Source organism: Oncorhynchus masou, chromosome 17, assembly GCF_036934945.1.
Source record: "Oncorhynchus masou masou isolate Uvic2021 chromosome 17, UVic_Omas_1.1, whole genome shotgun sequence".
In the NCBI taxonomy this organism is placed as follows: Eukaryota; Metazoa; Chordata; class Actinopteri; order Salmoniformes; family Salmonidae; genus Oncorhynchus; species Oncorhynchus masou.
The window spans coordinates 7,139,263-7,283,441 of NC_088228.1; the positions used below are offsets into that span (position 1 = coordinate 7,139,263).

The 144,179-nt window shown below is 42.0% G+C and overlaps 3 protein-coding genes and 1 non-coding gene across 4 annotated transcripts; 2 read left to right on the top strand and 2 right to left on the bottom strand.

Annotated features, from left to right (window-relative positions):
• The first annotated feature begins 8,858 nt into the window (after positions 1–8,858).
• LOC135558357 (E3 ubiquitin-protein ligase rnf213-alpha-like) lies at positions 8,859–72,558 on the top strand. The gene is made up of 67 exons (XM_064992106.1): positions 8,859–8,955; positions 9,401–9,509; positions 16,248–16,393; positions 16,858–17,904; positions 17,996–18,186; positions 18,450–18,614; positions 18,841–19,058; positions 20,520–20,803; positions 21,644–21,906; positions 21,999–22,199; positions 22,371–22,563; positions 22,780–22,835; positions 23,004–23,157; positions 23,745–23,879; positions 24,028–24,126; positions 24,574–24,696; positions 24,848–25,031; positions 25,201–25,374; positions 25,510–25,662; positions 27,987–28,609; positions 28,917–29,076; positions 29,183–29,400; positions 29,769–29,906; positions 30,190–30,351; positions 30,530–31,820; positions 32,089–32,273; positions 32,358–32,513; positions 33,305–36,904; positions 36,999–37,126; positions 37,402–37,497; positions 37,617–37,738; positions 38,124–38,246; positions 38,466–38,515; positions 38,635–38,779; positions 42,628–42,763; positions 42,892–43,077; positions 43,234–43,364; positions 43,552–43,697; positions 43,974–44,183; positions 46,842–47,029; positions 48,765–48,885; positions 49,285–49,385; positions 49,516–49,695; positions 49,809–49,975; positions 50,156–50,258; positions 51,673–51,787; positions 51,933–52,140; positions 52,328–52,527; positions 52,733–52,855; positions 53,044–53,154; positions 59,558–59,800; positions 59,897–59,990; positions 60,246–60,280; positions 60,375–60,478; positions 60,874–61,030; positions 64,241–64,415; positions 64,741–64,835; positions 64,951–65,199; positions 65,403–65,532; positions 65,609–65,689; positions 65,839–66,019; positions 66,547–66,748; positions 66,897–66,974; positions 67,086–67,283; positions 67,665–67,757; positions 67,968–68,146; positions 71,993–72,558. Exons 2-67 carry the CDS (start codon positions 9,416–9,418, stop codon positions 72,141–72,143), a joined length of 15,948 nt encoding a protein of 5,315 aa, XP_064848178.1. The 5' UTR covers positions 8,859–8,955; positions 9,401–9,415; the 3' UTR covers positions 72,144–72,558.
• On the top strand, positions 42,131–42,183 carry LOC135559110 (U7 small nuclear RNA). The gene has a single exon (XR_010458452.1). It is a non-coding gene; the product is annotated as a U7 small nuclear RNA (small nuclear RNA).
• A 5,126-nt stretch (positions 72,559–77,684) lies between the features above and the next one.
• On the bottom strand, positions 77,685–98,076 carry afg3l2 (AFG3-like AAA ATPase 2). Its single transcript, XM_064992107.1, has 17 exons — positions 97,821–98,076; positions 94,347–94,446; positions 94,105–94,185; positions 92,244–92,371; positions 91,282–91,434; positions 91,018–91,092; positions 90,773–90,897; positions 89,658–89,934; positions 89,221–89,358; positions 88,189–88,342; positions 86,909–87,016; positions 86,434–86,559; positions 83,879–83,989; positions 82,658–82,773; positions 80,044–80,244; positions 78,541–78,735; positions 77,685–78,418 (listed from the first exon to the last, which is right to left on the bottom strand). The coding sequence occupies exons 1-17, from the start codon at positions 97,920–97,922 to the stop codon at positions 78,182–78,184; spliced, it is 2,427 nt and encodes an 808-aa protein (XP_064848179.1). The 5' UTR covers positions 97,923–98,076; the 3' UTR covers positions 77,685–78,181.
• A 44,106-nt stretch (positions 98,077–142,182) lies between these two features.
• Positions 142,183–144,059, bottom strand: LOC135558360 (putative nuclease HARBI1). The gene is made up of 3 exons (XM_064992108.1): positions 143,416–144,059; positions 143,023–143,134; positions 142,183–142,928 (listed from the first exon to the last, which is right to left on the bottom strand). The coding sequence occupies exons 1-3, from the start codon at positions 143,482–143,484 to the stop codon at positions 142,558–142,560; spliced, it is 552 nt and encodes a 183-aa protein (XP_064848180.1). The 5' UTR covers positions 143,485–144,059; the 3' UTR covers positions 142,183–142,557.
• Positions 144,060–144,179: the final 120 nt, after the last annotated feature.

Here is a 144,179-nt window from a genome sequence, read left to right on the forward strand (position 1 = left end):
CGCAGTACACGCACACACCCGCAGTACACGCACACACCCGCAGTACACGCACACACCCGCAGTACACGCACACACACCCGCAGTACACACACACACACACACACACCCGCAGTACACACACACACCCGCATTACACACACACCCGCATTACACTCACACACCCGCAGTACACTCACACACCCGCAGTACACTCTCACACCCGCAGTACACACACACACCCGCAGTACACACACACACACACCCGCAGTACACACACACACCCGCAGTACACACACACACCCGCAGTACACACACACACCCGCAGTACACACACACACACCCGCAGTACACACACACACCCTCATTACACTCACACACCCTCAGTACACTCACACACCCGCAGTACACACACACACCCGCAGTACACACACACACCCGCAGTACACACACACACACCCGCAGTACACACACACACACACCCGCAGTACACTCACACACCCGCAGTACACTCACACACCCGCAGTACACACACACACCCGCAGTACACACACACACCCGCAGTACACACACACACCCGCAGTACACACACACACCCGCAGTACACACACACACACCCGCAGTACACACACACACACCCGCAGTACACACACACACACCCGCAGTACACACACACACCCGCAGTACACACACACACACCCGCAGTACACACACACATCCACTCTGAGGTATCTTATAAAAGCATAGTTTGCGTATATTTTTCCTCTCCCTGAATGTTGACACGCAACTTTATTCAGTTTAAAATATATATATATATATATATATATATATATATAAAAAATTTGAAGTGTGTGCGTGCGTGTGTGACTGCTGGGATTTCAGTTCTGTCTGCACAGGCAAGCTCCTACCTCTAGGGGGCACTTCAGCCCTTGCCAATCTCTGGAGTGTTGCTAGCTCTGGGCCTGTGCAAGGGTTAGAACCAATCTAGGGGAGTGTTGTTGTTCGGCAGTGTAAGGTAAACTGATCTTCAGGGCTGGGATCAATTCGAATTGTAAACGGGTCAATTCAGAAAGTAAAGTTGAATAATAATTTTAAATAATTTTAAATTACTTTTCAATAAACTGAGGAGTAGAAGCTATTTATTTCTAGTGTTTAAAAAAATAATTTATTTCCTGAATTGACTGCCTTCAATTAAAATTGACCACAGCCCTGTTGGAGGTTAGATCTGCACCGAGGCAGTGTTGGAAGGTAAGCTGATCTCAGATCTGCCCTACGTCTCCCATGTTACTCTTAGGACGTGACCAGGCAGTTGACGAATCACAATGAGACTGCAACAGAATAAGCTGACAGTGTGCTGTTGGTGGACAATCCGTTTGCTGGGACAGATATGAGAACGGGTTAATTGCAACCACGTTTATTCAGGGTGACTTGTGGTTGACCAGTTAAATGGACACTTGCTGATTCCCCTGATAGTACTTCAACTTTTCTTGTCTTTGTTATATTGGAATATATATATAATAATATATCACAGTTGACAAATCAGAGTCATTGAGTCATACTTTAAACAGTTTCAGTCACTATCTTGTGAGTCCAAAAGTATTTCAAGATTATATTTATGCCCTTAAAAATCACAAGACATTGATTTAACCAAGCCAAAATTTGACCCCGATTTTGGTACATCTGGATTTTCTCATCTTGGGTCTGTGAAACGTCATCAAGCCAATGAAGTTGAAGGATAAAAGTGACGCTTGCAGTCCTTGGTGCAATAATTTTTCTTTGGCTAGGTTGCAATTCTCTAGCCTCGTATTACCAAACTGATTACTGCTGCGGAATCCGTGAAGCGAAACAGAATGTAAGCTTGCGAGACTTCCGGATGGTTGTACGAGGTTACCGATTCTCTACCCTACTGTTGTACAACCTTCTGGTGTTCGAGGTTAACGTTTTCCAGAATTTTGCACTCGTTCATCCCGCCTCATACAATTTAAAAGTATTGGATTGGTGCAATACAGCTGGAGGGTGTTTTCACCGTATTTCTGACACCAGTCCATCCTTTTAAATAAGGGGGGGTTGCACACTTTGGAAGAAGGTTAAAGAAAAATAATGTTGCTCTTGACTAAGGAATGCTTTTTAAGGGGCAAGTTTCGTTTCTTTGTTACATTTAACTCACTTCCTCTACTTTGAATTTACGTGCCCGTGTTACGAGGTGTCAGGGCAGATTTCAAGTTGTACTATGCCTTGGACTGAACTGACAGATTTTTTTTTGCTATCAAAGGTGTTTTTAAATAGAGTAGTCGTGTGTCTCTTCAAATATGTATGAACCGAACTCGGATGTAGAACTTGTATAGAGGCATGTTTTGAGGTTGTTTTAGTTCAATTGTGAAGTAAGTGATCTTCGGGAGGTGTGGTCGGTGTGACGTCAGTTGTCATGAGCTGACATTTGTTATACATATGTCAGGGGTGTTCGACACATGTTTAACTCTTAAACACGCTTAGAACATTCCACTTTTGAATATATATATTTTTTTATTGTTGTTGTTGCATTTATTACCTAGAATAAACAAAAAAATGTTTTCTTTTTTAGATGCCCTGTAGTACACCTTAATTATGGCAAAGGCTGGGCTCGTTCTGTTAGGCTGTATAGGTGTACTGTTTAGTGTGGTCTCTTTCACAATGAAACTGCCTAGTGCATACAATATAATTTGCACTAAGTGATCGCTATAGAATCTCCATAACATTTGTTAGCACTTTGTGTATTTTAAAAGCCAATTATTTTTGGTGAAAAGTGAAAATCTGGCACATTAACTTTGTAATACTGAACAAAAATATAAACTGGTCCATTTCTACGATTTTACTGATTTACAGTTCAAATAACTAAATCAGTCAATTGTAATAAATTTCACATGACTGGGCAGGGGTGTAGCCATGGGTGGGCCTGGGAGGGCATAGACTCACCCACTTGGGAGCCAGGCCCAGCCAATCAGAAATTATTTTTTTCTCCATAAAAGGGATTTATTATAGACAGAAATAGCCCTCAATTTCATCAACTGTCCGGGTGGCTGGTCTCAGACAATCCCGCTGGTGAAGAAGCCGGATGTGGAGGTCCTGGGCTGGCGTGGTTACACGAGGTCTGCGGTAGTGAATCCGGATGTGGAGGTCCTGGGCTGGCGTGGTTACACGAGGTCTGCGGTAGTGAATCCGGATGTGGAGGTCCTGGGCTGGCATGGTTACACGAGGTCTGCGGTAGTGAATCCGGATGTGGAGGTCCTGGGCTGGCATGGTTACACGAGGTCTGCGGTAGTGAATCCAGATCTTGAGGTCCTGGGCTGGCGTGGTTACACGAGGTCTTCGGTAGTGAATCCGGATGTGGAGGTCCTGGGCTGGCGTGGTTACACGAGGTCTTCGGTAGTGAATCCGGATGTGGAGGTCCTGGGCTGGCGTGGTTACACGAGGTCTTCTGTAGTGAATCCGGATGTGGAGGTCCTGGGCTGGCGTGGGTACACGAGGTCTTCGGTAGTGAATCCGGATGTGGAGGTCCTGGGCTGGCGTGGTTACACGAGGTCTGCGGTAGTGAATCCGGATGTGGAGGTCCTGGGCTGGCGTGGTTACACGAGGTCTTCAGTAGTGAATCCGGATGTGGAGGTCCTGGGCTGGCGTGGTTACACGAGGTCTGCGGTAGTGAATCCGGATGTGGAGGTCCTGGGCTGGCATGGTTACACGAGGTCTTCGGTAGTGAATCCGGATGTGGAGGTCCTGGGCTGGCGTGGTTACACGAGGTCTTCGGTAGTGAATCCGGATGTGGAGGTCCTGGGCTGGCGTGGGTACACGAGGTCTGCGGTAGTGAATCCGGATGTGGAGGTCCTGGGCTGGCGTGGTTACACGAGGTCTGCGGTAGTGAATCCGGATGTGGAGGTCCTGGGCTGGCGTGGTTACACGAGGTCTGCGGTAGTGAATCCGGATGTGGAGGTCCTGGGCTGGCGTGGTTACACGAGGTCTGCGTTTGGCAGGCCAGTTAGATGTACTGCCAAATTGTCTTATGGTAGGGAAATGTACATAACATTTTCTGTCAACAGCTCTGGTGGACATTACTGCAGTCAGCATGCCAATTGCACGCTCCCTCAACTTGAGACATCTGTGGCATTGTGTTGTTTGACTAAACTGCACATCTTAGAGTGGCATTTTGTTGTCCCCAGCACAAGTTGCACCTGTGTAATGATTATGCTGTTTAATCAGCTTCTTGATATGTCAGGTGGATGGAATATCTTAGCAAAGGAGAAATGCTCACTAACAGGGATGTAATCACATTTGTGCACACAATTTGAGAGAAATAAGCTTTTTGTGTGTATGGAAAATGTCTGGGATCTTTTATTTCAGCTCATGAAACATGGGACCAACACTTTACATGTTGTTTATATTTCCGTTCAGTATAATTAAAGTTGGATCACACCTTAAATTAATTGCACGTCAAAAAGCCTGCCAGATCATTTGATAAAGCCTTCACAAACATGGCACACATACATCAGGTTTATAAATTATTTACGAACTTGTCTAAAACGTGTGTGTAACTGAAACACTTCACAATGGTGTAATGCCACCTAATAGTAGTTTATGAATGATTCATAAAGCCTTCATGTCTTCTGACCAAAACGGTGTGACTGCAGACTTTTGGGTGATCCAAACTTGTAACATTCAGGTTTAAGCTTATTTTTTTTTAAGCAAACATTTCTGGGTGGTTGATACCGACAACAATAAATCCTTGATTTTTTTTTTGTTTGTTAATATTGACAAAATAAGGTTGTTTTCTAAAAAAAAAATAAAAAAAAATGTGTAAATACTTTCTTAATTATGTGAAATAGATATTTATGTGATTAGTTAAAGTAATTTATTATTTAGCCTACCCTTGTTAAAGAGGAGTTGTATTATCTTATCCTTGTTCACCAGCCAGTCTAGAGGACTGGTAAGCATGCCTTTTTAAAACGTCATAGGTAAATGTTCATGTACACGTCTAAGTACTACTCCTGTTCCTACTTATTCTTGTACATTACTTGGATTTTTTCCCCATAGATGTCACCAGATTGAGGAAACCGTTTTAATCGGTGACGTCACTTGCTCTGAGACCTTGAAGTCGTGGTTCCCCTTGCTCTGCAAGAGCCGCGGCTATTGTGGAGCGACGCTCTTGTATGCAGAAGGTTCCTGGTTCGCGCCCGAGTATGGGCGAGGGGACGGTTTAAAATTATACTGTTACAAATGCACCAATACTCAATTAGAGTGGGCTGACATGAACCAACAGAACAATGTTGATACATTGTAAAATACTCAACATACTACAACTATTGTTATTATGTCCACCAATAGTTAGATTCTGTATGGTACATTTAACCTTTTGACCTTATATTACACTTAAATCATGCACATTTCTAGCCTACCTATTAAACCCTGACTGACCACTGCTCTTACGTGCAAGGACAGATAATATTGTGGATTTTTCTGTTCCAGTTCATGGAACAAACCTTCTCAATGGTGTATGCTCCTCCCCTTTCTACTTTAACTAGAAAGATGGTTCGACCCACAATGTCTTCGGGATCATCATCTTCTATTAAAACTTAAGTAGTGTGATGTACTTGATGTGTGTGTGTGTAATTTGGTCCCATATTTTGTTGCTTCTTGAGTTCGAACCCGAACTCTTGACAAGCCTGCATGCAGTGACAGTGGTTAAGTAGAGCATGAACTAAACCATTTTGATGACAGCTCAATTAGTTTGGAAACCTTCCCTGTTTGTTGAAGTAAAAGATGTTGCTTGAAAGATTTGTGGGTTTTTTTCTTGCTCATGTCCATTATTATTTTTTTAAACGAACTATATCTTGAATTTTCTGTTGACCATTTATGCTAATTAGAATTTATATGGACACTTATACAATTTTAAAAGTTTGCATGGTACCTGAGCAGCTAGCTAGCTAAAGTTAAATTTGAATTAGCTTTATATCGCCAATATAGTAGCCTTTATAGGTATTTTTAAGAACCACCAGATTCTCTGCGATAACAAGCACGATCAACGATGCTGCTTCAACTGAATCTGGCCCGCCACTTACTAGAAATTAGCCCGGCTCTACCTCAGCTGTCAACACTGCAAGCTAGTTTACATGCTACTGCTAGCACTACCAGCTAGCTGTACGTTTGGACCCGGCGCATCAACCAACCAACACTCAACACGGTACCGGAGGATCTTGGCTGTGATAAACCCAATCGGATGATACTGGACTAATACCCATGTCGCCTTTACAATGGGGGAGAAAAAAAACGACTTGTTTTCTTAGTAGTGATGTTCGAATACTCAAAGGCTGATGTGGCTTTTTGTTTCCCCTAGTAGGACGTTTCCTTCGCCATCTGCCACTGTTCACTCATTTTATGATGAAGCAGTATTACAATTGGAAACATGCCATTGAGTGAAACAAGGGCTTAATTTAAAAGTCTAATGCAGCTGTTTTTGTGTCAATATCAACTCATTTATGCTTAACAATTTAGTGGTCAAAGAAAAAATGGCTTCGTAGCAAAGAGGAATTTCTCAAGCAAGAATTTTGCTATTACTGTCTGGGACTGAATGAATGAATAACATTTAATTTTCGTGTCGTCAGTTGGCAACCCATCCCTTACAGGAGTAATTTACACATTATACTGTGATAATTCAGTAATAGTTCTTCCTGTGTTCTGAGCAGTGCGCACCGAGTAAAACATAAATCAATTAATGTTATCCAAGCAATAATTATAACAGAGTCATAAAAATAATAAATACAGAAAATGAAAGGAAATGCGTTTGAACCCAGTCTTGCACAAAGAGAAGGGGTTTAAGTGGGGAGGGAAACATTGAAAACTAGCTGTTATTGGCAGAGAGGTTTAGAACCATTTCTTATTGATCCATTACCTAATTTAACGTCGAACCAATGATAGTGGCCAAAAGGTCGTATTTGCATGGGCGGCGCCATTGAGGGCTTCCACCATTTTAATGTAGTCAACTGGGTGGTACTTCCAACTTCATTGGCTAGCATGTTCTCGCCTGCCTTCAGCCCGTGTGGACATGTATGTCACGTGTGCCAATATTTCTTTTTGAGTCCTTTGCCCGCAAGTGTTTTATTTTGAATTGGTTTACTTACTTAGAAGTGCTTTAATATCTATTTATTCTTCTGCTGTGTTTTAGTTGACATCTTATTTCTTATTTAAGTGACTTCCTTGTGTGAATGAGGGAATGAGTGTGTTCATTAGGGACCTGAGCCACTACCCCCACACCTGAAGCGTTTTTGGAGATAATGACCTGCCCCTGCACCAAGGCAGCTCTCAGACATGTTCAGCAGATTCAAGCAACGGGAGAGGCCAGGTGCCGTAGGCTATGCTCGGCCACACCACTACCGCTGTGTCTGGGGAGAGGAGACCGGATGAGTGTGATGAGCTGACCGGAAACAACCCTATTTGGGATGAAGAGCCGAACAAAGTTTTAGTGTGTACCGACGGTTTCCAATATGATGACCTTACTGATGATGCTTTCTCCAGATGTGGTCTGCGACGACGAGACTGCAGAGGCCTTGTCAACAGCATCGGAACCCCGTGATGCCGGCAACGAATGTTTCATGCCCAACAACTATGGCCTCTCGCGTGTATGTGGTGTGGGACAGTCCTTGTCCTGTTGCTTTTCTCCTGTAACACCCCTTTTTAATACATATTAAATAACCTTAAACACTCTCTGTGGTATTGGGATTGAAAGAACTTTGTTTTTTTGACATGTATTTCCCATTGTTAGAGCTGTCAGTTGACTATACTGTCAACATAATACATCTTAATACATCATTTGAACACTAATTGGGCATTCACGTGCTAGTCAGAAGTGGAATAACTTCCCCCTAAATCCAACATTATTGTGTTAAAGTGCTTTAGAAGTCTGAGCAGTACTTCAACCAGTACTACTTGAGGTGGTTAACAGGTTAGCTTGCTTAACATTGACAATATGGTGAAACTAGCTACATTATCCACAATAAGTTTGTAATTGTAAAAAAAAAACAGACCTTATGGTTCAAAGGTTGGAGGTTCATTAAAGTGAAATTTCCCGGTCGGTCACTCCAAACTGCCATTAATGTAAATGCATCTGAGAAGTTGAATATAATTTTGGTAATCTTGAACTGAAGGTTTGTAGACAATGACTCCAATATATACCATATTGAAACTAAATATAACATTTGAATATTCAAATTAATATTGAACTCAATGAAATAGTCAATTTGTGCATGACAAATTCAAGGTTATGGAATTCAAATTCTATTTCTGTTGGCACTGAAATCACTCCTATGCAACCGCCTGCCACACCCATGCATCAACTGATGGCTGTCAGTAAATCTGTCAAATAAAATTGGATGGTGCCTTAAAGTAGGCAGAGTCAGTGGTTCCCAACCTGTTCCATTCCTGGCACCACCAAATCACTGACAAAAACCTCTTGACAGCTATTCGCGGAGTCGCGGAATGTTTTTAGCAGGAAAACTTGGCGATCAAATTTGGGTCAATTTTAGCAGTGAATGTAAGACATTAAAGGCGTATTATAATTAATCATTTGTACTATAAATATTATATATATATATACATATATAATTATACTGTAAAATGTATTTAATACCATTAATTAAAATCCCCAACTGTTATTAATTTTGGAAGAAAAAAAAGCGGACGGTCCACAGGTTGAAAACCACTAATTAGGCAAACGTGAAAAGTTAAATGACAAAATATGTTTATAAGTAGGCCTACCAGCCTATAATTCCACTTTGTCACAAAACATAATGCACCGTGTGGATAATCTATATTTATACAAGGGAAGGAAAGTTTCCACCCTTTCTCAGGAAAACGAAAGTTATCAGAATGTACAGTACAACATGTTCGTATCTTCGATAGACTTTCAGTATTGACACAGACAGAGATTTGACAGCGTGAAGAGGAGTCGACAAAACGGTAAGACGATGCTTATTGGGTGACAATCGAACAAATTAACATGTAAAAGGTGAATGTATCTTTCTGTATGTTTCAATATTATTGGGCAAAATATTTAAATTGTTTTGTGTTTTGTCGAAATTACGATAAAACTGATGATCAAAAACAAATCCTTGTTCACAAGTAGTATAGTTTGGTCAAATCCTCGTCATCTCGATAGAAAAGGGAGAAACTGTTTTATACAGTCTTGCAGGTCATAGAAATGAATTCCAAATCACAGTTACCTCAATATTCATTGTAAGTAGTTTTTCATAGGCTATCTAGAGCGGTAGCCTACTTTGGAAAGCCATGAGCCCAACCATATCTTTCGATGAGGCGTTGGCTAATTGAAAGTGAAAGCATCCTGATCAGGCTGCTGAATCATATGAATGGTTTGTAATGATGGCGTGTTTTTGATTGCAAACAGATCGGCTACTTCAAGATGAAGTGTCCTGGCTGTGGTTACCAAGTGGAAAGATCGTCAAAATTTTGCAGTGAATGCGGATTGAGGTTAGCTGCTCAAATTTGCACCACAGGTAATATATATATATTAATTATTTATTACTATTTTCAAGTATGTAATATATGAATGGCGGGGAATAAAGCTATCATATTTGGATGCTTACACTTAGCCCAAGATGTCTGTTGCTCGTTAAGATCCAAGGACTATATGTTATTTTCAGGGGTAGACTGGCTCTGCCAGCCAAATAGAGCACCACAGTATGAGTCATAATACCCAGAAAACCTAGCGGTCAAACAGGGAAATGGCTCCAATCATTTTCCACCATTAATTTTTCCCAAGAGGGATTTTAGAAACACCAAACATAAGGGCTGTTTTTCATGAAGGCATACCCTGGTGTGACTATTTGATAACTGTGTAACTCTCTCACGGACAAGATGACTTTTATCAATATATTTGCCTGTATTTAGCCCCAACAAATGAAATGCTAATTAGCTGCTAATGTGGCTATCATAAAGAACAACAAATGCCATGATGATCTGGAGTTAATGCAGACATTCTTACCTATCTAATGTTTGCTAAATGTAATAATGAAGAAATTGGCTACATTTCTTTACATTTACAATTCTGTGAACTGTCTTGGGATATATTGATAAACGTCACCGTTTCCAAAAGAGATTTACATGTTTAACAAAACGGCATGCCAATGTTAGCCTACATGAAACAGAGCCCTTTTAAGTGTTATCAAAATCCAACATGGGAAAAGTGAACGGTGTAAAAATGATTGGAACCATTTCGCTGTTTATATGCTCACTGTTTGCGTCTGCATTTTTTTCTTATGACAACTGAGAAACTCGGGGCAGGATCAACTAGGGAATCACGTTAGCACCCACGTGCTGGGGTTGAGGATGGATGGAATGAAAGACTTGGGACAAGTAAATCGGGAAATGTAAACATGTCCAAGTTGTTAAGAATTTAGAAGTTGTGTAGTGTATGCCCAGCATTAGACTATGCAGTATAACAGGCTAGATTAACTAGATGTTATGCAACCACACCATTTTAGTAGGCTCAACCTGGACCCAGGGGTAGATGTAACATAGTAAACGTAAAATGGAATGAAATGAAATGATACGTTATGTTTCATATGGTATGTATTAATTTACGGCTGTCCATCATCCATTTCATATGATATGTTACAAATTACAATTCTTGCAATACCTTATGAATTTGCTAAACGTATGATATGTTATGAATTCCCAATTTGTTGTACCTAACATTAGCTTGGTGGCTAATGCAAAAATTAGCTAAGTGGCTAACATTAGGTAGGTGGCTAACATTAGCAAATCAAGGGGTTCATGTTAGGGGTTCAGGTTATGTTTAGGGGAAGAGTTACCAAACATGCTAAATAGTTGCAAAGTAGTTAAAAAAGTAGTTCCTAAGTTACTTATTAGCTAAAATGCTAAAGTTGTCCATGATGAGATTCAAACGTGCAACCTTTGGTTTGCTAGACCCTACTAGATTTTGCCTTAAGTAAACCTCTGTCTTATGTAACCATAGCAAACGTAACATACCATACCAATTTGAGTACTCAGATTTACATTTACTATATTACGTCTAGTCTATGAGACCAGGCTGGTAGGCTAGGTTAATTATTGTTGTTTTATTATACTGAACAAAAATATAAACGCAACATGCAACAATTTCAATGATTTTACTGAGTTACAGTTCATATAAGTCAATTTGAAATAAATTCATTAGGCCCTAATCCATGGATTTCACATAATTGGGAATACAGATATGTATCTGTTGGTCACATACTTTTTTTTTAAAGGTATGGGCGTGGATCAGAAAACCAGTCAGTATCTGGTGTGACCACCATTTTCCTAATGCAGTTCAACATATCTCCTTCGCATAGAGTTGATCAGGCTGTTGCTTGTGGCCTGTGGAATATTGTCCCACTCGGCTTCAATGGCTATGTGAAGTTGCTGGATTTTGGCGGGGAACTGGAACTGTGGTACACGTCGATCCAGAGCATTCCAAACATGCTCAATGTGTGACATGTCTGGTGAGTTTGAATGCCGTGGAAAAACTGGGACATTTTTAGCTTCCAGGAATTGTGTACAGATTCTTGCGACATGGGGCCGTGCCCTACCATGCTGAAACATGAGGCGGTGGATGAATGGCACGACAATGGGCCTCAGGATCTCATCACGGTATCTCTGCATTCAAATTGCCATCAATAAAATGCAATTGTGTTCGTTGTCCATAGATTATGCCTGCCTATACCATAAACCCCACTGCCACCATGGGGCACTGTGTTCGCAACGTTAACATCAGCAAACCGCTCGCCCACCCAATACGTGGTCTGCAGTTTTGAGGCCGGTTGGACGAATTCCTTTAGTAAGCATGTGGCATTGTGACGTGTGAGAGAACTGCACATTTTAGATTGGCCTTTTATTGTCCCCAGCACAAGGTGCACATGTGTATTGATCATGCTGTTTAATCAGCTTCTTGATATGCCACACCTGTCAGGTCGGATTATCTTGGTAAGGGAGAAATGTTCACTAACAGATGTACACAAATTTGTGCACAACATTTGAGAGAGAGACATTTTTTTGCGCGTATGAAACATTTCTGGGATCTTTTATTTCAGCTCATGAAACATGGGTCCAACACTTTACGTGTTGCGATTTATATTTTGTAGAATGTTATTCTATTTAAAATGCTGAATTTAAAACCGCATACTCCGTACAGAAAGGGTTCTCAAAGTGTGGTCCGTACTTCAAGGAATCCAAGGCCAGATTAATAATATATATACAAAATAATTGACAAAATATTTTTTATATTTTAATTTCAGAAGTAAATATTACTAACAACAAATGATTAAACACATTTTGGCCAAGGTATTCGTGGAATAAATATAGAGGGTGTAATAAAATACAATGTAATATTATTTGTCTACAATGTATGTTCTTAACCCTGGGCAACATGGACCTGGGAGGCTCACAGGGATAATGCTATCCACAGTACTCAGTTCATAACCCTGGGCAAAACATGGGCCTGGGAGGCTCACAGGCACAACCCAAAGGCACAACGTTGCAAGACTTCCGGGGAAGCTTGTGAAACAGACCAAGCAGACCAGGGGACGCTTGTGAAACAGACCAAGCAGACCAGGGGACGCTTGTGAAACAGACCAGGCCTTGATTTGGGGTTGGAGAAGTAAATGAGAGATGAGAAACATTATTCCTTAGTTGTACATTTTCTCAATCTTAAGGTCTTAAGTAGTCGAACATGTTATTACTCCAACCTCATGAAAGTGACAAACTGACACGTTTTCATTTTAGTCAAAAAGTAATTTATATCGAGTGCCTTTGATTTGACGGCATGTACAATTTCTCTGCCAAATGACAAAACCTAAAGAATTGCAGGAAATTAGCTTGAAAACGACCTAATTTTCTCTCCAATGCCAAGAGGCGTGGCTTTAAAACATTCTTTCCCAAATCCTTGAGACATGGTTCATCTGGCTAAGCACTGCAGAAGTCATAGTAAAACTCCTTGTTGGCAATATTTATCTCACTTGAGTTTTGTTCCTATTATGAGAGGGGGTTAATTTCCTATCACAAAAAAAGGGTCCCGGCCCCACAAGTTTGAGCAGGTCCTGCGCCAGAGCAAATCAGTTGGTCAGGCATTTAAACTCCATGGTCGGGCCCCAGCCTCCTTTTAAGGAGATGTAAAAATACAATTCATACAAATGGGTGGGGTTGAAATTCAAATTTCAATTGTTATAGAGCATTTAAAACATGTAATAACATAATACATAACCAGGACCATGTTTCACGTGTTGACGTGGCCTGTTGACGATCACTAGGCTTCCTCATTAACCCTACATTGATCTCTTAACTCCAGCGCCGTGATATTTGTATCATGCATGGCCTACTGCATGAAATAGCGAAATACAGTAAAGATTTCAATGATATTCAAATGCTTTTACTAACAACACCACTCTAAGCTGTTCATATTGATATCTCTTTATAATAGGCTAATGCACATCTTTGTTCGCATTTGCAGACCAAGGCTAGAGGAATTCAGACAGTAATTAAATAGATTGGGAAGCATCCAATATAGAATTGCCTCTATACATCTTCCTACTTCACAAAATGTAAAAAAAAAAAAAAAAAAAAACAGGCCCGTTTTTACCACATTCTTGCTGACTATCGAGTCCACTTCCTCTCCCCCTCTGGCGCTCGTTATCACCAGTTTACTTATTATTACACCCATTATTAGTTCAGTTTGTGTTTCATGTTTATACGCTACTCATGTTTGTTATATTGTTCGATGTTCCGTTTATTATTGAACTCAACACCTGCACTTGCTTTCCAACTCCCAGTGTATACATTACAGAATACTGCCTCAACAAATGGAAGCAACAGGGATTTATTTTTTTCTTTCTGGTGACGTCGGGTCCATTGGCCACTATCGCAGCACCGGGGATGCCTCAGCTGGCTCGTCAGACTTCCATTGTCAAAGCTACCGGGAATGCCTCAGCCATCTCGTCAGTTTCTCATGCCTCGGTTGGCTCGTCAGTTTCTCATGCCTCGGTTGGCTCGTCAGTTTCTCATGCCTCGGTTGGCTCGTCAGTTTCTCATGCCTCGGTTGGCTCGACAGGCTCCCGCGTCTCTGCCTGCTCGACAGGCTCCCGCGTCTCTGCCTGCTCGAAAGGCTCCCGCGTCTCTGCCTGCACGACAGGCTCCCCCGGCTCGACAGGCTCCCGCGCCTCTGCCGGCTCGAGGCGACCTGCCTGGTCCTCGGGACTGTTCCTCTGGTCGGCGCCCTGCGTCAGAGAGCGGGTACTGTCACATCTACTCCCGCTCCCCCTCTCCGCCGATCGACGTCACCAGCTTAATCATTATTACGCAGACCTGCCACCATTGTTACGCGCACCTGCGCCACATGAGACTCACCTGGACTCCATCACTTCTTTGATTACCTCTCCTATATCTGTCACTCCCTTTGGTTCTTTCCCCAGGCAGTATTAGTTCAGTTTCATGTTTATACTCTACTCGTGTTTTGTTATATTGTTCGATGTTCCCTTTATTAAACTCACCACCTGCACTCGCTTTCCGACTCCCAGCGTATACGTTACACCGACATGAGCCTTTTATACCTCCCATGTGCATGCCGGCACCACCTTTGACGAGTGTGCGATGTGGATGGGAGTCTATTTTAATAAATCCATATATATATATATATCACAAATAAACCCATTCTTTAGTTTAGGCAGGTCCTAAGAAACATAAGACTTAATATAAAATAAAAATTGGGAATATTTTGAGTTCAACTATGTTGCTTGTCTGTGCAGCCTAGGCTGCGCCATGCAAATGAAATCAAAAGTTCTTATTTTGTTCATTTAAACTGACTATACACACTTACATTCCCCTGCGCTGATCACAGTCAACACACCCATATAGTTATAGTAATATTTAATATAATGTAATTCAATCGTATAGCGGAATAACAACAGAATAACATCGAAATAACTTGTGTCACCGAATGTGTGGAACCGCTGTCAAAAAAAGTGGTATTTATCATACCGTGCGCTTACCAGTTATTTTAATAAATCCATTGAATATACGCAATCACACAAAAAAATCCCTTATTAATTTGTCCTAAAACATTATGGTACTAATAAAATGAACTCTGAGGGCTAGCCGCATTGCCATGATCGCCAGCAACCAAGCAGTGGTTTTGACGAGTGGAGTTTCAGCGCCCCTCGTTGCAAAAGATGATGCATTCTTTTTAAACCAATGTCTAGTATCCATTTTGAAGGTCGCCAAGGTTACTGATCACCGAGGCACACTGTTGTGTTTAACTAACGCTCCACCCGCTGCTAATTTGAACTGGCGGTAAAAAGAGACGTGACTTCATGATGGATATCATCGATCTCAAACCCTGTCAGTCATAATTACCTAAGCCATATTTAATTTAACAATACAGTTATTTCTTTGAGGTAATTTAAACATTAAATGTCCTATACCAGACATAAATCAGTGTTATGGTTAAACATATATCTCATTATTATTATACATTTTTTTGGGATGGGCCAGGAGGTAGATAGGCCAGGCCAGGCCCCCTAAGGCCCACCCATAATGCCGGCCATGAGTTTGAGAACCACTGCTGCCAGGAGTATGCATCCGGTATTACATTTACATTTAAGTCATTTAGCAGACGCTCTTATCCAGAGCGACTTACAAATTGGTGAATTCACCTTCTGACATCCAGTGGAACAGCCACTTTACAATAGTGAATCCTTGGGATGTCCCTACCCTAAACCCTAACCTTAACCTTACCCTAAACTTGTTTTTAAATTACTCACAATTGCTTCCATTAAGTCAGAATATCACCTTAACCTTTTTGCATTTCAACTTTTAATGGGGTGATGTCCTAATTGGAAGCCCCCAAGGATCCCGCTTCAGCATGCACACCCATGCAGGAGCTGCTTCTGATCACGTGACCTTACCCAGAAAGGCCCTATGTATACAGCATTGTCCTATGTATACAGCATTGTCCTATGTATACAGCATTGTCCTATGTATACAGCATTGTCCTATGTATACAGCATTGTCCTATGTATACAGCATTGTCCTATGTATACAGCATTGTCCTATGTATACAGCATTGTCCTATGTATACAGCATTGTCCAGGACAAGGAAGCAAATCAGTAAAACATTTTTTTTTTTTTAAGGTCAGAATGGTTTGCATGTCTCTATCACACGTAGTTAATGTGGATCTAAATGACTTTACCCTCCATGTCAGGTGGGACCACTTCAGAGCATCAAACATCTGTGGTCCGTGAAGCAGAGCCCCAGAAGGAGGCTGCGCCACTGACGTGGTCAGAGAACAAGACCGACGCGCCTACGAAACACTCCAGTGAAGAACCAGGGGGCAATGTCAAGAAAAAGGTCCCAAATCTCCACTAGAATATAGAGCATATGCAGAGTCAGGATTGTTTTACATACCGGTAGTTCAAAATTCGGTAACACTTTACTTAAAGCAGACGGGTGTGTTGTTTCATTTCCTGTTATGAGCATTCATACGCCTTCTATGTCATCTTATTAAACAGGCTTCTAAATATTTTGTTTTTTGTAACCTCTTTTTAAATGACTCAACATCTGTCGTTAAGTCAGAGTATCGTTATTATGAGGCGATAAGAGATGTACAATTCTATATTAGTTTTAACAGAACCAGTCACACTTTCAATTTGTGCCGTTAGGATGTGAGTTTTGCGTGGGTTTTGCATCAAGGGAACCCAGTGAAATTAGCATGGAATGGGAACGCTTTAATGGGCAGGGCTTATGAATCAGAAATGCTGATCCTTAATGATTTATGTATTAAAAGGCCTCATTTTTGTATACATTGTTCATAGAGTGCAGGCTCTTCCAGCGCTGTTGAGCTGAGCACTGACACACGTCAAGAGAAAGATGAGTTGTCTGGCAGTGAGAGCTCTACTTCAGCGGTGGATGGCCCTCCTGTCAACACCGCCACACCTACTGGCCCTCCTCCTGTCAACACCGCCACACCTACTGGCCCTCCTCCTGTCAACACCGCCACACCTGCTGGCCCTCCTCCTGTCAACACCGCCACACCTGCTGGCCCTCCTCCTGTCAACACCGCCACACCTGCTGGCCCTCCTCCTGTCAACACCGCCACACCTGCTGGCCCTCCTCCTGTCAACACTGCCACACCTGCTGGCCCTCCAACCATGCCTATAGCCTCTCGAAACCCATCCCCACACCAAACACTGCCAGAAGACCAGGCCAAGGGTCCATCGAAGGCAAACGTAGACGCAACAGTGAATGAGCCAAACCAACCTAGTCCTACATCAGTCACACAGGCCTCATCCACACCCGAGACAGCTGATCAGAACACAGGAGGACCTGCCTCAGACCCAACTCAACCAGACAGTAAACTCTTGGATGAGGAAGACCTGAAGGGGACGTCACACGGGTCAACGGAGCCATCAAAAAGCCTTGATGGTGAAGATAACACAGAGGTTAGAGGTCTGAATGAACTGAAGACCTCTAGTAACCAGACCGACGAGAATATAACAAATGAAGCAAACTCAAAGAAGTGTGTTGACCAAACCCAAGTATCCCTTGGTGATCAGAGGGGTTCTGACCCAACAGATGAGCCAAACACTAGTCAAACACAATCTGCTAGTCCAGCACCCTCAGTAACACAGGAGGTGCCTGAGAAGACATCTAAGAGAAAAGATCAGAACAGAACAGAACCTGCCTCAGGTCCAAGTCAATCAGTAGGGCAGTTGTCATATAAAGACGTTCTGGTAGGGACCTCTCAGGAGACGGGAGATCTGTCCAGGAGGCAAGGGGTTGGCGACAGTAACTACAGAGACCAGAGCAGGAAAAATGAAGCAAACTCGCAGAACTTTGTTTCTGGATCCCACAAGGCAGAGGTAATGCATATATTTCTATTCTGTTATTATTCAGAATGTGGAATAAACTGTGTTTTTGTTGTACTGTAACATTCTTGAACTTAATAATTAGACTGGTGACAAGCCTCAAGAATCAAGGCAAGAGACTTCCAAGCCAAACAAGGAACCAGAGAAGCTGAGTAATACGGGTGGTGGTGATGCATCCAAGTCATCGACTATTGACGCCCCGCCTGTAGAGAAAAATCTGCCTCTGAACCAACGCAATGAAGACAGCTTCCAGCATCAGCCACTGCCTCCTCAGTTGTAAGTTCAGTATAGTGAATCAGTTCCGTCTTATGTTTCAATGTATGTTTCCTGTCAAGGGAGGGACTAGTGTAACTTTTCTGGACACAGTATTGGAACAACAAGCCGTGTAACTATCCTGGACCAGTATTTTTTTTGGGTGCAAGAATATTATAACATTTAACAGGAGAAAAAGTAGATCATGTAAATTTAAACAATTTTGAGTCAGTTATATATTGGAAATAAAATGAAACATTTTCTCTTGTTACTTTTCTTCCAAAAAGGCCACCAAGAACACAACAGGTCCCTAAGAGTGATGACCTCACCATCTATTTCCATGCTGTCATTTCCAAAGACTTCAAACTGAACCCAACTGACCGGATATTCTTAAGATCTGGAAGTCTTTTTGGATCTTGGGACAGAAATGTTGTGGAAATGTTTATCATCTGGTAAGGTCTTTAATGAAAATAATTGACTTGTGGACTTTAATCAAGTGTGTGAACAATTATATAATCAAGGATGTACTCAATGTATTACTGAAATATATTCAACTGATTATTGCATTTACAAAATCAACATGGGTGTTTTAGACTAGTTGTCCATTGTTTTTATTCAACTGACTTCAACATGAGGTTTATTCACCACTCATGAACATGTTTTATTTTGTTTACACAGTGCTTTGGGGAAAGATGGATTCCTTGTTGAAGGACAGGTGGTGATTCCCAACTGGAATAAGATTGATATTTGTTCCATACCCTATAAATATTTTGTTTATAGTAAGTGGAATGGGAAGCACTATGATCACGGTACATATGAGCACATCTACCAGACAAACTCAACGCTATTTGTCAACAGGTGTCTGTCCATCAGTCAAAAGCTTTTGACACTTGAAGGTACAGTTTAATGTTGTATAATCTCTATACTGCATTTGCAATTGCAACCGATTTTGTTGAGATGAGGTTAGACAATGTGTATTAACAGAGCCTCTTTTGTCAACACTTGTTGCAAAGCCCATATTGCTCAATTCTAAAATGTATATACAGTATTCCATTAAACTATAAAGCCAGTCTGATAAGATGCATAGAATTGTTTGGTTACAATTATAGTTGAAGTCTGAAGTTTACATACACCTTAGCCAAATACATTTAAACTCAGTTTTTCACAATTCCTGACATTTAATCCTCGTGGCTGGTAGGAACGTCAGGAGCCGTTCCTAGGGGGGGGATTCTGTCAGGATTTGGCCAGGGTTGTTCCGGGTTTTGGTCACTAGATGCCCCCATTGTGCTTTTTGACCTTATGTTTTTTCCCTTGTTCCCCATTATTATTTGCACCTGTGCCTCGTTTCCCCTGATTGTATTTAAACCCTTAGTTTCCCTCAGTTCTGTGCTCTGTGTTTGTATGTTAGCACCCAGCCCTAGTGTTCTGTGTGCTCTTGTCGATTCCGGTGGACGCTCTTGTGGAATTCTGTTTTTTGTTTTTGAGTATCTTTTGAGGCTTTTTTGTGCTATACCTACCACCTTGTGGATTTGCCTTTTTGTATTGAAGGACTTCTCTTTTTTACTTTATTAAATACACCGTCTTAAGTACTGCTGTGTCTGCCTCATCTTCTGGGTTCTGCTGACTATTCGTGGCTCAGTTGGTTAAGTGACTGTTTCTCACTCCGGAGACCCAGGTTCGTAACCGGGTCCTGACATACACCTTAGCCAAATACATTTAAACTCAGTTTTTCACAATTCCTGACATTTAATCCTCGTAAAAATTCCCTGTCTTACGTCAGTGAGGATCACCACTTTATTTTAAGAATGTGAAATGTCAGAATAATTTTAGAGATAATGATTTATTTCAGCTTTTATTTCTTTCATCACATTCCCAGTGGGTCAGAAGTTTACATACACTCAATTCGTACTTGGTAGCATTGCCTTTAAATTGTTTAGCTTGGGTCAAACATTTCGGGAAGCCTTCCACAAGCTTCCCACAATAAGTTGGTTGAATTTTGGCCCATTCCTCCTGACAGAGCTGGTGTAACGGAGTCAGGTTTGTAGGCCTCCTTGCTGGCACACACTTGTTCAGTTCTGCACACAAATTGTCTCTAGAATTGAGGTCAGGGCTTTCTGACGGCCACTCCAATACCTTGACTTTGTTGTCCTTAAGTCATTTTGCCACAACTTTTCAAGTATGCTTGGGGTCATTGTCTATTTGGAAGACCCATTTGCGACTGAGATTAAATGTATTTGGCTAAGGTGTTTGGAAACTTCTGACTTCAACTGTATATAGTAATATAACAATATTTGTTTATGATTTGTTTTCTCTGCAACGATGCATTCTAACCAAACCTCAACATTATTTATCTTAAGGTGAATGGCACCAGTATGACGATGTTGTATATCCACAACCAAAACAAGACTTTATGTCACCTCTTACAAGCTGGTGGAATAACATGAAGAGTACCTTAGTAAAGGGAAGACAGCTGGCTGGAAAGGTGATGTTGGAAGGCATCTTTGATCTTCTGAGAACCTGGACTGAAGTGAATGTGAGGAGTTTCTTTTCCCAGCTCCAGCAATTCTTCACCACATACAGCTATCCCTGTGTCTATGACGTTAGAAAGACACCATGGGATTTATTGTTTGGAGAAGAAGAGGTACGTTTAAACTTGACATCTATAGAATGCTGCATTTCATGTAGACATGTACTCTGAGCAGAAATATAAACACAACATGCAACAATTTCAATGATTTTACTGAGTTACAGTTCATATAAGGAAATCAGTCAATTGAAATAAATAAATAAATTCCTAACCTATGAATTTCACGACTGGGTATGGTCACAGCCATGGATGGGCCTGGGAGGACATAGGCCCACCCACTGGGGAGCCAAGCCCAGCCAATCAGAATGAGTTTTGTCCCACAAAAGGCCATTATTACAGACAGAAATACTCCTCAGTTTCATCAGCTGTCCGGGTGGCTCGTCTCAGACGATGAAAGAATAAACCGGATGTGGTTCTTTTATTGTCCTCAGCACAAGGTGCACCTGTGTAATGATCATGCTGTTTAATCAGCTTCTTGATATGCCACACCTGTCCGGTGGATGGATTGTCTTGGCAAAGGAGAAATGCTCACCAACAGGGATGTAAACAAATTAGTGTACAATATTTTTTGCTAAATAAGCTTTTTTGTGCATATGGAACATTTTCTGGGATCTTTTATTTCAGCTCATGAAACATGGAACCAACACTTTACATGTTGCGTTTATATTTTTGTTCAGTATAATTGAATTAACGAAGCCGCCCAGGACTTCAAATCCATAGTTGCCATATTCTTGTGTAGAGCCAACAAAATGATGCACGCACAAACTCACACAAAATAGTTACCCCATTGCAAAAGTTCAATCTGTTTTTTTTATGCTTAAAATGTTTAAAGTGCAAAGTGATATTAATAACATGTTGAGTGATATTTATCATTATTTATACGTATTCCCACAGGTGAGAAGCCTCATGAAAAACTTCATGGAGAAAAACCTAGATCCTCAGTCCCAAAAGGGCAGAGAAAAGCATGAGGTTTTCCTCTCAGACCCACTGAAAGCAGGAATTATTATCCTGATTGTGTACAACAAGTACAGATTAAAAGAGGACAACGGAAGTCAACTCTCTCATCTTTGTCAGTTGCTCTGCCTGCCAAAAAAGCCAAGAGATGATTTCCTTGCTTACTGGACAGACTTCACCCAAGGCCTACCCGAGCATATTAGGTATATGTTCATTGTCTTTTAGTCAGTTAACCTTGAAATCCGGAGGTTATTATGAATGTCAAGCTAATATGTGGTTATTTGTATACATCTAGTGTTGCAGAGGAAGTTAAGTCGCTATGCAACGTTGCAAGAGAGGGGCGTGTTGTGAGCTGGATCTTGGTCATCCCTCTCCTGCATCTGCTTAGAGGGGACAGCAAGCCCTTTGAGTCCATTCCACCCACCATGGATCCACCGTTTACCACCTGGGCAGGGCTTAAAGGGATCCGAACACAAGACTCCTACAGAGACACAAGGTATGAATCTGTGAAATGTCGACTGAGATTGGTTCCAAAGCTGGAGTTTAAATGGAACTTAAAACTAAAGCTGCATTTCAAACTTGTATCAGAAAACCATTTCCTTCTCACTGTAGAATATTTTATTGGTCATGTTTAATATCTTAATGAGACTCTTGACTGTGAATCCAGGAGCCTGATGAAGGTCATGACAGAACACAAACACCTGGTGGAGGTGGATCATCTACTTGTGCGCTCCTGGATGTGTCTGCTACAGTTGGAAAACTTGATGAGCTTTATATCAGCCATCCATGTGGGTGTCTTGGACACTCTTCAGCAACTCCAGTTCAGTCTCAAGTCTGTAACATCTTACTACACCTATGGGGTATGTGTCCTTGGTTGAAAAGTTATTTCTTGCAACAGTGAGGCAAAAATTATGATGTTATGGACTGAGATTGAATTCTGGATGCAGTCCATAACTTTGTGAGTTCATAGTCTGCTTTGATTGAGAATTGTAGCATTTTGTCATATCAAGGTATGTACAATGTCCAGGATTTAGTGGTGATATACTGTACTAAACAACGATATGTAATTTATCTAGCAACCAGTGAAAGAGATTTTGTCAAATCTTATTGAAATTACTGGACAACACTTCAGGTAAAGAAATTATATTTTTACTATGTTATATCTAGAGAAAATATCCAACAATTAAAAGTGACATGCCTTTAAAATATTGTATTATAAATAATTTGAGCTTCATGCAGTTACAGAACATCCTGTTGTGTTCCTTGACCCTCACAAGTTATTTGTTGTTGTTGTCATCAGTGATGACAGATATGGAGAATGTTGCTTGAAAACAGCTGTGAGTGTTCTGGGGACAATCTGTAAGGACACTGATTCAGACCGCTGTGATCTTCCACTGGACTGCCTGCATCTGGTCAGTCTGATTGCAGAAACTTCCGGAAGCTCCCATCCACAGGTACACCCTATGTGAATGGAAAACATTTTGCTTTCTGAATATCAAATCAAACTTTATTGGTCACATACACGTGTTTAGCAGATGTGTAGCGAAATACTTGTGCTTATAGCTCCCGAAGGTGCAGTAATATCTAACAGTTTCACAACGTATACCCGAAAATACACGTAAATCTAAGTAAGGAATGGATTAAGAATATATATACATATATCAGAGCAGCATTGGACTAAGATACAGTGACATAGTATAGAATACAGTATATACATATGAGATGGGTGATGCAATATTTACAAATGGCGGTTGTGAATGTCTTTTGCTGTTCAATTCCATACAACGTAATAGTTCTGACAGACTAAGTCAAATGCCATAATGGGAGGTATTTCAGTACTTCTCAACATGTTCATTTTCTAATATTTTTGTATTGCTTTATTTGAGCACAATTCTTGGTAAAAGTGATTTGAATGCAAACGCATTTTAAGTGAGGAATCAGATACAAATATATGTGTTATTCTTCATGATTATAATATGATCATTATAGTATAATATTATTAATAATAATATCTCAATGTGATCAATGTCTTGGTTCCCAGTCCGTGAAAAGTAAGGAAAACGAAGTTCTGGAGGAGACACTTCGAACAATGAGGGACTGGCGGCGAAAATCATTCCCAAGCAAATTGGTTAACCATGGGTCCTATTTTACCTCAAAGGTTGAGCCTGAAATGAAGGTAGGAATGTTAGACTTGAAGTCAAAGCAATGGTAACTGTGCAGTTTTAAATCCTTATCAGAAGAATCAGTCAAAATAATTGTACATTAGCATAGCATTTTGATGTGTACAGTGATTCTTTCACATTCAGAGTGATTATTTTCTCTAGGTCTGGAAAAGGTTGATCTCAGTCACTTTTGGGAATGAAGAATTCACTGAACTATGGAGAAGTACTTTCTTGAATGATTTTGAAGGAAAACTAAAAAAGGTATTTATTATAATCAATTGTAAAATATATTTAAATTCACTGTAAAACATATAATACATTTAACGGGGCAATCTGGAATTGGTACATATATATTTTTTTTTTTACTTTTAAAAGAATCAATGTCTAATCATATGCTTAGTTGAACTGACATTCCCCATCAAACAAAAAGCTTGTTTGTAAACAAGGTAATTGTAAATAATTGTATAGATTCACAACATAGTTAAAACTATCATTTGGATCTCATTGATGGTCCTTGCATTCATAGCTCTGTCTATGAAATTTAAAGTGGTTACATTTCTCTAGCCCCATATCCTCAGCTGTTTATCAAAAACACGTGGCGGGGAGACCGCTTTGCAGTTTTTGATTTCCGGATTGCCCATCTAACAAAAAAAATAGCCATTTGTACTACTGTGAAAGTAAAAACTGTTGATCTTGTGTGTCCTTCAGGAGAAGCCCATGCATCAGATTCAAATCTACTGTGACAAGATCGAGGAAGTGGGCAAGACAAGTCCCTATTTGTGTAACTCTCTGGAGAAATGTGCCTTGGAGGCAGTCACCGCCATTTGCCAGGCAAGATTTTTTTTAAATGATGATACTGTATGTAGCTTGAATGATAAAATGTATTTGAAGTGCGTATGTATGACAGTAAATGCTTCATCCTATTTTAAAAAGTTGGAACGGTTTCGATGTTGGATTGTGTCTTACCACTTTTCATTATCAGGACAAATCTAATCTTCGTGAGCTGTTGACGAAACATGACTTCAGCAAGTTTGAGAAGCTGATGTCTGTGATAGTCCTGAAGTCCTGGCCCAAAAATGGCGATGGACAGTACGTCGAGGGCGAGGAGTTGGTGATGAAGCACCTTCTCAGCTGGCCTATGGCCATAAGCATCTACCAAGTACAAGGTGCATATAGTATACATGCATTGCATTGTAACACATACAAAAAAGAAAACAACACATACCTGCCTTTATTGCATCCTGAGCCTTTGCATTCAGAGCCTTGTGTTTGAGTAAGATCATATTTCCCCCTCATTTCTTTTTACCCACAATTGACACGTTTGTCTACTTTCAGGTGCAAATGGAGCATTGATTAACCGGTTGACAGATGAAGCTAAAGAGCGGATGGGAGTGGCAAGCTCTGAGTTCTGTTCCGTCGCAAAGAAATTCATCAACGGGAAAATACAGATCCAGACTCTCAATCAAATCCTTGAAAGAAAAACAGAATTCACTCAGTTGCTGAAGATAGGTGATTGTTCTGGGAAATAGTCAACAATTAAAAAATATATATATATATATTAGTTAATATTGTTTCACTCCAGATGGAAAAAGAACATCTCAAACTGTAGGATGTGGGTTGACGTCAGTATTTTTCCAAAAACAGATGACCTGTGTGATGACAGTCGTTGTCAGGATAGGGACGCCATGAAACGATTACTGAGATGGAGAGAGGAGGAAGTGGAGGCTATCATCAATGACAAGAAGATGGTTGAAGGCCTTCTCATATTTTGCCACAAACTCCAGGAACATCTCAAAAGTGAGTTCAATGTTTTCAACTCTATATATTTCTTAAGAGCTTATGATATTTGTTTAAGTATTTGCAACATTTTCCTCACGCAAAACAACAGTGGCATAACGCAAGGTTTGAACACGCAACGTGTAAAGTATTGGTCCCATGTGTCATGAGCTGAAATAAAAGTTCCCCAAAATTTTCCATAAGCACAAAAGGCTTATTTCTCTCAAATGTTGTGCACAAAATTGTTTACACCCCTATCAGTGAACGAGAAATGTTTTGCCAGTTCCACCTGACAGGTGTGGCATATCAAGAAGCTGATTAAACTTCATGATCATTACACAGGTGCACCTTGTGCTGGGGACAATAAAAGTCCATTCTAAAATGTGCAGTTTTGTCACACAACACAATGCCACAGATGTCTCAAGTTTTGAGGGAGCTAGCAACTGGCATGCTGACTGCAGGAATGTCCACCAGAGATTTTTGCCATGAGGCTGAGTGACAATGTTGCTGTTATAGAGTTCAGGGATTCTTGAAAAACTTTCTTTCCACAAATATTTGTCTTAATTAATATGAACAACATTTGAAATATATATCTGATAGGCCAAAGTATCAACTAATACACCATGTAAAGGAACAACCTATTTATATACTGTATATTTATTTCATAAAATGCAGCTAAACTGGATTTATGTCAACTATTGTCAGGCATTACATTTTTACAATTATTGTCCAGCAAGAGTTTAAAGGCCTTGATTGTTTAATTCTAACATTAGATGTAAAAACAAAAATCAATTAAAATCTCCAAACTTATTTTTGTTTTGTTTTATAGCACGATATAATGCTCCAGGGCTCATTTTGTTAGCATTTTGTCATGTTTTTAAAAATTTAGAACATAAAGCAAACATTTCCCCTTACGTCTAGCACAGCAAATACTTCAATTGTTTCCGCATATGTTGCAGAACAGTGATTACAATGGTTTATTTTATTTTTTGGTTTATTATGACAAAGAAATCTATCTTTAGGGGAGTTGACAACAGATGCTCTAAACCGACATATTCTTGCCTCTAAAAATAAAAGTTCAATACAAATATATCTAAAATATGGAAAATCCCCAATGAAAACATAATCATTCTATCAGATCTTTCAGCACAGATTTGAAGTTAGATAAAAATCTGACTGAATTAATTTTTCATGGAGTTGAGAAATATAAAATTTTGTCTTTTTCATTCACAGTAAAAAATAAAAAGCTTCCGGAGGCTCGCAGAGGCCAAATTGCATCGCCGTGCGCCTCTAAAATGTTGTAACAATACGGAGGGATTCCTTCACAACCGCTCTGCGCTGCTCAGCAGAGCGCAAGTATGAATGCCCTGACTTTATACAGAGGACATAACCGTAAATGCTGCACGGTCAACACAGATGTCAGATTGACCATGCAGCAACTTTTAAGAAGCGGCAGATCTGTTCTATGTACGCTATTTCTATGCTTCCCGTTCTTAACTTTAGTTTTTGCATCTTTTACTTTCTGGTTTTGTACACCAGCTTCAAACAGATGAAAATATAATATTTTTGGTTATGGAGAAGATATCTCAAAGCTGTTTAGATGGTATAATTATTCTCTACACCAGGGGTTCCCAAACTGTTTCACTCTGGGCCCCCCTGCAGCTGTTTTTATTTTATTTCAAACACTGTTTTTAGAGAGTTTGAAATTGGTATCCTTTGCTTCGGATCAGGGCATTTCCAGGCATAGAGCTGACATGGAAATTTAATAAATAATATTGAAAGTATTTTGAAAATTCCCCCAAATAAACATTTTCCCTTTATATAATTTCCCCAAGATGTAAAGCTCAAATAATGCAACAAAGTATTTTTTTTTCAACAATAAAAATAAGGATCGACCCTACTTTCAAGAATCCCTGAGCTAACTTCCTGCCAATCTACACATTTTGCCATGAGGCTGAGAAAATTATGCAATTTTAAAAGCTTATTTCTTGTAATATATATATTTTTTAATGTCATGACTTATGACATGTTCATATGCTAACTGGGGGACCTCCGGGGCCCCCCAAAGCTAGTGGCCACCCCTGCCTTGTGGGGGCTGTGGGGCTGTGTGCTACGCCAGTGACTGATATGTGCAAATTATTTCCCTGAGAAGGAGACGATATATTTAACCTCAGTTTAAGAAAACTGTGTGATTCAGTTATAGAATGCACAACTCACCATGAATTTTGGATTGTTATAGTCATTTTGTTCATTGCGTGCATTTCTTTGCTTGAGGAAATTGTAGCCTTATGACTTGACATAACACTCATGGTTAAGGTTCTCATAAATGCCGTATTAATCCACAGTCGATGTGAGAGAGCTGCAGCGCAAAAACCAAGAGAACATAGATCAGATGACGCTGGATAATTTCATGGAAGTTCACAGACTTGACCATGACTCCTCTAATGTAACTGGGGTGGTCACATACTTCAACCTGTGTGATGACACCAGGCAGATGGCATCTAGCCTACATGCTATCAGGGACAGCTACATTTTCACTATGTGTTGGGAGAACCAAGCCAAAGCGCTTTCACAAAACCAACTTGACACAGATGAGACAGAACCAAAGCCTGAGAGGGAGACAGAAGTGTACACTCTCGATCTGATCCACAGCGAAATATTCCAGAGTTGCAATGATAATTACAGGAGCATCTATGAGAGATTGAGATCTGGTACGATATCATTGGAGGAGGTGGATAGTATCTTTGAAGCCTACAAAGACAAGTACAAAGACATGGAAAAAGATCTGAAGATAATGTGCAGGATCAACTCAGCTGATGATGGAAGATGGATCAAGAGCAGGGTCCAGCAAATCCAACAATACCATGACCTTCATCTAGCATTGGAATCGGCCAAGATCATTATGGATGTCAGAGAGACTATCTGTCCCCAAGGGGACTTCAAAGTACTACAGACACTGCTAGATATGGTGAGTTGGAAAAATTATCACTTCACAAAAGTGATCTTGGTTCAATATATTAAGCATTTCTACACTCTTAGAAAAAACAAGGTGCTATCTAGAACCTTAAAGGCATATTCGGCTTTTCCCATATGATAACCCTTTACAGAACCCTTTTGGGTTTCATGTAGAACCCTTTCCACAGAGGGTTCTACCTGGAACCCAAAAATGGTTCTCCTATGGGGACAGCGAAGAACCATTTTGGAAGCCTGTTTTCTAAGAGTGTAGCATTGCTATAGTATCATAGAAATCATATAAATTATTATGATGTTTCCAGAACACTGAGGACTTTAAGGAAGAGAGTCTGAATCGCATTGATGACAATTTGCTGGAGATCAAGAAGGATCTTGAGGACATCACAGAACCTCGCAGACGGTGTCTTCGAGAGCTCGGACTGAGGATAAACTTTGTCAAATGGGTCAAAGAAGCTCTTGAAGGTGAGGTCATACCAGAAGGCAAGGCAGAAAAAGAGCATCACCAGTAGTAGCCAACTAGTTAGTGTTTCCCATAACGAACTTAAACAGTTTTTCTTTGCTGTTGCAGATATCAACGAGCTGAAAGTGTTTGTTGACCTGGCCTCCATCTCTGCCGGAGAGAACGACTTGGATGTGGACCGTGTAGCCTGTTTCCACGATGCTGTTCTTGGTTACTCCTCCATGCTCTATGGCCTTCCACCAGATGCCGACTTTCATGCCTTCAAGGAGGCTTTGACAAAACTGTGGAAGGCACTTGGAAATGACAGCAACATACCAAATAAGCTGGTTAGATGTTATGATAATTATGACTTATTTAACATTCTGGGGAAAAGCTTGTCAAACCTGAAGGACTGAGGCCTGTATTTCAACATTGTAAATAATGGCTCTTCAGCACTACACTTTCAGAATTGTGTTTTTTTTTTGCAGAGCATCATTTACTGGACATGATATAATATGTAATGTCATATATTTAGCAGATAGCTTTTATCCAAAGCGACTCAGTCGTGCGTCCATTCATTTTTTTTTTAACTTACAGGTGGACCACGGGAATCGAACCCACAAATCCCGTTATTGCAAGCGCCATGCTCTACAGACTGAGCTACAGAAATAATGCTTGAAAACTATATTCACAGTTGTTTCCTCCCTGATTGCAGCGGGACACTGCACGTCATTTAGAGTGGCTGAAAATGGCGAAGGACAGCCACGGTTCTGTGGAACTCTCTTCTCTCTCATTGGCCACATCCATCAACACACGAGGCATCTACATTATCAGTGCACAAAACCAGAAGAAGGTATGTTCAATAAAATTAGGAAGGTTACTGTTGAAGGATTTGTTTATATTAGTTTGTTGGAAGATGTATCTTCGTTATTAAGGAGTTACTGTCTAGTAGTGTTGAGCGATTACCGACCTCAGAAGGCACTAATCGCTCAGCACTGCTGTCTATGTTTGTACTCGTACAAGGTTTTCAATTTCTTTCTGCTATTGTTTAACAAGTATCTGTAAGCTCTTTCCTGAATACCCGCAGATTGATGCTTCTTATATTGGATCTTGCCCATGGTTGTTTTCTTCAATAGCTGTGTTTAGACACTGCTCTGAAGCTGCAGATCCCAGAGCACCAGGAGGAAGATCAGATGCGCAACTACTCCTTAGAAGACCTGAGAGATCTGCAGAACAAGCTCATGCTGATGTCTGGAAAGGGGGAACCAAGCCAGATTGAGGTGGATCACTTTACTGAGGTAATGTGATTGGGGACCTTGAGGATCATCACACACCTGAAATAATAGTGACTGAAAATATCATGCTATCACAGGATCTTTAAATGAACTTACCTGAGATTATATATTTTATTTGTAATATATGATTTTATGTACAGAAACTGAAGTTTTAAACAATAACTTGGCTTTATCTTCTCAGGTTTTTGACAGTGTCCAGAGGCTAGCTGTAGCCTTTGTAGCTCTTTATGCTGCTGGGAACCCACTTTTTAGGTGTTGGGAGGCCAAGATTCACTGTAATACTCAAAGTGATACTGGTATCGTAATGGAATTCAACCTTGGCAACATTCTACAAAACATAATGGTCCAAGGCAATGCAATGGACCATCTTACAGACCTGTGCAGGAAGATAGAGGTGTGTTTGGATGACTGGAACAGATTCATGGACAAACAGCGATCTCAGCACTATTACCTCAACTATTACACCGCGGAGCAGATAGTCTACCTTTGTAATGTTTTGACAGAGAAGAATTTGAACACTAAGTTGGATGAAAAGGTGTTGATGATGCTCTCTTTCATCAAACCTGACTGCTCCGTGTCAGACGTGTGGGAGACATGGTTGACTTTTCAGAACAGCGGGACAGACCCCGAGCAAGATGAAGACCCCCGATTTCAGACATTCATTGACCTTCATAATGACTTGGGAGACTTTGATTCTTCTTTTGTTGATGAGGAAAAATGTGCCATTGATGTTCTGCAGAGCCTTCTGGATCAGGCTGTTGGTTTACGAAAACTGGATCTGGTCTGGGATGCTTACATGAAAGATATGAGGAGCATTCTCCAGGACTCCTTAGACACCAGAAGCTTTGGTAGATTGCTAGAGATGTTGGCCAACAAAGAGAACCAGGAAGAAGATGATGAAGAACCCATGTTTTTAGAACCAAGTGAGAATACAGTCCGGAGAAAGCTCCCAAAAGGCCTCTTCAATTGTCAACCTAATCTCATAATCTGCCCACAAGATGAAATCTTGACTTCAAGCATCTGCTTGTATATGACCAGTGACTATGAGCAGCTGCCTACCTATGATGAAGTCCTCCTGTGTACCCCTGCCACGTCCTATGAGCAGGTGGAGCTTTTCTTCCGGCGATGTCTCACACCAGGCTACATGGGTGAGAAGATCTATACCCTGCTCTTCGCAGACCAGCTGAGCTATGAGGTGAGCTACGCAGTGGAGAAGTTATTTCAGAAACTGAGTTCATTTTCCAGGAGCAACTACAGGCTGGTGATCATCTGCAGCGCAGAAGGAGAGCACACCTACATCCCCACTGCCTTCAATCAGTGCAAACGGAACATGGTGCCACAGGAGTCTCTTGAGAGGATTCAGAGATACCTGTCCAGGCATTACACTGTCCCCTCACACCAGACCAGTGCGGCATCTGTGTTCAAAGGTCGACACTTTGTTGGGCTTGTGTCTTCCCAGAGGGCTGGAGTTGGTAAGTCACACCATACGGAATGTGTTTCACTTCGTATAGTCCCACAGTGCCAAACATGGGTTTTCAAATGTAACCCTGGTATATTTAATATTATGAATGTTTTTTTTTAAATGTGCGTTTTTAATTTCAGTTGCAAGTCTTGAGAGTATAAACTATTAGTATTTCTGAAACTCAACACATATGAGTTATTTAAGTAGAAATTATTCAATGCCCATAAATTTGACCTAGGACTTTGTAGAGCTGAATCAAATGTGTTATTTATTTGTAGGAAAATCTCTGTACATACAGAGGTTGTATGAAAAACTGGAGGGGACTGTGACAATGGGAACCACATTCCGTAAATGCATTCGCTTAATTGAGCCCAAGGTCGATGAGCATATCATTCTTCAGTCCTTGTTTGAAACGCCAGAAAGCAAGGAACACAAAGTCTTTCATTTTGATGTCACATCCTCGGTAAATATTCCTAGTATTAATAAGATATTGAAAATAGTTGGATGTTTTTCTGTGACAGGATATTTACATGCGTGCTTTCTCCAGGTACAGAAAGGATTGCATGAATTTCTATTCAAACTGTTCTTCCTGCGTTACCTGACGGATTCCGACGGACTGATGTGGAAATGCAGCAACAAGCACTTGTATGTGATTGAGACACTACAATCCACCAATGAACCGCTCAGACATGCTTCAAGATCTGTAAGTGTCAATCTTTTTTTTTTTTTTTTTGGTCATGTCACGTGAAACGGTTTGAAGTATACCGTTAAATAGCCCTACCAAACGCAGACCAGTGGCTAGCTGCTAGCGTGTTCAATTTACTTTTTTTTGTGGTCATAAAAAGATGGCGGAAGATCAGTGTTTTCCGATGTCATTATCTGAAAACACTGATGAAATCATCTCGTGTGCATCATGTAATTTTAACCAACTATGGTCTGGGATGCTTAGCAGGAAAAGGTTTCTTTACTACATTTTAGTAAAGTAAATATATATATATTATTTATTTATGTATTTATTTTTTATGTATTTATTTATTTTTTATGTATTTATTTATTTTTTATGTATTATATATTATATATTTTTTATGTATTATATATTTATTATTTATATTATTATTATTATTATTAAAGGGGATAGACCTTTTCACATGAAAAAACATGACCTTTTCTTTACCTTGAAAGTAGTCCGTGGGGTGGAGTCAGCAACCCAAGATTTGACTTAGTTTACTAGGCTACAGTGATTTACGGTTAGCATTGCGTTTAGCTTCATATGATGCAATTTTCATCATCACACTTTTTGCTTTGTCCAGAAAATGCTTTTATCTTGTTGACATGCACACTTTTTTGGGATCATATCAACAGTGGACTAATGAACAAAATACAACAATATTTAATAAATATATCTTTAAATACTTTATCTGTTCGACAACCCATTTTAGTCATGGAGGTAGTGTTTGTCAAAATACTTAATATGGCATGTATTTGTTTGTTTAGGATCCAAAGGGACACTTTCCTCTCTTTGAGGTCTTTCCTAAGGTCTTCTGCCGTCCACCAAAAGAGGTTATGGGGTTGGAAGCGAGAAATGGAGACGATCCAGTACTGGACACTGAGGACCCACTCATGGATGACCAGTGTTTCAGGAGTGAGACCTTTCAAAGACCATACCAGTATCTAACACGGTTCCATAGGGGTGAGAATCTCGACAGCTTCAACTACCAAAGAGTTGAAGGAACTCATGCAGAGTGTCTTCAAATGCTCTTCATCTACTGTGGTATAATTGATCCATCCTGGGCAGAGTTGAAGAACTTTGCTGGATTTCTCAATCTTCAGTTGCTCGACTGTGAGACATCGGATTTCTGCAACTTTGAGTTTGTTGGAGACACTCTTAGGGGATTCAGAAACTTTGTGGTTGACTTCATGATCTTGATGGCCAAGGACTTTGCCACTCCGTCTCTCTGCATCGCTGACCAGAGCCATGGGAGGCAGCCGATGGACACTGGACTCGACGAAAGAGATCTAGCCCCGTTCCTCATCAGGAAGAGATGGGAAACAGAACCGCATCCATACATCTTCTTCAATGATGACCATGTGTCCATGACCTTCATTGGATTTCACCTACGGCTGAACGAGCAAAATGGGGTTGACGCCATCAATCCATCAACAAATGCGGTAATCAAGAGAAACATTATGACTAAAAACCTGTACAATGGCCTCAGACTTCAAAGAGTTCCCTTTAACATCGACTTTGACCAACTTTCTCGAGCAGAAAAGATTGAGCGTCTATGTAGTGTGCTGGGGACCAAGTGGCCAACAGACCCTGATGAAACGTATGAGCTCACCACCGACAACATACTTAAGATGATGGCCATTCACATGAGGTTCAGGTGTGGCATTCCAGTCATCATAATGGGGGAGACTGGCTGTGGGAAGACACGGCTCATCAAGTTCCTGTGCGAGTTGAGAAGGAGTGGGGCGCCCACGGAGAACATGAAACTCGTCAAAGTTCACGGTGGAACTACATCTGACATGATCTACAACAAGGTGCGGGAGGCAGAGAAGATTGCGGTTGCCAATAAAGAGAAACACGATTTTGATTCTGTTCTTTTCTTCGATGAAGCTAATACCACTGAAGCAATAAGCAGCATTAAGGAGATCCTATGTGACAACACTGTGCAAGGACAACAACTCAGCTCCCAAACTGGCCTCCAAATCATTGCTGCGTGCAATCCTTACAGGAAACACACAGATAACATGATCAAGAGGCTGGAGGCAGCTGGTTTAGGGTACAGGGTCAGAGCTGAAGAGACTGAAGAAAGACTTGGATCAATCCCTCTTCGTCAGCTGGTGTATAGGGTCCAAGTGTTGCCCCCGAGCATGATCCCTCTGGTGTGGGACTTTGGGCAACTCTGTGATCACACAGAGAAAATGTACATCCAGCAGATTGTACAGAGAGTTGTGGAAACAAATTCAATCAACAGAGAATCCATCAGGATGATCACTGATGTGCTGTCATCATCGCAGGGATTTATGAGAGAGAGGAAAGACGAATGCAGCTTTGTCAGTCTCAGGGATGTGGAGCGCTGCATGCAAGTGTTTGTGTGGTTCTACAACAACCACTCACTATTTCAGAATGAGTTAAAAGCATTCCTCCAGAAACAACCCCAGGAGGAAAGGAGCAGGAGTGACCAACTACACTCACTTGCCAGTGATCCAGTTGTTTGGTCACTGTTGATGGCTGTTGGTGTATGTTATCAAGCCTGTCTAGAAAGAAAAGGTGAATACCAGACCGCAATCTGCAAATTCCTTCCCCAAGTCACCCCAAAGCAGATGAAGCAGGAAATCTCAGTCATGCAGGACCTTCTGCTAAGCGGTGTCCCAATGGGAGAGACAATAGCAAGGAACAAGGCTTTGAAAGAGAATGTCTTCATGATGGTGATCTGCATCGAGTTACGAATCCCCCTGTTTTTGGTTGGCAAGCCTGGGAGCTCCAAATCTCTGTCTAAAACTCTGGTTGCAGATGCCATGCAGGGCCAAGCTGCACATTCTGAACTGTACAAAAGGCTGAAACAGGTTCACCTGGTGTCCTTCCAGTGCAGCCCTCATTCCACGCCAGAGGGAATCATCAACACATTCAGACAATGTGCCCGCTTCCAAGAGAGCAAGAATTTGGAGGAGTACATCTCTGTTGTTGTTCTAGATGAGATTGGATTGGCAGAGGACTCCCCAAAAATGCCTCTGAAAACATTACACCCTTTACTGGAGGAAGGCTGCATTGATGATGAGCCACTGCCTCATAAGAGAGTTGGATTCATTGGCATCTCCAATTGGGCCTTGGACCCTGCCAAGATGAACAGAGGCCTTTTTGTGTCCCGTGGTGATCCAGACCAAAATGAGCTACTTGAAAGTGCGAAAGGCATATGCTCATCTGACAAGATGATTCTGGAGAAAGTTAAGCACCTCTTCACACCTTTCTCCCAAGCATATATGACAACTTGCAAGAAAGGCAAAGGGTTTTTCGGTCTACGAGATTACTATAGTCTGGTGAAGATGATGTTCGCCATCACCAAGGCCTCTAAGCAGAGCCCCAGTACAGGTAAAATCATTGAAGCAGTCCTAAGGAACTTCAGTGGAAGGGATGATGTGGACGCAGTGCGTATATTCACCAAAGAGCTGCCCGGCCAATTAATTCAACCTGATTTGGATGGCATCAGCACTATTGATCTGGTGAAACAAAACATTGTTTCCATTTACCAAGATGAGGAGTGCCGATATCTCCTTGTCCTCACCAAAAACTATGCAGCCCTCCAGATTCTCCAGCAGACATTCTTCTCAGACCACAACCATCCAGAGATCATCTTTGGTTCCAGCTTCCCAAAGGATCAAGAGTACACTCAGATCTGCAGAAATATCAACCGAGTGAAGATCTGCATGGAAACTGGCCAGACTGTTGTGCTTCTGAACCTTCAGAATCTGTACGAAAGTCTCTACGACGCTCTCAACCAGTACTATGTTTCACTTGGGGGTCAGAAGTATGTCGATCTTGGATTGGGAACCCATCGTGTGAAGTGCAGAGTTCACAAAGACTTCCGGCTAATTGTCATTGAAGAGAAAGAGGTGGTCTATAAGCAGTTCCCAATTCCCCTGATAAACCGTCTGGAAAAGCACTACCTGGACATCAACACTGTTCTCAAGAAGGACCAGACGGAGATTGTCGAACAACTAAAGGAATGGGTCAAACACTTTGTCTCCTTGAAAAGTCAGCAGTCCAAGACAGACCGCTACAAGCCACATGATGTCTTCATTGGCTATCACTCAGACACATGCTCTTCTGTGGTCCTGCAAGTGACTGAGAAGATGAAAACTGAGTCTGATGAATCTGACACTCAGAGGACAGTCCTGGATGAAGCCAAGCTTATCATGCTGAACTGTGCAACTCCAGATTCTGTCATTCGACTTGACGGGACTAAATTATCTGCTGATGAGACCGAGTCCCTGACACAAATCTATTTTGAGGAGCAGAATCATCATTCCCTGGCAGACTTCATTGCCTCTCACACACAAGAGGAGGAATGGTTGCATTACCACTTTACAGAGGTAATTCACTTGAATCTTATTTTTTTAAAGAATATACCTTTTGAATAGAATGCATCTTATATTGCTCATAAATCGTTTTTTGCTCGTTTTGAAGGTCACAACATTTTCCCGGCTATTGACAGCAGCAGATATCCATCAGCTGCAGAACACAGAGCTTTGCAACGTCAAGCTTCTCTCGCTGCAACAGTTTGACACAGAGCATTCCTTCCTCAAAGAAATCAGGTCTGCTTAAAAGTTTGAAGAGAAGTATATAGGGTTGCACAATTCCAATTACTTTCCCAAAATGTTTTCCAGAATTCCTGGTTGGAAGATTCCTGGATTTCCTGCTTATTCCGTTCTGATTCCAGGCGTTTTCCAATCAGGATTTCTGGAAAACCTGGGAATTCTGGGAAAGTTACCAGAATTTTGCAACCCTAATTGTATCACTTGTGTGTGTAACCTTGTAGATCATTCATAAGAATGGTACAGGATTAGGAACATAACTGTGTTCTCTCTAGGCAATTTCTTGACTCCACATCTGCCGACAAAGTCCTCATCATCCAAACAGACTATGATGAGGACTCCCAGAGCATGAACATTCTGGCATCTGCCAAGTGAGTGATTCTCATTTAGATTTGTCGTCACAACTATTGGAGAGAACAAAACTAAAGTATTAGGTTACACTTGTTGTATTTTTTTTCCATTTAAATGTTTGATCTTTGAATCTCCTCAGATATTCATCCATAAATGAAATAAACAAATCAAAGGAAGGTGACAATGGAAGGGTGTTTGTTTACTTTGTTACCAAACTGCCCCGAATTAAAGGTGGAACTTCCTATGTTGGATTTCATGGAGGTGAGTTCGTGTTAAAAGCTATACAACAGGCTGATTTAATAGTATGATCTAGCATCCCAGAAATAAATTATCTGTTCTGAAATGCTTTCAATATTTATGGGAATTCAAAATACAAAAAAAGGCACTTGCACATGTGAGCGATCTTTCTTTTTTTGTAGGTGCATGGTAACAATTGAATAACGTGAAAGAAAAGAGAGAGCTGCATACAGCTCTTGCTAGCGTCACTGTTCTTTATCAAGCTTTACGTATCGTCAGAGCTTTGACAAAGGCCTTGAGGCCGATGCGTAAAGTTTAATAAAGAACAGCAATACTAGCAAGAGCAGTATGCCGGTTTCTCTTTAATATTTACCGGTATGCAATTTCCATCCTCTTTTTCTTCGCAAAGGACCCTGGAAATCAGTTCACATTGACGACCTTAGAAAATCCAGAGAGTTTGTATCAGACGTCCAGTCCTTGAGAAAGCTACCCATCAGCCAACTTTTTGAGAAAGTTGAAGAGCCGTCCGAGGGTACATTTTACTTGAATTATAAATGATAAATATCCCAAATTACTTGAATACAATATTTTATGGGCAGCCCCAGTGGGAAGAGAACCCATGACCCTTTCATTGCAAGTGCCATGCTTTACCAAATGTTATTATGCACAGTAGCACAAATGCCATAGTTGGGAATTGACTGTATATAATCCTAGATAATTCGTTTTTTCATAGTTTTCTTTCTTGTTCCAGCAATGCAAACAGATGACACATACATCGAGGCACATGGGGTAGAGCACTCTGTAAGTATTGTATACAAGTTTGTATTGCAGTTCTTAATTATAATATGCATGTGCTTCTGGTTTCTGTAAACCTAACAAGGTCAGGGTGTGTTATTCATGTGAGCATGTTGTTGTTTTAGGCTGAGTTTGATGCCACAGATCTGATGCGAAGCTGTGTGCAGAGTGCAGTGAGCATGCTCAGAGATCAGGAGGACCGTGGAGCTCTCAGCACCAGGAGGGTCGAGATCCTGCTGACACTTCTGGACGATAGCGAGGACCTGAAAGGTTACTGACCCACAATATTTCCAGTGTTTTACTGTAATTTCAGTGATAACGAGGACATGAAAGGTTACTGACCCACAATATTTCCAGTGTGTTACTGTAGTTTCAGTGATAACGAGGACATGAAAGGTTACTGACCCACAATATTTCCAGTGTGTTACTGTAGTTTCAGTGATAACGAGGACATGAAAGGTTACTGACCCACAATATTTCCAGTGTGTTACTGTAATTTCAGTGATAACGAGGACCTGAAAGGTTACTGACCCACAATATTTCCAGTGTGTTACTGTAGTTTCAGTGATAACGAGGACATGAAAGGTTACGGAACCACAGTATTTCCAGTGTGTTACTGTAGTTTCAGTGATAACGAGGACCTGAAAGGTTACTGACCCACAATATTTCCAGTGTTTTACTGTAATTTCAGTGATAACGAGGACATGAAAGGTTACTGACCCACAATATTTCCAGTGTTTTACTGTAATTTCAGTGATAACGAGGACCTGAAAGGTTACTGACCCACAATATTTCCAGTGTTTTACCGTAATTTCAGCGATAACGAGGACCTGAAAGGTTACTGACCCACAATATTTCCAGTGTGCTACTGTAGTTTCAGTGATAACGAGGACATGAAAGGTTACTGACCCACAATATTTCCAGTGTTTTACCGTAATTTCAGTGATAACGAGGACATGAAAGGTTACGGAACCACAGTATTTCCAGTGTGTTACTGTAGTTGCAGTGGTTAAAGACAAGACCTAGAACCTTCTCACTTGAAAAAAGAATACTACAGTTCACTATAAAATATTACAGTACTTGCTATAGAATTCTGTAATAAACTAGAACAGTACACTACACACTGTAGTATCACTCGATCGTGTAGTGCTTACTATATAATGTTGTATTATGTGTAAGGGATAAACGCCAACGTTCTGTACATTACCTTGGAAATAATGGACGAGGCAGCGGCACAAGGCAGAGCCGAGTCCTCTTGCGGAGTTCGTTTTTCCAATGTAATGCACAGAAGGGAAGCGTTTATCCCGCTAATACCCCAGTTGCCAAAAAAAAAGAATATTAAAGCACACATTTAACGGTAGAACAAAAAAAAGTTGATATTTAAATGTTTCTAAAAACAGATTCATACTTTCTCATCTTTTGGTTGCTTAGCGACGCGACCCAGTCGTTTGTTCGATTAGTTTGATATTGATGGTTCTATGTGTGATTCTTCTATATTTTCACTGGCAACGTTCTAATCCTTTTTTTGCTAACTAGCCAAATAGCTAGGGCTAACACAGTTACGAACTCTGCAGCCAGAATAACAGCGAAGTAGCTGCATTTGCGTTTGTTTAAGCTGTTTTCTGTTGACGTTCATTTGGATACATCCATAACGATCTGATGATGCCTGATTTTGCCTGGAATGTTTGCCTTCTTGTCTGGACACTTGACACTGTTCTTTACAAGGAGATTGCATTACATATCAAACACTAGGCTAGAACCTAGCTAAATCATTTGTTGAACCTGTAAATAAAAAAAGTATAAATAGCTGGTCAAACTAGAGGATTTGACAGCATAGCACCACTAAACTAGAAGCATGGGAGGATTTGACAGCATAGCACCACTAAACTAGAAACATGGGAGGATTTGACAGCATAGCACCACTAAACTAGAAACATGGGAGGATTTGACAGCATAGCACCACTAAACTAGAAACATGAGAGGATTTGACAGCATAGCACCACTAAACTAGAAACATGGGAGGATTTGACAGCATAGCACCACTAAACTAGAAGCATGGGAGGATTTGACAGCATAGCACCACTAAACTAGAAACATGGGAGGATTTGACAGCATAGCACCACTAAACTAAACTAGAAACATGTGGGAGGATTTGACAGCATAGCACCACTATACTAGAAACATATGGGAGGTTTTGACAGCATAGCACCACTAAACTAAACTAGAGACATGTGGGAGGATTTGACAGCATAGCACCACTAAACTAGAAACATGAGAGGATTTGACCGCATATTACCACTAAACTAAACTAGAAACATGAGAGGATTTGACAGCATAGCACCACTAAACTAAACTAGAAACATGAGAGGATTAGACAGCATAGCACCACTAAACTAGAAACATGGAAGGATTTGACAGCATAGCACCACAACTAGAAACGTGGGAGGATTCGACAGCATAGCGCCACTACACTAGAAACATATGGGAGGATTTGACAGCATAGTGCCACTTGCGTCATGACTGCAACAGTAGGGACGAGATAAATAAATGTTCATCACTCATCATGTTTGGTCATCAGATGCTCCAAAAAAAGTAGCTAACTAGCTGAGTTTTTCCTTGTTGGACCTGTGTTTACAATGTATCCTATTTTGATTTGTGTGGTGGTTAGTTCAGCTTTCTGTAACTTTGTAGCAAGTACGGTCTGCATGTGTAGGTGTCCGGATGTATATTTTACAACTGTCCGTTATCTGGTTTTAATGCCCATTCTAGAACGCCCTTCTAGCCAATCAGAAACGAGTATTCAACAAGGCTGTAGTATAATGTAGAATAACTGTCAGGACCCGGTTACGAACCTGGGTCTCCAGAGTGAGAAACAGTCACTTAACCAACTGAGCCACGAATAGTCAGCAGAACCCAGAAGATGAGGCAGACACAGCAGTACTTAAGACGGTGTATTTAATAAAGTAAAAAAGGAGAAGTCCTTAAATACAAAAATGGCAAATCCAAAAGGTGGTAGGAATAGCACAAAAAAGCCTCAAGAGATACTCAAAAACAAAACAGAATTCCACAAGAGCATCCACCGGAATCGACAAGAATACACAGAACACTAGGGCTGGGTGCTAACATACAATCAGGGGAAACGAGGCACAGGTGCAAATAATAATGGGGAACAAGGGAAAAAACATAAGGTCAAAAAGCACAATGGGGGCATCTAGTGACCAAAACCCGGAACAACCCTGGCCAAATCCTGACAATAACTGTACTGCACACTGTAGTATCCCTCGATCATGTGTAGTACTAACTATCAAACGTTGTAGTATACTGTAGAAAACTATAGTAAATACTACAGTATTTTCCACACAAACACTGTAGTAAATAAATTGTACAGTAATGTCTGCAAAAACACAACACTTTTTAAAAATCTATAGTAAATACTACTGTATTTCATTTGCATATACCCTGCCCATTCCCCTCCCAATATCCCGATTTGTGCCGCCCACAAGTTGGAAACCTGCATGCCAAGTATAGACCATATTTTGTGTTCCTTACAGGTTATACAAAAGAGCAGAAACTCTGAACTATCCGTTCAGACCCCAGTCCTACTTACCTACAAATTATGGAAAATGTCATCTTTTAGTATTTCTCCAGTAGGTTTCCTCAAGGAGAAAGCCTGCACCTCTATGTCAAAGATAGTAAAACAAAAACACTATTGTAAATACTACCGTAATATTTGCAAAAAATACTACAGAATATTATTCTGCAAAAGCACTACAGCAAATACTACAGTATACTACAATCCACAAAAATGCTACATTCATTACTATAGTATTTACTACAGTTTTTATTTTACTACAGTAATTTATACTATAGTTAGCTGTAAATACTACGGTATACTACAGTCAAATCTGCAAAAACACTACAGTGAATACTATAGTATTTATACCATAATCTACTATAGTACTTTTCATTATAAATGGGCCCAAAATCCAAATATAGAACGTCTGAGAGGAACAATTATCTCAGGTCGTAACAGCAAACAAATACTGTAACTAACTAAAGGTAACTGGCTTTTACATGAATGTATATGCTTGATCTCTGTATTGTATTGTGCCCTAAAGCTACGTTCCTGACAACCCTGAGAAACCGCCTTCACTCTCTACTGGAGAACCGTGAGCGAAATATCCCTTCCCCCAAGTTCTGGGTGTTAACGGAGGCATCCAACATCGATGCTCTTCAGGAGGGGGGAACCTTCACGTATGTTAATCAATGATACGGCACTACTCTGCATATGTAAAATCTATAATTTCATTCATTTTCAAATGGTTATTTTGTCTTGTCATTGTTCAGATGTATAGTCAGTTCATACTGTATTTGTTCCACAGACAAACTCTATGGAAGAGAATCCAAGCAGTGGTCACACCCCTCTTGGCCCAGTTGGTCTCAGTCATCGACAGGGACCGTAATCTTGACCTCCTGCTGGACAGCAACAGTGGGGAGGAAGTCCGAAATCTGTGGCTGAAGATATTCGGCAGTAACGAGATGCTTGATATTCCTAACGTTGATCTCAAGTGAGTGATTTATGTGTGATGATACACAGACCGGATTAAGAAACCGACTGGACTGCCTGGAGTCCTTGTATGACAGTGTAAGGTTTTATGTAGCCTGTGTTGTGTCTCAGTGGAACAGGTAGATGTCACTGCTCACAAACTCCCCATTTCCCACAGTTCTGAGTCTAAGACCATCCTGGTGCAGAGCCATGTGACAGCTGAGAGGACCATGTGCTGCACAATGCCCTTTAGCTGGAGGATCCGAGATATCCTGGACGAACTATTGATTCAAACTCAGCAGACCAGAGGTAAATAATTGAATGCCTTAATTCAGACTTTAAAAAAAAATTGAACGATACATTTAGATAACAATTGTATATTTTATGCAAATGTAATACATTATTCTTAAAGGTGTATTTCTTATCTCTCATGTGCACTACTTACAGTATTTGGTTGTATAAACTCAATCTTTTACAAATGTTTTTTTCTTTGGAGGACGTGTCAAGGTGTTCTTTGAGAAAATCCCCCTTGGTCAGTATCTGGCTACATTGGGTGAGAAACTGCAGAGGGAATTTTTCCAAAGGTACCTGCAGGACTTCATTGCCATGACGATGAAAGTGGCTTCGGAGGCGGAGTTAAAGGTATGCCTTTGCAACATCATGTTTTCAATACATACAAATAGTAAAACAATAGGTTCCATTTATAGAAAGGTCCTTTCTATTTATTGTCAAATATGATAATAATATAGCTACCCATCAATTAGATTACATTTACATTTAACATTTAAGTCATTTAGCAGACGCTCTTATCCAGAGCGACTTACAAATTGGTGAATTCACCTTCTGACATCCAGTGGAACAGCCACTTTACAATAGTGCAACTAATGATGATCCTAATGAATATCTGTATTTTCCCAGCATCTGTGTGAAGCCCTGAGCTGCTGTGTGAATGAGCTCCAGAGGCGACGAAAAGCTCCAAGTGAAGAGATTCCCTCCCTGCCCCTGATCCACACTGCCTACAACATGTACCGTACCCGCCTGCACAACCTCACCAGGATGATGTCTTTGCAACCACAGGTGGTTCCTCACCTGCAGAGAATCACACTAATGAAGAACAGCCCAGAGATGGTAAGAATCACACTAGTGAAGGACAGCCCAGAGATGGTAAGAATCACACTAGTGAAGGACAGCCCAGAGATGGTAAGAATCACACTAGTAAAGGACAGCCCAGAGATGGTAAGAATCACACTAGTGAAGGACAGCCCAGAGATGGTAAGAATCACACTAGTGAAGGACAGCCCAGAGATGGTAAGAATCACACTAGTGAAGGACAGCCCAGAGATGGTAAGAATCACACTAGTGAAGGACAGCCCAGAGATGGTCAGAATCACACTAGTGAAGGACAGCCCAGAGATGGTCAGAATCACACTAGTGAAGGACAGCCCAGAGATGGTCAGAATCACACTAGTGAAGGACAGCCCAGAGATGGTAAGAATCACACTAGTGAAGGACAGCCCAGAGATGGTCAGAATCACACTAGTGAAGGACAGCCCAGAGATGGTCAGAATCACACTAGTGAAGGACATCCCAGAGATGGTCAGAATCACACTAGTGAAGCACAGCCCAGAGATGGTAAGAACCACACTAGTGAAGGACAGCTCAGAGATGGTAAGAATCCCACTAATGAAGGACAGCCCAGAGATGGTAAGAATCACACTAGTGAAGGACAGCCCAGAGATGGTAAGAATCAAACTAGTGAAGGACAGCCCAGAGATGGTAAGAATCACACTAGTGAAGGACAGCCCAGAGTAAGAATCACGCTAGGTGAAGGACAGCCCAGAGATGGTCAGAATCACGCTAGTGAAGGACAGCCCAGAGATGGTAAGAATCACACTAGTGAAGGACAGCCCAGAGATGGTAAGAATCAAACTAGTGAAGGACAGCCCAGAGATGGTAAGAATCACACTAGTGAAGGACAGCCCAGAGTAAGAATCACGCTAGGTGAAGGACAGCCCAGAGATGGTCAGAATCACGCTAGTGAAGGACAGCCCAGAGATGGTAAGAATCACACTAGTGAAGGACAGCCCAGAGATGGTAAGAATCAAACTAGTGAAGGACAGCCCAGAGATGGTAAGAATCACACTAGTGAAGGACAGCCCAGAGTAAGAATCACGCTAGGTGAAGGACAGCCCAGAGATGGTCAGAATCACGCTAGTGAAGGACAGCCCAGAGATGGTAAGAACCACACTAGTGAAGGACAGCCCAGAGATGGTAAGAACCACACTAGTGAAGGACAGCACAGAGATGGTAAGAACCACACTAGTGAAGGACAGCCCAGAGATGGTAAGAACCACACTAGTAAAGGACATCCCAGAGTAAGAATCATGCTAGTGAAGGACAGCCCAGAGATGGTAAGAACCACACTAGTGAAGGACAGCCCAGAGTAAGAATCACGCTAGTGAAGGACAGCCCAGAGATGGTAAGAACCACACTAGTGAAGGACAGCCCAGAGATGGTAAGAATCACGCTAGTGAAGAACAGCCCAGAGATGGTAAGAACCACGCTAGTGAAGGACAGCCCAGAGATGGCAAGCACCACGCTAGTGAAGGACAGCCCAGAGATGGTAAGAAACACACTAGTGAAGGACAGCCCAGAGATGGTAAGAACCACACTAGTGAAGGACAGCCCAGAGATGGTAAGAACCACGCTAGTGAAGGACAGCCCAGAGATGGTAAGAACCACACTAGTGAAGGACAGCCCAGAGATGGTAAGAACCACGCTAGTGAAGCACAGCGCAGAGATGGTAAGAACCACGCTAGTGAAGGACAGCCCAGAGATGGTAAGAACCACACTAGTGAAGGACAGCCCAGAGATGGTAAGAACCACACTAGTGAAGGACAGCCCAGAGATGGTAAGAACCACACTAGTGAAGGACAGCCCAGAGATGGTAAGAACCACACTAGTGAAGGACAGCCCTTAGATGGTAAGAATCACGCTAGGTGAAGGACAGCCCAGAGATGGTAAGAATCACACTAGTGAAGGACAGCCCAGAGATGGTAAGAACCACACTAGTGAAGGACAGCCCAGAGATGCTAAGTGCATATATTTTCCACACACTGCCACATTTAGTTTTGTGAAATGAGGTTTTTTATGTGCCAAATGTTTGTATAGAGTATATATGAATGTATGATAGTAGTTGAACACACAGTATATATGAATGTATGATAATAGTAGGTTATCGACAATAGTTACTGTCAAAAAAAGGGAGTACTCCCTGACGGAGGCCTTGCAGCCGAAACGCGTCAGATTTTTAAAACCTTGTTTCTATTGAACATGCCATACAAATAAAGCCATTTTAATTAATTATATGAGAAGCACCTTGGTCCTCCTCTCTTTTTGATGCCCAATTCACCCCTTTTACCAAAGAGCACATTCTGTCTACCAAAATGTACTATTGTGTACCTTAGTAGCGCTTCCCTTCTTCCTCTTTCTACTAGTACAGTATATACTGTACTGCCAACATGCTGATAGAAATGTCATAGTAAACATGTCAGTAACTATACCATGTTTCTTTCTCACTCCTCTGCCAGGTTTTGGATTTTTTGAAATATTTGTTGTACCTTTATTTAACTAGGCAAGTCAGTTAAGAACAAATTCTTATTTTCAATGACGGCCTAGGAACAGTGGGTTAACTGCCTGTTCAGGGGCAGAACGACCCTTGTCAGCTTGGGGATTTGAACTTGCTTCAGCCACCACTCTAACCACTAGGCTACCCTGCCCCCACAGGTTCTGGATGTCTATGCAGCAGTTGCCTGTGTTGAGCTCCTGGAACCTCCTGCATTGGACTCTGATGCCCAGTGCCAGGACTGGCTGAAGCAGGTGAAAAGACTGAAGGGGTCTATGGAGCTGGTCTGCTCCCAGAGAAGCCTGAAGCAGTATGGAGAGAGGAGCCGTGAACTGTTCGACTACATCTGGTGAGGGAAATGTCTCTTTGAAAGACTACAGAGGGCCATTTGAATTTCTTTATTCCATTTTTTTTTAAAGAAGGTCAATATGCATTGCGAAAGAGGTGAAGACCTTCACTGTATAAAGTTCTGAATTCAAGGTGCTAGTCCGCCCACACATGTTGGAATGAAGTAGTAAAGCAAGCATATCCATGATACTCAAAAAGCAATAACAAAAAATATACAGTATCAGTCAAAAAAGTTGGACACCTACTCATTGAAGGTTTTTTTATTTATTTTTCCTATTTTCTACATTGTAGTATTAAAAACTATGAAATAACACATATGGAATCATGTAGTAACCAAATGAGTGTTAAACAAATCAAAATATATTTTAGATTCTTTGCCTTGATGACAGCTTTGCACACTCTTGGCATTCCCTCAACCAGCTTCACCTGGAATGCTTTTCCAACAATCTTGAAGGAGTTCCCATATATATGCTGAGCACTTGTTGGCTGCTTTTCCTTCACTCTGCGGTCCAACTCATCTCAAACCATTTCAATTGGGTTGAGGTTGGGTGATTGTGGAGGCCAGGTCATCTGATGCAGCACTCCATCAATCTCCTTCTTGGTCAAATAACCCTTACACAGCCTGGAGGTGTGTTGGTTCATTGTCATGTTGAAAAACAGATGATAGTCCCACTAAGCACAAACCAGATGGGGAGGCATATTGCTGCAGAATGCTGTGGTAGCCCTGTTGGTTAAGTGTGCCTTGAATTCTAAATAAATCACTGACAGTGTTACCAGCAATGCACCTTCACACCTCCTCCATGCTTCACAGTGGGAACCATACACCCGGAGATCATCTGTTCACCTACTCTGCGTCAAACAAAGACAAGGACAGATTTCTATCTGTCTAATGAACATTGCTCATGTTTGTTGGTCCAAGCAAGTCTCTTCATCTTGTTGGTGTCTTCCCGTAGTGGTTTCTTTGCAGAAATTCAACCATAAAGGCCTGATTCACGCTGTATCCTCTGAACAGTTGATGTTGAGATGTGTCTCTTGAACTCTGTGAAGCATTTATTTTGGCTGCAATCTGAAGTGCGGTTAACTATAATGAACGTGTCCTCTGTAACGAGGTAACTCTGGGTCTTCCTTTCCTGTGGCGGTCCTCATGAGAGCCAGTTTCATCATAGTGCTTGATGGTTTTTGCGACTGCACTTGAAGAAACCTTAATGTCTTAAAGTAATGCTGGACTCTCGCTTCTCTTTACTTTTTTGAGCTGTTCTTGCCATAATATGGACTTGGTCTTTTACCAAATAGGGCTAACTTCTGTATGCCACCCCTACCTTGTCACAACACAACTGGTTGGCTCAAACACATTAAGAAAGAAAGAAATTACACAAATGAACTTTTAACAAGGCACACATGTTAAATGAAATGCATTCCAGGTGACTACCTCATGAAGCTGGTTGAAAGAATGCCAAGTGTGTGCAAAGCTTTCATCAAGGCAAAGGGTACTCTCAAATATAAAATATATTTTGAATTTTCACTTTTTTTGGTTACTACATGATTCCATATGTGTTTCATAGTTTTGATGTTTGTGTTTTGATACATATATTTGTTTGACTATTTTCTATATTGTATGTGTGTGTGTGTGTGTGTGTGTGTGTAAGTAATTGTTTGTCTGAATTAACTTTCTCCCAGATATGGCTAATTCTTCCAGAATAAGTAAAGATTTGTCCTGGTTTGTTTTGTGTCTTTAGTAATCATTGGAACCGTATCTGCATCGTCTCTCTGTTTGTGGAACACATGCTGCTAGGCTTTGAGTCTGAGGAGAGGGCGCTCAAGTCTCTGGTCCTTGATCACACTCATACCTTAGGCAAAGTGAGTTCACATAATATGTTTCTGTTATTTAAGTCAACATGCCACCGATTTACATTTTGTGCTTTGTTTATACTTATATATTTATTTCCATATTTCAGGTTTTGCACCCATCACTTAAACTATGTATATGTGAACTCGAACTATGTTAACGTATTGCAATTTTCTCATTACATTGAACTTTGTGCTTAAAGGATAAATTCAGTATTTTACAAGTGAATGTTTAAACTGTTCCTAACTCTGTAACTTCAGCTAACTTTTGACACCACTAGCTAAAAACCGATGGGAGTAATGGGCGACAACTGTGTAATTAAAAAAATAATAATAATTCAACTGAAGTCAACTCAATTGGTTGGATGTCATTTTAACTAATATGTGACTGCTAATTATCTCGTGTGGCAGATTCTGACAAAAAACTCAGACGTAAAATCGGAGGAACCATTTGCGGCCATCATTACAGTACTGAAGACTTGCAAGCAAAAAGCAAGTGATCTGATTTGCAAGTAAGTCTATTTGATATAATTTATTTAGTGTAAAAAGCTATTCATATTATATGTCTACATTATTCGCTGTGGCTGATAAGCTGCATACAGAATTTGATGTTTAATGACGCCAGCTATTTTTTTGCGTTAGGTTTGGTTTCCAGTGCCGTGTGTGCATGGGGGAACCACAAGACCCGGTGGATCTGCCCTGTCACCACATCTTCTGTCTGACCTGTGTCAGAGGATGTCTCAACACAGGCCAAATGTACTGCCCCATGTGCAAACACGAACTCCCAGATGACTTCCAGGTCAAAGTGTCTGAGGACATAAGGTGGGTGTGTTTTACCCTTTAAAAAAAAATAAAACTGGATAGCCAATGATAAAGGACATGTCTTTCCCTGTAACCGTCTTATCTGTCTAAATCTGTCTGTTATGGTTTTGCAGAGCTTGCATCACCCTAAACGCCCAGTTCAGGCAGAGTTGCAATGCGTTTTTCATAGACCTGGTCACTACTGTGTGCTTCAAGGACAACATCCCCCCATCAAAAGGTGTTATCCTGCACCTGTTGTCCTTCCTCATGGTCGAGACAGAACCCATCCCACTCATCAGAGGTACCCTCAACACACACATGCAATAACACACAAACACACTAGTCAAAAATATAGAGTTTAGATTCTGTTTGTTCCTGTATTCTTTTTGACATTTTAAGCATTTAAACAGACCGGAGGAAAGATTGTGGCTCAGTAAAATGTTTTTAATCTTTGTTCTGATTTGTATTATATTTGTTCCAGCACAAAGTCAGATACACACCAAAGATTTCTCACCATTTGATGAGTCTATGGACAAGAATCCTGTGGTGCGATCAGTGATACTCAAGCTTCTGCTCAAGTACACGTGAGTGAACCAGAAAAGAAAGTGTTGTTTTAACACACATACATATATACATACACACACACACACACACACACACACACACACACACACAAAAGTATGTGGACATCCCTTCAAATGAGTGGATTCGGCTATTTCAGCCACACCCGTTGCTGATAGGTGTATAAAATCGAGCACACAGCCATGCAATCTCCATAGACAAACATTGGCAGTAGAATGGCCTTACTGAAGAGCTCAGTGACTTCAACGTGGCACCGTAATAGGATGCCACCTTTCCAACAAGTGAGTTCGTAAAATGTCTGCCTTGCTGGAGCTGCCCCGGTCAACTAAGTGCTATCATTGTGTAGTGGAAACGTCTAGGAGCAACAATGGCTCAGCTGCGAAGTGGTAGGCCACAAAAGCTCACAGAACGGGTCCGTTGAGTGCTGAAACGCGTACCATGTAAAAATCGTCTGTCCTTGTTTGCAACACTCCACTACCGTGTTTCAAACTGCCTCTGGAAGCAACGTCAGCACAAGGACTGTTTGTCGGGAGCTTCATGAAATGGGTTTCCATGGCCGAGCATTCCGCACACAAGCCTAAGATCACCATGCGCAATGCCAAGCGTCGGCTGGAGTGGTGTAAAGCTTGGACTCTGGAGCAGTGGAAAGGTGTTCTCTGGAGTGATGAATCATGCTTCATCATCTGGCAGTCTGACCGACGAATCTGGGTTTGGCGGATGCCAAGAGAATGCTACCTGCCCCAATGTTTAGTGCCAACTGTAAAGTTTGGTGGAAGCGGAATAATGGTCTGGGGCTGTTTTTCATGGTTCAGGCTTGGCTCCTTAGTTCCAGTGAAGGGAAATCGTAACGCTACAGCATACAATGACATTATAGACGATTCTGTGCTTCCAACTTTGTAGCAACAGTTTGGGGAAGGCCCTTTCCTGTTTCAGCATGACAATGCCCCTGTGCACAAAACGATGTCCATACAGAAATTAGTTGTCTATCGGTGTGGAAGAACTTGACTGGCCTGCACAGAGCCCTGACCTCAACCCCATCGAACACCTTTGGGATGAATTTGAATGCCGACTGCGAGCCAAACCTAATTGCCCAACATCAGTCTCACTGATCATCAATCTCACTGATGCTCTTGTGGCTGAATGGAAGCAAGTCCCCGCAGCAATGTTCCAACATTTTGTGGAAATCCTTCCCAGAAGAGTGAAGGCTTTTATAGCAGCAAAGGGGGGACCAACTCCATATTAAAGCCCATAATTTTGGAATGAGATGTTTGACGAGCAGGTGTCCACATACTTTTCATCATGTAGTGTATCACTGCAATGCTGCTGTAACCAGCAACGCAATTCAGTTTGTTTCAGATGTTATCAAACATTTGACTGAAAATGAACTTTTTTTTGTTTGTTGTTGTGTGTTTTTAGCTTTGATGAAGTCAAAGAATATCTGCAGCAGTATTTGACATTGATAGAAGAGAGCAACATTCTAGAGGCTGAGGATAAAAATGAACTTTATGCGCTCTACATCAACTGCCTTGAGGTAGGATCTGACAGGATTTCACCCTAAATCAATGGAGTGCTATCACTATTCTATTTGTAAAAGAGGTCTTCTAACCTCAACGGAACTTTCTGGATAAATAAAGGTTAAATAAATAGAATAGATGTTTAAAACGGTTTTTCTGCAGGACTCCATGTTCGACAGAAATCCACATGAATGCCAGAAGCCTGCAGACCAGCAGGCCTACCTGCAGAAAGAGGCTGAGTTCTTGAGTCACTTCCTGGACTCTGTCACTGCGTCGGCTGAGACTGTCACAATAGAGTACCTGCAACAGATCGCGAGGGTCCGTCTATGCCTGGACACGGCTGCACACTTGCTCCATAGCACACAGTCTGGTAAAAACACTCAGTCAATATGGCGTCACGATTTCTGATCCGTGTTGCTTTACAAATTGTGCTTGTTGGTGTGAATTAATTATAGTTTTTTAAAATGTTTTATACGGAATGTTTTATAAGGAATACTTGCAAATCACTTTGACTGACTGATCCAAGATCTGTCCTCGGTTCCTCACATTGTGTGCAGGGGAATGTGAAAATCGTCAGGATGCTGTTGAGGAGTTCCTGTGTGCTGTTAGGAGCCTGTGTAAGGAGAGTAAGAACGACTGGTACAGGGTTTACCTGATCCGCAACATCAGCAGCCAGCAGGGTGTAGAGTATGTCCAGAGAATGCTGAGGGATACAGAGACGTACAGGTGGCTTTTTCCTGAAGAGGTGCAACAACAGGTACATCACAGGGTTTCATACAACCCCATTTTTTTTTTAAACTGTTAAATCCCCCATTGATCCTGTTTTCTGTCCTCTAGTGTTTACAAACATGTTTCTAAAGTGGGACCTGAGTGGCTTAGATACAACGATGTGTATTTCCTAGCTAGTACTGTGAAGGACGATGTTATAGATATCAGGGTCTCTTCCATTGTCTTGCATGCAGAATGAAGATGTTGGCCAGATGGACCAGTATCTCGTCTATGGAGACGACTACCAGGTTATCCGCGAGGCTGTTGCCAAAGCAGTACTAGAGGACAGTGTGCAGGAGATTGAGGATACCTGTCAGGTATTAGTTTAACTCCACTAAACTTAATACCACTGTATGTAATGTGTGTGTATTAGTTTTATTACAATGTGTAATTTGTGTGTGTGTGTGTGTGTGTGTGTGTTAGTTTTATTAAAACTATTTCTAACCTAAGATTTTATGGATGTTTGGTGAATTTGCCCTCAGCTTTGTGTGTTGTTTTGTTGTAGAGATGTACTGCACCTGCAAGGAGGCGGACCTTGTATATCCTGCTGGCTCTTTTCAGAGAAGTCACCAGTCTGTACCGTGCAGCCAACACAGGCCTCCACCCCACCCCTAAGGTAGGAACACAGGCCTCCACCCCACCCCTAAGGTGGGAACACAGGCCTCCACCCCGCCCCTAAGGTGGGAACACAGGCCTCCACCCCGCCCCTAAGGTGGGAACACAGGCCTCCACCCCACCCCTAAGGTAGGAACACAGGCCTCCACCCCGCCCCTAAGGTAGGAACACAGGCCTTGTTGTGGAAAATCGGATCAAATACAACGCTTTTTAAAAAAAAAATATTATTTCACCTTTATTTAACCAGGTAGGCTAGTTGAGATCAAGTTCTCATTTGCAACTGCGACCTGGCCAAGATAAAGCATAGCAGTGTGAACAGACAACACAGAGTTATACATGGAGTAAACAATTAACAAGTCAATAACACAGTAGAAAAAAAAGGGGAGTCTATATACAATGTGTGCAAAAGGCATGAGGAGGTAAGCGAATAATTACAATATTGCAGATTAACACTGGAGTGATAAATGATCAGATGATCATGTACAGGTAGAGATATTGGTGTGCAAAAGAGCAGAAAAGTAAATAAATAAAAACTGTGGGGATGAGGTAGGTGAAAATGCGTGGGCTATTTACCAATAGATTATGTACAGCTGCAGCGATCGGTTAGCTGCTCAGATAGCTGATGTTTGAAGTTGGTGAGGGAGATAAAAGTCTCCAACTTCAGCGATTTTTGCAATTCGTTCCAGTCACAGGCAGCAGAGTACTGGAATGAAAGGCGGCCGAATGAGGTGTTGGCTTTAGGGATGATCAGTGAGATACACCTGCTGGAGCGTGTGCTACGGATGGATGTTGCCATCGTGACCAGTGAACTGAGATAAGGCGGAGCTTTACCTAGCATGGCCTTGTAGATGACCTGGAGCCAGTGGGTCTGGCGACGAATATGTAGCGAGGGCCAGCCGACTAGAGCATACAAGTCGCAGTGGTGGGTAGTATAAGGTGCTTTAGTGACAAAACGGATGGCACTGTGATAAACTGCATCCAGTTTGCTGAGTAGAGTGTTGGAAGCAATTTTGTAGATGACATCGCCGAAGTCGAGGATCGGTAGGATAGTCAGTTTTACTAGGGTAAGCTTGGCAGCGTGAGTGAAGGAGGCTTTGTTGCGGAATAGAAAGCCGACTCTTGATTTGATTTTCGATTGGAGATGTTTGATATGGGTCTGGAAGGAGAGTTTACAGTCTAGCCAGACACCTAGGTACTTATAGGTGTCCACATATTCAAGGTCGGAACCATCCAGTGTGGTGATGCTAGTCGGGCATGCGGGTGCAGGCAGCGATCGGTTGAAAAGCATGCATTTGGTTTTACTAGCGTTTAAGAGCAGTTGGAGGCCACGGAAGGAGTGTTGTATGGCATTGAAGCTCGTTTGGAGGTTAGATAGCACAGTGTCCAATGACGGGCCGAAAGTAAATAGAATGGTGTCGTCTGCGTAGAGGTGGATCAGGGAATCGCCCGCAGCAAGGGCAACATCATTGATATATACAGAGAAAAGAGTCGGCCCGAGAATTGAACCCTGTGGCACCCCCATAGAGACTGCCAGAGGACCGGACAGCATGCCCTCCGATTTGACACACTGAACTCTGTCTGCAAAGTAATTGGTGAACCAGGCAAGGCAATCATCCGAAAAACCGAGGCTACTGAGTCTGCCGATAAGAATATGGTGATTGACAGAGTCGAAAGCCTTGGCAAGGTCGATGAAGACGGCTGCACAGTACTGTCTTTTATCGATGGCGGTTATGATGTCGTTTAGTACCTTGAGTGTGGCTGAGGTGCACCCGTGACCGGCTCGGAAACCAGATTGCATAGCGGAGAAGGTACGGTGGGATTCGAGATGGTCAGTGACCTGTTTGTTGACTTGGCTTTCGAAGACCTTAGATAGGCAGGGCAGAATGGATATAGGTCTGTAACAGTTTGGGTCCAGGGTGTCTTCCCCTTTGAAGAGGGGGATGACTGCGGCAGCTTTCCAATCCTTGGGGATCTCAGACGATATGAAAGAGAGGTTGAACAGGCTGGTAATAGGGGTTGCGACAATGGCGGCGGATAGTTTCAGAAATAGAGGGTCCAGATTGTCAAGCCCAGCTGATTTGTACGGGTCCAGGTTTTGCAGCTCTTTCAGAACATCTGCTATCTGGATTTGGGTAAAGGAGAACCTGGAGAGGCTTGGGCGAGGAGCTGCGGGGGGGGGTGGAGCTGTTGGCCGAGGTTGGAGTAGCTAGGCGGAAGGCATGGCCAGCCGCTGAGAAATGCTTGTTGAAGTTTTCGATAATCATGGATTTGTCGGTGGTGACCGTGTTCCCTAGCCTCAGTGCAGTGGGCAGCTGGGAGGAGGTGCTCTTGTTCTCCATGGACTTCACAGTGTCCCAGAACTTTTTGGAGTTGGAGCAACAGGATGCAAACTTCTGCCTGAAGAAGCTGGCCTTAGCTTTCCTGACTGACTGCGTGTATTGGTTCCTGACTTCCCTGAACAGTTGCATATCGCGGGGACTGTTCGATGCTATTGCAGTCCGCAACAGGATGTTTTTGTGCTGGTCGAGGGCAGTCAGGTCTGGAGTGAACCAAGGGCTGTATCTGTTCTTAGTTCTGCATTTTTTGAACGGAGCATGCTTATCTAAAATGGTGAGGAAGTTACTCTTAAAGAATGACCAGGCATCCTCAACTGACGGGATGAGGTCAATGTCCTTCCAGGATACCCGGGCCAGGTCGATTAGAAAGGCCTGCTCACAGAAGTGTTTTAGGGAGCGTTTGACAGTGATGAGGGGTGGTCGTTTGACTGCGGCACCGTAGCGGATACAGGCAATGAGGCAGTGGTCGCTGAGATCCTGGTTGAAGACAGTGGAGGTGTATTTGGAGGGCCAGTGGGTCAGGATGACGTCTGAGGGTGCCCTTGCTTACAGAGTTAGGGTTGTACCTGGTGGGTTCCTTGATGATTTGTGTGAGATTGAGGGCATCTAGCTTAGATTGTAGGACTGCCGGGGTGTTAAGCATATCCCAGTTTAGGTAACCTAACAGAACAAACTCTGAAGCTAGATGGGGGGCAATCAATTCACAAATGGTGTCCAGGGCACAGCTGGGAGCTGAGGGGGGTCGGTAGCAGGCGGCAACAGTGTGAGACTTATTTCTGGAGAGAGTAATTTTCAGAATTAGTAGTTCGTACTGTTTGGGTATGGACCTGGAAATGATGACATTACTTTGCAGGCTATCTCTGCAGTAGACTGCAACTCCTCCCCCTTTGGCAGTTCTATCTTGACGGAAGATGTTATAGTTGGGTATGGAAATCTCTGAATTTTTGGTGGCCTTCCTGAGCCAGGATTCAGACACGGCAAGGACATCAGGGTTAGCAGAGTGTGCTAAAGCAGTGAGTAAAACAAACTTAGGGAGGAGGCTTCTGATGTTGACATGCATGAAACCAAGGCTTTTTCGATCACAGAAGTCAACAAATGAGGGTGCCTGGGGACATGCAGGGCCTGGGTTTACCTCCACATCACCCGCAGAACAGAGAAGGAGTAGTATGAGGGTGCGGCTAAAGGCTATCAAAACTGGTCGCCTCGAGCGTTGGGGACAGAGAACAAGAGGAGCAGGTTTCTGGGCATGGTAGAATATATTCAGGGCATAATGCGCAGACAGGGGTATGGTGGGGTGCGGGTACGGCGGAGGTAAGCCCAGACACTGGGTGATGATAAAATCTCTCTCATCTCTGGACATGCTGGTTGTAATGGGTGAGGTCACCGCATATGTGGGAGGTGGGACAAAGGAGGTATCAGGGGTATGAGGAGTCAGACTAGGGGCTCCATTGTGAACTAAAACAATGATAACTAACCTGAGCAACAGTATACAAGGCATATTGACATTTGAGAGAGACATACAGCGAGGTATACAGTAATCACAGGTGTTGAATTTGGAAAGCTAGCTAAAACAGTGGGTGAGACAACAGCTGATCAACTAGCACAACAACAGCAGGTAAAATGGCATTGACTAGGCAACGGGGCCGACAGATAAAACAAACAAGCAGAATGGAGTACCGTGATTAATGGACAGTCCAGCGTGCATCAGCTATGTAGCCAAGTGATCAGAGTCCAGGGGGCAGCGGTGGATGGGGCAGGGTGGCTGGACTGGCGAGTGTTATCCAGGTTAAAAAACAAACAATGACTAAATAGCTTGTAGCTAGTTAGCTGGTTAGCTTCTGGAGGTTCTTGAGTGTGTTCTAAAAATTAAAGATAATAGCGATTCCGTATCACATTGGGTGAGGCAGGTTTCCGGAAGGTATAAACAATTTTTATTTATTTTTTTAAATCGGGAAGAAATAGAAAGTACATATGGGCCACTGCGTGTTTGGGACGCGCGATGCAGACGGTTAGCAGGCCTGTGCTAACAAGCTAACAGATTAGCAGGCCGGGTAAACCAGGTAGTAGTTAGCGGACCTGGGCTAAACAAGCTAGCAGTTAGCATGCCGAATTAGCAAGCAAGGAGATAGCGAGGGCTAGAGAGTTAGCCTTTGGGGGACGTCGCGATGGGGTGAGTCTGTTTATTCCTCTTCATGCGGTGACATCGATAGACCGGTCGTGGGTCCGGGTATTGTAGCCCAGGAGTATACTACGGTGGCAGCACAGGAGCTCTGGCCGGGCTAGCTTCAAGCTACGTGGGTGGAAACGCTAGCCAGGAGTAATCAACCAGGGTTGCGGTTTAGCTCGATAGCTAGTTGTGAAGATCCAGCTGAAAAATGTTCCATTTGCGGTGGGAATCCGGGGATAAAAAATAAATAGGTCCGTTATGCTCTGGTTAGCGTCGCGTTGTTCGACCTGGCGAGAGCTTTCCGAGCTAAAGGTTCGCTGATGACCGGTTAGCTGAAGACCGCTAGCATAGCTGGTGGTTAGCTGGCTAGCTTCAGTTGAGGGGTTCCGGTTCCGAAGTAAATATAAATACTTTAGGAAAAGTAGCTACATTGGGTGAGGCGGGTTGCAGGAGAGTATTTGGAAGCTTCGGTTTAGCAAAATGTTTTTAATAAAGATATGCGAAGAAAAATATCTAAAACGAAAAAGAGACGATATATACAGAGAGACAATACGACAGGACGACTTACTGCTATGCCATCTTGGACATTCCAGAACCTGTGAAATCAATTCGACTTTTAATACAAGAGCATAGCAAGCCGGGATGCTCCGCGGAACACACTCCACTTTCCAGAGCCCCGGCTCCAGTATTTATCCACCTATCTCATATTGGTATACATATTTCCCCGATTCTTTGTTTATCATTATCTTTTTAGTTCAGGCTTCCTACTTGCTTCCGCCCACTAACACCCACATCTGCTTTCCGTTAGATTAGAATGATGTCAAGACCCTTGCTTTGACCTAAAACTAATATACATCCCTCTAACCTATGACCTTATGCTTTGACCCTGTAATTAGCTCCATGTGTTCTTTTGTATGTGTGTCTTTATCTCGGATCAGCAGACTGTGTGTTTCCTCTAGTTTTTGGTGTGTCCAGCTGCCTTGGCGCCTACATGTCTCCTTCTCTTAATGTGATCTGTTTTTAGTGTTCCGCTATCCTATACGTCTTATGTCGCCTTCTCTTCATGTGGTTGTCTAGAATCTGTAGACTATGTGTCTCCATCTTTAGTGTATCCAGCTGTCCTATACATCTATGGCCTCCTCTGGTCTCCTCTCCTATACAATAGACAATGTATTTTACCAGAATTGCAAATGCCCTCTATAAGTGTATATCTTATAGAGAACGCAGGCCTCCGCCCCTAAGGTAGGAACGCAGGCCTCCGCCCCTAAGGTAGGAACGCAGGCCTCCGCCCCTAAGGTAGGAACGCAGGCCTCCGCCCCTAAGGTAGGAACGCAGGCCTCCGCCCCTAAGGTAGGAACGCAGGCCTCCGCCCCTAAGGTAGGAACGCAGGCCTCCGCCCCTAAGGTAGGAACGCAGGCCTCCGCCCCTAAGGTAGGAACGCAGGCCTCCGCCCCTAAGGTAGGAACGCAGGCCTCCGCCCCTAAGGTAGGAACGCAGGCCTCCGCCCCTAAGGTAGGAACGCAGGCCTCCGCCCCTAAGGTAGGAACGCAGGCCTCCGCCCCTAAGGTAGGAACGCAGGCCTCCGCCCCTAAGGTAGGAACGCAGGCCTCCGCCCCTAAGGTAGGAACGCAGGCCTCCGCCCCTAAGGTAGGAACGCAGGCCTCCGCCCCTAAGGTAGGAACGCAGGCCTCCACCCCGCCCTTAAGCTATACATATTGGACCACCTCTTTCAACTCAACATCAGAGGGAAAACTGTTAGCCCACAACTAACGAAAGAGTTGGCAAACTATTCCGATTTTGAAGTTACAATAGTTATACTTTTAATTATATTTATATTTGTAGACTTCAGAAAATCCCAATTACACTTATCCAAAATGTCTGACTTTGTTTTACTCCTCCAGCAATGCAAAGCACTTGAGGACTTCATCGAGGGATCAAGGTACCTACATCGCAAGAAAGTGAGGGACTTTGCCAAAGAATTGGTTCACAACAGGATGGGAGGACTGAGTGTCCTGGCAGACCGGTCCAGTGTGGAGCACACCCTTATAGAGCTGGCTGTCCACATGTCTGCTGTGCTGCTCACTGGGACAGAAGGGCTGCTCACACCTCTACAGCAGCTTGGCCTGTCTCCTAACAATATGCTGGTATGATTCTCATCAGCACCTGTCAATATCTTACATTGACTTTCTCCTTGTTGACTGTGGGAGTTGTCTTTTATCTGCTTATGTCTACCCCAACAGAGTGCCTTTCTACCCACAATGCCCGAGGACATGCTAGCTGTCGCTCAAAGGCTTATAACACAGAATGCAGTGGATTATGGACTCTCCTGGTACTGTAAGTACAGACATTTTGAATCCTAACCTGATAAACGCTTGTACTGTAACTTGAACTTTGAGTTAATCATCGGAGGTACACCTCTGTGAAATTTTATTTGTTAACATCGTGCTACTGGAAGCGTATAGACAGTAACTGTGTTGTGGATATCTACCGTTGGAAATTGATTGTTATTTTCAGATTCAGCTAATATAATTGTGGGTCAAAAACAATGACATTTCTGTATAAGCTCAGTTTTGACTCAAATCTCAACAGCTTGTCCGAATGGTCACCCCTGTGTTGTGGATAAGGTAAGCAAAGTTCTTCATGTAAAATTGCGTTAGTTTAATATTTTATGTTCATTAGCTAAGCAAACAGCCAACTGATTTACCCACTCTATTGCAGTGTGGTCAACCCACCCATAAGGCAAAATGTCTAGAGTGTGAGGCGGAGATTGGAGGGGAGAACCATGTTCCCTTGACTGGTTTCCAGAAGATGGAGCTACATCAGTAAGTCAGCTCTCTAAGGGCCCAACATTGATATTACTGCCAAAGCATCAGAGTAGGAGTGCTGATCTAAGATCAGTTTGGCCTTTAAAATTATACTCAACAAAATACAGGAGGGACCTGATCCTAGATCAGCACTCCCACACTCTTAGAAAAATGGTTCTTCATCTATCCCAATAGGATAACTCTTCGAATAACCCTTTTTGGTTCCAGGTAGAACCCTTTTGGTTCCATGTACAACTCTTTCCACCCCAAAGGGTCCAACCTGGAACCAAAAAGGGTTCCTATGAAGATAAGAACCTCTTTGGAACCCTTTGTTTCTTAGAGTGTTTTCTGATACGTTTGATACATGGCTCCAGATCTCATGTCACGACCAAAAACTGAACGTGTCCTCTTAGGGGAGATCTCACAAGGACTGGCCACATCCTGGGAGACCCTCAGAGGAGGGACAACCCAGACACCCTGGACACCAAAAACATGTCCCTCACCCCCTTCATCCTGGTCAGACTGCTCACCCACCTGGCCATGCTGAGAGGGGCCTCAGAGCAGCCACAGGTAGGCCATCTTGTCTGCCAAAAGCTGCCAACTCTTTCTAGCTTTATGGGTCCAGTGTGTGAAAGAACAGTACCTTAATTAAGTAGGGAGTCCACCCACACTGCCAAGAGTGATTGCTTTGGTGATGAAATTCCACTTCCTTGTAATATAAAATACATTTTACCAATAGAAATATGATAATTCATGTTATTAATTGTTCAGTGGGTTCTTTCTTGAACATATCAACATTAAAGTCGGATTTCATAACATTATACATCTAATTTATAAGCATCGAGCTCTATTGACATAGCGGTGCAGGTTTCTAGTAACAACTTTTGAGGATTTTTAGCCTTCAAAGTTGTTTCTGCGGTTTGCTAAAAGCAAAATGTGCATGAAGAGCTGAATTAAATGTAAAAGGCTTGGTATACGCTCAGTGCTCAGTTGAAATTTCAGAGATATGCTAGTTTTTGTGAGAAATATTTGAAAAAGAACATGAAATAATTTGTCTCAAAATCGATATCTATCTTACCTCTCAATTTTTTTTAATGTCCTGTGGGTTCGAGAAGAAAGAGTTCAACAGGAAAGTTTGCCTGTCAGGTAGCCTTAATTCTTGCGCAGAATTTATTTAACTAGGCAAGTCAGTTAAGAACAAATTCTTATTTTCAATGACAGCCTAGGAACAGTGGGTTAACTGCCTGTTCAGGGGCAGAACGACAGATTTGTACCTTGTCAGCTCGGGGATTTGAACTTGCAACCTTTCCAACTCTCTAACCATTAGGCTACCCTGCCGCCCCACCATGTTCAATTAATTTCTGACCACTTCTTTTCTCTCTGGACCCATTTGATTTAGTCCCCACTAATTCCATCCAACGAGGGTAAAAACTCTGTTAACTTCTTAACAGATTGTGATCGAGACATGAGGCTTGGACCACTGGCTTTCTTAGAGGATTATCTATACCAGAGCATGAAAGGGAGGACCATCTTCAGTGAATTCCATAAAAAATAGTGAAACAGTAAAAAAGTTATCCTTTAGATAAAACCATACTAAACATTTTTACATCTCCAAATCATTTATTAAAACACACTGTTTTGCAATGAAGGTCTACAGTAGCCTCAACAGCACTCTGTAGGGTAGCACCACGGTGCAGCCGGAGGACAGGTACGGTTCTCACCCCCTTCCATAGATTTAGACGGTAATTATGGCAACTTCCTGAGGACATCCTCCAACCTATCAGAGCTCTTGCAGCATGAACTGTCCACCCAATCAAAGGATCAGAAAATTAATCGAGTACTGAAAGCATAAGCTACAGCTAGCTAGCACTGCAGTGCATGAAATATGGTGAGTAGTTGACTCAAAGAGCGATAACGACAATAGTTGAACAGTTTTGAACAAATTAATTTCTTAAAAAATGAAGGAGAGTGTTCGTTTTTTAAATTGATTTTTTTATTACTTAGCTAGCTAGTTTAGCCTACTCAAACACACGGCTCAAACCTTTCCAAGTCAAGGTAAGCTTTTGGTTTTATATATGTATTGCCACCAGGGCCCGCCGGTGTAACTGCTAAACTGCTTGCTGACTGTACACTGTACAGCAAGATTGTAGCGGGTTTACTAACGCTTTAGTTCTAGTAGCTATGTTCTAGTAGCTATGACGTTAGCTAATATGGTGACAACGATGTAGGCTGTGTTTAGCAGTTGGATTGTAAAGGTCCCAGACAGCTGATGAGTTGTGCACTGAAGTCCACAAGCGAAGGGAAAAGGTGAGGGGAGGAGAGTGCGTCGATGCGAGAAGGAATTATGCTGTTTGTATGTGGCTGCTATGAAAGTGAACTGTGTTTGCGTGTGATCAGGGGTGTATTCATTCAACCGATTCTGTTGATAAACATTTCTTAAACGGAAGCATAAGGAACGAAATGGGGATAAACATACCTAAATTTGTTGGACTAATGATTACTCAAGATTAGCTAGATAAAGGCAAGAGTGCAAGGTGGTATTGAATGTGTCACTGACTGTCACCTTCATTACTCAAATTGTTTCTCTCGACCTGTGCACCTACGTTGTAAAATTTCATTCATAGGCTAGGTTGTAGCAACCTCATGATGGGTATAGGGAAAATCGAGTGTCATGTAGTAACCTAAACCTACCGATGTAACATTGAGCTGGGTGAATGGAATATGAATGACAGTCATCCAATATGCTGTAATAGAAATAAGGCCATGCTCATTAAAAAAAATGATCGTCCTCATCTTGAACAGCACCGATCCACACAATTAACATATTATTTTACCCATTGGTCAAAATATGCGTTTTTGATTGGACAACCTACCTTAAGTAAATTGAAATTGTGTACCATTGTTTACTCAATTATATAGCTCACAATAAGACCTGTATAGATGTAGCATCAGTCAGCTTGTTAGTTTATTTTTTTACTCATTTCAAATGTTCTATTGCAAATGAAATCCAAAGAAGTTTATAAAAGGCAGTATTTCACAATAATATTCTCCGATAGTCAGTATGAAGGTTTGCGCTCAGGCTAGATTGAAAGGTGTCTGGTGCATAGGAGAAAACATATCTATAGAGGCCAAAAGGTCGTCACACTTTAAAACCATAAAGGAATAACCCAACGAGGTTGAGATGCAAGATAATATATTTAATTAGTAGTAAAGGACATTTATGCCACGTTTAAACCTCATTCCTTATCTCCAGCACCTAACCAACGTTTTACAATATGTGAAAATAGCACAATTTCTATGATCTGCGGGTTCAAAAGATAAGGAGGTTCTAGAAGAATTACTTCTCTGTGACATCACAGGGTAGAATTAGAAGAGTAGAATTAAAAGTTTAAAAAGAAAAAAAATAAGTGATTTTCAAAATCTGCAACAAGTGTCTATCCAGAGGCAGGGTGTTCTTCTTGCTCCCCACGTCACCGCAAATCTCATAGTGTTTGGAGAAGAAAAAAAAACATTTTCATAAACAGTGATTTAACTTTTGATGATGTCGTCGGGTAGAACTTTTTAACTAAAGGCTGAAACGTATGCTCCTTATTTTGTTTTTAAGGAAATTTAAAAGAATGTTAAAATTGTACATACAGCGTCAAGTTCAACGGCCTTATCTTTTAAAACATTTTGTATCAAGAGACACTGAAACAGGAGCCCTATCCTTCTCTATACCTTGCACTTTCACCATCTTGTATTCTTTCCTGCAATTAATCTCCCCGTTTCTTTTCTTTCTAGTCCATCCAGCAGATCATCCAGCCTCCAGTCCAGGACGCCTGCCAATTTCTGATTTGTCACCTGCTGAAAGATATGGATCAGCTGACCAAAGCCCTGGGGAAGGGAAATGATGACACGGTCACCACCGTCCACCTGATAGTCAGATCCATTCTGGAACCACCACCGACCAATCAATGTAAGGACGTTCACTTCAAAGGGAATTGTTTGAGTTTGGCAGGTACTCACACTCAAGCTATAAAAAAGAGGAAAAAACCAAGAAGGCAGAGATGTAAAAATATACATTATTTTATTCCACGCTGGAAAGAATACAAAGTGCCATTGTAAAGTAAAACAAAAAACAAAAAACTTTATTTTTAAATTTTAGTATACATTTTGTTCCTTTTTATGGCTTAAGTGCAAGTACCTGCTGAACTCTGCTGTTTACAATTATGAAAGCTAAAAATGCTTGGAGACTGTATAGCGCACCATCATTGACTAGTCAGTCGTGTCTTTGTTTCTAGTGCCGGCTGGCAATGATCCCCAACTCTCAACTAAAGAGGCCAGAAATACCTGGGAGACAACTGTTGCTACTGACATCATCACTCCTCAGTTGAAGGTGAATCCTTTTTGGATAATATTTTCAGTTGGCTAGTACTGTACAGCGTGATTGAAAGATATTCTATTCTAGCTTTGACAAGAACAATGACAACCGTTTGTGTGTGTCATCACAGAACCTTGACCAGCAGCTGAGGGAGGTGAACGCCACCATCAGAGACGACTCCCGTGTCTCCTCTAACTTCGTCATGAGGGTGACATTTGGGGACGAGTGTCCGTTGTCCTCCCTGTCTCAGGGCTCCCAGGTCCACTGTTCAGGGGTTTGGAGCTGCAGAGAGAGGGTGTCCCTACTCAGTCTCACCCACATCGTAGAACAGAATGACGGAAAGGACAAGCTGCCATTACTCTGGAGGTTCCTACAGAAGGTAAACCGTCATGAAGTGTCTTTTGGGGTTTTTCGTAACCGCTCTGTAAGTATGTATACTGTAACTATGTATTATTATTAAATATGTGCTCTTTCTTGCTATATTGTATGTGGTAAAATGTCAACAGCATATTTTAATGGTTTCTTTGTGATTCTGGGACATTTTTTTAATCACACGATCGACTGCGTTATTCATTTGGACAGGAGGCGGAGTTCCGGCTGGTCAAGTTCCTTCCAGATATCCTGGCCCTACAGAAGAGTCTGGTGAAAAAGTTCCAGAACTCATCAGACCTGATGGATGTCTCCATCAGAGAGTTCATCCAACGACAGCCAGGTAACAATCCATCTTTGGTACTATGCAACATAGTTGTTCTCATTTTTGTTCTCAATAAATGTTTATCTTCTAACAGGACCAATGAGAGTGTGGTATGAGAAGCAAGTCCAGATATTTCTGAACACGTGGAACCTGCTCAGAGTATCTGTAGCCACCAGTGAGTTACCCTGTCCTCTATAAAACATGGCAGGTTGCCCTTACGACCAGAATGAATAGTCAAAAACAATAATCTATTGTTTAGTGTGTGTTTTTGACAGCCCCTGTCTGTGAATCATGAACATTTTCATTGTGTGTGTGTGTGTGTAGATGAGATAAAGATCCCAGAGGACTTCTGGAAGGATGATTTGGACCTGGACAGTGACCTCCATTACCTCCTGCCGCGGCGTCAGGGTCCAGGCTTGTGTTCCACGGCTCTGCTAAGCTACCTGGTGGCCCTTCACAATGAGCTGCTGCACTCTGTGGACCGCCACACTGGGGAAGACACCAGGTACACTAACGACGAATGAGAGAGAGTTCCACCGAAAGCTTACTTAAAGAGACATTTTTAAATGGCCACCCGCTGTTATAATCTCCACCGGCCACAGCCAGAAGAGGACTGGCCACCCCTCAGAGCCTGGTTCCTCTCTAGGTTTCTTCCTAGGTTCTGGCCTTTCTCAGGAGTTTTTCCCTAGCCACCGTGCTGCTACATCTGCATTGCTTGATGTTTAGAGTTTTAGGCTGCGTTTCTGTATAAGCACTACATCTGCTGATGTAAAAAAGGCTTTATAAATACATTTGATTTCAACTAGATTGTTTACTCAAAACGAAATGTTAGGATTTTGTTAATTTGTTGAAATGACCACTTGCATCATCACCACAGTTCTTTGCTCTACTGAAAAGTGCTCAATATTGAAGAATTGGGGATTGTGGACAATTGATCAAAACATGGGAAGCAATGAATAACGCAATGCACAGTATAAAATAAATAGGTTAAAGGCCGTTGACTGAATAGGTGGTGACTTTCTGCATCAACAGCTACAAGGTGAGCCTGTCAGAGCTGACAGAGCTGCATGTGATCCGCTATGAACTGGAGAAGGACCTGCTGCCCCTGGTGCTGTCTAACTGCCAGTACAGCTTGGAGCGTGGCAAGGAGACCCTGTCTGAGTACGACCTGCCCAAGATCCAGCAGCAGGTTCTTACCCGTTTCCTGCAGGGCAAGCCTCTCATCACACTGACTGTAAGAGTTCAGGGCCTGCTTTCATTTCAGTCCCTGGTCACGTTCCATAGTTCCTACCTCTTTAGTGTTCACAGATCTGAGTGGAATATTGAACTATAGTTGAAGGTAATATGGCACTCACTGACTTAACCAATGGGTTGACTTTCAGGGAATCCCCACTCTGGTCACCAGACACGAGCGAGATTATGACATCATTTTCAAAATGGTGAAAGGAAACGTGTCTCAGGCAAGTCGTTCTTCATCATCAAACTTGTTTTTGTTTATACTCTTAATATGGCATGTGATTATTCACTTCACTTTACAAAAAAAAATATTGGAATGTTGTTGTTTCTTTTAGGAGCATCTGCCGTCCCTGACCCTCACAGCCCTGTCCAGGGATCTGCAGGCGTACAGTGAGGTGTGTGAAGCCCTGAAGGCTGTGGAGCTGGCTCTGGGCTTCCTGTCCATGACTGGGGGAGTTTCCCAGATGCCCCTGGACTGCTACCTGGAGGACATGCTGAAGATGGGCGAGCAGATGGACCCTCGCATCTTAAAGGTGACACAGCCACACCATTTATAATATTACATGAAACACATGACTTGGTTGGTCAATATCAACTTAAAAACTAGGCAACAGGATGTTGTCACAAACAGCACTGCAGACATTAAGATGAACGTGATGCAATACTTCTCTCTCTCACACAGTCACACAGAGTATCTGTGCATGTGCACGGCTGTGCGATTCACTCTGCTACAACGTGAACCAAAGCAGCAGAGAGGTTTAGCCTCGCACTTCAACGCTCTTAGTTGTTTAGAAATCAACCAGATATTGCTGGGTTTTCTTACATTTTGTGCATCGCTAATTCTACCTTAAATGCAAGTGGTGAATTGTTTTCAATGTTCATAACATGTGTTCTACGCGGTGCCGTTTCTGTAGGCTCTGGGCAGGTGTAGTCTGAAGCACTGTGTGGCTCTGTGGCAGCTCCTGTCTTCCCTCAAATCAGAGAACATGCTGAAGAGTCTGAAGAGGGTAAGACACGTTCAGACCAACCAACGAGATACAGAACATGACACAATCATCCACAAAACATGACACAATCATCCCTAAAACAACGTGACTGTGTCAATTATGTGAGCTCCTCTGAGAGAGGGTTCAATGTTTTAAACCCAAACGTATTACATTGTAAAATTAAGTATTTGCACAGCTGAGAGAGTTTCCCCCCCCCCTCTCCTCTTCAAGGACCCTTTCTCTGGGGTGTCTACAGAGTACCAGCAGCCCCTGGAGGAGGAACAGAAGAGGCTGCTCCAGGGGTTCATCTCCAAGGGTCACGTTGACACCTGGCTGCTGGAGATGCACGAGTTCCTCCTGCTGAATCTGGGGAAACCGCATGTCTCAGACACCTACAAACCAGACTGGAGGTGAGGTCAAATGGCAACCATGAAGGAACTCTGGGGCAAATCATAGGTTCCAAACCATGCAACGATATTCACTCTAACTTTTTAAAGGGATAGTTCACTTTTCTAGTTTGGCTTGTTTTGCGGCTAACATTTTTTTTGTTGGAGTATGTAGCAATCATAGAAATAAGAATGAACAGAACAGGCTTGGAAGCTTTAAACCTGGCAATGGATTGGTAAACTCATGGGTACACTTGCAATGGCTGCCTGGTATTGTGATGCAATTTTGTTATTTTGGAATGTTCTAATGGATGTGGCTCATGCAATGGAATGTATTTTTTGTAATTTAAGCAATAAGGAACAAGTGGCAGTGCTGTATCATGAATACAGTCACGGGTAAATGGCGGCGTTTGACCCGGCGCGTGATAAATCAAATAAAGCCCTTCTTACATCAGCTGATATATCAAAGTGCTGCACAGAAACCCAGCCTAAAACCCCAAGCACGGTGGCTAGGAAAAACTCCCTAGAAAGGCCAAAACCTAGGGAGGAACCAGGCTCTGAGGGGTGGCCAGTCCTCTTTTGGCTGTGCCGGGTGGAGATTATAACAGAACATGGCCAAGATGTTCAAATAGATGACCAGCTGGGTCAAATAATAATCACAGTGGTTGTCGAGGGTGCAACAGGTCAGCACCTCATGTCAGTTGGCTTTTCATAGCCGATCATTCAGAGTATCTCTACCGCTCCTGCTGTCTCTAGAGAGTTGAAATATCACAGGTAGCACGTCTGGTGAACATAGCCGCAGGCAGAACAGTTGAAACTGGAGCAGCAGCACGGCCAGGTGGACAGCAAGGAGTCATCAGGCCAGGTCCTAGGGCTCAGGTCCAGAGAGAGAGAGAGAGAGAATAACATAACATACTGACCCTCGCCCCCCGACGCATAAATACTGAAGGCTGAGACTGGAGGGGTCAGGAGACACTGTTGCCCCATCCAACGATACCCCCTGGACAGGGCCAAACAGGCAGGATATAACCCCACCCACTTTGCCAAAGCACAGCCCCCACACCACTAGAGGGATATCTTCAACCACCAACTTACCATCCTGAAACAAGACCGAGTATAGCCCACAAAGATCTCAGCCACGGCACGATAGCTCTTATAGATCTGTGACCATCATATTCAAATAACAATGAATTACATATTTTCATACATTTTATTTGGATAAGTCAAGTCATACAATTTCATTCCTTCACCAGAAGATAAAGTCTGGACAAAAATCTGGTTGTTAGTTATTTTAACCATGTTGCTACAGACACGACCCAGTCGTTAATTATTTTTGCGTAGTTGCTATACAAAAGGACCGGTCGTCCGTTCTAAACAAAATGGATACTATGCAGTCTGGACAACGTTCTTGTCACCTGCTTGCTAACTATGTATGGTACTACAGAGATCGAAAATCAAATGTGAAACATTGTTTCTGAGGTTGGACAGGCAGACAGCGAGGCTTATATTAATCCTTAAGGGAGTCTATTGACGCACTGGTGCATCAATCTAAGTAAGATAATTTTTAAAAAAAAAGTTTAAGCTTGTATCTTTAGTGGAAGGTGGCTGAGATTCAGCTGTGTTTGTCAGACCATGAGACATCCCGTAAATTGGTTTTCTCACAAAAACGCCTGTACGCTCTGAATGGTTATGACCACTCATTGAAAAGGGGAGATTCTCATGAACACGATGTTGTTTTCCATTTAGCTCTACGACCCCCATAAGTGTCACAGGACCCGTCTCAAGGTAACCCATACAAACAAATGGAAGTAGTTTTGTGCCGACAAAAATAAGGAGTTAAATATGTGTCCTAAAATGTTTTTTGAATTCTGAGCTTTCTTATATATCCTAGATATAGGACAGACAGTCCAGAAAGGAATAAGGTTTTGAAGTGTCTTTTTTTACATTTATGAATGTGTTATTCAATGCATTTCTATGGACCATAGTAGTAAAGGCAAAATTCTATATTTGATTTAAAAAAAAAAATATTTAGATATTTTGTTATACCTAAATGGGTCCTAAAACTCCAAATCAAACCGCTAAATGATCCATGGTATGACTGCTTAGACTTCTAGAGGTTAACTCCCATTGTACCAAACTAAATGCTAGACAGGAAGTTGATAAATACAGGACATGATTGGGACAGCAACATGAACAAGATATTTGTATGGAGGCGTAGTGATCATTTTCAGATGGAACTGTTAGCAGGCATAGGTGTGTCTGTGACGGCCAATACAACACGGCTTGAAGCTGCTCGTCCAATCAGCATCCAGGATCCAAACGACCAGTTATTGTCAGTTGAGTTGACTCGATAAATCACAGAACAGATTGAAGGGTACACTTACTGCTTTTACTTCCTGGCATGGGTACACTCAAAATGGCTGCCAGTCCACCCATTATGGCATCATTGACTTAAAAGGAGACGCCATTTCTGTTCATTCTTATTTCACATTTCTATGGTAGCAGAAACAGCTTGCATCTGTTAGCACAAAGACACCAGCTAAATTTATTTTATTTTGAAGGAAGCTACAGCACCCTGGGAAAGTTGAAAATAAGTTAAAACTTCCAAAAATGAACTTTCACTCATTTTCTAAAAAAGGGGAAATGTACCATTATTTTGTGCATGTATGCATTAGTTATAAAAAGCCCTAAACAATATAGTGCTTTTCAGCCATTCTCTGCCCGCACCTGCCCGCCCGACGAGCATCACTACTCTGGACAGTTCTGACCTAGAATAATGTGGACAACTACAAATATCTAGGTGTCTGGCTCGACTGGAAACTCTCCTTCCAGACTCATATCAAACATCTCCAATCCAAAATCAAATCTAGAAGAATCGGCTTTCTATTTCGCAACAAAGCCTCCTTCACTCACGCCGCCAAACTTACCCTAGTAAAACTGACTATCCTACCGATCCTCGACTTCGGCGATGTCATCTAAAAAATAGCTTCCAATCAATCAAATCAAAGTTTATTTGTCACATGCGCCGAATACAACAGGTTCCAGTGAAATGGAACCTTACAGTGAAATTCTTACTTACAGGCTCTAACCAATAGTGCGGAGAAAAAAAGGGGTGTGTGTGTAGGTAAGTAAAGAAATAAAACAACAGTAAAAAGACATTTGAGAAATAAGAATAGCAAGGCCATATACTGACACCTGTTAGTCAGGCTTATTGAGGTAGTATGTACATGTGGGAATGGTTAAAGTGACTGTGCATATATGATGAACAGAGTGTATCAGAAGCGTAAAAAGAGGGGTTGGCGAATTGCAAAAATCACTGAAGCTGGAGACTTATATTTCTCTCACTAACTTTAAACATCAGCTATCTGAGCAGCTAACCGATCGCTGCAGCTGTACATAGTCCATCTGTAAATAGCCCACCCAATCTACCTACCTCATCCCCAAATTGTTCTATTTTACTTTGCTGCTCTTTTGCATACCAGTATCCCTACTTACACACATTAATCTGCTCATCATCATCTGCTCATCTATCACCCCAGTGTTAATCTGCTAAATTGTAATTACTGTGTTACTATGACCTATTTATTGCCATACCACCTCACGCCATTTGCACACACTCTATATAGATATTCTTTTTTTTCTGTTGTGTTATTGACTGTATGTTTGTTTATTCCATGTGTAACTCTGTTGTTTCTGTCGCACTGCTTTGCTTTATCTTGGCCAGGTCGCAGTTGTAAATGAGAACTTGTTCTCAACTAGCTTACCTGGTTAAATAAAGGTGAAATATATATATATTTATATATATTTTAAATAGTCTGAGGTCTGAAATCACAAGACTTTTCCTCTCTCTCTCTCATTCTACCTTGTTAGTGTCAAAGAGACGTTGGCTGGATACATCGACCGCAAAGGAGTAGAAGTCCTGCCTGACGTGGAGGCCTCCTTCCCAGACGAGATACTCCTTTCACAGATTGTAGAGACCTGGAAATTCACTGTGACTTACCAACAGGAATGGATGACGTAATTGATCAACTGTCCATTTGAATGTAAATGGCTACTATAAACAATCAGGGAAATGTTAGAAAAGATAACAGGAGTAGCCTGTCATAAACACGATTTGTTATTAGCCTTTAAGTGATAGCACAGTACAGTATGTGCACCACTGACACTCCAGATGCATATTTAAATGGTAAATATGAAGAATCATGCCTTCCTCCATGCAAAAAAAACTGCTTTGAATGTGATTTTCCTTGACTGTTTAAAAGTAATAGTTTTTAGTGAATCTTTTTTTAATGTTAATTTTTTGGGGGAAATATAGTTGACTTTGAGATTATATTCAAACTTTTTTATTTTATGCAGTGTAAAATGGTTTATATTTTTTATGTTATGTTCTTTTTTTTTTACCTCGTTTATAAAAAAAAAATGGTTTGCAATCTTCAGACTGTTGTTATTTGGCGTTTCTTCCAAGATAATATATCCTGACACCATTGACTTTAGATCAGTGGGCGCTATGGGTCCATTTTGTCTCATTTGCAGCCTTGTTAGTGAAATGCATGACATTAGAATTGTATCTGGTTGAACATCTTGGCCATGTTCTGTTATAATCTCTACCCGGCACAGCCAGAAGAGGACTGGCCACCCCACATAGCCTGGTTCCTCTCTAGGTTTCTTCCTAGGTTTTGGCTTTTCTAGGGAGTTTTTCCTAGCCACCGTGCTTCTACACCTGCATTGCTTGCTGTTTGGGGTTTTAGGCTGGGTTTCTGTACAGCACTTTGAGATATCAGCTGATGTACGAAGGGCTATATAAATAAATTTGATTTGATTTGATTTGATTTGAGAATTCAGTATAGCCCTCATCTCCCAAAAAATATAACTTTTTATTTTTTTGTTCTGATTGAATAGGAGTAGATTATTTGCTTTGTCTTAAATCATTTGTCCAATCATGACATCCTGAAATAAAGGGGGTGGAGCCATCATCTCACTTTGAGACGCAATTATATCATGGCTGTCCTTCACTGTTTTCCACCACAGAGAGAAAGCTATTCCAAAAACTTGATTTTACATTTTAACCAAGTTAAATTAAATAAATCATTTGCACTCATTTTTATAGGGTTTTCACTTTGTTTTTAAAAGGGTTAATTTCTTAAAATGTATGTTCGGGTCAAAATTAAGTTCATCTTAAATTAATGAACATTTACCCTTTTAATTTGGTCAGTCCATTTTAGATCATAAAAGCATATCATGGATACAATCATCCAAAACACAATCAAGATTGCTTTCACTTTAGGGCTTAATGAATTTATTTCAATTAACTGATTTCCTTATATGAACTGTAACTTTGTAAACTTTGAAATTGTTGCGTTTTTAAATATACTGAAAGCAATCTTGATTGTGTTTTGGATGAAGTTGTGTACATGATGTGCTTTTATGATCTAAACCGGACACGTTAAGGGTAATTGTTCAATTGTATATCCATTTTTATATGATCATAATCATTTGCACAGGGTTTCCATTTAATTTGAACTTGATAAAATGGCTCTTCCATGGCCTGCACACTCAGACATATCACCCATTGAGCATGTTCGGGATGCTCTGGATTGACGTGTACGACAGCGTGTTCCAGTCAATATCCAGCAACTGCGGACAGCAATTGAAGACGAGTGGGACAACATTCCACAGGCCACGATCAACTCTATGCGAAGGAGATGTGTTGACCTGCATGAGGCAAATAGTGGTCACACAATATACTGACTGGTTTTCTGATCCTCGCCCCTATCTTTTTTTAATGGTATCTGTGACCAATAGCTGCATATCTGTATTCCCAGTCATGTGAAATCCATAGATTAGGCACTAATGAATGTATTTAAATTGATTTCCTTATACGAACTGTAACTCTGTAAAATCTTTGAAATTGTTGCATGTTGTGATTAAATATACTGAACAAAAATATAATCTATGGATTTCACATGACTGGGAATACAGATACCTTTAAAAGAAGTAGGGGCGTGGATCAGAAAACCAGTCAGTATCAGATGTGACCACCATTTGCCTCATGCAGCACGACACAACCCCCTGAAGTCGGTTACAACATCAAACTGCAGTCAGGTCAAAACAACCCTGGTGAAGACGTGCACGCTGATGAGCGTCCCTCAGACAGTTTGTGTAGAAATTCTAAGGTTGTTCAAACCCACAGTTTCATCAGCTGTCTGGGTGGCTGGTCTCAGACGATCTCGCAGGTGAAGAAGCCGGATGTGGAGGTCCTGGGCTGGCGGGGTTACACGTGGTCTGCGGTTGTGCAGCCGATTAGACATACTGCCAAATTCTCTAAAACAATGGTGGTGGCATATGGAAGAGAAATTAATAAAAATAAAAATGATCGTGCAACAGCTCTGGTTGACATTCCTGCAGTCAACATGCGCACTCCCTCAAAACTTGAGTCATCTGTGGCATTGTGTTGTGTAACAAAACTGCACATTTTAGAGTGGCCTTTTGTCTCCAAAACAAGGTTGCACCTCTAATGATCATGCTATTTAATCAGCTTCTTGATATGCTACACCTGTCAGGTGGATGGATTATCTTGACAAAAGGATAAATGCTCACAAACAGGGACGTAAACAAATGTGCTCAAAATTAGAGAGAAATAAGATGTGCTTATAGAACTTTTCTGGGATCTTTTATTTCAGCTCATGAATCATGGGACCAACACTTTACATGTTGCATTTATATTTTTGATCAGTATATAAATTGTCATGTTCACACTGCATCAAACTTATTTAACAATAGAGCAAAATACAAAATGTACACATTAGATAGCCCTACAGTGAGAGTTTGAGCGACAATAACAAGGCTGTCTTGGCTGATCATTGACAATATTCAGTATGTCCAACGGCACACACCCACAACAAAAACAGAACAATGTTAGACACGACTATGTAGCCTTGCACTGTGGTGGCATAAATATGGATAGCTTTTGGCGTTCATGAACATTGCTGGAGAAGTGTTCACCAATATTTGTATTACTTTTAAAGCTCTAAATATTATATATATATTTTTGCATTTGATGATTACAAGCAGCACTGAGGTACGTATGATGTGATGCAGACCTGTCAACCTTCATTTGTAGGAGTACCACTCCAGCGCAGCGGTAGCACCCCGGCGGCCACATGCGACACCCCCGTGATTGTTTTGCAGAAGACTGCCTCAGTAGGAATGGTATGCTCCAGACTTTTTTTTTTTGAGTACATGGTAATTGGCTGCTCTTCAGTAGCTAACTAGAAATATGTTTCAAAATGTACAATCATGCTCTCCCTAGGATTTTCTGACAATGTGGTGCTGCTGTAGGCCTAAGGTTGGGTGGAGAGGGGGTCCGGGAGGGGGAGGGCAATCAACTTCCCCTCAAGAAGTTGACTACTAATGGCCACTTCCTGAAACTTAAAGAGTCTTAAATTATATCAAAACAATGTACCCAACACCGTTTGATCCTAAATGAAATGGAGGTGATCTCAACGACGATGTAATCACTGCCAAAGGGGATTTTAACATGTATTGACTCAGGGGTGTGAATGTAAAGTGGCTGTTCCACTGGATGTCAGAAGGTGAATTCACCAATTTGTAAGTCGCTCTGGATAAGAGCGTCTGCTAAATGACTTAAATGTAAATGTAATTAGATATTTCTGTATTACGTTAGCTTACATAAAAAAATATATATATCAACTTTGGCATGATGTCTATGAAACTTAATGCATCGTGTTCGTAACAGATTCTAGTTTTTGGGAATATAATTTTTTTTTAGATCAGATGTTTCATCGATGAGAGAATTTGCCGAATGTCGGTCCAGATTGACCTAGTTCCTTCTTCTCCTACTAATGCAATTGGACTTTGTCTGGGTATCCCCTTTTGTCTGTGCTATGACTACGAGGGGGGGGGGCCAACCAACTAGAAGCATATGTTTTGCATATGTTAGGGTTATTTTTCAAACCAGCGTACCTCTACCTCAGATTGCGTGCATGGTACACAAAATGCGTGCAGGTTGGCAGGTCTTAGTGATGCATAACTTTGTTTGTTTCCCCCAGTGTGTACAGTGTGTACAGTATGCCGTGTGTGTATGTGGTATCTTTCTGCAGTGGCGTCTTTATTCAGTGCGTTTACTTTTTCATTTTCCTGTTCTAACCTTGGTTTCAGTTGCATGTTTTTAAAAATCACTCACCATCGCCCTGGTCAGTTTTTTTCGGTAAGAATACGAATTGGATAGTCCTGAATAGACATGTGATCATCACATATTTCAATCAGTTTGAGTTTGACTCCACTTCACAGAAGTAAAGATTAATTGGGGGGGGGTTTGCAAAGCATCATTTCTTTATTTCCTGAACCTAATTTGTTCTTCTACATTTCAGTCTGGAGTATTTCAGTCATTTTGTCATCTACTCAAAATCTATACAGCAACCTTTTCTTTGACAACTCATGTACAATCCTCTTTTCCAAACCAGGAAACAACCCCAAGCTACACTTCTGTGAACGTTCTTTACAAAGCCAGACGGATTCTACATTTCTTTTCTTTTTTCGGTCATTGAAGTAATCCATAGTTAAACACTGGCTGGGTTGTGAAGTATACAAAAACTTAAGTCTCCCCCTCCCACTCATCATGCCTTATACTCAAGGGGGCCTTAAGATCAAGGGCAGTGCTCCCATCCAATCCCTGGAAAAGAGCACTGTAGTCAGTCTCTCTGGGGCGTGTTCAGGCTGGGTGGGGGTACAGAACATCTAGACAGAAATGTACTTTGTAAAACAGAGGATGTGAGCAGAGTGGAGGAAGGAGGAGAACGTGCGTAATTTGGCTGGAGCGAGCAGCGGATCAAAAATGTTTTGTTTTTTTTATATATTTTTTTAAATGGTCGGGGCCTTCTCTCTATCTCTCTCCAATTTTGTTCCGGTACTGCTCAGCCACGAGCAGCATTAAAAAAAATGTCCTTCACCACTGTTATTTTAAATTAGGCCTATTCTTGTGTTTTTATTTAGCCTCCCTCCACTACTAATCCTCGGAGATGGTGATATGAGTCGACTAAGAAATAGTTCACAGCCTGTGTAATTGATGGCACGACAATGAATGAGCTCACGTAGCAGCAACAGAGATGTTTAGATTCCATTTAAGTGTTAAAAGTTGTCCATCAACTGTAAAATGTGAGCACTACAGAGCCACAGTTACAACTGAAGTAGCCTACCTGACCATCAAGAGATGAGAGAAACACTTTTTTTTTAACACAGTGGTCGCATATCATCAGGTCGGTTCTTATTCAGTAGCCTTTGACATGTTGTTGAAATTTTGAAACTTCTTGAAGCCTACTTCAAAACAAAAATGGTACATAGTCACAAAAGTAGATGGGGTATAACTTAAAATATTGTTTTAAACTAAACAAATGCAGCAAATTTGGAGCGGCAATTTGCTTTTGGGTGGAGCGGGAGAAAGTATAATGATCGCCAGAGTGGTGACCCCGCTCTGTGAGCGATGAGTGGGATTTCCAACTGCTCAAATATTCTGGTGGTGAACAGATATGCTTATTCCTCCATGTTGAATAGGGAATACATAGCTTTATTAATGACAGGTTAAATCACACACACAAGATTTGGCGGCAAAACTTTTTGGCTCAGATTTATTTTTATTATGACCGATTTGTTTGTCAAAATCAATTTTGAGGGCCAGAAACAGGTAAGTTATATAAAATAAAATGGTCTATTATATTTTCTACATAGTTTTTAGTTTTAGATGTGTGGCCTAGTGTCTTCTTTATCCAAAATAATAACCCCCCCCTCAACAAAATTTGATATATTTTGTTTACTCTAACCATGACAGAACTTTTAACTCCTGTATGACATTTTTATCTGCAACATTCAGAATGTTTCATTTCGCTGAATACACCCCCAGACCATTGCAATGGATGCAACTGACCAATCAGAGGGATCCTGGGCATGGTTCAGTCAGGTAACGTTTAGGTGGGGTTTTACTGACATCCTTCTCAGTACAGCCTCGTACTAAAAACGACCATCGGTGAGGCTCAGCAGTCCCCGTTAGAAGGGCATCCCTCCGGAGATCTGTCGGGCCACCTGTTCCTCTGTGCTTTCCTCCTTGTCTCGCTCCTTGTTCCAGTCCTTGAGGCCCTCAGGCAGGGATGTGTCCTCATCCATGCCCCCCGTGCCCTCCACAAACTCCTCGTAGGTGGACTTCTCAGCGAACGGCCGCAGCCCCAGGAGCTCCACCATGTCCTTCTTGTCCAGCACCTCCTTCTCCAGCAGACGCTGCGCCACCTGACCAGGCAACCATTGAAGGTAAATGTATTATTACATTTGGCTTAAGTTTTACTTGTGTGCCTGTGTGAGACAGTGTAAGCCTACGAGTAAGTGTTTTTATGTCCTACCAACACACGTACCTTCTCCACATCGCCTTTCTTCTCAGCCAGTAGGGTGTGGGTACGCTCGTACGCCTCTCGGATGAGATTGCGTACCTCCGTGTCGATGAGGCGTGCCGTGGCCTCGCTGTAGGGCTTCTCAAGGGTCATCTCGCCCTGCCGGGGCAAGTCGAAGGACACCTGTCCCACCTTGTCATTCATGCCAAACTGCACAATCTGTAAAAAATAATGGTGTAGAAACAGAGTAACACTTTATTGGAACGTCCTAATACAACAGACAGATTTTCAGTATATTTATTTATTTAATTATATATATATATAAATATATATATATATAAAATATGTGTGCAGGCACCATGGTCTGGGTTCATGTTCACAGCCTAAAAGACCAGGGTTGGTGGACCATTCTTGACACACACAAGGAAACTGTTGAGTGTGAAAAACCCAGTAATGTTGCAGTTCTCCACACTCTCAAACCGATGCGCCTGGCATCTACTACCATACCCTGTTCAAAGGCACTTAAATATATTGTCTTGCCCATTCACCCTCTTGAATGGCACACATACACATATAATCCTTCTTTAACCTGTCTCCTCCTCTTCATCTACACTGATTGAAGTGGATTTAACAAGTGACGTCAATAAGAGATCCCAGCTTTTCACCTGGTCAGTCTATATCATGGAAAGACCAGGTGTTCCTAATATTTTGTACACTCAGTGTATGCTTCTCCCCACCGGAAACTTGAGGTCCATCCTCATGCCCTCCCCTCTCACAGACTCTTCCACTTGAATGTATCTCTCTCATTACTGTCTCAATAAAATGCAAAATGTCATATGATAATCCACTCTACTTCACATTCCAGTTATTTTTGTTGTTGTTGTTGACACACACACACCTTCATGAGACACCTTCTTGCTGCCTGTGACTGGAACGAATTGCAAAAATCCCTGAAGTTGGAGACTTTTATCTCCCTCACCAACTTCAAACATGTGCTATCTGAGCAGCTAACCGATCGCTGCAGCTGTACATAGTCTATTGGTAAATAACCCACCCATTTTCACCTACCTCATCCCCACACTGTTTTTATTTATTTACTTTTCTGCTCTTTTGCACACCAGTATCTCTACCTGTACATGACCATCTGATCATTTATCACTCCAGTGCTAATCTGCAAAATTGTAATTATTCGCCTACCTCCTCATGCCTTTTGCACACAATGTATATAGACTCGCCTTTTTTGTACTGTGTTATTGACTTGTTAATTGTTTACTCCATGTGTAACTCTGTGTTGTCTGTTCACACTGCTAAGCTTTATCTTGGCCAGGTCGCAGTTGCAAATGAGAACTTGTTCTCAACTAGCCTACCTGGTTAAATAAAGGTGAAATAAAAAATAAAAAATAAAAATTAGTACAACCGTCTTACCCAATCATAAACCCATTGTGTACTAGCCCTGTGAAACACAAAGAAAAACACCAATAAAATGCTAATAAATGTGGTGGTGGGGACGAACGGGGACGGACAGACCTGGGCGTATGCACTCTGGGTGACCTTACGGAGGTCGTCCTGGGCCCCCGTGGTGATGCGACCGAAGAAGATCTCCTCAGACACGCGGCCACCCAGCGTCATGCACATCCTGTCCAGCAGCTGCTCCTTGGTGTATAGGTACTGCTCCTTTGGTAGGTACTGGGCATAGCCTAACCCTTTGCCTCTGGGGATGATAGATACCTGGAGAGAGGACAAAATGTCAGTGGTAAGTTGGGCCTGGCAGTTATTGGTCACCCAGTATTAAATCTGGCTATTTTTTTAAAGTGAACTATCTCTTTAATATCTTGCAAAGTATGCATATATTCTCTAGAGCTAGTCAGACTGACGGTTTTACAAAGCCGTCAATATTAACATAACACATTTTCTAAGGATGCATGGTAAAAACCATCCAACTCAGCAAAGCCAGCCGGTGTAGAGTAAATTATTAGTGTTTGGATCCTGGATGTCGATTGGTTGGACAACAACTCCTGCAACATACCATGACCATGTATTAAATGTCATAATTTCACTGTCTCGCAGCCCAGGCAGGGAATTCATCCATCTACACATTATTTGTCCATACCACCATTTGGTTTGCAACAGTTGGCGGTTGTATGTAGATCTACCTACAACCTGTGCAACAATGTATCATTTCACGAATGCAATATCTCCCATGCCAGAAGCCCAAGAAAGAACGCAAAACGAATAACCGTAAACACTCAGAACTCCATTAATTAATTAACCAGCACAGTGCGGTCTATTTTATATTTATTAAATCATTATTTATTCAAGTTCTTGTCGCTCATCCTCATTGAATCTCTGCTAGCTAGGTACATGATAATGATTTGTTTAGTATAGTAACATCGCATGAATAGAATGATTAGCATAAACGACTGGGTCAAAACAATGACCTGTATATTGGTTAGAGTGTTGGACTAGTAACCGGAAGGTTGCAAGTTCAAACCCCCGAGCTGACAAGGTACAAATCTGTCGTTCTGCTCCTGAACAGGCAGTTAACCCAATGTTCCTAGGCCGTCATTGAAAATAAGAATATGTTCTTAACTGATTTACCTAGTTAAATAAAAGTTTTTTTTTTTTTTTAAATAGATGGGCAGGTAGAATATTGGTAGTGACTAGGATCTACCAGTATAGAGAGGCAGGTAGAATGTTGGTAGTGACTAGGATCTACCAGTATAGAGAGTCAGGTAGAATGTTGGTAGTGACTAGGATCTACCAGTATAGAGAGTCAGGTAGAATGTTGGTAGTGACTAGGATCTACCAGTATAGAGAGGCAGGTAGAATGTTGGTAGTGACTAGGATCTACCAGTATAGAGAGTCAGGTAGAATGTTGGTAGTGACTAGGATCTACCAGTATAGAGAGTCAGGTAGAATGTTGGTAGTGACTAGGATCTACCAGTATAGAGAGGCAGGTAGAATATTGGTAGTGACTAGGATCTACCAGTATAGAGAGGCAGGTAGAATATTGGTAGTGACTAGGATCTACCAGTATAGAGAGGCAGGTAGAATATTGGTAGTGACTAGGATCTACCAGTATAGAGAGGCAGGTAGTATATTGGTAGTGACTAGGATCTACCAATATAGAGAGGCAGGTAGTATATTGGTAGTGACTAGGATCTACCAATATAGAGAGGCAGGTAGAATATTGGTAGTGACTAGGATCTACCAGTATAGAGAGGCAGGTAGAATATTGGTAGTGACTAGGATCTACCAGTATAGAGAGGCAGGTAGAATATTGGTAGTGACTAGGATCTACCAGTATAGAGAGTCAGGTAGAATGTTGGTAGTGACTAGGATCTACCAGTACAGAGAGGCAGGTAGAATGTTGGTAGTGACTAGGATCTACCAGTACAGAGAGGCAGGTAGAATGTTGGTAGTGACTAGGATCTACCAGTATAGAGAGTCAGGTAGAATGTTGGTAGTGACTAGGATCTACCAGTACAGAGAGGCAGGTAGAATGTTGGTAGTGACTAGGATCTACCAGTATAAGAGGCAGGTAGAATGTTGGTAGTGACTAGGATCTACCAGTATAGAGAGGCAGGTAGAATGTTGGTAGTGACTAGGATCTACCAGTATAGAGAGGCAGGTAGTATGTTGGTAGTGACTAGGATCTACCAGTGGTATGTTGGTAGTGACTAGGATCTACCAGTATAGAGAGTCAGGTAGAATGTTGGTAGTGACTAGGATCTACCAGTACAGAGAGGCAGGTAGTATGTTGGTAGTGACTAGGATCTACCAGTATAGAGAGGCAGGTAGTATGTTGGTAGTGACTAGGATCTACCAGTACAGAGAGGCAGGTAGAATATTGGTAGTGACTAGGATCTACCAGTATAGAGAGGCAGGTAGAATATTGGTAGTGACTAGGATCTACCAGTATAGAGAGGCAGGTAGAATGTTGGTAGTGACTAGGATCTACCAGTATAGAGAGTCAGGTAGAATGTTGGTAGTGACTAGGATCTACCAGTACAGAGAGGCAGGTAGAATGTTGGTAGTGACTAGGATCTACCAGTACAGAGAGGCAGGTAGAATGTTGGTAGTGACTAGGATCTACCAGTATAGAGAGGCAGGTAGAATGTTGGTAGTGACTAGGATCTACCTTGAGCAGAGGGTCAGCATGCTCCAGGTACCAGCCTGCCACAGCGTGCCCTGCCTCGTGGTAAGCTACAGTCTTTTTCTCCTCAGGTTGCAGGACCTGAGTCTTCTTCTCCAGACCTGTACATTCAACAACAGAAAGTAGTTGACATACCTGTGTGACCATCAAAACAATCTGCATGACAAAGGAGGTACCAAATTCATATGGAAAGGTTGAATGAAGGAGGTAGAACAGAAGGAGTCAGTAATCAGTGATGTTTGATCTTCGTTGCTGTGGAAAAAGTCCCGTCGATGCATCAAGCCACACTAGTTCAATTAGATCATATAGATTAGAATACATTATACTTTCAGTTGAATACATTTCAGGTGAAATTTAATAAATCACATTACAATTGACAGAGAAGTCAAATTAGAGCACCTTGCATCTATGGTTTTCTGGTCATGACAACTCAGCTTGTAAGTAGCCAATACATGTTACACATTTTTATTTGAATTAACTAGGCAAGTCAGGCCTCCCGAGTGACGCAGTGGTCTAAGGCACTGCTTCGCAGTGCTAGCTGTGCCACAAGAGATCCTGGTTCGAGTCCAGGCTATGTTGCAGCCGGCCGCAACCGGGAGACCCACAGGGCGGCACACAATTGGCCCTGCGTAGTTAGTGGAGGGTTTGGCCGGCAGGGATGTTCTTGTCCCATCGCGCTCTAGCAACTCCTGTGGTGGGCCTGGCACACGCTGAGACAGTCTAGTTGTACGGTGTTTCCTCTGACACATTGGTGCGGCTGGCTTCCGGGTTAAGTGGGCATTGTGTCAAGAAGCAGTGCGGCTTGGCTGGGTTGTGCTTCGGAAACACGCACGGCTCTCTACCTTCACCTCTCCCGAGTCCGTTTGGGAGATGCAGCGATGAGACATGACTGTTACTACCAATTGGATACCACAAAAAAGGGGTAAAAGTAAACAATGATAATGCCTAGTAAAAAAAATAAAAAAATAATTTATAAAAAAAGTCAGTTAAGAACATATTCTTATTTACAATGACGGCCTAACCCCGGACGAAGCTGGGCCAATTGTGCGTCTCCCTACGGGACTCCCGATCACGGACGGTTGTGATACAGCCTGGAATCGAACCAGGGTCTGTAGTGACCCCTCGAGCACTGAGATTCAGTGGCTTAATACGGTATGTAGCAAAATCAGGATGTGTTCATTTGTGTATGTGTGCGCTTGTGCTCACCTCCGATCACACGTTCGATGGCCTGCTCAAAGTGCTTCTGGTTGATCGAATCCGCGAGGTGGCGAGCAGCAATCAGCGCGGCTTCATTGCACACATTGGCAATATCAGCACCTAACAAAACATAATTAAAATGTTGTTTTTTTTATATAGTTCAGCCTCATCCAGAGCAGTTTTCAAAGAGCATATTAAAATTGAAAGGCAAAAAAAAAATCTATATGAGCATTGTAAGAAAGACCTCAGAAATTCGTATTTTATTTTGTATACAAATATCAATATGAAAATGTACAGGGAAAATGCAACATTATACAGTATGTATGTAAGCAGCAGGGTTTTCACCAGACAAGTGACCAGGAATTTTAAAATTGAACGGACATTTGAGCACTTTACTGGTGAACTGTAAGCATTGGATCTGTAATGCACGATCTAGGGCGTCCACCCACGCAGCCAGCGCAAAACAATAAACAGATAATTACCTGTCCTTAAAAACAGCCATTATCAAAAAACACTATCCTTGTGTTTCGATGTGCAGCATTACAAAATGTACAGCCTATTGTGTTAATTTTTTTTTTTAAACTTTCCTAAAATAACAAATTGTCCACCTCACGGTTCAGCTGTCGGATATTTGAGCGCTAAATGCAGCAGGGCATTGCATATACAGACTGTAGGATATTCATATTTAACAAATAAATATGAAAAGGGAACAGAAGCTTAGGCCAGAGAGAGAGATGCCATGCGGCATGCTACGACACCGACATACATTCCATTATCCTTGTCAGACTACTGCGCCTGTCATACACATATCTGTGTACAGGAGGCTACTTCGCAAATGTTCAAAATCTGAGTTTTATTTTTTTTATAATTATGAAGATAAGCATTATATTTTAAGATTTGGTGTAACTAAAACAATTCTTTCCTCACCTCAAGTTCCAACTGTCGGGGTTGAATTGGTGCGACGGTGTGCAATGCCTTCATATCATAGGACTGCAGTATAACAGGCTAATAGCCACACCTTCACAAAAGTTTCTAAACTTTATTAGGGTGAGTCAAGCCATTGTGTATAAGGAAAAATACGAGTAGGATATTATTATTGCGGCAAACATTACAGTTGGAACTTAAATTTGTCCAAAGAAAATGGCTCAGGTTGAAACAAAACATTTACGAACTGGTTTAATAAACCTTCACAAAATTATTGAACAGGCTGTACTGCAGCAATTACCAAGAAAGGCTAGTGCCTACCGTACTCAACAAATGACAGTGATATGCTAATATTCATTTTACAACAGGCCTACTTTACAACCCATCTTAAACTAAATACGGAGCACAAAATTAAGAAAAAACAGATTAAACTTAATTTAGCCAAGGAAAATGTCTCAACAGAATGAAACAAAACACATTGTGCATATTTAAAGACTGGTTTTAATTAATAAATAGGTCTACAATAATAACAATGATATACAGTAATAGTAATACAAAATTATAAATACAGAAAAAAAGTTCAAATGCATCCTACCTGAATAGCGAGTTGCACAGTAGCCTGCATTTGGCCTTGCCAACATTCTTCCCATCTTTGTTCACTACCGTATTAAAAACTTAACTTTAGGGAAATTCCCCTTGTAGGCTTTTCACTTTAGGCATACTCTAATTTTCTTTTTACTTCAATGAAAAGGGCATCACATCCTCTTACATCAACAGAAGCCCAAGACTCCAATCTTGCTCTCTCAGCAGCATGCATCTAAGTCAGCGCGCAAGGAGTGAGAGGAAAGTGCTCAAGCGAGCAATAGGGATGCATGATTGGGGCGGCAGGGTAGCCTAGTGGTTAGAGCATTGGACTAGTAACCGAAAGGAGCTGAGCTGACAAGGTACAAATCTGTTGTTCTGCCCCTGAACAGGCAGTTAACCCACTGTTCCTAGGCAGTCATTGAAAATAAGAATTTGTTCTTAAACTGACTTGCCTAGTAAAATAAAGGTAAAATAAAAAATAAAAGGTATGCAAAATTTCACCTGCTACAATTTCATTTATCGGCTTTTAAAAGATGTACAGTGCAGAAATCGCTTCGCCATTTCCTGGTTGCTAAAATTCAAATAGTTCACCTAACTTCAGTTAAAGTTTTAAAACAATAATAAAAGCAACTACAGTGTACCCCTGTGAAAAATATTTTCCATAACCAAAAATATCGTATTTTCAGCTAGTGCACAAATCCGAAAGTACAAAAAAACTAAACTTTAAGCACAGTAATAGTGCACATAGAACAGATCTGCCACTTTTTAGACTTGATTTCAATGAGAATGACAGATCTACAATTTAAATTTCTATGTGGATTTGATCAGGTCGCCCAAAAAGTGACATATTGTAGCTTTAAATATTTTTTTTAATGGGCAAAAGCTGGTTATTACCAGCTAACTTAAACCTTGGTATGCAGTATATGACATAATGAATATGGTGTGTCAACAATATGGTAACAGTTTGATCATTGTAACTAGGCCTATAAACCCAATGATGGCAGTTCTGACACCATTGTCTAGGATGGCATCCCCAGTGTGCCTCAAAAACCTACCTGAGAAGCCTGGGGTGAGGGCAGCCATTTTCCTGGCGAGAGCTTCTTTGTCCATCTCTGCATCCATTTTCAAAGGCCTCAAGTGCACTTTAAATATGGACGATCTGCCTTTAATGTCAGGATGACCTGCAAAAAACAATGACAAGGAAAATGTTTAAAAGCTTTTCCACAGTTTCCTATCTTGGTCAGTCATTCCTTTTAGCATCAACTAAAAGTTGACCAATTACTACTAAAAACGAAAACAAATTTCAGGCTCCTTGATAGGTTATTATATGTGACATGTTGTGGTAATAGCTTCACTATTACATGGTGGTTCATTAACAGATAAGCATAGTACAACTTTAATTTTCCTTTATTACAGTGGATTCATATTTTCTTTCTTTTTTTACCATATCCAATAACTACATTAAACCAGAACAGGACGAAACCCAAGCAGTACGGGGGCATATGATAAAATAAAAATATGGGCTCGTACCAATGTAGATCTGTCTGTCAAAGCGTCCGGGCCTCATCAGTGCAGGGTCCAGGATGTCAGGTCTATTAGTACCTGCTAGCACTACTACATTGGTTGCCGTGTTGAACCCTGGAAAGAGAGAAAAATGGTAGGTGATATGGATTCTGTTTATATCAGTGTTTCTTAATCCTGGTCGACCCCAAAAGGGGTGCATATTTTAGTTTTTAACCCTAGTGACACACACACACCTGATTCCATTATCAGTGTTTCCCCTATATTCATTTAGCAATAGCGGGCCTAGCTCTTGTCAGTAGCTAGGTTCCCATCCAACTGGTGACAGAATATTCTAAAAATCATTAAGAAAATGTGCTTCCAAACAGACACCAATCTGTAGATGTACATGAAAGTATGTAGAAAAGATAAACCTATATATTTATTTTTTACTAGATCTTAGAGAACTAACAAAAATACTTTGAGAGTGAATCAAAAATTTGGCAAGGGGGCCCCCAGTTATTTCTTTATAATGTTTGAGTCACGCATACGAACAAAGATAATTGCAGGAAAGTAGCTTTAAAAATGCCATTACATTCTCCCAGCCACATGAAAAGATGTGTAGAATTGCAGGAAATCAGCAATTAAACCGCAAAATGTCTCTGTGGCCAAGAGGTTGGCTGATAAAAACAATTGGCCACGCCCAATACCAGGGGAAACACCGAATCAACAATCAAACCTTTGATTAGTGGAATCGGGTGTGTAAGTGCTCGGGCAAACACTAAAAACAATGTGGACCACTTTGGGTCTACCGGACCAGGATTAAGAAACAGTCATCTAATTATAATTTCAATCAGTAGCCAGCCAGCCAAGTTAGCCAGTCAGCCCAGGTAGCCAGCTCAGGTAGCATGGCTAATTGAGGCCATTTTACTGCGCTCCCTGTCCAATGTCTACAACTCCATTCATATGAAACAACAGCCGACATGTTGGTTGATCATTGTAGCCAACTTAATTCCGTAATTTTAATTCCATTATCGCATTGAATAAAATCTCCCCACTTCACTTCCTATTTTCTCTTTCAGAAAAAATGAATACTCTCCCAAGTAATTGAATACTAAACTATGTTCGGATATTCAAATAACCGTGTCCATCCCTACTGCAGTGGCCTGTGTAGAGACAGACCGCGCGAAATGAGTGGACTACGTATTTTGCTGGGACATTCATTGCAAAATATTGGCTGGATTTGATGAACTATACATTTTTTTTGTTGCCTCGAGCCCTTCGTTAATTTGTCCCTGAGCGATACACACCATCCATCTCGACCAGCAGTTGATTGAGGGTGTTTTCCTGCTCGCTCTGGCCACCAAAGTTCCCTCTGCCTCGCTTGCGCCCTACTGCGTCGATCTCGTCAATGAAGAGGATACAAGGGGCATTCTTACGGGCCATGACAAACAGATCTCGAACCTGGAAAGCACAAAGCAGGGAGAGAATAAAACCCAGAGTACATTAGGCTTTGGCGTTACACCGTGTATAGGCTTGGGTGGTACAGCGTATATACCGTATACCCGGGGTATTTGGAATTAGCCACGGGATGGTTTTTCAATACTGTTGAAACTATTTATTTTAAGTTGAATAAATCTTGCACTACTGGGCGGGGCTCGACAGGGCAGGGTGAGGCACTACCGGGCAGGGTGAGGCACTACCGGGCGGGCCTCGTCAGGGCAGGGTGAGGCACTACCGGGCAGGGTGAGGCACTACCGAGCAGGGTGAGGCACTACCGGGCAGGGTGAGGCACTACCGGGCAGGGTGAGGCACTACCGGGCAGGGTGAGGCACTACCGGGCAGGGTGAGGCACTACCGGGCAGGGTGAGGCACTACCGGGCGGGCCTCGTCAGGGCAGGGTGAGGCACTACCGGGCGGGCCTCGTCAGGGCAGGGTGAGGCACTACCGGGCGGGCCTCGTCAGGGCAGGGTGAGGCACTACCGGGCGGGCCTCGTCAGGGCAGGGTGAGGCACTACCGGGCAGGGTGAGGCACTACCGGGCGGGCCTCGTCAGGGCAGGGTGAGGCACTACTGGGCAGGGTGAGGCACTACTGGGCAGGATGAGGCACTACTGGGCAGGGTGAGGCACTACTGGGCAGGTAGATGTGAAAGAATTGGATGGTTGTTCTTTCCCTTTGTCAGGTGGACATTCAAATGAAAGAGCGTTGGAACACAGTTAAGCTTTGATGAAAAAAAAAAAAAAGTTGACATGGTGAAATGAACAATTCATTATGCAATCAATCAGAAATGTCCATTAACCAAAAATATACTGACACCAAGATCCACAGTGTTGTCACTTACCCTGGCGGGGCCCACGCCCACAAACATCTCCAAGAACTCTGAGCCATTTACGGTGATAAAGGGGACGTCGGCCTCTCCGGCGGTGGCCTTGGCCAGCAGGGTCTTCCCTGTGCCAGGGGGTCCCGTCAGGATGGCCCCCTGTGACATAGAAGAGTATGACCTGGGTGATGTTCCAGGATGTCGGTTTTGCAGTCATGCTGTTTTGCAGTCATGCTGTGCATCCCAGAAGACTGCTATAACATATCGACCCTCTGGAACATGCTCATTGCTTACTTACTCCTAGAAATAACCCCCTGCCCCATCCCCTGATGATATCAGATTTGTTTTTTATATGTATAGGCAATATGGTGGTAGCTCCACCTTGCCCTATGATAAGCTAAGTGGAATTTTCACATATTGTTTATCCTTATAAGCAAAGTTCTCTCCTGCTGGCTCACCTTGGGGATCTTGGCGCCCAGGTCCTGGTACTGCTTGGGGTTCTTGAGGAAGTTGACAAACTCCATGATCTCCAGCTTGGCCTCCTCGCAGCCTGCCACGTCCTTGAACTTCACGTCGATCTCATCGCGCAACACCTTGGCCGTTGTCTCGCTGACACTGAATAGTCCTCCCATGCCCCGGCCTCCCGGTCGGCCAGCTCCTGCTGGCCCCCGTCGCAGCATGAAGAGCAGGAAGCCGATGATGAGCACGGTGGGCAGCATGCTGAGCAGGAACGACCTGAGGGGAGAAGAGAGATGTGCTACTGGGATTAGAGCTGGGCCGTGTTCCTAACGGAAGCCTTAAAAGCTCTGACGAAGGCCGATACGTAAAGCTTATTAAATATCAGCGATACTATCAAGAGCAGTGTGCAGGTTTCCTTTTTCCTTCATCTTGTTCAATTGTTGCCATGCACCTGCAAATTAGATGGCTCGGATGTGCGAATGCCTTTTGAATATTCCCGACGATAAAGGAAAAAGGAGCATTTCTTCTCAAGGTGATCTTTTTCCATTTCAGTCCATTTGGTGTCCAACTTACCCGTCGCTTTCAGCAGACTATGTAAACAATTGTTTACAGGGGCAAATCACGCCAAATGCTCCGTAAGAAATTGATAGAGATGGAATTCACTGCACAAATAGTTTACAAAATGTTTAGATTTAGGCTATAAAAATGGATTTTATCAAAGAAAACGGCACTTCATTTGATCAATGGGATACTCAGGAAGAGAAATAAGAGCAAGATATCAGAATGTAAGTCATAATTTTACCTTCAGATGTAAATGTGTAAAAACTGTCATGTCAGAAAATGTTTCTGTTCTTGATTGCTCTTCTCAAACAAAAGCATGGGATTTGTTCTCTGTAATAGCTATTTTAAATTGGAAAACGTAGTTTGATTACCAAGATTCTAATCTTTTGAAGGGTGTAAGACACTTGCATTTTCAAGAATGTTTAATGTTACGAAATTGTATTTTTAGTTGTCACTCTGAAATTTCCCTGATGTTGATCCCTGTACAGGGACAACAGCCATAACAGGTTAAGGTGATCTCTTCCCATTTCAATCCATTTGGTGTCCAACTTACCCGTCGCTTTCAGCGGAGTACACCACTGGCAGACGGTTCTCCCCCTCGATACCCATCTCATATTGAGCAGTCTCCAGGTTCCGCTCAAACGTGTCCACGCTGCCAATGTTGAACCACACGTATTGCTGGGTACCAAAATATAAACCACTCATTACTACCTTTGTTCTAACAAGTGAGGAAGAGAACACATGCATAACATTTAAAAAAAATATATATATATATATGGGTACAAATATTTAACTTACTCCATCAACTGGAGTCTTTCCGGGTGTAAATACCACTTTCACATAGCGCTTGTTTATTACTTCCAATCTGTCAACCTAGAGTGAAAAAGAAAGATCCAAATTCAAGTCTCCGAATGTGAGATGGTCAACAGCAGTGGACAAATCATCAGATTCACACCATACATCAAGCAAAACGAACATCTAACCTCGAGCCTTAACACACGATTTTATATTGTTCAAAATTACACACCATTTTCCTATCGATGATACTAAAAGAATACTTACGACGTCTTTCGAGAGGTAGTTATTGACAAAGTCTTTCCAAGTGACCTCTCTCCCGCCTTCCCGTAAAAAAAAGAAATATGTAACCATGGTCCAAAATGCAGCCCCACTCAGGAAGTACATACGGAACTCCTTATCGTCCCATGGCACGTCACCCTAAGGATAAACACGTTGCGGAAGAATTTGAAATAACAACTGATTTCATTGTATCGTTTTGTCTCATTTGCTCTGTTTGTACTGTGCACTATATTGTTGTTAAGGGATTTTTATGAATAATGACTAAATGAAGTATACATTTAAACTAGAACTAGAACTAAACAGAACACTACTATGTTACTGTATGGATGTATGAATCTTATTATAATCATAATACAGAATATAATGTGTGTAGTTTTAGTCAGGAATTAGAACAAGGACTTTCTGTTCCTTGTGAGAAACGAATGGAGCTATCGTCAGACCGGCTGGAATGCTGTGTTCCTTACAGGACATTCTGTCTCTACCCAGGGAGGGGAGAGACCTTGGGCTTGTCGTAGATTGTTTAACAGGTGGCAGACAATGTGGGAAGGTTTGTGAACTGTATTGCCATTGTATCAGAGGAGGAGAGACATTTATGACGAAATGTGAGGTATATAAACTAATGTACATGGTATTATGAGGAGAGCTCTCGGAAAATAAACGCTACTGATTAATTTTGAGACTGGTCTCCGTCCATTTTATGCAAATAAGTATCTTACAAATTCTTAGAAACGGACACGGAGTGTTTTAATTGAATTGGTTAATGAACATATCAGAGTTAAATTCCTCTAACAATTGTCTTGTTGGGTTTTGTTTACAACAGTTTAGCATTGACATGATGCTAACAGTAGTGCAAAAAAATTATGGTATGAGTGGTAAGGCCTTGGTTAGCTCCAAATACCCAGATCATTAAGTCAACTTCCGACCAGGCTTCAGGTGTCGATCCTCACCTTTTGTAGCCGGCTATACCAATGGGACTCATCCTTCCTGCCTCCCCTTTTTCCTCCTCCGCCTGAGGCCCCACCTCCTCCACTAGATCTACCAGTGGCCTTCTGTGCATTGGTAGTTGGCTTGGCCTCTGAGAAGGCAGATAGACACATTAGTTTTCAGCCTAAAACCGAAGTCAACCCTCTGTTTAGAACATGGAATTGGTGTAGTGCAGAAGTAAACAGAGGCTTCCATAGGTATCATTTACATGATGACATACCTCATTTAAATACTGGAAAAGTGAACATTTTGTTAATCAACAGATACAGTGCATTTGAGAAAGAATTTAGACCCCCTTGACTTTTTCACCATCTTGTTACATTACAGCCTTATTCTAAAATGGATTCAATTGTTCCCCCCCCCCACAATCTACACACAATACCCCATAATGACAAAGCAAAAACAGGTGTTTAGAAAATGTCTAACAATTCAATAAAAAAATATCACTTTGACATAAGTATTCAGACCCTATATACTCAGTACTTTGTTGAAGCACCTTTGGCAGCGATTACAGCCTTGAGTTTCTCCCATTCTTCTCTGCAGATCCTCTCAAGCTCTGTCAGGTTGGAGGGGGAGAGTCGCTGCACAGCTATTTTCAGGTCTCTCCAGAGATGTTTTGATCGGGCTCTCGATGGGCCACTCGAGGACAGACTTGTCCCGAAGCCACTCCTGCATTGTCTTGGCTGTATGCTTAGGGTTGTTGTTCTGTTGGAAAGTGAACCTTCGCCCCCAGTCTGTGGTCCTGAACACTCCGGAGCAGGTTTTCATTAAGGACCTCTCTGTACTTTCCCTCGACCTTGACTAGTCTCCCAGTCCCTGTCGCTGAAAAACATTCCCACAGCGTAATGCTGCAGTAGTAATGCTTCACCGTAGGGATGGTGCCATGTTTCCTCCAGACGTGACGCTTGGCATTTAGGCCAAAGACTTCAATCTTGATTTCATCAGACCAGAGAATCTTGTTTCTCATGGTCTGAGAGTCTTTAGGTGCCATTTGGCAAACTCCAAGCGGACTGTCATCTGCCTTTTACTGAGGAGTGGCTTCCGTCTGGCCACTCTACCATAAAGGCCTGATTGGTGGAGTGCTGCAGAGATGGTTGTCCTTCTGGAAGGTTCTCCCATCTCCACAGAGGAACTCTGTCAGCGTGACCATCAGGTTCTTGGTCAACTTCCTGATCAAGGCCCTTCTCCCCCAATTGCTCAGTTTGGCCAGGCAGCCAGCTGTAAGAAGAGTGTTGGTGGTTCCAAACTTTCATTTAAGAATGATGGAGGCCACTGTTCTTGGGGACCTTCAATGCTGCAGAAATGTTTAGATAAACCATCTCCAGATTTGCTCTGACATTCACTGTCAACTGTGGAACTTAATACAGACAGGTGTGTGCCTTTCCAAATCATGTCCAATCAATTGAATGTACCGCAGGTGGACTCCAATGAAGTTGTAGAAACATCTCAAGGATGATCAATGCAAACAGGATGCACCAGAGCTCAATTGATTCTCATAGCAAAGGGTCTGAATACATTAATACGTGTGCAAAAGGTGCAAAAGGTCTAAAAACCTGTTTTCGCTTTGTCATTATGGGATATTGTGATGTCATTATGGGGTATTGTGATGTCATTATGGGGTATTGTGATGTATTGTGATGTCATTATGGGGTACTCGAGGATTGTTTATTATTTAATAGATTTTAATATAAGGCTGTAACATAACAAAATGTGGAAAAAGGGAAGGGGTCTGAATACTTTCCGAATGCACTGTAGTGTTCAGTAGGTCTTAGCCAGCTAACGCCATAGGACGAGAAAGTATATTTTGTCAGTGGTTTAAATGACCTTTGGCTTCTCCACTGGTTGGGTTGGATTCACTGCTCTTCGGCGCAGTCTTCGGACCATTGGGGAAATATTTTTCAAATCCTGAAGTAAGAACACCAAACTTTAGAACGCACAAAATCATAAATGAGCATGAAAAACTTCTCTCATTTTAATGACCCATAAATATATTATGCTTCGTTTTATATATAATCAGAAAGAATGGGAATCTGCTAGATGAATACAGTGAACGTTGAGGTACATACCTTTTGGTGGTTTGGAGCAGAGTCTTTGATAGGCACCTAACACATGTTCAAACAGAGTCCTCCTTTCAAGTACTATCTGGCTGTCTGCTTGGCTGGAGACCTTGAAAATGAAAGATGACAATCAACATAACACATGCCATTTAGCAGACGCTTTTATGCATTCATTTTATGTATGGACGATCCAGGGCTTCGAACCCACAACACTGGTGTTGCAAGCGCCATGCCCTATCAAATGAGCCATACAGAACCAGAATGCTTGGAGAAAATAATGTTGCACTAAATAAATTGACTTTTTCCTCAACTCCATCCGTGGGCACCACCGTGCTTTTAAACATTTTGATCGATTCAAACAGCAGCACACCTTCAACTGCTCAACTAGGTCTAGTTTTTAAGCCATTGGCGTATTTAAGTAGTAGTGTTAGAAGTTAGAATTGAGACACACAGGCCTCCCGAGTGGCGCAGTGGTCTAAAGCACTGAATCGCAGTTGATGGCTGTGCCACTAGAGGACCTGGTTCGATTCCAGGATTCCAAACCTCTCCCGAGTCCGTATGGGAGTTGCAGCGATGGGACAGGACTAGAGGTTGACCGATTAATCGGAATGGGTCGATTTAAAGTTTTCATAACAATCGGAAATCGGTATTTTTGGGTGCCGATTTCTGATTATTATTATTTATTTATACCTTTTATTTAACTAGGCAAGTCAGTTAATAACAAATTCTTATTTTCAATGACTGCCTAGGAACTGTGGGTTAACTGCCTTGTTCAGGGGCAGAACGACAGCTCAGGGGTTTCAATCTTGCAACCGCACAGTTAACTAGTCCAACGAGTAGCCTGCCTGTTACGCGAATGTAGTAGAAGCCAAGGTAAATTGCTAGCTAGCATTAAACTTATCTTACAAAAAACAATCAATCATAATCACTAGTTATAACTACTGATCCAGTTTAGGAGTCAATATTAACCAGGTGAAATTGTGTAATTTCTCTTGAGTTCATTGCACGCAGAGTCAGGTTATATGCAACAGTTTGGGCTGCCTGGCTCATTGTGAACTAGTTTGCCAGAATTTTACATAATTATGACATACATTGAAGGTTGTGCAATGTAACAAGAATATTTAGACTTAGGGATGCCACCCGTTAGATAAAATACCGAACGGTTCCGTATTTCACTGAAATAATAAACGTTTTGTTTTTGAAATGATAATTTCCGGATCCAAACATATTAATGACCAAAGGCTCGTATTTCTGTGTTATTATGTTATAATTAAGTCTGATTTGATAGAGCAGTCTGACTGAGCAGCAGCAGGCCCGTAATCATTCATTCAAACAGCACTTTTGTGCCTTTTGCCAGCAGCTCTTCGCAAAAACACCGCTGTTTATGACTTCAAGCCTATCAGCCTAATGGCTGGTGTAACCAATATGAAATGGCTAGCTAGTTAGCTGGGTGTGCGCTAATACTGTTTCAAATGTCACTCGCTTTTAGATTTGGAGAAGTTATTCCCCTTGCGCTGCAAGGGCCGCGGCTTTTGTGGAGCGATGGGTAACGCTGCTTCGAGTGTGGCTGTTGTCGATGTGTTCCTGGTTCGAGCCCAGGTAGGGGCAAGGAGGGGGACGGAAGCTATACTGTTACACTGGCAATACTAAATTGCCTATAAGAACATCCAATAGTCAAAGGTATATGAAATACAAATGGTATAGAGAGAAAAAGTCCTATAAATACTATATTAACTACAAGCTAAAACCTCTTACCTTGGAATTTTGAAGTCTCATGTTAAAAGGAACCACCAACTTTCATATGTTCTCATGTTCTGAGCAAGGAACTTAAACGTTAGCTTTTTTACATGGCACACATATTCATTTCTTCTCCAACACTTTTTTGCACTGTTTTTGCATCATTTAAACCAAATTGAACATGTTTCATTATTTAAATTGATTTTATTGATGTTTTATATTAAGTTAAAATAAGTGTTAATTCAGTATTGTTGTAATTGTCATTATTACAACAAAACAAAAAAAAACCAATATATATATATATATTTTTATTTTTATTTATTATTATTATTATTTTATTTTTTTAAATCGGCTGATTGATCAGTATCTGCTTTTTTGGTCCTCCAATAATCGGTATTGAAAAATAATAATCTGTCGACCTCTAGACAGGACTGTAACTACCAATTGAATACCATGGAATAAAATATAAATATTTGAGAAACACTTGTCTTTACTTGAGTACTACGTATAGAAAGTGCATGTGAAAACGTCATGGAATACACTTCAGAAATATTGCACCATTACATTTTTTGTTGGTGCGCCTACTGTCATTTCTCAGAGTAACACTACAACATAAAATAATTAGAGATTTAAAAAACTGAAGCGTCATTAGCTAGTTTAGTGATCGCTCTGAAATCTTAAAAATTCCTTGAACTGTCAGTTGAACAACATTCTGACCACACTGGCTGCATTGCGTGTGCAAGCATTGCAAAATAAACGTACACATACATCTTATTCAATAATTTCATCCAAATTGCTTGCGAGCGTCTGCATAGCCAGGCGCTAAAATAAACCTTGGTTCTATCAACTTGGTTCTATTTTAGACGCTCGATGCGCTGCAAGTCCTTCCTCCGCATTGTTTTTTAGGAGCATAAACCCGCTTAGATGATTTAATTAAAGATGAACGAGGCCCAGACTCCAGTCCAGCAGGTTGCAAACACCACATAAAATAGAAAGAAGACCTTACTAGGAGAGATCACTTTTTAACTAACTGGGTTTTCCCCTTTTATCTGTGGATTAACTGTAGGAGTAGAGAACACACGATTTTGTGTGACTCAAAATGGGTTGATATTCTACAAAAGATCCAGCAAGAAAAAGGACAAGTGTACATTTCAAGTAAAATAACAAGCCAATGTATATATATTCCACGACAAATTAGCTACCAACAGCAAGCTAGCTAGTTAAATGTCCATGACTGTTTCATATGCGTTTCGACCTGTCCCCAAATTACATGAATTCGTTCAGAGTTCTTTGTGATCTTTCCACCTGCGTGTCCTGATCGCATCTGGTGTGGAAGGACACAATCACCACGCGTAGTCCGTATTTTAACATTGGCGAATGCAAATAGTCACTACAGGTGTATACATATCGTTACTTAAAATAGCTAGACATGTTGTGACGTTAGTTTAACACGCGATAGTTGACTAGCTAACGTTAAATAACAATTTAATTCATCATGTAATCTCGCCCTGTGTTATCCAACCACGGCAATGTCATTCGCAGGCCTGTTACGCTAGCTAGAATGACAGGTTGTTTTGTTGGGCAAAATAATGTTGGATTGTGACAGTATCTAGATTTCCTACAAACAAACCACATGTAAAGACTACCTATTGCCAAAACAAACTCGTAATGCCTTGTCATGCAATGAGAATCGACTAGCGCTGTTTGTTTTGATGGTGTAACGTCGTTAGCTAGATTGCAACTCACCAGTCGTGCACCGTTAACGTGAGTTGTTCTGACGTTTGGAGGCAGCAACATTTTGAATAGATTCCTGCCACCTCTTGACAAGCGGAGGTAGCGGTGAGCCATTCTGACTTGTTACGTTGACACCTTGGTTATTCTAACGGATTAATTTTTTTTCATAAAGATTTATCACCAAGCAAAAAAATGTTTTGAAGACTTATCTCATACATGCACTATCCCATCCCATAACAAGAGCCGCCATTATTTTTTCCCTTCAACATGACGTAATGACGCAGCGCTTCTCTTGTTCTTTTACGGCAGACTACACCTATTTGGTTTATGGCCGCCACCTACTGTTCTGGTAGTGAACAGAAGAAAAAGAAAACCCATTGCGGGAAAGGAGGGTTATAATATCACCATCATATACAATACAAAAATAACATTTATTTAAAAAAAAAGCCCCACCCCACTTCAGTGATAAAACAAATCACATCCCTACACAGGCTCAGGGGCCTGTGTAGACAGAGCATTCATAGACAAGATTCCTTGTAATACCTATGCTGTAAAATAGATTAAAAAAACATTCAGCCGCACTCACAATGCCTGTTTTCTCAGATGTCTTATTTGTTTGCGCTGTACAGTTTAAAACCAATGCAATAAACAATACAAAGTCCACCTTTTTTTTTTACATGCATTGTGTCAGGATCCGGTTGGTGAGCAACATCTACTGAGGTCTTGCAGGAGAAAATTCACGGCTATGGGTGATTTCCCAGTATCTAGACTGTTCTCCCAGAAGTAGTAGGCAGAATCAACATAAGGTTCATTAATAGACATGTGCAAGCAGAATAAAGGCTGCACTCAGTTGAACAGAGCTGGATCAACATGGAGTTAATCACTAGACATTGTAAAAACAGAACGTAAGCAGAAAATGTATGCCTGTGCTGTTGGAGGCCTGAGGGAAGTCAATGCCTGGTCCTGTGACTAGCTTTAAGGCATATGATTGTATTATATATGTATGGCTGTGCCATTACAGACTAAGGGAAGCCATTATGTAATCCTATGAGTATCATTAGACAGACACCTGCATTACCTGTGTCTTGTTTTTTTTGTATCGTTGCTATGGTTACACCACCAATATAATCTGTAAACAAGCATGAATTGAGACAGAAAGATAATGGTGGCAAGAGGCCAAGGGGTGTTAATCATCTACATAGAGGGGAGTGACCATGTGTGTTATCTGAAAGTGGAAGTGATTCAATATTTTCACGACAGTCTCTGATACAACTACCATGGTTTCTTCAACATTACTCCCTTCTTCCACTCTTCTGACCACCTCCGGATAGGAGACACGCTGGACTAATTCTTGCCACCTTGGTCTCCTTCAATCTAACAGGGCACTTCATGAATTCTGGTGCATGCTCCTCCCATCTACATACACTTGACATGTCCAAACAGTTTATGTTTTATCACACTGCAGGGGGTTTGGGCACGAAGGCTCTTACAGGATATCTCACATAACCCAAATATACGCATGTTCTTCAAAAAACAAAATACTGGATGGACTGGGCTTCCTCACTCCATCCACCATATACGGGTCAGTAGTCGTGCAACAACCACTGCATCTATTTCTTCAGTTACATCCTTTGCACTCACTTCTAGCGCCACTCTAGAAATAACCCACTTGATAGGTGCCCTGCATCACAGATCCACACGTGACATATTCAAATTCAATATCTTTTTCAGGTGCAAAGCACGCTCCTTCTGCTCCTTGGACATGCAAAAATAAACGAAATAAACCAATTTCTTGTTATTTTCACTGACGCCGCCTCATCTAACGCATCTATGATTTTCGTTGAGATTTTGAAACGGATCTCCCGGGTTTCTATTTCGATCGAAAACTCAAGACTAAAGAACAGTCAGAACTAGGCTTGGATTTACTAGACTCCACGACCACTTTCCTTCTCTTGTTTCCTTTTTTATTTGCCACTGTAATCCATTCCTTCTCACCTGTCTCCACTCAACGCGCCATCTGATTCAAACAAAACATCCGCCTCCGCCATCTTCCGAATAGGTACCATTCCTCAGGCAGCCCTGTCGACGAACGGATTCAGTTCCAGGCTTCTTCTCTCAGGTTTTATGGTGTAGCTCCCAAAACTAATGTTGTGTTCCCATCACCAATTGGACTGGGGTAAAAACATTTTTTTAATACATTCCATTAAAGATATGGGGAAAAAATGTTTTTAATCCACACATATTTATAAAACTTTTTTTTCTACACGTAACAAATGTCAAAACCTCCGTAATTCCCTACTCAGGCTCTAGGGCATGAGAGGATGGGGCCGCTCGAGAAAGTACATTAAATATTTTAATCCAAAGAACCGTTCAACAGCAGAAACAATAGAAACAATGATGTCAATCTTTCGTGACTTCTTTTCAACTTGATCGGTTCCATTTACCACTATTGCTATAAAAGTAAAAAGATCCACCTTCTTCACATGGAGAATTTCCAATGTGTTCTCCAATTTCACAAAACAGTTCAGAAAAAGGCTCAGTGCTGTTATCCTCACAAGGTGAGATATTGAAAGGTATTTAAACAGAGGTGCCAATAATTTTGACCCCTATCTTTTGAGAAAAAAAAGTAGTATACAGTTGAAGTCGGAAGTTCACATACACCTTAGCGAAATATTATTTATTTTACCTTTATTTAACTAGGTAAGTCAGTGAAGAACAAATTCTTATTTTCAATGACGGCCTAGGAACAGTGGGTTAACTGCCTGTTCAGGGGCAGAACAACTGATTTATACCTTGTCAGCTCGGGGGTTTGAACTTGCAACCTCCCGGTTGCACTAGACTACCCTGCCGCCCCATATATTTAAACTCAGTTTTTTTCTCACAATTCCTGACATTTAATCCAAGTAAAAATTCCTGTTTTAGGTCAGTTCGGATCACCACTTTATTTTAAGAATGTGAAATGTCAGAATAATAGTAGAGAGAATTATTTTTTTCAGCTTTTATTTCTTTCATCACATTCCCAGTGGGTCAGAAGTTAACACACACTCAATTAGTATTTGGTATCATTGCCTTTAAATTGTTTAACTTGGATCAAACATTTTGGGTAGCCTTCCACAAGCTTAACACAATAAATTGGATGAATTGTGGCCCATTCCTCCTGACAGAGCTGGTGTAACTGAGTCAGGTTTGTAGGCCTCCTTTCTCCACACGCTTTTTCAGTTCTGCCCACAAAGCTTCTATAGGGTGGAGGGCAGTGCTTTATGATGGCCACTCCATTACCTTGACTTTGTTGTCCTTAAGCCATAACTTTGGAAGTATGCTTGGGGTCATTGTCCATTTGGAAGACCCATTTCCTGACTGATGTCTTGAGATGTTGCTTCAATATATCCACAATTTTCCTCTCTCATGATGCCATATATTTTGCGAAGTGCACCAGTCACTCCTGTAGCAAAGCACCCCCACAACATGATGCTGCCACCCCCGTGCTTCACGGTTGGGATGGTATTCTTCGGCTTGAAAGCTTCACCTTTTTCCTCCAAACATAACGATGGTCATTATGGCCGAACAGTTCTATATTTGTTTCATCAGAACAGAGGTTATTTCTTCAAAAAGTATGATCTTTGTCCCCATGTGCAGTTGCAAACCATAGTCTGGCTTTTTTATGGTGGTTTTGGAGCAGTTGCTTCTTCCTTGCTGAGCCGCATTTTGGTTATGTCAATATAGGACTTGTTTTACTGTGGATATAGATACGTTTGTACCTGTTTCCTTCAACATCTACACAAGGTCATTTGCTGTTGTTCTGGGATTGATTTGCACTTTTCGCACCAAAGTACATTAATCTCTAGGAGACAGAACGTGTCTCCTTCCTGAGCGGTATGATGGCTGCGTGGTCCCATGGTGTTTATACTTGCTTACTATTGTTTGTACAGATAAACGTGGTACCTTCAGGTGTTTGGAAATTGCTCCCAAGGATGAACCAGACATGTGGAGGTCAACGAATTTTTTTCTGAGGTCTTGGCTGATTTCTTTGGATTTTTCCATGATGTCAAGCAAAGAGGCACTGCATTTGAAGGTAGGCTGAATGAATTGTTTCGCTGCCAGACAAGGCTCCACTGATAGCCAGGTGTAGCAGTGGTAAGATGTTAGGACTGCTGAGGGGACAGCTTTATGTAGGCACCGTTTGTCACTGTTATATTTTTCTGTTATTTTATCAGGTACGTTCATTTACAGCAACAACCTGGGGAATAGTTACAGGGGAGAGGAAGGGGATAAATGAGCCAATTGTAAACTGGGGATTATTAGGTGACCGTGATGGTTTGAGGGCCAGATAGTCGATTGACTTTTCAAATACGGAAAACAATGTTATCATGAAAGAAGAAATAGCAGTCACTCTCCTCCAAAGCACTGGTATGTTCAATTTCTAATTTAATATAATTGTAGATAAAAACATTTACATGGATCTTTCAAGGTTATCTTTGATCCACCTTCTGACTAGATAGCCACTAAAACACTTGTATTTAAATAATTATGTTACAAGAAACCTATACTATTCCCTTGTTCCCTGTTGTCTCCAAAAATACATGTAAAGATCTATTGACTACTTGACATTATGTTTTGCTAGATGACCTGAGCCACTTCTGTGGGGATGTAAGTCGCTCTGGATAAGAGCGTCTGCTAAATGACTTAAATGTAAATGTAAATGTGGACAATAATGGAGGAAGACTAACTGGGTAATTGCTTGTTCACTTCTAAAAAGGCACATTTTTAGGAGTACGAATTGGTAAACAGGAATATTTCTAGAGGTAGTATCATCCGCTTTGTCTGTTAATGAAATAATTGTAATTTAAGAAAATGTATTTTTTATTTTATTTTACCTTTATTTAACTAGGCAAGTCAGTTAAGAACAAATTCTTATTTTCAATGACGGCCTGGGAACAGTGGGTTAACTGCCTGTTCAGGGGCAGAACGACAGATTTGTACCTTGTCAGCTCGCGGGTTTGAGCTCGCAACCTTCCGGTTACTAGTCCAACGCTCTAACCACTAGGCTACCCTTTCATCATAAAGTTCAGATTGGTTGTGACCGTTGCCCACGATGGTTCCACCAGTCCTGTATGAAAACCATCCCATCAATGGAGGATTATGCCTGCGCTGCCTGTCAGGACAAGGTTAGACTTGAGTTCCAGGCGACGGTATCACCGAGAAAACTTTCCATAAAAAGCGAACTAAATGTTCAGTCGAGCTGCGTTCCAATATTTGTTTGTTATTTATTGTCTTTTTACATTTTGTTTATTGTCAATTCATATCTTATTATACAAAGATCAAAATTTGTATTTCTTATTTAATGTTTGTTAAAACAAACTTAACCTTCTGTGTTCCCCCGATTGTGTTATATTTGTGTATTATCTTTATTTTCTTAAACATTACAAAATATTTCTAAAATAAATGTTTATGTTTATTGATACTCTAATTGTGCTTTCTGTGGCAACATACATGAGCTACCAAAATTATTCTGAATTGTGCCAGGCCTTGCAGTCCCAAAATAGAAGGGGGGGGGGGTATTTCAGGGGCAAGAAAATAGCCTTGCCGAAGTCCTCCCTGTAAAGATCCAGGTGTCGTGGGTGTGGAGTCAGACGTAGGAAACAGAGTTCAATACTGTGCTATTTAATGCGCTCACGAAACACTGGGTGGTCAAAAACAAATGCCCCAAACACGGGGGACGAAAACAGTACAGCAGAATACACGACCAGGAACAAACACGTTCGTCTACTTCATGCACGAAGGTTACAATAATTAATCCTGCACAAAGAAACAGGTGGGCCGGATGTCTAATAAAGCCCAACTAATTACTAACTAACAGGTGCTAACAATAAACATACAAGGAGGGGGGGGGAACGAAAATCAGTGGCAGCTAATAGGCCGGCGATGACGACCACCGAGTGCCACCCGAACGGGAAGGGGAGCCACCCTCGGTCGGACTCGTGACACTCCCCCTTCTAATTTCCTTAATTTTGTGGCTAGATCAAATACTTTCTGTGGCACACATCCGAGTCAAATACTTTCTATAGAACAAACTTCACATCAGGATAGGCAACCGAAATGAATCATTAATGTACAGTTGGAAGTTTACATACACCTCAGCCAAATACATTTAAACTCAGTTTTCACAATTCCTGACATAAAAATTCCCTGTCTTTGGTCAGTTAGGATCACCAGTTTATTTTAAGAATGTGAAATATCAGAATATTAGTAGACTGAATGATTTATTTCAGCTTTAATTTCTTTCATCACATTCCCAGTGGGTCACAAGTGTACATACACTCAATTAGTATTTGGTAGCATTGACTTTAAATTGTTTATATTCAGTCAAATGTTTCAGGTAGCCTTCCACAAGCTTCCCACAATAAATTGGGTGTATTTTGGTCCATTCCTCCTGACAGAGCTGGTGTCACTGAGTCAGGTTTGTAAGCCTCCTTGCTCGCACATGCTTTTTCAGTTCTGCCCAAAAATTTGCTATAGGATTGAGGTCAGGGCTTTGTAATGATCATTCCAATACCTTGACTTTGTTGTCCTTAAGTCTTTTTGCCACAACTTTGGAACTATGCTTGGGATCATTGTCCATTAGGAAGACCCATTTGCGACCAAGCCTGAACTTCCTGACTGATGTCTTGAGATGTTGCTTCAATATATGCATGTAATTTTCCTTCCTCATTATGCCATATATTTTGTGAAGTGCACCAGTCCCTCCTAAAACAATGCACCCCCACAACATGATGCTGCCACCCCCACAACATGATACTGCCACCCCCATGCTTCAGGGTTGGGATGGTGTCTTCAGCTTGCAAGCTTCCCCCTTTCTCCTCCAAACACAATGATGGTCATTATGGCCAAACAGTTCTATTTTTGTTTCATCAGACCAGAGGACATTTCTCCAAAAAGTGCGATCTTTGTCCCCATGTGCAGTTGCAAACCATGGTCTGGCTTTTTTATAGTGATTTGGAGCAGTGGCTTCCTCCTTGTCGAGCGACCTATCAGGTTATGTCAATATAGGACTCTTTTGACTGTGGATATAGATACTTTTGTACATGTTTCCTCCAGCATCTTCACAAGGTCCTTTGCTATTGTTCTGGGATTGATTCGCATTTTTTCGCACCAAAGTACGTTCCTCTCTAGGAGACAGAACGCTTCTCCTTCCTGAGCTGCATGACGGCTGCGTAGTCTCATTTTGTTTATACTTGCGTTCTATTGTTTGTACAGATTAATGTGGTAACTTCAGGCGTTTGGAAATTGCTCCCTAGGGTGAACCAAACTTGTGGAGGTCTGCAATTTTTTTCTCAGGTCTTGACTGATTTCTTTAGATCTTCCCATGATGTTAAACAAAGAGGCCCTGAGTTTGAAGGTAGGCCTTGAAATACATCCACAGGTAGACCTCCAAGTGACTCAAATGATGTAATTTAGCCTATCAGAAGCTTCTAAAGCCATGCCATCATTTTCTGGAATTTTCCAAGCTGTTTAAAGGCAGTCAACTTAGTGTATGTAAACTTCTGACCCACTGGAATTGTGATACAGTGAACTAATAAATTGGCTCCACAATGTCTGTGCGCAAGTCACTCCCCTGAGCTTGTCCAGGAGATGGTTAAATTACATTGTTTTACTTTGAGTGATAAGACCAATTTGAATCACTGAGCATTGTCATTCTAAATTTGGGTTGGGTAATTAGTTGGGTTTTTAATTATGATTTGGAATATGAATGATTTCCCTGACCTATTCTCTATTCCTGACTACATCTCTAATGGTGAGGACTCCAATTCTGAGCATGAGGACTTAGAGGGATGACTGTCCTATATGTTGAGATGAGGCCTGTTTTTAGACACTGGTTCTCCTGTAAATTAGGGAGCATTTCTATGTTCTGTTTTTTTTTCCTCAACAATGTATTATTCTGTGTTATTTCTGTCTTGTAGAATAACAGTTGTAAACTTAGTTTCAGAAGGGAGAAAGCTTACATATAAGCTAAGGTACTTGACATTAAAGGGATTTGATTCTTTATTTTCTTTTAAATATTGATTCTGTATTTTTTTTCATAATTCATATACGGAACTCTGAAATTAATGTTAGTAAGGTGTAACGTTCTGTTCTGATTCTCCAGAAGGGACAGAGTCCCTTGAGAGGGAAATGTTGCGGATGAATCAGAATTAGTTGGGTAACATAGATAAAATGTTTTATTTATATAATATGCATATGTGAGATACTTGTCATTAGAATGTATCCTTTTGGACTGTTGTGTTGGCAGATGCACTGGATCACTTTTTTCTTAGCTGGGGCTCAGTCATTTGGGGCCCAGAGAGGGGTCATGCTTGTCCTTTACATGTCTCTGGTTCTATGCAGAACATCAGAAAGGGAAGAGGATAGGATGGAACATTGTCTTCATATGTGAATGTATCTGTTAAACCATGCGAAGGGATGGCGTGATTAAGGGGGAACCAAGAAATTGGCTCCACAATGTCTGTGCGCAAATCACTCCCCTCTGTGAGCTTGTCCAGGAGTGGGGAGAAGAGGGGGTGTACTTGAGATAGGAGTATATAGAATTGACAATTGAGTTATGCCTTGGATGAGGCAATGTTTTGGTACTATGAAGTACCGGGAACGAGATTAGAACCTCGTTTTAGAGACCAAACTGAGAGATAGCCAGATTGCATTCGCTATAAATTAAGGGATACTCTTTTCTCAAGTAAAAGGCTCTTTGTGAAGAGTTCTTAAGATCTATGTTTCGTCATGTAAGTTGAGAGGGGTGTATCTTGGCTATAAAAGATCTTGGTATTCTTCTGTAGGGACTCTCAGAATGCATTATAGACACTGAATTGATCTGAGAGTCAAAGAGCTGTTGTAAAGCTCATATTATTAAAGATGAAGTTTAAGTATAACTCTGACTGGTGTGTGGTTTGTGTCGCTCCTCATTTGGTAATAAAGGAAATTGCAACGACAGCGTATGCACCATCGTGCATACATTTATTTTGTCCTCCCACACCAAACACGATCACGACACGCAGGTTAAAATATCAAAACAAACTGAACCAATTATATTAATTTGGGGACAGGTCGAAAAGCATTAAACATTTATGGCAAATTAGCTAGTTAGCTTGCACTTGCTAGCTAATTTGTCCTATTTAGCTAGCTTGCTGTTGTTAGCTAATTTGTCCTGAGATATAAAAAGTCAGTTGTTATTTTACCTGAAATGCACAAGGTCTTCTACTCCGCCAAATAATCCACACATAAAACAGCCAACCAAATCGTTTCAAGTCATCTCTCTTCCTTCCAGGCTTTTTCTTCTCTTGACTTTATATTGCTAGTGGCAGCTTTCATAAATCATGTGCATTACCACCACTGACTGTCAGGACCCGGTTACAAACCTGGGTCTCCGGAGTGAGAAACAGTCACTTAACCAACTGAGCCACGAATAGTCAGCAGAACCCAGAAGATGAGGCAGACACAGCAGTACTTAAGACGGTGTATTTAATAAAGTAAAAAGGAGAAGTCCTTCAATACAAAAAATGGCAAATCCAAAAGGTGGTAGGAATAGCACAAAAAAGCCTCAAGAGATACTCGAAAACAAAAACAGAATTCCACAAGAGCATCCACCGGAATCGACAAGAATACACAGAACACTAGGGCTGGGTGCTAACATACAAACACAGAGCACAGAACTGAGGGAAACTAAGAGTTTAAATACAATCAGGGGAAACGAGGCACAGGTGCAAATAATAATGGGGAACAAGGGAAAAAACATAAGGTCAAAAAGCACAATGGGGGCATCTAGTGACCAAAACCCGGAACAACCCTGGCCAAATCCTGACACTGACCTCCTTCCGTCTTTCAGTCACCCACGTGGGTATAACCCAATGAGGAGGTGGCAAGTGGGTACCTGCTTCTATAAACCAATGAGGAGATGGGAGCGGCAGGACTTGCAGAGCGTCAGAAATAGAACTTCTATTTTAGCCCTTGGCAACGCAGACGCTCATTGGCGCGCGCATGCAGGGGTTGCAATAATTGAATAACAGATTTAAAAATAAATAAAAAATGCAATGCGAGCTGTGTGGTCAGCCTCACAGGAGGCGCTTTTTCCCCTGACCCTAACGCAAGAGGAATGATTGAAACATCATTTTAGCCTTTTGCGAATTACTATTACATTTACATTTAAGTCATTTAGCAGACGCTCTTATCCAGAGCGACTTACAAATTGGTGAATTCACCTTCTGACATCCAGTGGAACAGCCACTTTACAATAGTGCATCTAAATCATTTAAGGGGGGGTGAGAAGGATTGCTTTATCCTATCCTAGGTATTCCTTGAAGAGGTGGGGTTTCAGGTGTCTCCGGAAGGTGGTGATTGACTCCGCTGATGATTCATATTTACTATTACCTATTTTTATTTTCATGTTTTGAACGATGATCAAAAATCCTGAATTGAGTCACTTCTGGTCGCCAAAAACGTATTAACCGCTCTGCCCACTCACACAAGTAGCTCAACAATCCCCACCAAAAGCTTGTGCAGTCAGCGGCAGCGAGCACTTTCAGACTAACTACTGGCTAGCCATTGCAGATAGTAAAGTAGGATGAATGATTAATCTCACTTTACTATCAACTGGTCAGCTGTATCAGGCAGCTTTAGATGTGAGGGTAAACAAATGTTGAGAAATGCCATTAACTAGTTCGCTATCTTGAAACTGCTGGGGGTAAGCTAGCGATTATAAATTCCCACCATCAGTCTTGAATTGAGTTCACCTTTGCCTAGCTAAGTTTACTGTAGCTAGGTTTCTAGAAAAGAACTAGCTATATAACACACACACACCCAGTCAAAAGTTTGGACACATCTAATCATTCCAGGGTTCTTCTTTATTTGTACTACTTATAATAATAGTGACAACGTCAAAACTATTCAATAAAACATGGAATCATGTCGTAACCAAAAAAGTGTTAAACAAATCAAAATATATTTTTGAAAGTAGCCTCCCTTTGCCTTGATGCCAGCTTTGCACACTCTTGGCATTCTCTCAACGAGTTTATGCAGAAAGGTAAATGTAAATACTTTTGTCTGGAAAGCGAATGGAGCATTTGGCGCAACCGTCAAAGTTACCATTTTGGATCAAATCACATGAAGGTACTCAGACATCATTAAGATGCCTGTGCGATACCCTTTAGTTAAGAATAAAGGTTGGCAAGTATCTCGGAAATGTTTGATAAGTTTATGTAAAGAAATGTTAATTCTTATGCAGGTGACCATCTTACTGCTATTGCCTTGCTGTAACTTAAACACATAGCAACGTATTTTCACAGACTCACTTAAATCATCCACAACACTGTCAAAATAGGATACATCCTAGCCACAGGTGCTAGCCTTCAGTTCGGCCACAACATCCAGTGAGGACACGAACGCACACACATTACACACTAACTACCGAGGACATACAGATAAGACTCCTACACACATTGGCAGGGAGAAACAGAATAGGGAGAGACAACCTTGACTTGGAGACAAACCAGCGCACACACATAACCTCCTTTTGTCTAGCTGAACATTGTGTGACTGAGAACAGGCATGGAGGGATTCTACGACGATGGACAGACAAATGAACCAATCCGAAGAACCGAACTTCTAGAATCAACCTACTTTCTGTTCTGTATTAATTGCTTGTGCAAACGATTAGCGGGGCTTTTTTGTTGGTTCCTCATGAGCTAATAGAAGGGCCCGTATATACGCTGTACCAGATATCTTTACTCTGAATAAACTGTCGCTTGTCATACAATCTACCACCTTGTCTGCATCGATCCTTGACCGGCTCGCCCTTCATCATATCTCTTTATCAACATTTACATTTCCACTACATGTCAGGTTTACCCTAAATATCTGATAATTCGATGCGACCGCTAAAAACAAATACATATTTTTAATTCTGAATAGCATATATTTTATTTCGATACTCAAAATACATAAGTGATGTCACATGGGTGCATAAGCAGTTGCCTCAAACATGTTTGTGAGAAAAATCATGCATACGGTGTAACCAAAATGATCATTTGGAGTCACCAGAAAATCCAGTAGCACAATATGACTTAACAGTTGTACTGAATGATTGTTTTTGTACAGTCGTGGCCAAAAGTTTTGAGAATGACACAAATATTAATTTCCACAAACTTTGCTGCTTTAGTGTCTTGAGATATTTTTGTCAGATGTTACTATGGAATACTGAAGTATAATTACAAGCATTTCATATGTGTCAAAGGCTTTTATTGACAATTACATGAAGTTGATGCAAAGAGTCAATATTTGCAGTGTTGACCCTTCTTTTTCAAGACGTCTGCAATCCACCCTGGCATGCTGTCAATTAACTTCTGGCCACTTCCAGACTGATGGCAGCCCATTGTTGCATAATCAAGGCTTGGAGTTTGTCAGAATTTGTGGGTTTTTGTTTGTCCACCCGCCTCTTGAGGATTGACCACAAGTTGCGGGCGATTCCCTGATCCACCTCTACGCAGATGACACCATTCTGTATACTTCTGGCCCTTCCTTGGACACCTTGCTATCTAACCTCCAAACGAGCTTCAATGCCATACAAAACTCCTTCCGTGGCCTCCAACTGCTCTTAAACGCTAGTAAAACCAAATGCATGCTTTTTAACCATTCGCTGCCTGCACCCACATGCCCGACTAGCATCACCACCCTGGATGGTTCCGACCTAGAATATGTGGACATCTATTAGTACCTAGGTGTCTGGCTAGACTGTAAACTCTCCTTCCAGACTCATATCAAACATCTCCAATCTAAAGTAAAATCTAGAGTCGGCTTTCTATTCCGCAACAAAGCCTCCTTCACTCACGTCGCCAAACTTACCCTAGTAAAACTGACTATCCTACTGATCCTCGACTTCGGCGATGTCATCTACAAAATAGCTTCCAATACTCTACTCAGCAAACTGGATGCAGTTTATCACAGTGCCATCCGTTTTGTTACTAAAGCACCTTATACCACCCACCACTGCGACCTGTATGCTCTAGTCGGCTGGCCCTCGCTACATATTCGTCGCCAGACCCACTGGCTCCAGGTCATCTACAAGTCCATGCTAGGTGAAGCTCCGTCTTATCTCAGTTCACTGGTCACAATGGCTACACCCACCCGTAGCACGCGCTCCAGCAGGTGTATCTTACTGATCAACCCTAAAGCCAACACCTCATTTGGCCGCCTTTCATTCCAGTTCTCTGCTTCCTGTGACTGGAACGAATTGCAAAAATCGCTGAAGTTGGAGACTTTTATCTCCCTCACCAACTTTAAACATCTGCTATCTGAGCAGCTAACCGATCGCTGCAGTTGTACATAGTCCATCGGTAAATATCCCACCCAATTTACCTACCTCATCCCCATACTGTTTTTATTTATTTACTTTTCTGCTCTTTTGCACACCAGTATCTCTACCTGCACATGACCATCTGATCATTTATCACTCCAGTGTTAATCTGATAAATTGTAATTATTCGCCTACCTCCTCATGCCTTTTGCACACAATGTATATACTCTTTTTTCTTTTTTTTTCCTACTGTGTTATTAACTTGTTTGTTTACTCCATGTGCAACTTGTCTGTTCACACTGCTATGCTTTATCTTGGCCAGGTCGCAGTTGTAAATGAGAACTTGTTCTCAACTAGCCTACCTGGTTAAATAAAGGTGAAATAAATAAATAAATAATTTTAAAAAAAGTTCTCAATGGGATTAAGGTCTGGGGAGTTTCCTGGCCATGGACCCAAAACATCGATGTTTTGTTCCCAGAGCCACTTAGTTATCACTTTTTGTAAGGATTTAGGATTACTGCATTTTAAACCCGCTACCCTATTACTTAAGATTGAATTGTTTGAACAACAGCTGCTTTGTCTTTATCTGTGTGTGTGTGTGTGTGTGTGTGTGTGTGTGTGTGTGTGTGTGTGTGTGTGTGTGTGTGTGTGTGTGTGTGTGTGTGTGTGTGTGTGTGTGTGTGTGTGTGTCAAGAACTGAGTAACATGCATGTTGCAAAGTGGTGTACTGTCTGTGTCTGTGACAATATTGAGCACACGGTGTGACTTGCAGCATGTTACAAAGTTGTGGTTAATCAGGTATAGGGAGGGGTGGTCATCACAAGGTTTAACTGAGATGAAAAAATAATGAACAGCACAATAGCAGGAACTGAGCAACTGTTACCACTAGGGTGTGATACCAGAACAGTGAGAATCTATACATCGACAGAGGGTGAACTCCAAGATGCGCCAAGAGGCTAGGACTAGTCTGAGCGCCTGCGATAGGCCGAGCAAGTCTAAACCACGCTCAGCCTCTACTGTAATAGGCCAACAGACGGGTTGGAACTATGTCTATCACAGTATAAGAACAGCTGTTTACGTACATCCTGTCAGTTCTCTGCTTGCCCTGTGTGGTGATACAGTGAACCCGTATATACGAAAATTGCATTTGCCATTTAATGCTTGAATTTAATTAAAGATAATTAAAGACAGATTCTGACTTTTATTCTTCCTGATACCGGATTCGAAAGACGCAGCCTCTAACATTTAGCCTTATGGCAAGGTGCTCCATCATTCTGGAAAAGGCATTGTTCATCACCAAACTGTCCCTGGATGGTTGGGAGAAGTTGCTCTCGGAGGATGTGTTGGTACCATTCTTTATTCATGGCTGTATTCTTAGGCAAAATTGTGAGTGAGCCCACTCCCTTGGCTGAGAAGCCAGGATGCTTTACTGTTGGCATGACACAGGACTGATGGTAGCGCTCAACTTGTCTTCTCCGGACAAGCTTTTTTCCGGATGCCCCAAACAATCAGAAAGAAAATAACCCCAGTCCTCAGCAGTCCAATCCCTGTACCTTTTGTAGAAAATCAGTCTGTCCCTGATGTTTTTCCTGGAGAGAAGTGGCTTCTTTGCTGCCCTTCTTGACACCAGGCCATCCTCCAAAAGTATTCACCTCACTGTGCGTGCAGATGCACTCTACCTGCCTGCTGCCATTCCTGCGCAAGCTCTGTACTGGTGGTGCCCCGATCCTGCAGCTGAATCAACTTTAGGAGACGGTCCTAACGCTTGCTGGACTTTCTTGGGCGCCCTGAAGCCTTCTTCACAACAATTTAACCCCTCTCCTTAAAGTTCTTGATGATCCGATAAATGGTTGATTTAGGTGCAATCTTACTGGCAGCAATATCCTTGCCAGTGAAGCCCTTTTTGTGCAAAGCAATGATGACGGCACGTGTTTCCCTGCAGTAACCATGGTTGACAGAGGAAGAAAAATGATTCCAAGCACCTTTTGAAGCTTCCAGTCTGTTATTTGAACTCAATCAGCATGACAGAGTGATCTCCAGCCTTGTCCTCGTCAACACTCACACCTGTTTTAATGAGAGAATCCCTGACATAATGTCAGCTGGTCCTTTTGTGGCAGGGCTGAAATGCAGTGGAAATGTTTTTTGGGGGGATTCAGTTCATTTGCATGGCAAAGAGGGACTTTGCAATGAATTGCAATTCATCTGATCACTCTTCATAACATTCTGGAGTATATGCAAATTGCCATCATACAAACTGAGGCAGCAGACTTTGTGAAAATTCCTATTTGTGTCATTCTCAAAACTTTTGGCCACGACTGTAGACAGTTTTGTCATTGTCAGCTGCTCAAGACCGCCCCTTTGTAGGCCAGGTGCTGAAGGTGATTGGGGAGTAAGTGCAGATCACTTGTATGCAGCAGCATGGAGTGAGGAATGCTTTTGTCTGGCCCTCTGTGCAAGACAGTACTTTCTACTATCAGCTCAACAGCATCTCGGCTATCCGACACATACTAGGCTGCTTTCGTATCTCACTAGTGTAAAAACATCAAACAGTTTTAAGAATGTAAGTTTGCAATGTTCTGCACAAATTTAAATCACATCTGTTGTTTTAATATTCGAATTAGAAAAACTTTGTTCCACGCAATGTGGAGATTTTGCTTGTAGAATTGCGCAGAAACATTTAACTTTTTCTTAAAATTAATGTGATGTAGAATAACAGTTTATTCATCTTATATTTTAATGTTGAATTTCTGTATTTCAATAACTTTGCTCTTTATTTATTACAATGTTTCTTGATACTCCCCATCCCGGATCCGGGATCGTGAATAAAGCCTCAGGCTCATTAGCATAACGCAACGTTAACGATTTCTGAAAATCGCAAATAAAATGAAAATAATGCGCCTGCTCTCAAGCTTAGCCTTTTCTTAACAACACTGTCATCTCAGATTTTCAAAATATGCTTTTGAACCATAGCAAATCAATCATTTGTGTAAGAGTATTGCAAGCTAGCTTAACATTTTGTGTAGCATTTAGCACGCAACATTTTCACAAAAAACAGATAACCAAATAAATAAAATCATTTACCTTTGAAGAGCTTTGGGTGTTTTCAATGAGACTCTCAGTTACATAGCAAATGTTCAGTTTTTCCTGAAAGAATCTTTGTGTAGGAGAAATCGCTCCGTTTTGTACATCACATTTGGCTACCAAAACGAACCGAAAATTCAGTCAGCAAAACGTCAAACTTTTTCCGAATTAACTCCATAATATCGACCGAAACATGGCAAACGTTGTTTAGAATCAATCCTCAAGGTGTTTTTTCACATATCTCTTCATTGATATGCAGTTCGTGGAAGCCTGCTTTCCCCTCAGAATCGCATGGAAAAATACCAGCAGCTGAAAATGACGCACCAATTTCGACGGAGGACCCCGGGCGGACACCTGAAAAATGTAGTCTCTTATGGTCAATCTTCCAATGATATGCCTACAAATACGTCACAATGCTGCAGACACCTTGGGGAAACGATAGATAGGGCAGGCTCATTCCTCTCGCATTCACAGCCATATAAGGAGACAATGGAAAACAGAGCCTCAAAAATCCTGCTCATTTCCTGGTTGCCGTTTCATCTTGGTTTTGCCTGTAGCTCCCGTTCTAGGGCACCCACAGACAATATCTTTGCAGTTCTGGAAAATTCAGTGTTTTCTTTCCAAAGCTATCAATTATATGCATAGTCGAGCATCTTTTTGTGACAAAATATCTTGTTTAAAACGGGAACGTTTTTCATCCAAAAATGAAATTGCGCCCCCAGAGTTTCAAGAGGTTAACACGGGTTGAAACATATCATCCTAATGCATCATTTTAATCCTGTTTGTACAAATTCACTGCTATTTTCACTATGAAATGTTTCAGCGTGATTATCATTACAGTCCAATTTTTATGTATTTTACTAAGTATTTAAAAGGCATTATTGTTGTTGAGTAAGAAACCATGTTTTATCTTATTGTGTGTGTGTGTGTGTGTGTGTGTGTGTGTGTGTGTGTGTGTGTGTGTTTGATAAAGAGGAAAAACAGAGAGATCTGCCCCAAACAATGACACCTTAGCAACGCAGTGCGACCAGCAACAATCATTCGGTATAACCAGTGATTTTAATGTTAAACAATTCAATTATGTTATTGTCTCAAAAATGTAGATAGAAGCTCAGTCTATGAGAGGAAAATGAATTGTAGTCGGGTCATTGAAAATGAGGTGTCGTCCAGTGAAAAGTTTAAAAGTGATAAAACAATATTGTAACTTAACTTTAATGTTGAATATTTGAGACAATGTATATATTCATATTTTACTCTCCTCTGCTTGAAATATTGGTAATATTGGTCAGAAAACATTTGATTTTTAAATTCTTTATTTAGGAAGTCAATTTAACGATCGCATAATTAATGTAACAATTTTTTGCAACAAACCTTGAAAGTGCATCGGTAACACTCAAGGGAACATAAGGGTTTCAAATGAAATTGTTTCCCCTTTTCAAATGTTTTCACTTTTGAAAACCTTATACGTCATTGACCCATATGCAGTATATCTTAGCCAGTAAGACAGACAGCTAATGTTAGTTATTTTAGCCTGGTAGTTAGCCTAGCCAACTAACCAGGGTGAACATTGCAAATTTTTTGCACAGGCAGGAACCCACAGTATACACACATAATAGAGAAGAGGCCTTCTAGAGGGATAGGCAGTTTCACTGGCCGAGGGAAAGTCAGCTAATCCAATAGCGATATAGTGAGGGGAATCCACATTCAATTTAGCTGGTTTATCTACATCACTGCTGACACTTGCGATGTACCGGTAGATCGGTAAGAAACAGAGGTTGCAAGCTACACATTCATGCTCAGCACAGCACCTGGTTTCAGTCGGAGTCTCATTCCGAATCCTAACATCAAACGCCTCCTGGGTGAAATGAGCACTGCATACTGTAGATGTGCGTGTGGTTCCCTTGCTCCAATCCACTTGCTTCAACCGAACAAACGGGTCCCACTTCAAAGCTTGTGTATCGTTTTTGAGCCACAAATTAGTCTTAACCCTGTCCTTGTGCGTATTACTGCACTAGCGACGGACTACGGAAAACTACTACAGTCGCTCGCTTGACCTCCACTACCAAATGCACAGAAGAAGAGGATGCAATTCGCAATTAATTTATATGTTTTCTTCTTTGAGGATGTTGATAGTAGCTTACCAATGCCAACACTTTGTGTTGAATGTAATTATATGCTAGCATGGCTAGTAGCTAACGTTAGCCAGCTGCATGCTAGGTAGGGCCGGTTCTCCATATGACGTTGACAATAGTGCATTGTGGGTAGTTCCATAGATGTTCATAAATATGAAAGTCCACATGTCAAAGGAAAAATGATGACCCCCATAGGGGATTTTAACTTATGTCTTCAAGTGGTGAAGTATTAGGAACTAGGTTTCTTACATTGTGATCTAAATGTCCAGACACACTTTTACATGATGATGCAGTTATTTCGAGTATCAGAACGTGCCGATGGACTTCACTTGTACATGTGTGAAATAGGACCCATCAAATATTTTTTTATTCATTATATAGGTAAGGATGCTTTAGTGAGACTCTGCATCGAGAGGGACTCGGGGTTCCAGATAATGGTACTCGGACCATTCAGTGTATCTGGCCTGATATAACTTTTTCAGAAGTAAAGTCATGAGGTTTTAATTTAATTTGGAAAAATATAAAAAATAATTAATGTAATAATTTACGCTATTAGATGGAGAAAGACCCTATAGAATCTATGCTATAAATTAATTCGATTTTTACTAGATTTTTTGGGAACCCCACTCACACTAATACTATTAATTTCAGTCCTTCGGCCAATTCTGGCTTAGTATAATGGCATTAGCGATTTTTAGGCATATGTTGGTGGCCACGTTAATTATAGGATGACTTGGGATACATGATCCATGACAGACAGCACATCTCAGTGTCATAGGGTATAGACTATTTTTCTATGGTAGGCCTATCTATAAACGCTGATACATCCTGACAAAATGCACCATATTCGTCACGTCACCACTGACGGGCTGAACCCACGCATTTTTGCTTCCCATTGTTTGTTGTAGCTGCACAGTCTTCTTTTTTTGCAGGTTTACCCATATTTCCTTGAAATGCCAAACCGACAGAACAACAAAATAAATAACTTTCAGGAATTGGCATGTTTACACTATACTGTGATTGGTGAATATACTGGACAAGTGAGGTCCCGTATGGGACAAACCAATTTAGCCCAGTATAAGGGACATCCTGGCTAATACGGGACAGTTGGCAACCCTAGTTGTAATGCAACATAATAAGTAAAACACCAAGGGGAATGAATACTTTTCCATAGCACTGTACACAATATATTTTTTAAAAGCAGCGTTAGACAGGATTACCTACACATACTGACCAGCTCAAATAGACAGAAGCGTGGCAGACCAATCCGAACTCATCTCTCGGTATGTCCAGCCCACTCATTATCCCAGCCAATCATGGCTAGCGGGAAGGTTGCTGACTTTTTCTGTGGCTAAACCAACTATGCTTGTAATTTAACAATTTTATGTGTGTCTACAGATGGTATACACGTTTGTTATTAAGCCACATGAAAGTTCACATTTTCCAGAAGGCATTTCTGCCAAAAAAGCATTTTGATTTGAAGAAAAAGTTGACGTTCAAATGGCTCTCCTGTGAAGTAGTGACACGTGACATATGCCTAGTTTCCTGAAACGAGTCACATATGAAGTCAAACATTTTGGAAATGTCCCTTTAAATTCTCATGTATACTGAAAGGGCAATTTCAGCATAATACCAGTGTCTACATACATGTAGTAGAAAATAATACAAAAGTTAAAAGTTCTACCGAATGACATCCTCAAAAGTTAAATAAAACGGAGATTCACATTTTAATTTTTTTTTTTAAATAGATCCACTGAGTAAATCTAACATCCCGATTCTCAAGCTGCAATACAGATATGTACGGAGTTTGTGTCAACGGACATGGAGATTAATACATTATTGGACGTAGCTACCCCGTGTCTGCCCCTCCTCTTGTTTGTTGTGATGCTGAGGTTACGTACAGCTGACAGTCTGGAAACACATGGACAAATCCCTTTTCGACTCCATGTGTTGTGGAAAAGTAAACACTTAATTGTTTCAAGCTAACGTTAGCAAACATAAGACGGGCATTCAGTGCCCAGCAGTTCACTCGCATTTACTACTGAAAGAAATGAAATGCAAATACGAAAAATAACTGGTCGCATTTGTGCGAGTGATATACATTTAATTCTGCGTTCCGTTCGTTGTATTTTCCAAGTAACATTACGAGGATCACCCAACCTGATAGACTGTAACTGTAATTATGATCCACGTCACAAAAAGCATTACAAATGTATAATAAAAAATAATTATGAACATCTTGGCATTAAATGGAGTCGGTAGTTTAGAAGACAGCGCAAATCAATGTGTCCGGTATTAGCTATAGAGGCAATGCTTCTAAAATGCCTTTGTACTAGATTTGAGATTGTATCAATTTACATAGGCTGAAACACCGGACTCTTCTAGCGAACAGAGTTCTGATTCCCCTTGCGGTAGCCTACTTAAGCTTAATGTAGCAGTTTGCAGTCTGTCGATGCGATCGTTTGTTTTTATCTTTTCAAAATGATTTTGCTTTTAGTGTTAGGTACCGTGTCTGAAAAGCCAATACTTGTGAACCTGGCCCTAGTGATTGGCCCTGTTTGAGAGGTGAGAAGTGTTCTTCCACTATAGAGACTAAACTTTGGGGCAGGTGCTAAGAAAAACGTTGTAGATAATTATCGCCATTCTACACCGTAATGGAATAAACATACGGACAATCTGTGCTAATTCCACAAAACATATTTATTTCATATGTTCTGTACTTATCAGTACAAATATTTTATTTATGTTATGTAAATACCTTTTCAGAGGAATGTACAACGGCTAAGTGCGTCGTTAGATTCTTTTTTTTTGCCATTCTGTGTCACTTCATACACACAAGACTTCAGCTAAACACAGAATCAAGCTGTTTATCTGTCTCTGTGATCGCCAGTAACTTCAGTACGAGGTTGACTACAAATAGCCTACAAAGTTTTCAATGTGCTACAAGTGTTGGTTTTTCCATTGCTGTTTTGAGGTTGGACTTTAGCACGTTAGCACGTAGGGTGCACCAATTGTCATCTCAGTATGTGTTACATCTGTGCTGTTTGCCATCTCGTTAGTGGAAAGGTGTTTCACCTGTGCTGGCCCAGGTGCTATTTAAGAGTGGCTGGCCCAGTGTTCCAGTTGTCTTAAAAGATGTGGAGGGTAAACACCTTTAGTTGGTGTGTCCTATATTGGTTTTCTAGAAAGACATTATTTTGTTTGATCTTCCATGTTTTCATCTTATTCTACTTTTTGGCTTTTAAATTTAGTGTGGGTTTTAATTTTGTTTGGCTGCTCTGGGAAATTTAGCAACTGCTTATGGTGGATGTCGTTTAGGTCCCAGTTGTTGCTAGTCAACTTTTAGTGGACACCCCCATGAGTGTCTTTCAAAACCCCACCTGTTTCATTCTGGTTGTCAGCGACTTCGTTAGTTCCCCCTTCTGTTACAGCAACATTTTTGTTTGTCTTGTTGGGGAACGTAACCACTGTCTTTGCAATTGTTACAAACAAGCAAACGACTTAAAAACATTCATCTAATGAAGACTGAGATTGCATTAAAATGATAAATTACATAGGCTACATAGCCCTAGACCTATATAATTCATCCTATTGCAATCTGTTACATGTCTATGAAATCTAGTCATATTTAGCTAATTGTAGGCTGTCTATTTTGGCTCAATATATTTCATGTGTAAACATGTATGTTACGATGCACAAAATCTTGATTTTAGTTCATAGTACTAGAATAAGAAGTCTCGATATTCAGCCATAGAGCGATATATATTTAGGAGTTGACAATTGTAATGTAAAGGTTGAGAGTTGAATGGAAAAATATGATCCGAGAATAGCACATCCATTCTTACAATCCTATCAATATCAACACATGCTCCGATGCATGTTAAAACACTCGTGAACCCATCAGGACACCAGGCCTAGAGAAGTTGGTTCAGCTGCCCTTTAATCCTGGTTGTTAAAACATCAAATCAAATTGTATTTGTCACATACACATGGTTAGCAGATGTTAATGCGACTGTAGCGAAATGCTTGTGCTTCTAGTTCCGACAATGCAGTAATAACCAACAAGTAATCTAACTAACAATTCCAAAACTACTGTCTTATACACAAGTGTAAGGGGATAAAGAATATGTACATAAAGATATATGAATGAGTGATGGTACAGAGCAGCATAGGCAAGATACAATAGATGGTATCGAGTACAGTATATACATATGAGATGAGTATGTAAACAAAGTGGCTAGTGATACATGTATTACAAAAAGATGCAGTAGATGATATAGAGTACAGTATATACATATGAGATGAATAATGTAGAGTATGTAAACATTATATTAGGTAGCATTGTTTAAAGTGGCTAGTGATATATTATACATTTCCCATCAATTCCCATTATTAAAGTGGCTGCAGTTGAGTCAGTGTGTTGGCAGCAGCCACTCAATGTTAGTGGTGGCTGTTTAACAGTCTGATGGCCTTGAGATAGAAGCTGTTTTTCAGTCTCTCTGTCCCAGCTTTGATGCACCTGTACTGACCTCCCCTTCTGGATGATAGCGGGGTGAACAGGCAGTGGCTCGGGTGGTTGTTGTCCTTGATGATCTTTATGGCCTTCCTGTAACATCGGGTGGTGTAGGTGTCCTGGAGGGCAGATAGTTTGCCCCCGGTGATGCGTTGTGCAGACCTCACTACCCTCTGGAGAGCCTTACAGTTGTGGGCGGAGCAGTTGCCGTACCAGGCGGTGATACAGCCCGCCAGGATGCTCTCGATTGTGCATCTGTAGAAGTTTGAGTGCTTTTGGTGACAAGCCGAATTTCATTCAGCCTCCTGAGGTTGAAGAGGCGCAGCTGCGCCTTCTTCACGATGCTGTCTGTGTGGGTGGACCAATTCAGTTTGTGTATGCCGAGGAACTTAAAACTTACCACCCTCTCCACTACTGTTCCATCGATGTGGATAGGGGGGTGTTCCTTCTGCTGTTTCCTGAAGTCCACAATCATCTCCTTAGTTTTGTTGACGTTGAGTGTGAGGTTATTTTCCTGACACCACACTCCGAGGTAATCGGTAATCAAGCCTACCACTGTTGTGTCCGCAAACTTGATGATTGAGTTGGAGGCGTGCGTGGCCACGCAGTCGTGGGTGAACAGGGAGTACAGGAGAGGGCTCAGAACGCACCCTTGTGGGGCCCCAGTGTTGAGGATCAACGGGGTGGAGATGTTGTTGCCTACCCTCACCACCTGGGGGCGGCCCGTCAGGAAGTCCAGTACCCAGTTGCACAGGGCGGGGTCGAGACCCAGGGTCTCGAGCTTGATGACGAGCTTGGAGGATACTATGGTGTTGAATGCCGAGCTGTAGTCGATGAACAGCATTCTCACATAGGTATTCCTCTTGTCCAGATGGGTTAGGGCAGAGTGGTTGAGATTGCATCGTCTGTGGACCTATTTGGGCGGTAAGCAAATTGGAGTGGGTCTAGGGTGTCCGGTAGGGTGGAGGTGATATGGTCCTTGTCTAGTCTCTCAAAGCACTTCATGATGACGGAAGTGAGTGCTACGGGGCGGTAGTCGTTTAGCTCAGTTACCTTAGCTTTCTTGGGAACAGGAACAATGGTGGCCCTCTTGAAGCATTTTATTACTTCTAAAGGAAACAGTTTTGTTAGGCACTTTCTACTCTTTATTTACGGGGCACAAAACTAAGATGTTCTTAACCAGGGATAGGCAACTCCCCAGTGGCCTGATAACAGGGGCAAAAGTGTCATCTAACACACCTGACTCCAAAAATCAAGGTAATCAGTTGTTTTAGATGTAGGGCTTGGGTAAAAGTGTGACATCAATTGGGGACTGGAATTATCCATCCCTTTTCTAAACCTTTCTCTTGGTAAATTAGCAAACGTGTTTTGGTTTTACCCTTTCTCTGCAAATGGAGTACTTTGACACATGTATGCACCACGTAATTGCACACTCTGCTGTGTCCACTGAGCTGTTGGGTCCACCCTGCAACCTCATTAGATAAGTCGAAATGCTAGGGGGCTGACCCATGTGGGGGAAAGTGGCTACAGTTTCAAGAAAACCTTAGCTTTCAGACTAGGGATTTCGTGGTCTGAATCAAAATGGTGGTGGGGCAGGTGTGTTGCCAATGGTGCAGTTGCTGACAAAGCTTTAGATGTTGCTGTTTTAAAGCTCATTTGCTGCAATTCTATAAGTCTTGAAATGCATTCCAGGTGGCTACCTCATGAAGCTGGTTAAGAGAATGCAAAGCTGTCATCAAGGTGAAGGGTGGCTATATGTAGAATCTCAAATATAAAATTTATTTAAATTTTTATTTTTATGGTTTTGATATCTTAAGTATTATTCTACAATGTAGACAATAGTACAAATAAAGTAGAACCCTTGAATGAGTAGGGTTTCTACAACTTTTGACTGGTAGTGTAGGTAGTTGGGCTACTCTGTTTTTTGTCTGGCAATCTGCTCCTAGTGGTTTACCCCGCTGCCTAGGCAGCGAATAGCCTGAGATATTATGCACACACCTGCAGCCAATGGGAGTATTAAGTGTCCCTATATAAGGGGATGCTTCCCCACAATCAGCCTCCCATTTATCTTTAGTGAGACTGGGGGTCGGCAGGGCTTTAATTCCTATGGGGCTCTGACACTCACAATATACTGCCTCCTTTGGGAGTTCACCACCATAACCAATACTACTCTTTCTAAACTATCTTAACATGTGGTTTTCTTCACGGGACCAGGATTTGGAACACCTGAATGGTCTACAAGGCATGCCCCCAGGTAGAAGTAGGCTTTTGCAGAGGTTTGTTACTCCATGACATGTGTTATCACAACCATATTAAAAGGACATTCTATGCAAGGTGTCATTTCATTCGTGCTATTTTATGGGAACTAGCCGCTGTCCCCCTACACCAAGTTTGCTCTTTAAGGCCCAGAAAGTCAACAAGGGAAATTGTTGCCCCATTAATTGCCCCTCGGATTGAAACTCACAAACCTTCCATTGGGACTCAACCACCATAACCACTACTCTACCAGTCAGAGTCAACGTAGTGCATTTGTAAGGGAATACCCCCCTGTATTGGACAAAAATGAATGGCAAACCATTGGCATAGTACAAACCATGTACACAATGGCCAATACCACCCAAATCGGCGTTGATTCATGCAAAATGTACTTCAAATGCCATATGGCTATTGCCAGTTGTAACACTTCAAAAATCCAACAGGTGGCGTGTGCGCTCCACCGTGGTTTTTCATATTGAAAATGGACTCCAAGTCAACATCCAAAAGCCAAATTTTGAAAAAATGGATTTTTTGTCAAACTTATCACCCCTTAAAGTGCTTTCTGGACCGTTTTTCGAAATTCTTTCGCTTTTTTTGTCAATTACACGTGTAAGAACTGTATGAATATACTTTTGTCCAATTTTATTATCATAATTATTTATTTTTTTTACTTGCGCATTATTGCATGTGTTTTCTCCATTTGCAATATGATTTCATAGGAAGTCAAAAGTCAATAATTGCAAAATTTCATAAACTTCACACACCCCTTAAGTGCTTTCTGGACCGTTTTTTCGAAATTCTTTAGAATTGTGTCAATTACACACATAAGAACTGTATCAACATACTTTAGTCATATTTTATTATCATTTTTTTTACTTGTGCATAAGGCATATGTTTTGTGGTGGCCAAATGTCATAAGAAATTTGACATGCTCAAAAATCCTGCAGAAATGCAAAATTGACTGGCCTGATGAACTCGAGATGGCCGGGCAGTGATTGTTGTTCCTTTCAATCACTCGTGGTGTTGATTTCATCATGTCCATTTGTTTATGTTTTCTCACTTTTGCAAAGTCACTGTGCATTTGCAATATGGTTAACTGGGCATTCACCATCACCAATTTGTCATGCCATAAAAATCGTGCAGGAATGCCAAATTGACTGGCCCGATGACCTCGGGATGGCTAGGCAGTGATTCTGGTACCTCTCCATCGCTCGTTTGGGTTGATTTCAGAATGTCACTTTTGGTGATGGTACCTCACTGTTAAAACATATTGCAAATGTTTTCTCACTTTTGCAAAGTCACTGAAAATTCGTGCAGGAATGCAAAATTGACTGGCCCGATGAACTCGGGATGGCTGGGCAGTGATTCTGGTACCTCTCCATCGCTCGTTAGGGTTGATTCCAGAATGTCCATTTGGTGATGTTTCTCACTCTTGCAAAGTCACTGTGCATTTGCAATATGGTTAACTGGGCATTCACCATCACCAATTTGTCATGCTATAAAAATCATGCAGGAATGCCAAATTGACTGGCCCGATGACCTCGGGATGGCTAGGCAGTGATTCTGGTACCTCGCCATCGCTCGTTAGTGTTGATTTCAGAATGTCGCTTTTGGTGATGGTACCTCGCCGCTTAAACATATTGCAAATGGACAAGAGTCACCTGCAATTCACCGTCCATCAGTCAATTTGATATCATTCAAAGCTAACTATTGGAGGCACTGTCAGTCTCTACGCACCCCAATAATACGTCCCTCCATCCAAGTTGTGAATCTGTGTGATTTAGTTTTCCTTTTAATTTTTATGGGTGAAATGACTGATTTACAGTTCATGGGGGTTGCTTAATCACACATATGAAGTTTTGGACAGATCTGATTTTTTTAACCCTTCCAAACAGCCCCTGAGACACCAATTATGGCACTTCCGGTTGGCACAGGAAGCTATAAATACACACATGTCTTGATTGACATAGAAACTTACAGAAACCTGAGTTTTAAGTCTTTACGTTGAGAATTGACTGATCTACACAGGGTTGAATGCAGAGTCATTTTCACCTTTGGTGGTGATGTACATCCAAATACCTTTTGGGTGAATTGAACCACTTCCGGTTGCTCCAGGAAGCTTAGAATCGACACAGGTAGACCTCATAGTGGTCTGATGGAATGTCATAGACAGGTTCATAAGGCATTCATAACCCACATAGGCTTCAGGTTGAATTTCGAGGTGAAGCCAATGTATTCCTATGGGGAGAGAAGTCAATGCAAACTGTTTTTATGTAAACACCTTTTAACTGTGAAGGGTTAATGTCACACGGTCAAGGTTAGGCTTGCACAGATCGGGAGGACCTTAGGAACAGTCCTGTGTTTGAATTGTCCTTCTAAACCTAACGGTTCCGCCGCTGTCACCCAAAATCAAATGACGTTCTGGTGCAGGCTTCATATTGGGCCTACTTTTCTCATGGTCGCTGCGCTCAGACCGAGCGAGCTACGGTCAAGCGGGATATCTCGTTGAACTTGGCACGGCCTTGGGATTATGTTTATGCCATTGCCTGCTCTCTGTCTTTAAACACCGCGCTTTGTCACTCCATCCTTGCTGTGTGTGTGTGTGTGTGTGTGTGTGTGAGCTTTTCTTTGACATCTGTTGGGAGAAATGACTGATTTTACAGTTCAGGAGGGTTGCCTAATCACATATGAAGTTTTGAAAAGATCTGACCTTTTTAACCCTTCCAAACAGCCCCTGAGACACCAATTATGGCACTTCCGGTTGGCACAGGAAGCTATAAATAAACTCATATCCTCATTGGGGTATGCCTTTACAGAATCCTGAGTTTTAAGTCTTTACGTTAAGAACTGAGTTATTTACGGAGGGTTTAGTGAGTGTGTTTTATTTCAGAAAATCATAGAAAATCACAGAAATGTCGCAGAGCTCCGCAGCACACTTTAAAAATATTCATATGAACACCCTGCAACTGGATCTGTAACTGTTGAAAAAAAAACCCACCTATATTTGAACATCACAAATCTGTCATCGTACGATTTCTCTTAAATGACGATAGATAAATGGCTTTTTTTTTATTGACACCGGAGGCTCCTTGACTTTGACGTGAAGTGAAAAAATCATTTCTCTATTTTCATTTTGGACCTTTAATCCCAGAAATATGGCCATAACTCAAAAACCGTTGAGGCCTAGACGCCATCTTGTTCGGGGCCAACTGCCCATTATGCCAAACCTATGCTCACCAAGTTTCGGCTTCGAAATATTTTCAGTTTTCGAGATATGGCCCGTCGTGATTCGTGATGTTTTGTCAAATTGCAAAATGATTGCTTATGCCCTCTTGTGGGATTTTCCGGCATAGCGGAAAAATGGACCAAAATTTGATTATTTTATAAAACGAAAACCGAATGTCCGACAAAGTTCATTTGATGACTTCCCGGTAGGTCTGGCCCTGCCGCTCGGCCCGACGCCGTCCCCGAATTTTAAAAATGTTTTCGGACGTCTAGTAAGGGACGGTACATTTCCAATATGGACTTTCTCACTAACCATACGGGAAATGTCAATGTTCCCTTAAGGTATGGAAGTATTAAGACCCTTTCCCCTTTTCCACATGCTATTTAAGGTCCAAGAACAGTGGCCTCCATTCTTAAATGGATGAAGTTTGGAACCACCAACACTCTTCTTAGAGCTGGCTGCCTGGCCAAACTGAGCAATTGGGGGAGAAGAGTCTTGGTCAGTGAGGTGATCAAGAACCCGCTGGTCACTCCTCTGTAGAGATGGTTGTCCTTCTGAAAGGTTCCCCAATGTCTGCAGCACTCAATCAAGCCTTTATGGTAGTGGCCAGATGGAAGCCACTCCTCAGTAAGGCACATGACAGCCTGCTTGGAGTTTGCCAACCGGAACCTGAAGTACTCAGACCATGAGAAACAAGATTCTCTGGTTTGATTAAACCAAGATGGAACTCTTTGCCTTGAATGGCAAGCTTCACGTCTGGAGGAAACCTGGCACCATTCCTACGGTGAAGCGTGGTGGCAGCATCATGATGTGGGGAGCCAAGACAAGGCAGGGGAGGCTTCGGGACAAGTCCCTGAATATCCCTTGAGTTGGCCCAGCCAGAACCAGGACTTGAACCCGATCAAACCTCTCTGGAGAGACCTGAAAATAGCTGTGCAGCAACACTCCCCATCGAACTTGACAGAGCTTGAAAGGGTGGACAGAGAATAATCGGAGAAACTCTCCAAATACAGGTGTGCCAAGCTTGTAGCGTCATTCCCAAGAAGACTCAAGGCTGTAATGGCTACCAAAGGTGCTTCAACAAAGTACTGAGTAAAGGGTCTAAATCACTTTTTATTTTAACCAGGTAGGCAGTTGATTTACAACTGCGGCCTGGCCAAGAAAGCAAAGCAGTGCGACACAAGTTACACATGGAATAAATAAACAGTCAATAATACAATAGGAAGTCTGGTGGGCTGTGTACAGCTGCTGCGATCGATAAGCTGCTCAGATAGCTGATGCTTAAAGTTAGTGAGGGAGAAGTCCAGCTATAGCGATTTTTGCAATTTGTTCCAGTCATTGGCAGCCAAGAACTGGAAAGAAATGTGGCCAAATGAGGTGTTGGCTTTGGGGATGACCAGTGAGTGACCTACTGGAGCGTGTACTACGGGTTGGTGTTATGGTGACCAGTGAGCTGAGAAGGCTGAGCTTTACTTAGCAAAGACTTATAGATGACCTGGAGCCAGTGGATCTGGCGAATATATGTAGCGAGGGCCAGCCGACTAGGGCATACAGGTCGCAGTGGTGGGTGGTATAATATGGGCCTTTGGTGACAAAACGGATGGCACTGTGATAAACTGCATTCAGTTTCCGGAGTAGAGTGTTGGAGGCTACTTTGTAAATGATGGTGTCCTCTGCGTCAAGGTGGATTAGGGTATCACCCGCAGCAAGTGCGACATCATCGATATACAGAGAAAAGTCGGCCCTCCGATTTGATGCACTGAACTCTGAGAATTTGTTGAACTAGGCGCGTCAGTCAGAAGCCATGGCTATCGAGGCTCCCGAAAATAATACTTTGATTGACAAAGTTGAATGCCTTGGCCAGGTTGATGAAGACTGCTGCACAGTACTGTCTTTTATCGATGGCGGTTATGATATTGGTTAGTACCTTGAGCATGGCTGAAGTGCACCTGTGACCAGCTCGGAAACTGGATAGCGCAGCGGATTAGGTACGGTGGGATTCGATATAGTCAGTGATCTTAACTTGGCTTTTAAAGACTCTGGAAAGGCAGGATGGATATAGTTCTAACAGTTTGGGTCTAGAATGTCACCACATTTGAAGAGGGGGATGACCGCGGCAGCTTTCCAATGTTTAGGCATCTTGGACGATACAAAATGGGTTGAACAGACTGATAATAGGGGTTGCAACAATGGCGGCGGATCATTTTAGAAAGGGGGTCGAGATTGTCTAGCCCAGCTGATTTGTACGGGTCCAGATTTTGCAGTTCATGTAAATGTAATGTGCAATTTATAATCCTGTTTTTGCTTTGTCATTGTTTTTCTCTCAATGTAGAACACCCGGGTCCTGTATGTGAAAATTCATGACTGGTTGATTTTCCAGAAATCTAGACTGTTCTTCCAGAAATATTGAGACAAACACAGGGTTAATTAATAGACATGTGTAAGGAGAATAAAGGCTGAGCTCAGGTGAATAGACAGAGCTGGATTAACAGTTAACCATTGGATATGTAAAAACAGAATGTATGCAGAATCCATGGGTGCACAGACTGGGTCAACATGGAGTTAATCACTAAGAGTGTCTCCCACCTTTTGAAGAGGGATGACTGCGGTAGCTTTCCAATCTTTGGGAATCTCAGACGATATGAGGTTGAACAGGCTAGTAATAGGGGTTGCTACAATTTCGGCATAATTTTAGAAGGATAGTTCAGATTATCTAGCCCGGCTGATTTGTAGGGGTCCAGATTTTGCAGCTCTTTCAGAACATCAACTATTTGGGTGAAGGAGAAATGGGGGAGGCTTGGATGAATTGATGTGGGGGATGCTGGGCAGTTGACTGGGGTAGGGATTGCCAGGTGGAAAGCATGGCCAGTCGTAGAAAAATGCTAATTAAAATTCTCAATTATAGTGGATTTATCGGTGGTGAGTTTTTCCTAGCCTCAGTGCAGTGGGCAGCTGGTAGGAGGTGCTCTTATTCTCCATGGACTTTACAGTGCCCCAGAACTTTTTTGAGTTTGTGCTACAGGATGCAAATTTCTGTTAGGAAAGCTCAGGCTAGCTTTTTCAAACTGCCTGTGTATATTGGTTCTTAAAGTCCCCTGAATAGTGGCAAAACTCAGCAAAAAAAGAAACGTCCTCTCACTCAACTGTTTATTTTCAGCAAACTTAACGTGTAAATATTTGTATGAACATAAAATTCAACAGACATAAACTGAACACGTTCCACAGACATGTGACTAACAGAAATTGAATGTGTCCCTGAACTAAGGAGTGTCAAAATTTAAGTCAGTACCTGGTGTGGCCACCAGCTGCATATCCTCACGGACTGCCCCAAATTTGCCCGTTTTTGCTGTGAGATGTTACCCCACTCTTCCACCAAGGCACCTGCAAGTTCTAAGACATTTCTGGGGGAATGGCCCTAGCCCTCACCTTCCAATCCAACAGGTCCCAGACGTGCTCAATGGGATTGAGATCCGGGCTCTTCGCTGGCCAAGGCAGAACACTAACATTCCTGACTTGCAGGAAATCACGCACAGAACAGGCAGTAAGGCTGGTGGCATTGTCATGCTGGAGGGTCATGTCAGGATGAGCACCACGTAAGGGAGGAGGATGTCTTCCCTGTAACGCACAGCGTTGAGATTGCCTGCAATGACACACGGCCCCAGACCATGACGGACCCTCCACCTCCAAATCGAGAGTTGTTGCCATCCTGTACATGTCCCGCAGGTGTGAGGTTTGGATGTACCAATCCTGCACAGGTGTTACACGTGGTCTGCCACTGTCCGTCCTGTCTCCCTGTAGCACTGTCTTAGGTGTCTCACAGTACGGACATTGCACACATCTGCAGTCCTCATTCCTCCTTGAAGCCGAAGGCACGTTCATGCAAATGTCTTTCTTTTGGTGTTTTTTAGTCAGTAGAAAGGCCTCTTTAGTGTCCTAAGTTTTTCATAATTGTGACCTTAATCGCCTACCGTCTGTAAGCTGTTAGTGTCTTAATGACCGTACCACAGGTTCATATTCATTAATGGTTCATTGAACAAGCATGGGAAACAGTGTTTAAACCCTCTACAATAATCTGTGAAGATATTTGGATCATACTGGAGTAAAGTAAAGATGTGTTAATAGAACGTGAAAGTCAGTGTTGGGTTTTAAATATACTTAAGTATCAAAACGTAAAAGTTAAAGGATAAATTATATTATGCAAACTAGAAGGCAAAGATTTTTTTAATTTACAGATAGCCAGAAGCACAGTCAACCACTCAGACATAATTTACAAAACAAAGCATTTGTGTGTAGTGAGTCCCCCAGATCAGAGGCAGTAGGGATGACCCAGGGATGTTCTCTTGATAAGTGCATAATTCACTTTTTCCTGTCCTGCTAAGCATTCAAAATGTAACCGACTTTTGGGTGTCAGGGGAAAATGTATGGAGTAAAAACTACATTATTTTCTTTAGGAATGTAGTAAAGTAAAAGTTGTCAAAAATAAATACCCCAAAAAACTACTTCCAGTATTTTTACACCAGATTTACCTTAACTGACGTGGCTGACCAGGTTCTCGCTCATATGGCGCTCCGCATTAGGGCAACTGTTGAAGGAATTTAATTCCACTGTTTTAATTCCCAATCAAAATTCAACACTGTCAATTCATAAGAATTTGTATGCCCCTTATTTTATAAGAATGGACAGAGCCCCGGTCTTAAGTCAAGTAACAGCCTTTAATTCAAGAAAGTACTGAGTTCATACACATTTTACCACAGGTTATAAACTGAAAATGACGTAAGCGTTTTCTAAATGTTCCGTCTCTTCTTGACACTGGTAGAAAGGCTCTATAGTTCTCAAGCCTTCCCTCCTCGCCTCGAGCCAAGGTCAGTCAGTGTAGATAAGCATTCTAGACAGTCTGGAGATAGTTCATTCATTTGTACCAAGGAACAGACCGTCATTGTTCTAAACTCTTGACTACATTATATTCAATACTGGGAGCAAGAGAAAATTCATACATGTACAGTAGTATAATAGTATTCTGATTAGTACATCCTGATTGAAATGTATTAGTCATTATAGATAAAAAATCCCTTAACAGCAACCAGTAGGGTCCAGGACAATGGCAGAGTGGGTCCTGCGATTGACATACTAAATGTAACCGGTAATACCAAGTCAGTATATCAAAATGGCCTCAATCATAACATATATTCAAGTGTATTACTGTCTAATCTCTCACTAAATGGTCCATCTTGTGCAGTTTACCAAGAGTATCCAGTGGTAGTTTGCCACATTGCAAGCTCCAATCAAGCAACTGTGCTGCTGTAGTAGGAAAACATGCTGAATGTAACAGTCACATTCCGTTTACTCTTCTCCAATTCGTCATCCCTGCTGGAGTGTTTCTCAGACACTTGTAATTGGTCACCCTATTGAATAATGGTGACGGACCTGCATTTTGTGCTCACAGATATACATAAAACCTTGAGGACCACATTGCTTAGTAAAATGGTCAACATTTTGACATACCAAAATAAGACAATCTAGGAACAAATAAGACGGACCTGTTGATCATCGGTAGATTGTTCTTCCTGGCATTTGGCTTCTGTCTGGACATGCTCCTTGGTGGTACACTTATGGCCAAAGCGTTTTGCTCCCAGATTCCTTGTCCTCAGCTTTATTGGCATAGCACTGTCCACACTTCCGCCAATGGCCAGTACAGCTGCCAGTCGGTGGACTCCTCTGGACACTGTCTGATGCAGAGCAAGAGCACGTCTCTGTTGGCAACAGAGTAATGACGTGCTGCTTGTCTGAGAAGCCCTGGTAGAGGGAGGATTCGTCCTTTTGCCACAATCATCCCGGCCAAGTCCTCCGCTCCAGTTTCTGCCATGTCAAACTTTTCCCGTGCCACACAGGACTGGATGTCCTCCGCAAAGGACACCATGTCGTCCTCCGTGGTAGGGGAAACTGATGGGCATTCGCCTGGAAAATTGCTCATGGCACTCAGGGGTCAGGTGGAAATTCTCTAGACTACAGTAGCCACCCCAGCACTTCCCACAAGGCATTGGTTTGGAGTTGGAAGAGTAGATACACCAATTTATCTACTCTGACCTTTTCCAACCAACCAATGCCTTGACGACAGCATTGAAGCTCTCTGAGCAGTTGTTGGTAACTCCGTCTGACTGGATCCCCAAACTGTTTAGCACAGTGTGCGCTCCTGTCCATGGCGTCGGACAGCGACTGATGGAAATAAGCCTCAATCGGGGCTCCAGTGGACACACACTCTCCAGTGTGCATTCGTAGTCACTCCTTGATGGCCTGCTGGTTATCGGCCACAGCTTGGGAACCCTCTGATCCCATCTTATGCTTCACATTGTTTGAGATGTGGTTCCAGCAATTGACAATCCTGGCTTGCGGAATCACAGACTGGTTTACTTCCTCAACAGCCGCGTCACGGTCTGTGCAGAAGTTAGCTGTTAGTTGGGGAAGGAGTGAAAGGATGGTGCGAAATAACTGATTTTCCATGTGACTGAAGGACGGGTGCCTCCTTGAAACGCTACGTGACTGAGAACAAGGGGTGAAACATAATTGCCTAGGTCAAACGTGGTGTCATAGTGAAAAGCATTTGCTTTTAATGACTGCCTTGGCCTCGTCAACCATTTCTGGTGCTGCCACCACCAGAAAAGTTGCTGGTCAAGTCTTCATATGGGTGTGACCGGTCCAAAACAGTGACGTCCCTTGCTCGACGAATTGTGTTCTTCACTTGTGCCAAGTTGCAAGGTTGGTACACTGGCATGAATGATGCATTGGGGGTGGTGGTGGGTTTCCCAGGTGTTTCAGTCTTTCGCCTGGACATTTCATCTATAATTGAGGGAGCCGATCGGATGAAACCCCTTGCTTGCTGCTGTGACATACTTTGAATACATACATTTTTAAGTCCCCCTTAAGTAGTGGTTATGGAGGTAGATTCCCAAAAGGAATGTTTGAGTTCAAATCCGAGATGAGCAATTAACGGGGCAACATTTTTCATGTTGCCTTTGGGCCTGAAAGAACTTGGTGTAGGGGGACAGTTGCTAGTTCACATCAGTTAGCATGAAATAAGTGACACCTTGTGTGTATATAATGTCATTTTAATAAGAGTTGTGATGACATATATTATGTCATGGACTAACAATACAAACCCTTCTCTGTAAAAGCCTGCTTTTACCTGGGGGCTTTATAGACCATTCAGAGGTGTTCCTAATCCTGTTTAGAAAGAGTAGTTATGGTGGTGAATTACCAAAGAGGTGCCAACTTGCTTTTGCTGCCTAGGCAGAACAATGTTGAAGTGGGGTTCCGGAAGGACATTAGACAGCAAGGGAAATTGGATTATAAAATGTTAGGTTATAACTGGTGTTGAGTAGGAGTGCTGATCTACAATTAAATCCCCCCCTGTCCATGTCATCTTATTCCAGAGACAACTGATTCAGTATGATCTAGGCAAAACTGATCATAGAACAGTACTCCTCCACGGATTAATGAAATGTCTGTTTTAGAATGCTGAACTGGAATCAGTTACCTCCAACTGACAAAGTAATGTCATCAATCACACACAGAAATGCTAAACAGATCCTAGTTCAGCACTCCTAATTCAAGCCACCAAGTGAATGTTGGGTCTGGGGTGCTAAATGTCTTGAACAGTGATTGGTAAAAGTAAAGATGCCTTTGTAATAGAACATGACAAGTAAAAGTCACCTAGTAATATACTACAGGAGAAAGTATTTGGTTTTAAATATGCTCCAGTATCAGTGGTAAAATTACATTATTTGACATTCCTTATATTAAGCAAACCAGACAGCACGATTTTCTTGTTTATTTAAGAAATAGCCATGGGAACGCTCCAATTCACAAACGAAGCATGTGTTTAGTGAGTCCGCTCGATCAGAGGCCGTAGGGATGTTCTCTTGGTGTGTGAATTGGAACTAGTACTTTTGGTTGTCAGAATCTTTAGAAATGTAGTGAAGTAAAATTACAGTTGTAAAAAAAATGGAGTAAAGTACAGAGACAAAACAAAGACTTAAGTACTACTTTAGAGTATTTTTACACCAGGGATATTGAGTAAGAAGTACATTTTCTTTAGGTATGTTGTGGAGTCCCATGGCCAGTAGTTGAGAAGCATTTCCCTCTAGCAATGTAAAAATGTTCATGTTCTTGAATGTACACTACCGTTCAAAAGTTTGGGGTCACTTAGAAATGTCCTTGTTTTTGAAAGAGAATGACTTTTTTTCCATTTTAAAGTAATAGTGTAGACATTTGTTAATGTTGTAAATGAACATTGTAGCTGGAAATGGCTTTTGTAAAAATGTTATGCAATATCTACATAGGCGTACAGAGGCCCATTTATCAGCAACCATCACCCCTGTGTTCCAATGGCATGTTGTGTTAGTTAATCCAAGTTGATAATTTTAAAAGGCTAATTGATCGTTAAACCGTTTTGAAATTGTTAGCACAGCTGAACTGTTGTCCTGATTTTTAAAAGAAGCAATAAAACTGGCCTGGAGTATGGGGGTGGGATCCATGGTCCGCTCCTCTGTCATACAGCCGGGACTGTGCGTCTGCCTTCCCGTTCTGGGAACCTGGTCTGAAAACAAAACGAGTGAAAAACATGGCCCACCTTCCCTGGCGAGGGTCAGTCTCCTCGCCGCCCGGATGTACTCCAGATTGCGGTGGTCAGTCCAGATGAGAAAAGGGTGTTTAGCCCCCTCAATCCAATGTCTCCACGCCTTCAAAAGCTTGACGACAGCCTACAGCTCCCGGTCCCCCACGTCATAATTTTGCTCCGCCGGGCTGAGCTTCCTCGAAGAAGGAAGAGCTTCGGTGGCGTACCCGAGCGCTGAGAGAGCATGGCTCCTATCCCAGCCTCGGACGCGTCCACCTCCACTATGCATGCCAAAGAGGAATCCGGACGGGCCAGCACGGGAGCCGAGGTAAACAGAGTCCTCAGGTGACCAAAAGCCCTGTCCGCCTCAGCCGCACAGCTGAAATGCGGTCAATCTCCAACCCTTAGGTGGAAATGCAGTACCCTAGGAAGGAGACGGACTGCTGGAAGAACAGGCATTTCTCAGCCTTGATGTACAGGTCATGGTCCAACAGTCGACCAAGCACCCTGCTCACCAGGGACACATGCTTGGCGCATATCAGAATGTCATCAATATACACCCTGCCCGTGCAGGTCCCTGAAAATCTCGTCTACAAAGGCTTGGAAGACTACTGGAGCATTCATCAACCCGTACGGCATGACGAGGTACTCATAATGCCATGAAGTAGTACTGAACGCGGTCTTCCACTCGTCTCCCTCCCGGATATGCGCCAGTTTGTAAGCACTCCTGAGATCTCGTTTGGTGAAGAAGCGCGCCACGTGCATTGATTCAATCGCTGAGAGGTAGCGGGTAACTGTACTTCAGTGATCTGGTTTAGGTTTTAGAAACTTCAGAGTGTTTCTATCCAAATCTACTAATAATATGCATATCTTATCTTCTGGGGATGAGTAGCAGGCAGTTGAATTTGGGCATGCATTTCATCCGGACGTGAAAATACTGCTCCCTGTCACCAAGAAGTTAACTAAAAACAATTATTTAACCAAGTAGGCTAGTTGAGAACAAGTTGTCATTTACAACTGCGACCTGGATAAGAATAAAGCAAAGCCGTCCGACACACACAACAACTGAGTTACACATGGTAGAAAGTTTATAAATAGGCCATGGTGGCGAAGTAATTACAATATACCAATTAAAACACTGGAGTGATTGTGCAAGTAGAATTACTGGGGTGCAAAGGAGCAAGATAAATGAGGTAGTTGGATGGGCTATGTACAGGTGCAGTGATCTGTGAGCTGCTCAAAGCTCGTGAGGGAGATATGAGTCTCGAGCTTCAGTGATTTTTGCAGTTCGTTCCAGTCATTGGCAGCAGAGAACTAGAAGGAAAGGCGGCCAAATGAGGAATTGGCTTTGGGTTACCCGTGAGATATACCTGCTGGAGCACGTGCTACGGGTGGGTGCTGCTATGGTGACCAGTAAGCTGAGATAAGGCGGTGCTTTACCTAGCAGAGACTTGTAGATGACCTGGAGCCAGTGGGTTTGGCGACGCGTATGAAGCGAGGGCCGATAAGAATATGGTGATTGACAGAGTCGAAAGCCTTGGCAAGGTCGATGAAGACGGCTGCACAGTACTGTCTTTTATCGATGGTTTCTGCCATGTCAAACTTTTCCCGTGCCACACAGGACTGGATGCCTTCCGCAAAGGACACCATGTCGTCCTCTGTGGTAGGGGAAACTGATGGGCATTCGCCTGGAAAATTGCTCATGGCACTCAGGGGTCAGGTGGAAATTCCCTAGGCAACAGTAGCCCCCCCCAGCACTTGTTGATCATCCGTAGATTGTTCTGACTGGACATGCTCCTTGGTGGCACACTTATGGCCAGAGCGTTTTGCGCCCAGATGCCTTGTCCTCAGCTTTATTGGCATAGGACTGTCCACACTTCCGCCAATCTCCAGTACAGCTGCCAGTCGGAGACCTACGGACACTGCCCAAATCAAATCAAATTTTATTTGTCACATACACATGGTTAGCAGATGTTAATGCGAGTGTAGCGAAATGCTTGTGCTTCTAGTTCTTATACACAGTGTAAGGGGATAAAGAATATGTACATAAGGATATATGAATGAGTGATGTACAGAGCAGCATAGGCAAGATACAGTAGATGGTATCGAGTACAGTATATACATATGAGATGAGTATGTAAACAAAGTGGCATAGTTAAAGTGGCTAGTGATACATGTATTACATAAGGATGCAGTCGACGATATAGAGTACAGTATATACGTATGCATATGAGATGAATAATGTAGGGTAAGTTACATATAAGGTAGCATTGTTTAAAGCGGCTAGTGATATATTTACATTTCCCATCAATTCCCATTATTAAAGTGGCTGGAGTTGAGTCAGTGTCAGTGTGTTGGCAGCAGCCACTCAATGTTAGTGGTGGCTGTTTAACAGTCTGATGGCCTTGAGATAGAAGCTGTTTTTCAGTCTCTCGGTCCCAGCTTTGATGCACCTGTACTGACCTCGCCTTCTGGATGATAGCGGGGTGAACAGGCAGTGGCTCGGGTGGTTGATGTCCTTGATGAAATTTATGGCCTTCCTGTAACATCGGGTGGTGTAGGTGTCCTGGAGGGCAGGTAGTTTGCCCCCGGTGATGCGTTGTGCAGACCTCTCTCCCCTCTGGAGAGCCTTACGGTTGAGGGCGGAGCAGTTGCCGTACCAGGCGGTGATACAGCCCGCCAGGATGCTCTCGATTGTGCCTCTGTAGAAGTTTGTGTGCTTTTGGTGACAAGCCGAATTTCTTCAGCCTCCTGAGGTTGAAGAGGCGCTGCTGTGCCTTCTTCACGATGCTGTCTGTGTGAGTGGACCAATTCAGTTTGTCTTATGTGTATGCCGAGGAACTTAACTTGCTACTCTCTCCACTACTGTTCCATCGATGTGGATAGGGGGGTGTTCCCTCTGCTGTTTCCTGAAGTCCACAATCATCTCCTTAGTTTTGTTGACGTTGAGTGTGAGGTTATTTTCCTGACACCACACTCCGAGGGCCCTCACCTCCTCCCTGTAGGCCGTCTCGTCGTTGTTGGTAATCAAGCCTACCACTGTTGTGTCGTCCGCAAACTTGATGATTGAGTTGGAGGCGTGCGTGGCCACTCAGTCGTGGGTGAACAGGGAGTACAGGAGAGGGCTCAGAACGCACCCTTGTGGGGCCCCAGTGTTGAGGATCAGCGGGGAGGAGATGTTGTTACCTACCCTCACCACCTGGGGGCGGCCCGTCAGGAAGTCCAGTACTCAGTTGCACAGGGCGGGGTCGAGACCCAGGGTCTCGAGCTTAATGACGAGCTTGGAGGGTACTATGGTGTTGAATGCCGAGCTGTAGTCGATGAAAAGCATTCTCACAAATATTCCTCTTGTCCAGATGGGTTACGGCAGTGTGCAGTGTGGTTGAGATTGCATCGTCTGTGGACCTATTTGGGCGGTAAGCAAATTGGAGTGGGTCTAGGGTGTCAGGTAGGGTGGAGGTGATATGGTCCTTGACTAGTCTCTCAAAGCACTTCATGATGACGGAAGTGAGTGCTACGGGGCGGTAGTCGTTTAGCTCAGTTACCTTAGCTTTCTTGGGAACAGGAACAATGGTGGCCCTCTTGAAGCATGTGGGAACAGCAGACTGGTATAGGGATTGATTGAATATGTCCGTAAACACACCGGCCAGCTGGTCTGCGCATGCTCTGAGGGCGCGGCTGGGGATGCCGTCTGGGCCTGCAGCCTTGCGAGGGTTAACACGTTTAAATGTTTTACTCACCTCGGCTGCAGTGAAGGAGAGACCGCATGTTTCCGTTGCAGGCCGTGTCAGTGGCACTGTATCAGTGGCACTGTATTGTCCTCAAAGCGGGCAAAAAAGTTATTTAGTCTGCCTGGGAGCAAGACATTCTGGTCCGTGACTGGGCTGGATTTCTTCCTGTAGTCCGTGATTGACTGTAGACCCTGCCACATGCCTCTTGTGTCTGAGCCGTTGAATTGAGATTCTACTTTGTCTCTGTACTGACGCTTAGCTTGTTTGATAGCCTTACGGAGGGAATAGCTGCACTGTTTGTATTCGGTCATGTTACCAGACACCTTGCCCTGATTAAAAGCAGTGGTTCGCGCTTTCAGTTTCACGCGAATGCTGCCATCAATCCACGGTTTCTGGTTAGGGAATGTTTTAATCGTTGCTATGGGAACGACAGTCTATCACAGTGCCATCCGTTTTGTTACCAAATCACCTTTCACCACTGCGACCTGTATGCTCTAGTCGGCTGGCCCTCGTCATCTATAAGTCTATGCTAGGTAAAGCTCCGCCTTATCTCAGTTCACTGGTCACGATAACAACACCCACCCGTAGCACATGTTCCAGCAGGCATATCTCACTGATCAAAGCCAACACCTTCCAGTTCTCTGCTGCCAGTGACTGGAACGAATTGCAAAAATCGCTGAAGTTGGAGACTTATTTCCCTCAACAACTTTAAACATCAAATATCTGAGCAGGTAACCAAGCTGTAAATAGCCCACCCAATCTACCTACCTCATACCGTACTGTTCTGCTCTTTTGCACACCAGTATCTCTACTTGCACATCATCTGCTCATTTATCACTCCAATGTTAATCTGCTAAATTGTAATTATTCGCTCCTATGGCCTATTTATTTTGCCTACCCTCATGCCTTTTTGCATACACTGTATATAGACTTTATTTTCTGTCATTGGCTTGTTTATTGTTTACTCCATGTGTAACTCTGTCCGTCACACTGCTTTGTTTTATCTTGGCCAGGTCGCAGTTGCAAATGAGAACTTGTTCTCAACTAGCCTACCTGCTAAAAATAAAATAAGACTGACACGAGCTAGCCAGCTAGATGTTTAGCTTATGTCAGAGGCCCGCACACACACAGTGGACAAGGTGAGTGGCCAGCGGCGGCTTTCCACATGCGCAATTTCATGTGCAGTCTGGACACGGAGGGGTGAACATCTCCTTCTCTGACAGCAGTTGCGAGGACTGGGCCGCCTGTGTGCTTTGGTTGGGGCCCATGGTAGCACCCACTGCTTGTTGAGAAGAGTAAGAACGATACATGCTTTTACTGCAGTTGCTAGATTTGTCGCTAGTCGATTTTATTGAAAATGTCGCTAGAGGTCTGAATACTCACTAAATATAGCGACAAAGTTGTTTAGTTGGCAACACTGCGTTCACACCCTCTTACAGTTTATTTATTGCTAAAGCACTTTTTTCAAAACACTACACACACTTAGCACAACCACACACCCAATTAGCAAAACACTACAGATCCTTTGCAAAAATAAACACTCTTGTAAAAACTATACATTTCTTTTTAAAAACAACACTTTGTTACCATATGAAACACATGTTTCACATTACTATACTCTGTTTGCGCGAGTTACACTCTGCTTTGATAAACCTAAAACACTTTTAGCAGGTTACTATCAACAAAGTACAAATCATGTAAATTCACCAAACACTACATAAGACCAATGTTGCAGACTGAAGAAACTCATTTATTTCTCAACATGCCCAAAATGTTGACATGGAGATTCATAATACTGTAACCAAACGTCACTGAGTATTGTAAGTTTTTTTTTTTTTAACTAGATATTGTCTCTTCGCCTAGCTGGATCTGGCCAGAGAATTTCAACATCGCAGGCAATGTTGTCATTAGCAAGACACCTTGGAAAGAAACGTCTTGAATGACGAATCCTTGCATTGCTGCTACCTCCATCTGGTCACAGGCCGCCTCCATGGCTTGGATGAGGGGTACCTCAGCCTGGAGACTGAGATCATATACCTTCCACCGCCATGCCGAGAAAAAATATTCTATAGGGTTGAGGAATGGAGAGTATGGTGGAAGATATAGGACGGTGAAATGTGGATTTTGCTGAAACCAGTTCTGAACCAGAGCAGAGCGGTGGAAAGACGCATTGTCCCAGACAACAATGTATTGCATATGATCGATTTGCTGCTGTTATGTTGTGCAATTGGTCCAAGAATGTAAGTATGAGTGCTGTGTTGTAAGGGCCCATATGGGCATGGCGGTGGAGGACCCCATTCTGTGTAATGGCTGCACAGAGTGTTATTACCCCCACGTTGCCCTGGGACATTGACTATAGCCCTGTGGCCAATGATGTTTCTTCCCCTCCTTCGTGTTCTCGTCAGGTTGAACCCAGCCTCATCTACGTAAATGAACTCATGCTGGATCTCCTCGCCATCCATTCGTAAAACTCTCTGAAAAACAATGTCAGGCAAAATTGTGTCGTTCAGTGTAGATCTAGTATACATATTACAGCACAGTAAAAGATGAGACAGTATGCAAGATCACACTGCTAAAGTGAATACAAACCTCTGCATAATCATGCCGCAGTCGTTTCACCCTTTCGGAATTGCGCTCCAAAGGCACTCGATAAATTTGCTTCATTTGAATGTTGTTGTTTTTTAGGATGCGTGCCAGTGTTGATTTTGAGACCTGATGGATATTGTTGAAAATGGTGTGGTTATTGACAATGTTAGCTTGGAGCTGGGGCCTGTTGCACAAAACTAGGATAAGGGATTAAGCCAGGATATCTTGGTGATCCTGGCTCAATTGATCCGTAATCCGGTTGCACTAAAGATGGATAGGGGGCAGGAGGATATGTTATGGTATAAATTACCATGGAGATTTATTCTGTGGAGCTAGCCTGCTCCAGACCAGGCTAAATTCCAGGATCTATTTAATCTCATCCCTAATGTCAGTCAGCAGTCACCACAAATGGAAACCAATAGTTATTTCACTGCTCACTATACATTGTTATCACATAACTAGACCCACTGTTATTATTTAAACGTTTGTGATCATAAATTTCAATGATTTTGGATAAAAAATGATTTTTAGATGTTGCTATCATTAGATAATTTACAGTTTCCCATAGACTATAAGGCTATATATAAAATGATAGAATATTAGGGCCACAGAGGGGAAAAACACAAGTCATAATATTGTAACCAGTTGTTAAAATGACAGATGTGGGGCATTTCGTGAAATTGTACTTCAGTATGGTTTCATAAACAAAGACATGCTGATGTGCCAGAATATTAAGTATCACATTGTCATAAGTATCAAAACTGTAAAAACAATATGTAGCTTTTCTGCAGAAAGAACCAGCCTCATAAATGTATGACTTTATCCTTTTTCTTCAGTGTGGCCCTAGTACTCTGTCATATAAACAAATACACATTCCATATGAATATAAAAACACTGTGTAACATTATGTTCCTTTATTGAATAAGGACAAAACAAAGCAGGTAAACCATCAGCTCCTTTCGAAACTGAAGTCACAGTGACTCTACAAGATGGAAAGCACAGAATCCAAGCATATTATACAAAATGATACATACACATTCAAAGGTCTGTATATAACACACCCTGCATGTCTGCACACTAAAATAAATGCAGGACAAATCCATACACATCAACTGAACAGACAAATGAATGGATGCAGTAGCCTCCCTGCAGCCTTGTATTACACACAGTATACCGCACAAACATCATAAGAGGCCAAATTCGTCAAAAAACGAACCCAAAAAAACCCAAATTCCTCTGCCACCGCAGGACATATTTAACCAAAATTGAAAGCACACATACTAACTAAAATAATTCAACACATATTGGTCCCTCAGCAGCCGACCACTGTCGTCATCAGGGAAGATTGCTGGATTGTCCCAGTCCATGGCTGGTGGCACTCTGGGGGCCCTCTCCTTCCTCAGGCAGGCCACATTGTGGAGGACAGCACAAGCCACAGTAATATCACATGCCCTAACAGGGCTGACCCTTAATTTGTGAAGGCAGTGAAAGCGTACCTTCAGGAGGCCAAAGGTCATTTCAACTCTGGCCCTGGTCCTGGCATGGGCATGGTTGTAGGCCTGCTGTGCTTCCTGGGGGTCTGTGAAAGGTGTCAGGAGAAAAGGCTGGCAGCCATACCCCCTGTCTCCCAGCAACACACCAGAGAATTCACCTGTCAACACAAAATCTCATCATTACTACCTCATAAACACAGTGATATTCTTGACACAGCCATGATGGTTATAAATAGGGGTTGTGTGGCTTACCTTGTGATAGGCACTGATAGATTTCAGAGGCCCGAAAGATTCTGGAGTCATGGACTGAGCCAGGCCATTTTGCCACAACATTGCTGATCACACAGTCAGCATTGCAGACCATCTGAAATCATAAGATGAGGAATATTACACCAATCAATGCACATCACTGGCAATGCAGAGTGTTCGTCAATGGACAATATCAAAAAGTTATGTTCACCTGAACATTAATGCTGTAAAAGGATTTCCTATTCACAAAATCGGCCTCATGGGCACCTGAGGGGGCTTTTATCCTTATGTGTGTGCAGTCCACTGCACCAATGACATTGGGGAAACCTGTCACACAAAGTAATGAGTATCCTACTATGTGTTAACAGTTGTCCTGTAATTTGTAGATCCTCTTACCTGCAATCCTATAGAACTCCTCTTTGATGTCACAGAGTCTTCTGTGACCAGGGAAGGAGATGAAGACATCTGCTAATGCTTTGATAGCCAGACACACACTCCTTATTGTGCGGCAAATTGTGGCCTTGTTCAGCTGTTCTGCATCCCCCACTGAGTACAGGAAGGCTCCACTAGCAAAAAAGCGCAAGGCCACACAAACCATTTGCTCCACACTCAGTGCATGGCTCCGTGCAGTGCGGTGCTTAATCCTGGGACCCAGTAGTCTGCATAGATACCTGATGCCATCTGCAGAAAACCTGTATCTTTCATATAGATGGTCATCAGGGAAGGCCAGTGGGTCCAACCGGTCCCTGAAGACCCTTTCTCGCCTGAAGGCTCTCCTCAGCACAAGTGCTTCTTCATCCACCACATCTCGCACGAATGGGCATGCCATTGTCAGAGCAGAAAGGAACACACAATTTTGGGCCTTCATATAGGCTAGTGGCCACACCTGGTGCTGGGGGGTGGGCAAAAGAGGGCGATGCCTTATAACGATGACTTGGTTGTACTGATTGCTGGGAAAATAAAAAAAACCTTAGAAAGATGCCACCGTCCTGTGTGCTCACAATAAGAGCTCATATGTCATGGCTCACTTGACTTTACGAGAATATACCTAATTCTTATTTTGAGCTGTGTCATCTTCTTGGAGCTGGGGGAGGAAAGAAAAATAATGATTAATACATTTGTGTTACAGTTAGCATACAGTGTACATTGAAGGCATATCT

Excerpts from the sequence above, each read along its gene's own strand:
- LOC135558360 (XM_064992108.1), bottom strand. The coding sequence starts at position 143,484 with ATGTCTTCATCTCCTTCCCTGGTCACAGAAGACTCTGTGACATCAAAG. Across the intron at positions 143,135-143,415 it reads GGAGTTCTATAGGATTGCAG|ATGGTCTGCAATGCTGACTG; the intron begins GTAAGAGGATCT and ends TTATGATTTCAG. Across the intron at positions 142,929-143,022 it reads CTATCAGTGCCTATCACAAG|GTGAATTCTCTGGTGTGTTG; the intron begins GTAAGCCACACA and ends TTGTGTTGACAG.
- afg3l2 (XM_064992107.1), bottom strand. The coding sequence starts at position 97,922 with ATGGCTCACCGCTACCTCCGCTTGTCAAGAGGTGGCAGGAATCTATTC. Across the intron at positions 91,093-91,281 it reads ACTACCTCTCGAAAGACGTC|GTTGACAGATTGGAAGTAAT; the intron begins GTAAGTATTCTT and ends TTTTCACTCTAG. Across the intron at positions 87,017-88,188 it reads ACTGCTGGTCGAGATGGATG|GGTTCAACACGGCAACCAAT; the intron begins GTGTGTATCGCT and ends CTCTCTTTCCAG.
- LOC135558357 (XM_064992106.1), top strand. The coding sequence starts at position 9,416 with ATGAAGTGTCCTGGCTGTGGTTACCAAGTGGAAAGATCGTCAAAATTT. Across the intron at positions 24,127-24,573 it reads TTGAAGGAAAACTAAAAAAG|GAGAAGCCCATGCATCAGAT; the intron begins GTATTTATTATA and ends TGTGTCCTTCAG. Across the intron at positions 24,697-24,847 it reads CAGTCACCGCCATTTGCCAG|GACAAATCTAATCTTCGTGA; the intron begins GCAAGATTTTTT and ends TTTCATTATCAG.